The sequence below is a fragment of the Periplaneta americana genome, chromosome 11, assembly GCF_040183065.1.
Source record: "Periplaneta americana isolate PAMFEO1 chromosome 11, P.americana_PAMFEO1_priV1, whole genome shotgun sequence".
Lineage (NCBI taxonomy): Eukaryota > Metazoa > Arthropoda > Insecta > Blattodea > Blattidae > Periplaneta > Periplaneta americana.
Genome location: NC_091127.1, coordinates 177393385 through 177524715, shown reverse-complemented (window position 1 = coordinate 177524715; position 131331 = coordinate 177393385). Strand labels below are relative to the sequence as shown.

The window sequence follows — 131331 nt, the reverse complement described above, 5'->3', positions numbered from 1 at the left end:
ACAGATAATGTAATGTACCCAACACATATTTCTAATGTTCACCACCTGATGGTCCTCACCATTGTTTCGCATCCTATTACATATACTACAACTTCACACCCAGTGCATACAAGAATGCCACCAATAACTGTAAAGAATTACAATCACTACAAAGTCAACCAGTCAAAATTAGCTATTCTAATCAACATATCAAATACTACACAGCTTGTAGACCCGACTATGATAAGCTCTATTCTACATTGCACAATGAAAACATACAATCACACAAAACAAATCTCCCCCACTTCGATTGATTCTCAAACTCTGAAAGAGGAACTAGAAAAACTAAACTTCACAACTCAACATGTACGACAAATGTCAGCTCCTCACCGACAATCAGCCTAACAATGAACTTTCTCAGGCTATCTACCAACTAAAGGACATTAACCATCACCTTGTAAAAAATAGACTCCTCACATAATAGTGTCAAATGCGGACAGAATCATTTCTTTTCAGATTGTCCATCAAAAGGCCCGGGACAGCACACTGCCAGTTACAGTCAGTGTCCCATATAGAAAGAACAGCGAGCAGCACTACAACTTAAATTTAGAGAAAAACAAAACAACTTCACTGAATTCCAAAACCTCATCAGAATGACTTGGCATCATTTCAAAATTTATATGGTAATGGAGACAAACCCCCCAGCTATCCTCAGATTCTGAATCGCTCAGCTTCAACATAAAAAACATACTTCGTATAATCAACTCAACACTTCAACAATTCTCTGCAACAAATGGTCCGTAGAGATCTAATATTAATGAACTTACCAACATATTAATTAAATCACTCATTCCTCATCGACAAGCAATTATCCCCCATTTTAATACATAGGAAGCTACTATCTATATACATACAGGTTGACAACACAGAAACCCTAATCACAGCGGCATACCATTCACCATATACACAACTAAATGAAGCAGATATGAATTCACTTATTTCTCTTCACTACGATTTCATAACATGTGGAATTCCCGTATCAATACACCACAAGGAAATTTTTTTTTTTTACTACAACATTCCATAAAAAAGACCCCCCACACAATATCCTTGGTCAACAACACACCAACCTGATGTACTACATACCCTGCAACACAAAAAAGTATCCTAGCACTTGACTCAGATCATGTACCAGTATTATTTATATTCAAGATCTACCACAACAACCAGAATAACCGACTGGAATGAATATACCAAACATCTTCATACATCCTCAGTTCTTACAACCCTCAACTCCGTCACCACAATATCTTATTCGTCTCCTCCAGAGGAAAATCCAAATGAGTTAACTTACCTACTCAAAGCCAAAACTGAAGCCAGGAAAAAGTGGCAAAATACTCGAGATCCATAAGCAAAAAGGGCCTACTACCGGTATCAAAGAGCCATAAGACAGAAACACAAACTTAAAAGAATTCTGGAAAATCACAAAACATTCAAGTTAAGAACACACCTTTAGAAAATGCACAACACCAGATGGTGTATGAACAACAACAACAACAACACAAAGCACAGCAGTTCCAACCTCATCATATTAATAAACAAGTAACAGATGAAGTAAATCTATATCTTCAACAAACTCCTGTCAAACAAATTCCAAATACCTCATCAACAACATTATAAAAACATTACCACTCCATAAAACCTCTGGTCCCGATGGTATTTTCCCTTTAGCCCTTAAACTTGCCCAAACGGCATTAATACATCTAACCAAAATTTATAACACCTGTCTCAAATTTTTACACTTCCCGTCATCACAATTGCTAAACCAGGGAAAGACCCCCCCCACATTTCCTATTGACCGATAAGTTTACTTGACTTCCTTGGCACAGCTCTGGAACGTCTAGTACTAGCCACCTAGATCCAATTCTAAAAGAGCCAGTTTACAATTCAGCTTTAAATCCAAACACAGCACAAGAGATCCACTTCATATGCATTCGACACAGTGTGGCATGACAGTCTTCTTTACAAACTACAGAAAATTTCAGAGTGCGACAAGGTAATTGCCTTTCCAGTTCAAGACAAATTAAGGCTCATGACATTCCCAAGCACACCAACTGCCGACACACCTTATATGTATACAAAACATCACGACATCAAATGTGCTTTACAACAGATGCAAGAAGCCCAATGGTCTACAGCGATAAGAGTACAGCAGTACTTTTTACAAGGAGATTTCCACAATTATTACAACAGTCAGATATCTTGGTCTACTACTGGACAGTCATTTGACATACAGACAACATATACAGTTAGTACGAGACAGAGCTCTGCAAAGATTCTTAGCTTCATCCCTCTCAAAACCAAACTATTGCTGTACACATCACTTGTACAATCATACATGTCCTACACGTCAGAAATTTGGGCTCAAACCCATGCCATCCAAAGAGCTGTGTGCAGAATCATCACAGGAGCTGATTTTCACATTACTAACGCACAACTCTACAGTGACTATGTGCAGCACTTACGTAAAAATTATCTTCTGAAACTACAAACACCATAATTACACATATCATTCAGTCAACAACCAAGTAATGTTGACTTTTCTGCAAAAATCATTGACTCTGAAAGTTTACTTACATGTCCAGCTTACCAGTAGTCTCCATTTCTGATGGAGAAGATGGCCACACTTCATTTACATACTCATGTTATTCTAAGTAATATTATTGTTAAGGCAAGGGTCCATCCATGTGACCTGGAACTTGTGATGACATGTGTCTTTATTGACATCACTAAATAAATAAATAAATAAAATTACATACATTTATCCATGGCATCTACATGCTCCGCCATCTCGAGTTCTTTCCTGTAGCTTCACATAAAGACAAACATTTCTTCAAGTAATGTTTATGTAAGCATTCATAAGATACAATTCTCCAGCTGTAATTCTATGACCCCAGACTCAAATATAAGGAAACATTTCATGACATCTGCATATTACAGTCAAAGCATGTTCGATGCATAATGGGTAAGCCAGGCACGAGTACAAATGTGCAACCTTCCACAGCTGCCAAACTGTCTCAATGAGAGACGTGTCACCAGGCTACAATCCTCTCTACAAAATAAACACATTCTTTAACATCCTCACAACGAGATTTCGAGACATGTAAACTCCAGACGAAAATCTTACAATAGATGAGACCATCTGCCCATCTCGAGGTCAAATACATTTTTCCAATTTATATAAGAGGAAAGCCTTATAAATATGGAATAAAAAAATCTATCCACTGTGCGAGGCTATCAGTGGATATGTTTGTGCACACCAAACAGACTTTCAGTGTTGTCAATAGATTATGTCGACCAGTAACAAACAAATGTCTATATAGACAGATATTTTACAAGTCCAAAAATTTTCCATCACCTTGTGGACTGTTATGGCAAATAAATCATCATCATCTCCTAGCTATAAAATGGCGTCATGTACGAGATGTGTATTTACTAAGCACAGCCCATGATAATCACATTGTTCAAACAACATCAAAAGGAGAGCATCAAAAAATAAAACCCATTGCAGTTGTGGAATAGATAAATCTCATATTATTCCTTTCAGAGGAAATCATTCAAGTGTGTTTTTTACTTGTGAATGCACATATTTTGCATCACAAAGTCTTGTTACGAGTGTAGGGATGGAAATGACAATACAATCACGTCCAAGTACTGGTGGTACACTTGCTTGTTGGAAGAAATCATTTTTCTCACAGGAACCAAACAACGACCATCTACTGTGTAATTGCCAGCTATTGCGAGTAGCAGTGAAAAGAAACTAATGCTAAAATAACTGAATGTCAAAACTGTGTTCTACATATAATTAGTGTCAATTATCTATGGACACTCTCACAATGAGACAAAAATGTATTTAATACCTGTCAAAATTTCACATTTCAATGCCATTACAGCCAACAATACATACAATTCTCGTAACCAACGACTGTAAGAAAATATCAACAACACTTGAAATGCTACTACACAAATGAACCCTGTCTCTAGCAAACCAATCAACAAAAGCAAAGAGAAAACAAATTAATCTAACAAAGTTGGGACACAAATACACCCCAATGACAAGATAAAAGAAACTTTCATAAAACCAATTAATCCCTAAATGAATACACAAGACATACACCATGACCACAACAGGAACAACGTTGATTTAAAAATATCCAATCATAACACACAACATTCAAAACAGAACAGAAAATATGAATTACTCTCACAAAGTAGAGGCACAAGTACACCCTGACTACAACACAAACGACGTCAATTGGAAAACAGACCCAACGAGAATAGTAAAGACAAGACTGACTCAAATGATTATATCTAACAAAGAATACACGTCCATTCGGAAACATCAACCAAAAAACAAAACTGAGTACAACAAACTAATCTTAAAGAGTAGTAGTAAACTCTGTAAAACCAATTGAAACATACCCCAATCACAAAAGAAAAGACGTCGATTCACAAATACAAGCAAAACCAAATCCTCTCAAAACACAAAACACAGACGACATTCATTGCAGAAACAACAAAACTGACTCACAATTAAAAAAATATAAACACACAGAGTAGACACACTAATACATCAAACATGTTCATCGACAAATACCTCATCTACAAATGTCTACAGAAAAGTAAAAACTCTGTAAAACTAATTACCCAATCATAACTAAAACACCAACTGCAAACTCAGTAAGAGAACAACCAAACTGGAAAAGGAGAGGAACAAACACCCCTGGAGCAACAGACCTCCGGCCACAATTGTTAAAGACCACGGAGCAATACTTGACCCACAACAACACAGCACACAATCGCTCCGCAACTAACAACATACAAAGACTCAAGTCCATCAACTCCACTCTCAACTTGCACAAATATCATGTACTTATCACACAAGTCACATAACCATCAACACACTTCTACAGAGCCCACTCACTCACTCACTCACTCACTCACTCACTCACTCACTCCCTACCTAAGAAAGGAAACAGAGCAAGACCATAAAACCCCCACCTGCAACCAATCAAGGTACTAGACTGCACTGACAACTACCAAATAATAAACATAATGACAAGCTAGGGAAAATACAGATTGCAACAAACCTACTAAATAAAGAAGAATACGCTTACATAGCACCAAACAGGACAAGTACGATTCACTTAATCTTCACCAACAACCAAGGTCACACCCAGCTGGAAATACGACAGCCAAACCAAAAGTACCAAGACATACCAATAAGGAACCAAATACCATCAATAATAAACAAACAAATTATTCTGGCCACCACTCATTGGTTTGATACTAAATGCTACATTATGAGGCAATGCACCTAGAGAACACGGAAATGCAGAATACACTGCACAATGCCGCAAATACAAACAGCTCCTAAAAGAAAAAAGCTACAATATCATCTCCTCGCTCAACAGAATCTAATCACAGAAGCAGAAAGGAACCCACATAACATCTCAAGGTCCTCGAAGAAGCAAAAATCAATTACCCAGTAAACATAGACCAATGGAAGAACACTTCAGCAACCTTCTAGGACAAAAACCTCAAATCAATTCACACCAATAGCAACGCTCTCACAAGACATAGACCTCATCATAACTGATCTTATAAGAAACGGCAAAAACAAAAAAAGTAGTCAGCACCTTAAACATTCCCTACAAGACATATGACAACCTTTCAACAAATGTCTCATGACGAACTCGACAATGGTACAGTACTCTACAAAGGCAAAGGAAGGAAGTAAATAAGTAAGTAAGGAAAGATGACCTGAACATAATGTTCAAACTGTTCTCCAAAATCCCACTGGGACGCAAGTATACCTATAACCCAGTATCAATTCACCCCAGGCAGATCAACACTGCACACAGTGCAAGAAATAACACTAACAATCACACCACACCCCGCCCTACATTATTGCAAACCCTTTGACAGTATCAGCAGGTCAATAAACAAACTAGATAACATATTAGGCACAGCAACTCAAGAGCTTCAAACTACCAAATCAATCCTTGATGCAAACCATATACCATATATAACATAATCACAGCAGATATCGACAATGCTATAAGCACACATGTAAAACTACTGATCTACGACATTGCCATTAACATCTGCAAGCAGCAATGGCCAACGTCCAACTCCATGAAAATAAACAGCTCAAAAACAGATAGGAGGCACACTTGCAAAGAGAGACCGTTTCACCTGTTATAACTCTCCCCTACAATTCGTAACAAACTTCTAATACCTGGGAATCACGTTTTCACTACACATACAAGAACACACAGCAGCTGCAACAAAAGAAACTGCAAAGCATGAAAGCAACATTCTTCAAGTTATGTAACAAACCATGCTCCAAGTATCACCTACACAAGTGCAAAAACATATCTCTATCACTAAAGACTTCTGAAACCGCAACCACAATGTAACATACCTCTCTATATCTGTGTTTAATTATTATTAAAAACAAAGACAAGATGAACTAAAACGAATTAATGTTAACAACTACAACACAATACACTCATTCGGAAATACAAAAGCAAAAAAGAAAACTGAGTAAAACAAATTAATCTCTGTCATCAATAATTAAAAATATAAACTCGTCAAGGGAAGCCAACAGGAACTTCAATGAACCATATTCATCCCAAAAAGTACGACAATGATTCAAAAATATAAACTCAACGACAAAAGCAAAGAGAAAACTGATGACAGCAAACTCGTCTAACAAAGTTGGGACACAAATACACAAAACTAATTAATCTAATAAAGTAGGGACACAAGTACTCTACATCACAACAGACATGAGATCAACAAAAACAAGTAGACAATACAAACAACACATGGCAAACACAAATTTATCTCAAAATGTAGGAACACAAATACAAAAACCAACAGAGAGCTGAATAAAACAAAGTCACAACATTCAGTAAAACATATTAATCTACGAGGCGTGTTCTTAAACTAAGTTCCAAAAGGGTGTATAAAGTAAACAGGAAGATATTTACAAACCATTTTTGTTGCACTGTATTCCCCACACTTCAATTACTTCTCAACATAATCTCCACCATTATTGAGGCATTTATCAAGTCGTGGCACAAGTCTTTCTATCCCCTCATTGTAGAATTCGCCCACCTGCAATGCAAACCACTCCCACACTGCTGTTTTCACTTCATCGTCGCCATCAAAACGTTGACCACCAAGGAACTTCTTGAGGTGTAGGAAGAGATGAAAGTCACTCGGAGCCAAATCCGGGCTGTGGGGGGGAGGGAGGGAGGGAGGGAGGGAGGGAGGGAGGGAGGGATGGTCAATTTGTTCCTGTCCTCGTGATTTCCCCCCCCCCCCATCGACAGCACGCACCAAATTGTCATTGACCAAAGATGGCCAACCGGTATGCTGCTCATCATGCACAGAGACACGACCCTCTTTGAACTTCCTAACCCATCTCCTGACCATTCCAACACTAATGGCATCATCACCATACACCTCACAAAGTTTACGATGGATGTCAGCTGGTTTGATGTTTCTCGCATTCAAGAAACAGATAACAGATCGCATATCACAGTCAACATTTCAACTGATCACAACTAACCCCACACACAGACTGAAGCTCTGAAACTGCATGCACAGCTTGCCTGCACAAAATAACGATTGCAGCGATGCGACAGCTATAATTGAAAACGGAACTTACTTTAAGAACACGCCTCGTAACAAAGAAGGGACAGAAATACACACTGACCATGACAGAAACAAGGTATAAACCCATGGCAAACAGAATACACAAAATTCTACACCCTGACCACATCTAAACAAACACTGATTCTAAAATACCAACCCATCCAAAGAAAGCCAACAGAAAACTGATCATGTGATGCTCCAGCCTTCCCATGGTCCACACGTGTACCCAGAACCTTTAACCTTTCTCACGGCATAATCTGTAAGATTATATTCAAAAGAGATTCATAAGTTCATGACTAAGATAGATAAGGAGTAACAAGGAAGCTCCATCCTGTGTATCGTCCAGCCCTTGTGGTATTGTTGAAGATGCTTTCTCACGACAACAAGATGAGCCAAGCTTTAAAGGAAGCCATGTCATCCTGATACATGTGGTATGTGAACCTTGACCCATCCTGTTGTCTATTTTCTAAATATGGTAACACATGTCGGCTTGAATACTTTTACTTAACCAATTGTAAACCTTTTCTCATAAACGTATACCCAATCAGAGAGGCGACACCAGGGCGTTGTTTGGCAGGTTTTAGTGTTCGAAAATCACTTAGTCTTTATTGTAAATATTTTGTACTTAGAAATTACAAGTCTACATTATATAACTAAGACTTACAAGTTTTTCACTCATCGGGTGTAGGAACATTATTGGACTTTAATTTTTAAAGCCAGATAATAAAAGCTTATCTTTTCTAAAAGGAAGGCATTGGCATTATGAGAAAAGGGTAGATGATTTTCTTATTTCATTTATTAAATATTTTCTTTAACCTTAAGTTCATAAAGGAACTTAGCAACTTTGTTTATTTTACATTTTTAATTACTGATTGATTGATTAATTAATTGATTTTAGTTCCTAATATATTTATATTAATAGTGACTGTTTTATTCCTCCGAAACATCTGACTCTATATCCTGTTCCTTGGGGCCCGTAGCATCAATTACAGAATTGATAGGGAGCTAACTCAAGAACCCTAGGTCCTCCCTTTCATCCCCTATAAATCCGTCCCTGGGGCACAACAAACACGACATTGATTCAAAAATATAAACTCATCGACATAAACAAACAGCAAACCAACTAAAACAAATTAATCTAACAAAGTACAAACACAAATACACTATTATCCCATATGTAAATTTAAGTTTGTTTGTTTGTTTCTTTCTTTCTTTCTGCTTCACATCATATCAACTAAATGATGGCTGATACATCTAATTACATCATTCAGCAAGCTGTCAACTTCATGCAAGAAATCAAAGAGGTCAGAGTTGCACACTCACTTTCTGCACCATTTTAAGACAAACAATTTTCAGATGGGAACACAATCTCTTCTCCACAGGTAATGTAAAGCACAAGAAAACAAGTGCCACACTACTCGCATTTCCTTCCTTTATAATAGGGATCATAGAACATTGTGGCCTCACTGCAGATGTACACCCTCATCACAACACAAACAACGACGACAATTGAAAAAGACAAAAGCACACACAAAACTGACTACAACAAATTAATCTCACAAAGTAGGGATAACAGAAAACTCAGTAAAACGAATCAATCTCACAAAATAGGACCACAAATACACAACAGCAAATACAATGAATGAAAAATATAAACGAATTCATCACTAAAAGAGCACCAGCAGAGAACAATACCCAGTAACCCACATTGTGCCACTTTCATCCACTCCATTTCTACAATGAACACAACAACCCAACTATACCTAAAACTCCTATCTTCATCAATGTCAATCATCAGAAATTAACAACAAAAATAGATATGCCATACAGACAGCAAGTGCACATTACATGTTACCTAATTGTTACAATGTATTCACACCTCATTTCCACATCAGACATTCCAACTGTAACTCATTTCACCTTGCAATCTACCATTCAACTTATATCACTTCCTTCCATCCTGTTTCATAATTGGTCACACCCAACCTCAAGCATTTCACTTTTTCGCATGTGACCCATTTATAATTTATTTGTAATATGTATTTCAATTTTTTAAAAAATATTCATTTACAAACTCACCTATCCTAACTAATCACATTTTCCTTTCACAATTTTCACATAACAATTACATGTAGCAACTCAAAATGAAATCCGTACATCATCAACAAATTCCCTCTCCCTACATATTACTGCCACAAACATTATCCTGTGCATCTATAATGTGAGTATATACAGGAAAGTATCAACTTAGATACATATCAAAAATAATCATTAGCAGTTTCATTTCTTTATTAGCACTTTATCATCACCTCAGTGATGAAAATACTTTCATTTCAGTTAATATTTCGCATCCTCAACCAAATTAACAAAATAATTACATTCTTCCCATAATTCAATCTCATTTAACTCAAAGGACGAGACTACAATGCCTTCTACATCAGCGGGGAAAAACAAATTATCATTCTCTGCTTGCACTATTCCCCAAATTATGCATACATCACAGTGTGATATTTTAGTCCCTCCACACAATCACAGTTACAATACCGGTCAAGGACCTCAAAAGCAGTTGGTAACACTCTTAAGACTTGGCCAAGGTCTAGGAACTTTATACTGTCTCTACATCCCCATTGTGACAAAGGTTCAGAATGTAAGACACATGTTCTGACAGAGTTTAAATGTTCACAATAGAACGACGTCTTTTTTTTTCTAGTGGACAATGTGTTTAGACAAGGCAGGCAATACACAGCAAAAGTTCAACAATTTCTAGAGCTGTTTCAAAACTCCACATAACCATATCATGATCCTATCTACAATTTCATAAATAAATTTCGTCACACCAGTTCTGCAGTGGCAGCCTGTGTTAACACAAAATAAGCTTTTTGATATCTCTGATAGGAAGCTTAAAAATCCAACAAAATTGATTGAAGAAATTCACTCCACAGACAAACATTTCCTATATTACAGCACATAAGGCAGTGAAACAATAACTCAATTTGTGTTCTTACAAATTGAATTGAAACCTGCCAACCACAAGAAACGTATTCATTATCGCTAACAGTTCCAGAGGATGATTCCACACCATGGTGTTAAAGTGTTGCATAGGACATTTCACCTCACACATTACGATAATTTCACGACTATGGCCTCCGAGGTACCCTCATCTCACTCCACCCAATTATTTCTTTTCAAGTGCTGCTAACTCGACACGACATCAAGGCAACCCTAAAATTGGCAATAACAAATTCTGTCACAAAAGAAACTTTAATTAACATGTTTCATAATCTAATAAAACATGTGAATCTATGCCTTCAGCACAATCGAGGACTATTCTCAATCTTATTTGAATGGGTAAGTTCATTTATTATTATTATTATTATTATTATTTCGTTGCTTGCTTCTCCCCTCTCTTTATGGTTTCCTCTATATTCACTCATTCCTCAAGGGTTCATTTCACTCAATGCTAACATGCCTACGGCCCAGTTTCTTCAACCTTTGTTAAATTATAACAGTGTGTTATTCCATTTTAACTGTAAACTTAACAGTTGAAGCATTTCTTCAACTACTGTTAGCACTAACAGGCTGTTAAAACCTACATTAATTTAACTGCCCAATTTCATGCAGTTAAATCATTTAACTCTCTCTTACCATAAAAGTATCCATTATGCTCAACTTATATATCTCAATTGTTTAGAAAATGATATCCATGAATACATAAACAGAGCGGATGATTTCAGTGATTTCACAGACCACAACTTCATACAAAGGTATGGCTATTTTCTGCCAAGCCTCACTTTTTCCTTTCAACTTAGATCCGTTTCTTTCTTTCTTTATTCTCATTAATTGGTTTATACTGGGAAATAATTTCCAGCACAAGGTTTCTTTCGAAAAAGGAGAAATTAGTCCTAAAATTTCTTTTTGTTCCAGTATTTTCCATTTCATAATAGCAACACCAATACACCGCTCCACACTATTGTCATACAGACGAGGAGAGAAGCAGAAATCAAACCTCAGAGAATAGAAACACTTCTATTCTCTCTGAATCATACAACGGAAACAAGCGAGAATCGCAATTGTCACAGTTCAGAAAACACAAGTGCGCCTATACTTGGTTATAGGTTATGGTTAAACTCTAGAATCTCTGGTCTAACAGAGAGTTAACAAACAGAATGTTAAAATGTGAAATGTAAAGTCGAAGAAACGCAATATTTTTAACAGTGATTCATACTTTTAACTTACAGTTAATTAATGCTATGTTATAACAAAGGTTGAAGAAACCAGGCCTACATGTAACCAAGGTTATCACTACATTCCTCGTATCTAGTGGGCTCTCACTTATTACACTACTGTGGAGCAACTTAAAGATCACACTGTATTACATTATGCTCAACAATCAAATATGTACAAATGCGCATTTAACTTTAATTCTCTATGAATCCCTCCCTTCCTTCCTTCCTTCATTCATTCAACACATCGTAATTATCAACTAATATTGTCTACTTACAACAATTAGCCAATAATTCCAGTATATTTTTTCACTCAATTTTTCAACTTGCACTAAGACATTTCCATGATTACATTCACTTTCCAACAAATTTTGCACATATCATTAACGCACTCCTAATCATCATTTACAATCACAAAGACACAACAAGATCATACACAATACAATTCATTTCATGCTTTTCACAAACCATTTCATTTTCCACTACACTATGCCAGCTGATATTTTCAACTACATGCAGTTACGTTGACGAAAAAAATCTCTACAAAACCAGCTCTCATACAAGTTTCCTACTCCTATTGCATTTTCACTAAAGAGCAGAAAAAATATTACAAATTTCCCGAATATAAACTATATTCGCAAAGTTCTAACATTTTTTTTACAAACAAGGAAAACCTGTGACGTACCATTATGTTCCAACAAATCTATTACTATATCATACAGAATAAGTCACCAACTTTGACTCACTTTCAGAATCAGTTCTACACTCATTTCGACCAAAATATTTCACAGCAGCAGTAGTTCACTTACCATTTATATATAATCATACCAACGGCCACAATGCAAGCAAGAACAAAGCTACAAATCACCGAGGACAGTCAACACACAAGAGGAAGGAGAGATTCAAAAATGCATTAACAAAGTACAAAACATCAAATAAGTAACAAAGATCAATGCTACAAGACAGTCAACACTTAGTCGATCAAAACGGTGTACATCAGAGATGTCAAACAGCGCTCTCGAGCTGTGAACGGAAGAGCCTTCACTCCTCCCTTACCGTGCAACACTTCAACACAGGTAGCAAGCAGACAGGGCAAATGATCATAAAGAAAAGCGAAACTGCTAATGCGGCGGTTGGTACTTAGATAATTTTTATACATCTTACTAATTTTTACAAGCTCATTTTAGATTTACACTTGAAAACTTTGAAGAACGAAGAATGTAAGTCTACATGAGGGAGGGAGGGAGGGAGGGAGGGAGGGAGGATGGATGGATGATATCATTTTATCTACTGGATCATTCATGAATGTTGTTCATTAGTGGCAGAAATAAATCATCATAATAACATTGCTAATTCATGTTTAAAATATGAACTTTATGTGTATGTGTTGTAGCAGTGCAAGTTCAGAAACATTAACTGTTTTGATGTATAAAATTAATTAATCTTACTATGACTTGAAATTTATTCATAGCTTTTGGTTACAGATTCAAAAATATCTTCTCCTCGACTTCAATCCTTTAATAAAATGACATCTACAACATCATAATGAACATTGAAATCCTTATGCACAGTATCTTTGCAGTCGGTACTTTCATCAAGAGCTAGCGAGAAACAAGTAAAAGTTTAATTCTTGCTATCAGTTGTCCGTCCAAATTATCTCCCATTTCTGTCATGCGCTCAGCAACAATATTAAGGGACAAACTTAGAGATTTAAAAACATTCCAGACATATCTCTTTTGCCTTTTCACAAGCAGAACCGGATAATTTTTCTGCTCCATAAGCTTCAACATGCATTGAATTAAAATGCCTTCTAATATTATTATGGCTTATGTATCAAAGTTTCTTTCTACATATTAAGCAATGCACCTTTCCGCCCTTTAAGATAAATTAATGTTCATCTATCCATTCACTATTGAAACACCGTTCCATATCCATACCAGCCACCAGAGTTGATAAACACACTGCTACAGTAAGGGTAGACTGACCTCACCGCTCCAGCTCAGGTAGTAAGCAGTACCTAATCATTTCACAGCTTGAGAGCGCTGTTCTACATCCCTGGTGTACATGATACAAAAGAACAAGGCCAACCAATGTACTTACTAACACAAAGTGAAGGACAACAACACAAGAGATAATAGCAATAGAAAATGGACTAGTACCACAATTTAGTATATACAGTTGCAAACCTCAATACTTAATAAATATGTATACATAGATAGTTGCTCACCATCAGGATCACTACTATCGTCTCAGCACAGACCCTTTCCCAAGCTCAGTGAAATATTATAACTTTATTGCGTATCATTGCTAAGTTTTATTCAGTATAATGTGCCCATAAGTTCCATTTACTTCTTATTGCATAATTTGTTGCAGAAATAATTACAAAACTGTGTCATTTTAATGTCAAGACAATTTTTTACATGTTAACATAATCCATTCACGTCAACATTTCCAGTTTACAATGGAAGCTATTTCGAGGTTTATATTCCGATTTCAATTTAGCACATCTACTTCCCTTAATTGTGGATAGAAAATTTACCATTCCACTCCTATCAAATTAGTGTACGTAAGAATGTGTTACTTCGTATCTTAGAAAGTAGATAAGTACAATAATTCAGTATATACTCCACTGTAATATTAAAATACACACAAATTTAATGTGCAGTCTACCATACATGACATTATGCTTAATTATTATGTATAATTGCGAATATAGGAATATAATTTCCATATGACATAACACAGGCCTACATATGTAATGGCAGTGAATTGGACACTTTGTAAATCTAGTTGCTCTAGTAAAAGCACTGTGAGGTTACCGTATTTCAATATAGTCAAGTGTCCAAAGGCCAATAAGGCACCACTCATAAAGCAGTGAAACTAGCATTGAGGTAGTTCCTGCAATTTCCAAAGTGAAAATCGTTCACTTTACTAACCAAACCTAACCTGTCACAGATCCATATATGCGCTAGTTTAGCCTACTAACATAGTACATTAATCAGACTTCAGATTGCCTTTACAAGTTATCACACGTAACTTTATGCTTCATTATAATGTATAAATGCGAATATTCAAGTATTGGTATTGTAAACATAACCTATAATTTCAACATATCAAAACACCCGTGCGGTGCAACTGAAAATTATTGAATCGTGCATTTATGAATGTACAAGAATTTCGCAATATTCAATTCAAATAAAGTCAGGTATTACACATCCGAACAACGTAATTTTCACGCCAAAAATAATATTACACCTTAACTCACAAGCCAATTATGTCTCATAACCATTGTTTTACATTTATTAATGCAATTACACTACATTTTTTTTTTTTTTTTTTTTTTTTTTTTTTTTTCGAGAAATATACGTTACTCTTTATGCATTGCAACTAATTTATATGGTTCAAACGCCACCCTCCTTCATCACATTAAGCAAGTCACATGATTTGCCTATATTAAATCACGATGGCAGTCACACAGTCTATTGTTCCTAGTACTCACAGCACTCCAAGCACCTAGCAACTATCACGACAAATGAAAAAAAAATCATCCCAAGCTTCGCAACTGTATATATTAAACTGTGCTAGTACTATATAGTAATCGTGACAAGTATAAGTCAAAGTGGAAGAAAGATCAGAAACAAATTGTGAAAATTCTACATCAAATATTACATAATCAATGATTTCACTAGGGCAAATACTTCCAATAGATAAAGCAGCATATAGTCAAGACTCACAGGGAAAGTAAAAGGCACCTACAAAGTAATCAACAGTGATAACTACAAATTTCCTATCAACTTGTAAATGATGCATAAAAAGAAACTGCATGCTCATGGACAAAGCAGGACCATCAAAAAAAGATAACATACAATTAATTATTAAACGATACAAAGAGATACACACTACCAGTTGCGGCTCGTGGGTATTCAATTAAGGGGGGGGGGGGGGGCTGCATACAAAAATAAACCAAGCAACTTACTTCATTTAAAGATCTAGAGCTTTTAATGCAAGTAATTCCATAATTTTTGTATTCGTGTTTATTTCTTTATATTTTCCAGAAGTTGAATGTTATATTGCATTCAAGTAGGGATCATGGTGTCAATTTTTCAAGAATTCATGGAGTATTGTAATCCTTTTGCGAAATATTCACTTCTTGAATAAATCCAGACTGTGTCGATAAAATTTCTGATGTGTTGGTGTAGATTCATGTGGCAGACGTATTAAGTTCTCAAGAAATAAAAGAGCCTTTTAAAATTTAATATAAAAAACAATCTTTTCTGTAATAATTTGCATGACTGTTATTGGTGTTGATTTTACATTCCCAGTGATTATTTGAGCCGTTCAGAGCAGAAGTGGTGTAAGTCAAAATTAGATAATGAGGGTTAAAGTAAAAATTCTGTAAAATACAGCGCAAAGTAGCAATTAATATATCCTTCGTGCTATTAACTGACTACTAATAGTTTAAATAAATTCAATATTGACTGCTACTTTGCGCTGTATTTCACAGAATGTTTACTTTAACCCTCATTACCCATTTTTGACTTACACCACTTCTGCTCTGAAAATAAAATTAGGCCTGCATTTTCTGAGTTAATATTGAAGTTACAATTTTTTTTTTCAACAAAATTGTGTGTTCATTTATTTGTTCTCACCTACATCATATTAACAGTAAGTGCATGTGAATTACGTATTATATAGGTAGGATAAGTTAAAATTAAGCTTTTGTGTGAAAACTGGAAGTGTAATGTAAAATGCGGTAAACTTGCCATAAAAATTTACACCATAATATCAGCACTATTTGTGACATAAAATAATAAAGGAAATACCACTTCTTAACAAATGGAAAAATAATGAACTTCATAAATCAATGTCATATTAAGGCTTAAATCCTCCCCTTTTTTATTTTCAACTTTGCCTCAGCGGCCGAGTTTACCCCAATTTGTGGTATGGAAAATAGTTAATTTCTCAGGAAATAGGGAGAGGAGTTCACCACGCGATGTACCCTACGAGATATGGCCTACAATTTTGAAGCTACTAATTTTGACTCTTCTCACAGTAAATATAGAGTTCCAATGATTCATAAATATATTTAGGAATGAATTGAATTAACCGTCCACGTACAAACAATTATATTATTTCAAACCATGATACGTGATCAGGGCCATGGTTCACTCGTAAGGAGCAGAAAAATTACGTTTATTCCCAGCTTCTGAAACTGTAGATTAACTGCGTGTGAAATTCTTCTATGATTCTAAAGTAAAATTAATAAGAACATATACAATTACTGTATAGCATAAAAATATAAAATAAATTACGCAAAACCCATTTTCTGATGTGTTATCATATGTCGTGTGCACACTGTTAACTTGCCTGCCGCTAGAGGGCTACTGTCGCGCCAGCTGTCAAATGTTGGCATATTTTATACATATGAGTTGCGTGACTGTAAGTATTAGACTGTGGTTTCGCTCTGGCAGCACCAGGGAAGGAACTGACTTCACTAACAATTGTGTGCATGCCAATGAGAGCAAAATTTTCTTAATAAAAGTTCGAGCCGCTAAATAAGACTGTATAATAAATGTATTTCACAACAGAAAACGAGACAAGAACCACAAATGTTTGGGGGTGCTGCATCTCCACAGTCCCCCCCCCTTCGAAAACCACCCCTGCATACTACTATAGATGACATTTACAAAGACCAAATATTTACATCATTGCATAAACAGCAAGTCATTAAAAGAGTGTACAAAGAGGATTACAAACAAATAGCAGAATAACAATGAAACATAAATACAGAGCTATGGTGTCGCCTACATACACAAATGTTAAATCTCACTGCAATCAGCTGGCATATTGTAAATAGAAAATGCACTTATCTCAATATCTATCAATCTACTTTGTCTTTCCTATTAAATCTATAAGGTAAGAGCACCAGTACTCGACATGTTAAGGATTTAAAATTCTTTCTTACTGTACTGTACTTTACTGTAAGAAAGAATTTTGAAAACTGACACCTCCAAATCCCTAATTTAATCTACATATGTGTTAATATATTTATATTCAAAAAATACATTTAACAATAATCTCTTAACATGCACCTATAGTTGACACGTTTTTTCATAGCCTGAAACAATTATGTCAGTGGAATACACAATAAAACACCTTATATACCTTATTAAGCTTTTATTGTATTAGTATTATTACTTTACAACAACTTTAATTTAATACAAATACTTTAAAACAAAGATCCAATTATTTCTCCTTGCATTCAGTCGCTTTTTCTAAACATATCTTATCTGTCTCCCCCCCCCCCCCCTTATAGTTCACTCTGAAGTCTCCACATACCCTATCATTTGATCCAAATACATGCAAGAGATTCATTTTCATCTGCTTCAAATTCTATTGTATTTAAAAAATACAGAGATAAGTAAATCTGGATGTATTTCTCTTTCTCCTAACAAATTCACAAATTATGAAATTCCCCCCCCCCCCTTTAAGATTCCTTTGCCACTTCGTTTTCTTATCTTCCTCTAGTTTATTGTTATTACCTTCCCTTTTTTTACGATATTCTAATGGGGGGGGGGGGGGGAAAGAAGGCCTGATAGCCATATCTCTACCAGGTTAAATAAAGAAATAAATAAATAAATAAATAAAAAATTCTTTCTCTCTTTCTTTTTGGGTCTTTTCTTTCAACAAAGCGAGACCAAAATAAACTACTTTTCAATGCCTCAAGGTACAAAACCCTTGCTTGTGGATGCTACTTCAGGTACTTTCTCTTCTTATAGTCAACGAGGTTCTAATAGTTCAACTGGCAGTGGTCTTGTGGGCATAGGTCATTCTGTTCAACTAGTTGTGTCATGGGCATAGGTGGTTCTGGTTCAACTGGTTGCGGTATTGTGGGCATAGGTGTTTCTGATTCAACTGGTTGCAGTATTGTGGGCATAGATGTTTCTGGTACAACTGGTTGTGGTATCGTCAGCATAGGTGGTTCTGTTCGAGGTTGTAGCTCTAATACATTCGTATTTATTGCTATCTTTTGTTGTAGTTGTGCAATTTTTACTTTCTTCCAGATAATCCTTTGTGGAGCAAGTCCCATTATTATCCTGTCAAGTTTTCCATTTGTCCATAAACCAGACTACATGTTTTCCCAACAAATGTCCTTTACCTGTTGATTGTTGGGAATACTGTTGATTTCTTTTCTCTAAAAAATGGTTCCTCCTCCTCCTCTTCTTCAATATTGTCTCCTAAAACAGACACACTGGGTACTTAAGGTTGACAGCTCCTGTCAACTATAGCTTTTACGAGTTGCAGACGAAAAAAATTATATTCATGCACCCTGTGGGAAGCATATTTAAACTAGTTATAAAATGTAATATCAAGTTCACAACCTCAAGTTGACGTAGCTGTCAACCTTACACAAAACACAAATCCATTTTAAAATTGGGTGTCAACTATAGGTGTCCTCTCGACTATAGGTGCTCTTACATATACAGGGTAAACCATAAGTAATATCGTTCATTTCAAAAGGTTATTCTTTCAGTTGTTTAAAACAAAAAAACTTTAGGCCTAATACAATTTCGCTCCATTCTTTTTCCTTTTCCAGAAAAAAAAAATTATTTCATATGAAACATCTCGTAGCATATTTTCAGAAAGCTATTCGATTAATTCCCAATATGCTCAGTCAGTTTAAGAGACGAGTGTATTATGCTAATAAATGGAACGCACAGAAATTTGATCCAAAGCAATGAAAGCTTTCATTATCCTCTAACAACACTGTACAGCTGTCTGGATAGATGCAGCTCGTGTATCCAACAAAAAATGAAACGTAACACAAGTGCTTTTAAATATAACTCAGAACATTTCATTTCTTCCATGTAAATTTACCGAATATTACTTTAAAAATTAAAGTGGGAGGTAACTATTTCTAACTGGCTCAAGATAACGCTCATAGTACAACAAAACGAATTTTTTTTTTTTTTTTTTATCATTAATTATATTTCTTATTCACTCTGTTCACACAAATATGTAATCAAAATTAACTCACACAGTTTCAAAATAAAATTTTGTCTACATCAGTTTTTATCATTAGAAGAAACCATGCTTAATATACATTATCATACTAGTGCCATAAAATATCACCGTGAATTCTATTAAGAACACATAACTTCTATCATAAATTTAACATTATAAAAAGATTTGCCAATGCTATATTTACTATATCACTTTTGTCGTAGCAACCTTGTCTTTTTTTTTTTTTTTTTTTTTTCATAGACAATGATAAACCACATATAGTAAAATCCCTTGTATCCAGCACCCAAATAACTAGCAATACCAAAACAACGGCACTTTTGCCCAGGCCAAAAAACAAAGTCATTCATGCAAAAGGGAACACTCGAACAAATATGTGAGTGCTTTTCGTGGATCACACATGCCCCATACATGAAAATGTAGACAGAAAACCCCATTATGTCCCTCAAGTAGACAAGACAGCATCGCTAAACTGTCACTTGGGCCCTTGCAAACAATGCACAGACATATCTTTAAATTTACCACTTCAACTCGTCCATTTCAAAGGGGTGTTACACGAGTCTAAATAGGAAGCAGACATTACACACATGTTAAACAAGTTGAAATCATCAACCGCTACTTCATCTTCATAGTTGCAACAATGGCTACACTGCTCTTCACATCACATGGCCGCTATTTAAAATTGTCATAACGTTAAGAAAACACCTAGTATTTTTTTACACTATTATGTATTACATTAATTATAAACTGGTGAATGTACTTTACCGTATTCAGTACTAAAAATAAACAATGCACGTATTTCAAAACTTTATTTTTAAATATCTATATCAAAATTACTACATTTCAACACGGAAAAAAATATTCATGTCTTTACATATGTAACCTATAAACATATTTTCAAATTATCCCACAGAATCAGTTATCCCGCACATGCCAAATACGAAGAATTCTACTGTATCTTGCAAATGTGATCTTATTTCTTTATTAATATTCTTTTAGAACACCGTCAAACAAAACCAAGCAAATGAGTTGTTTCATAATATTACTATTTCAATTTTGTTCCTTACTTCAATGTCAAATAACCACATTGTATTTTTATTTTTTCCTAAACGTTTTAAAATTTATTTATTTATTTATTTATTTTATCCATTTAATTTCTTCTCCCAAATTTAATTAAAATAAGTTTCTAGAGTTGATTTTAAATTGTTCAAGATTTTCTTCAACTTGAAAAAAAGCAGCATTCGTTCTCCATTATCTAACATAGTTCAAACACAAAAATGTAACAATATTTCTCTATTTTTTTTTTCCTTGCAAATTTAAATGCAATTTATATGGTATGACGACGTTGACCTTCAACAACTCAGGTGGAGCACTTTGTTCACAGCAACACAACTTAATGCGTTACCCAGATGGTTGTAGTGCACAGCGTACCAACTTCTCATAATTCATTTATCTTAAAACACACGTTTCCCTGCAAAACTATTCCAAATAAAGCAAAATACTACCTCGCTTTTTTGTTGCTCTTTACTCAAGGAACCACCCACACAATTATTTATATTACTTATGGTTCACCCTGTATATAATCTGTTCTAATGTACAATGCATTATAAATCCTTCCAAATTTAAGTTGAGTACATACCTTCTGAAATCCTTCACTTCTTAAGTCCTCTTGAAACCCTTCACTCCTGATGTCCTCTTGAAATCCTTCACTCTTGATGTCCTCTTGAAATCCTTCACTCTTGATGTCCTCTTGAAATCCTTCATTCCTGATGGCCTCTTGAAATCTTTCACGTCTTCTGATGTCCTCTTCAAATCCTTCACGCCTTATCAATCTTGCTCACTGGTCTCAGGAAAACCTGTGGTCATACCCAGGCCGGCAGACAATACATCTGGAGGAGAAATTCACAATAATGTCAGCTCAGTGTTATCCAAAATGTCACATCTTACTTTATACCCCTTTTTCTATTTCCTCATTACTTGTACCAGGACAAATACAAGGAATAATGTATGCACTCAGCGAGTTTACACGGGTCCGCCACAACACGGCACTTCTATCACTAGGCTCCTGACTTGAAGGAAGTTCACAGTTCTTATTACGCTAAACGTAGTCCTTTTTAATATCAAATTTCTACCATTTAACCCATCTATTCGTAACTTTAGGAATACCTGCATAGTCTCTTATTCATAATTAATAGCCTTCTCTCAGTTAATACTATTACAAACATTCGTAACAGAAAATACACTGGATCTGAAACGCTATGAAAGCGATAAGTTCAGTATTTAACAAGTTGCGAATTCAGGGACAGAAAACTCTACAAAATGTTAAATAAAACCAGAGTTGAAAGATATTTTACGTGCTTATATATTAATTAAATTACTCACCATATGAATGATTACTTGTCTGCTACCTTCAACAGTTTGCAAGATGACCTGGCGGATTTACGAGCTTGTAATTCCCTTCGGATTTCCTTTGTCCTGAAGAAGAAGAAGAAGAAGAATCGGCACTTTAAGTAGTGGTAAACCAATTTAGGAATAATATCCATCATGTGTTCTCTGCAACAACCTGCTCCCAAAGACTGGATCGTAAGAGCGTCAATAGTGTCAACACAGTCATAGAAGATATCAACCTACATTGCAATCACTGAGCTAATCTTTTCTTTAATTTTCATTTCTGTTTGAAGAAGTACTTCGTACACAGCTCGGGAGGGATGGGTTAAAAAAACTGACGTTCCTACCGGATCCGTAGTCCTTGATTTGGGTGAGAGCTGCACAATGTTTAGACACATTACTTTTCTGTCAAAGGGAATGGACACAGAGGGTACACGCAATAAACTTAGAGGAATGATTTACGACATAACCTGCCACATGATACACTAAAAATCTGTCAATCAACACAGCAGGAGTGGTATTTACCAACTCGGGCACAGCACTTTCCCAGCCTTGACCATGCATTTCTTCACAAACAACAATTTTTTCTTTTATACAAGTTTCTACAGACTTCTTCACTGCCTTGTTACGTAATAATGTCTTTTGTCACTATTTCTACCGTATCCCAATCAACAACCTGGAGAAAAACAGTACAGCATTTTTGCAATTATTTTGTAAACCACCACACAATATTCTTTTGTCACTGGTTAATTCAAAGCACAACAAATTGAAGACATCTACATAAACCCAAACAACAAAGCATACTAACAACCCCTAGCAACTTTCACCATTAAACGCGCGAGAAATTGTATTTTCGAGGTGTCTGACCTCAGACAAACGCTGGACTTTAGCGATCAAAGCACCACTAGTTCTCAGGTCCGCCACCGACAATGAGAGAACACAGGAGTGCGTACACTATTCCTTCTATTCGTCCTGCTTGTACTATTAAGTTAGTCTAAACAGATATCCCAGTTTTGCCAAACATTCCCTGCTTTTACACAATTGTCCCATTGTCCCAACAAATCTTCATGACATTTGCATTTCCCGCATTTCAGTAGAGATGTGAAAAACAATATTTCCTCAATTATTTCATTTTATCACTACCAGCGGCACAAGAATTCAAGATCATTACAAAAATGTCTACTTTCACAAGGCAATAAGGTTTCGAAACAGTATTTCACGAAACAGCAGCGCAATGATGTGAAAATCAATTTTCTACCTGCGCAACCACAGCACTCCTTATTCTTATTTCGCTTAACAGGACTGCACTCAAGTGCAAACAATTTCCACTATACCAGGAAACTTTGCTAACGTCCCCCCCCCCCCCCCTAATATTAAAACGCTCTACTAATATGCATAGGTAAACTTCAAAACACTTCTCCTTTACAATTGTATGCAGGCACATGGATTTGAACTGTACTGTTACACTGCTCCACATTAACTAAACATATTCAAGTCAGCACCCAAATTTCTAAAATCTTGGCAGCATTGAAAATAATATCCATCACCAGTCGGCTGTGAACTTTTCTTTTATGATTTTAAATCAACGGTACCGTTTCTAACATTTCTTAAATCCAATCCACAGCTGTGACCTATGTAAGTGACACAAGGGAATACTTATTTATCAACAGTAATCTCACTAGACGTTTTCATTTATCTAGAAAAAAATCAAAACTCGCGTGGGATTTAATTGACTATTACATGATTAGAAGAAAGTATATAAAGATTAGACGTAACAAAGTACTCCAATACAATAAAATATTAATTGACTTACGAAAATACAACTGTCTTCAAATGTATTATTGTACCATCTCAACATTACAAATATTACGCTAGATGCATGCTAGATGGCAGTAGTGAGCAATGCCTTCTCGTCGAGAAGTTCTTGATCTATTATACACGATGGCAATGTTACTAGTCAAGAAGGCTTTGTTGATTCAGTTTCATTTTTATTAAAATGCAACATTCCACTTCAATTATCCGAATCCCAGTAATCAACGTCACTTGACAGATGATTTTCAATAAATCTTAATATTAAACAATCTCTGATATCCATAATATCATATAGCAGGAGCTATAACATAACCTAACTAATATATCGTACACAAGTGTTAGAAAAGTTTTAATTAATGACAATGACATAAAAAATAAACATGAATAATTTTAAAAGGAATAATTATTGAATGTACAATTTTCAAATTTCAATGTGGTTGGTGGTTCAATTGATGTCATATTGGACATGTGTGTAATAGAAGTAGAACTCGTTGATTTTGGCCTACATGGTGTATTCAACTTATTCAAGATTTCCAAATGGTGCTCGTCATTTATTTGTAAATCAGATTTCAGAAGATGCATAGGTATGATCAGTGATTTTTATTAATTCTTCTTCTTGAATGCCAATGCGAGTCATATTTGAAACTGCTGTGCATCGACTGGAGTGGTTTGTAATTTTATTTATTTATATATATATATATATATATATATATATATATATATATATATATATTTTTTTTGACGTCCAGACCAGCACAGTTTCAAATGTTGGCAAACAAAGAAACAAATGCTAGGGACACGATAAAATTAAACAAATGCTTGGGATGCGATAAAATTGTGCGATAAGCAGCCATGATTGGTTGAAATACGTCCTTTCATACCATTTTATTGGTCAAAAGTAGTATCACATAGTAAGAGTGTAATAGTCAACACAACCACACTTTCAGCATACACTTGCCAAACAACCCTAAAGTGCAGAGATGCAAAATATCCCTCAAAGTTTCATCACACTGTAAATGCGTTTTTAATAACCTTCTTTTCTACATTTTTAAACCAATAATTTTTCGGCTGCTCCTTCTTCCCATTCATATCTTGCCTCAATACCCAGTACTTTTACAACAAATCGCATTCAAACTTTACACACAAATTATTTCTTTTGCCTAAACCATTATTCAAATACCAAAATGACATTTCACTTTTGGTTACTTACAACCTAAAGATTCTGTTCTTCAATTTAATGCAGTCATACTCATTCCACCCTGTACCCACTGCCTATAATACACGAAATAATAATCCAGTTCCAACTTCTACCCAAAACTTTCAAAGCATTACATTTTAACACTCCCTCGGGGGAACCCCTAGAGGGCACATCCCCAGGTGGCAGATCGGGGAATGCCTCTCAGAAATGATTGGTTGGAGAGAAATGAAATATCTCCCGCAGACCAACAGGTAATTATCTATGCTAGCCTGTCATGGCATAGAGATGCGTCCCACAGGAGGCAGAGGTGGGAACAGTCGGTGGACTCAAGTAATCCCTCCCGGCTAGGTCCAAAGGACCCGCTGACCAAAGACAGGAGTGGTCCTCCTTTCATATGGGGGGTTGAGAAAGGACAATACAACCGCCAACTCTTAAAAACATGGTGTCCTTCAAGAAAATGGTTAAAATCACCTCATCAAAATGTTGCATCCCTAAGTAAAACAACCGGTCCACTGTGGACTGAACGGTAACGAGAAAGCAGATATGTTAGCAAAGGAAGGAACTAAAATCAACTTAAAAACACATTTCAAGTTCCCATATGAATCAATAAAACTAGTCATAAAAAGAATAAGTAACAGCGAACAGGCAAAACATCAAAATTCAGAATAGAAAGAATCACTCAAAGATCCAAAACTAATTCCTGATCTACCTCGAAAATCTGCCGTGGCCATGTTTAGATTGATTACTGGTCATGATTGCCTCAGTAAACACCTCCATCGTATTGGAATACTGAATTCACCTAAATGCTTAAGGTACGGTCACACGTCGCTACTTTTCCAGCACTACGTCTATACTGCAGCTGCAAAAGTTGCGTGTCGTCTTCACACGTAAGCCAAAAGTAGCGCACTGCACACTACTTTTCGTGCTGCGCAACCCGAGTGCTGCAAAAGTTGCAACTGGAGGTTGCGAGTCTGTTCACACACAGGCGCTACTTTTGCAGCCGCAGTCATGCTGCAGGTTCCCTTCTCCGTGTTGACTTCTCAATATACATTTTGTGGTTATGTTCGCATTACTAAGAAAGTCATGTGAAAGCTTCCTTATCTATTATTGCTTTTCTGTCGTATCTAGTATTCAGAAATTGACATTATTTTTACTATAAAGCTTTTAAGAACGCCTATATACTTAAATGATAACCAACAGTATATTCACGTAATCAATGTTGGCAACCCTCCTGTTTGGAACTGCGCTACAGAAAATAAAAAAAATTAATTATATCGTCACCAATTATGCTCAGACTGTGTTGTGTATTTAATAACTGTTACAAATAATTTATTTCCATTACATTTAACATTAAAATATATCCAAACAATAAAAGTATCATTGACACATTTGGGTGGCAACACTGGTTGCAACCGCAGCAAAAGTTTCAACAAAATCGATATCAAAAATGCTGCAGCTGCAACCCTGAGAACCCTGTTCACACGCCGCTACTTTTAAGTTGCGCGCAGCATGGAAAAGTAGTGGGCAGCAGGTTCAGCAGCTGCTACTTTTCAGGTTGCACCGTTGTTCACACATCGCAGTACAAGAGTTGCGCAGTTTTTTTGTACTGCAGCGCTGCAAAAGTAGCAACGTGTGACCGTACCTTTACTGTGCACCATAGAAGAGGACATGGAGATGGAGCACCTGCCTAATTGTGAAACTCTTAGGACATTTGTGGACCTTCCATCAAAATATTGGGAAGCAAGAAGGATGATGACTTCATTGTTAAATCCAGAGCGCGCATGCACGCACGCACGCACGCACTCACTCACTCACTCACTCACTCACTCACTCACTCACTCACTTTAACATAGTTAGTAATTAATATTTACCAATTTATATATTGTGAAGCAAGAAGGATGATGACTTCATTGTTAAATCCAGAGCGAGCGAGCGAGCGAGCGAGCACGCACGCACGCACGCACGCACGCACGCACGCGCACACACACACACACACACTTACACTTACACTTTAACATATTTAGTAATTAATATTTACCAATTTATATGTGTTTCCTGACTGGTATTCGATCCACAGCTATATGCCATCTCCTGTCCCAGAGCCGCCTCCAGTCCACAACTGCCCCAAAATACCCTGCAACACGACACATCACAATCTCATTTCTTTATAAGTGGCTTATGTTTTCAGCTACCTGTGAAAAAGCAACATATTCAAACTGCACACATAACAGAACATGCACATCTTCAGAAACATAAATCCACTAAATTTCAGATCTTAACTATATTCTGCCAATGTATTATTACTACTGATAACTTACTGTGTTTAAATACTATCATTAGTAATACATCTTTACCAGTTTATGCACGTTTACTGGCTGGTATTTGATCCACACTTGTCTCCCATCTCCTGTCCCAGAGCTGCCTCGTAACTCCTCCTCCAGAGTCTGCAACTGCCCCCAAAACACCCTGGAACGAGACACACACAATCACATTCCTTTACAAGCAGCTTACATTCTCTTCAACCTATGAAATAGCAAGATATGGAGATTGCACTCCTAATAGAACATTCAAACCTAAATCCTATTTCACTGTGTTTAAATATCGACATTAGTTAGTATTCCATCTTTACCAGTTTATGGCTGGTATTTGATCCACATTTGTCTCCCATCTCCTGTCCCAGAGCTGCCTTGTTACCTCCTCCAGTCTGCAACTCACCCCAAAACACCCTGCAACAAGACATTCCTTTACAAGTACCGGTAGCTTACATTCACTGTAACCTATGAAATAGCAAGATATGGAAACTGCACTCATAATAGAACATGCAAATCTTCAGAAACCTAAATCCGCCAAACTTTATATTCTCAACTATTTCCTCACTGTATTACAACTACTCCTAATTACCGTGTTTAAATATCGACACTAGCTAGAAACCCATGTTTACAGCTTATTCATGTATCCTGACGAGGATTTCCTCCACAGTTGTCATCCCCTGCCACACTGCCCCTCGATTGCCACCATCTTCTGTGTCAGTTCATCCAGAGTCCGCATCTGCCCCAAAACACCCTGGAACAAGACACATCACAATCATATGTCTTTCGGCAACCTATCAAACAGCAACACGTGCAAACTGAATCACGAGTAGCAGCACATGCACATCGTTAGAAATCTAAATCCACAAAATTTTCACTCTCTCTCTCTCTCTCTCTCTCTCTCTCTCTCTCTCTCTCTCTCTCTCTCTCTCTCTCTCTCCCTCCCTCCCTCCCATATTGTTACTGTAGTCTTTAACTACATCATTAGTGTGTTTAAATATCGACATTAGTTAGTAATCCATGTTTACCACTTTATGCATGTATCCTGACTGAAATTTGCTCCATACTTGCCTCTCATCTCCTCTCGCACTGCTACTTCAACACTACCACCCTCTCATCTTCTGTCACTTACTCCACAGAATCAAACACCTATACCAAAACTAACAACATATACAGTAATTATACCGGTACGTTACGTTCCTGCTTACTCTAACATAAACGGCGAAATTACATTCATCAATACCACCGTAGTTATTACATTATAACCCATTGTTCCAAAAACCTCCATACAAATTACCTACTGTCATTACGTAACTATTTTACGTAAGATTACCTACAATTATATTTTGACCGCCTAAAAATCCGAGGTCTACTCACGAGTCACTTAACACGAACATGGAGCACTATAGGCCTAGACCTACATATCACATTGGCTAATCAAATTATATGTTACAGCCTGTTCCTGCTTACTCTAACATAACAGCCGAAAATACATTCATCAATACCACCGTACCTATTAAATTATAACCCAATGCTCCAGAAACCTCAATACAAATTATCTACAGTACACCTATACTACGCAGGTGAATGTACAGTATCCAACGCCCACTCAACGAATATTTCACTTTTATCACTGCCAATGTTGCGCTATAATCATATATGCAAGGTAGGCTATAACAAAAACCAAACCTAACCTGTCAAAGAAGCAACAAGTTTACTAAATGTGTGCAAAATTGGTCTATGTCTCTATAGTGGGCGGGGCATAAGTAACATTGACCTTATTTCCTAAGTCTCACAGTCCTAAAAGTATTCTCACCTCGTTTCCTTAATTTCATAAGGCATACTTACATCCATTCTCTATATCACAAACACAACGCTATAAAATTGTACACTTTACGCAAGTCGACCATATTCATTTCGCATCGTGTTCCATTAATCACAATTGCCAACACAAGTCAGCAAAAATTACTAAACAGAAGCCTACTGCAAAAGTCGTCAGATTCCTTATTATCAATAAAGAAACCGTATTTTCTTACTTGAGGGTGTATAAAAAGTTACTATATCTCTATTTAAGCAATATACAAGACAAAACAACTTCTTGCCAAAAAACATTTTAAATCATTACATTCAATGACAAACTAGCACAATTGGCAGTACTCCTGACCATATCTCGGACTTTTCGAGACACCATCTCGCGAAGAAACGATCTTTACGAACGAAAAACTTTCACTCTATTTTCCTCTATATTCTCCTCTATTACTCCTCTATTCCATTTGCTCCTCTAATTCCCTTTATTTTCACATCATTTTTCCTTATGTTTTCTCCTCTACTTTATCCTATATATATTCCCTCTATTTTCACTTCTAATAAATTCTCTATTTTTCGTTTAATACTCCCTTCTATTATCCATTCTTCTATCCCTCTCTTTTCCTCCCCAGTTTCTCCTTTACTTTTCACTCTACTTCGATCTATTTTCTCCTCTAGGTACTTTCCCCTCTATTGTCGCAGTATTCTCTATTTCCTCCACTATGTTCCTCTCTATTTTCCCCTCCATATTCTTCTCTACTTTTCCTCTATTATTTCCTCCTTTATTATCCCTTCAATTTTCTCTCTACTACCCTTCTATTACTCCCCCTATTTTCTCCTCCATTATCTCCTCTACTTTAGCTTCTACTTTTTCTCTATTAACCCTCTATTATGCTCTCCATTATACATCCATTTTCTCATCCTTTTTTCCTCTACTTTCCAATCTATCTACTATTATCCCCTCTATTTCCTCCCTATTGCCCCCTCTATTAACCATTCTATTTTCTCCTCTATTACCCATCTACTTTCTCCCCTATTATCCCCTCTATTTCTCCCGTATTACCCCCACCCTCTATTTTCTCCTCTATTATCCGTCAATTTGTCTCATATATCTCCTCTATTATACCCTCTATTTCCTCCCATATTTTCCACTATATTTTTTTCCATTTCTTACTTCCTCTATCCTCCTGCATTCTGCCCACTTTGCCCTTTACTTTCTCTCTATTTTCTCCTTATCTTCTCTTCTATGTTCTCTCTACTTTCCTCCTCTACTTTCCCTACATTTTTTCTTTACTCTACCCCTCCACTTCCACCATTCTTACTTCTCTATTTTCCCCTCTACTTTCCTTCTATTTTCTCCTCTATAATTTCCTCTACTAACAGATAATACAGAAATAACTCTGGAGACAATACAGAATATACCAGAGGTGAAAATGAAGAGACAACACAAACAAACTATACAGCAGACAATGGATGCAAAAAGGCAGATTACAAAATAAAATACAGGGCTAATAGAGTCAAAAATAGAGAAAAATGAGGAGAAAATATATGCGCAAATATACGAATAAAAGAAGAGAAAGTAGACCCCCCCCCCCAAAAAAAAACAAAGCCGAAACAAGTGTAAGGCAAAAAATTAAGGGAATAAGAGAAACTAGATCGCTAATAGAGCGGTAACAGAGGAGATAATACACGAGAAAAAAGGTGGAAATTAAAGAAGAACATGGAGGGAAAATAGAGGCGTAATAAAGGACAAATACAAGGACAATACGATAGACTATAGATAAACGTAAATTAGAAAAGATATCATAGAGACTATTAGAAGAAAACAAGCCGAAAGATACTCAGATAACAGCACAGAAAATTTACCGCTCTCTCTATCCATTTGTGCTTTCCTCGTCCTCTCTGTTCTATCCCTGCCTCCTCTGTTCTCTCCCTGTCCTCTCTGTGCTATCCCTGCCCCCTCTGTTCTCTCCCTGCCCTCTCTGTGCTATTACTGTCCCCCCTGTTCTCTCCCTGTCCTCTCTGTGCTATCCCTGTCCCCTCTGTTTTCTCCTTGTCCTATCTGTGCTATCCCAGTCCCCCTGTTCTCTTCCTGTCCTCTCTTTGCTATCCCTGTCCCCCCTGTTCTCTCCCTGTCCCCCTCTGTTTTTTTACTGTCCACTCTGTGCTATCCCTGTCTTCTCTGTGCTATTCCTGTCCTCTCTGTGCTATCCCCGTCTTCTCTGTTCTCTCCCTGTCCTCTCTGTGCTATCCCTGTCCTCTCTATTTTCTCCCACTCCTCTCTGTTCTCTCCCTGTCCTCTCTGTGCTATCCATGTCCTCTGTGCTATCTCTGTCCCCTCTCTCCTCTCCCTGTCCCCCCCTGTTCTCTCCCTGTCCACTCTGTTCTCTCCCTGTCCACCCTGTTCTCTCCCTGTCCCCTCCGTGCTACCCCACTTCTCTCCCTGTCCTCTCTGTGCTATCCCAGTCCTCTCTGTTCTCACCCTGTCCTCTGTGCTATCCCTGTCCCCTCTCTCATCTCCCTGTCCACCCTGTTCTCTCCCTGTCCCCTCCGTGCTACCCCAGTTCTCCCCTGTCGTCTCTGTGCTATCCCTGTACTCTCTATTTTCTCCCAGTCCTCTCTGTTCTCTCCCTGTCCTCTGTGCTATCCCTGTCCCCTCTCTCCTCTCCCTGTCCACCATGTTCTCTCCCTGTCCCCTCTGTGCTACCCCAGTTCTCTCCCTGAACTCTCTGTGCTATCCCTGTCCTCTCTATTTTCTCCCAGTCCTCTCTGTACCCCCCCTGTCCTCTGTGCATTCTCTGTCCCCTCTCTCCTCCCCTGTCCCCCCTGTTCTCACCCTGTCCACCCTGTTCCCTCCCTGTCCTCTCCGTGCTACCCCAGTTCTCTCCCCGTCCTCTCTGTGCTATCCCTGTTCTCTCTATTTTCTCCCAGACCTCTCTGTTCTCTCCCTGTCCTCTGTGCTATCCCTGTCCCCTCTCTCCTCTACCTGACCCCACTGTTCTCTCCCTGTCCCCTCCGTGCTACCCCAGTTCTCTCCCAGACCTCTCTGTGCTATCCCCGTCCTCTCTATTTTCTCCCAGACCTCTCTGTTCTCTCCCTGTCCTCTCTGTCCAATCCCTGTCCTCTCTATTTTCTCCCAGTCCTCTCCATTCTCTCCCTGTCCTCTCTGTGCTATCCCTGTCCCCTCTGTCCTCTCCCTGTCGCCCCTGTTCTCTCCCTCTCCCTTCTGTGCTATCCCTCTCCAATCTGTTCTCTCCCTGTCCTCTCTGTGCTACCCCTGTCTTCTCTCTGATATCCCTGACCCCGCTGTGCTATCCCAGTTCTCTCCCTGTCGTTTCTGTGCTATCCCTGTCCTCTCTATTCTCTCCCTGTCCTCTCTGTGCTAACCCTCTCCTCTCTGTTCTCTCCCTGTCCTCTCTGTGCTATCCCTGTCCCCCGCTGTTCTCTCCCTATCACCTCTGTTTTCTCCCTGTTCTCTCTGTGCCACCCCTGTCCTCCCTGCTATCTCCCTGCCCCTCTGTTTTCTCCCTGTCCTCTCTGTGCTATCCCTGTCCCCTATGTTCTGTCCCTGTCCTCTCTGTGCTATCCCTGTCTTCTCTGTTCTCTCCCTGTGTTCTCTGTGCTATCCTTGTCCCCTCTATTCTCTCCCAGTCCCCTCCGTGCTATACCAGTTCTCTCCCTGTCGTTTCTGTACTATCCCTGTTCTCTCACTGTCCTCTCTGTGCTATCCCTGTCCGCTCTGTTCTCTCACTGTCCTCTCTGTGCTATACATGTACCCACTGTTCTCTCCCTGTCCCCTCTGATTTCTCCCTGTCCTCTCTGTGCTATCCCTGTCCTCCCTGTTCTCTCTCTGTGCTATCCCTGTCCTCCCTGCTCTCTCCCTGCCCCTCTATTTTCTCCCTGACCTCTCTGTGCTATCCCTGTCTTCTCTGTGCTATCCCTGTCCTCATTGTTCTCTCCCTGTACTCTCTGTGCTATCCTGTACACCCTGTTCTCTCCCTGCCCCTCTGTTATCTCCCTGTCCTCTCCGTTCTCTCCCTGTCTTCTCTGTGCTATCCCTGTTCTCTCTGTTCTCTCCCTGTCCTCTCTGTTCTCTCCCTGCAACTCTGTTCTCTCCCTGTCCTCTCTATGCTATCCCTGTCTCCTCTGTTCTCTCCCTGTCCTCTGTGTGCTATCCTTGCCCCCTATGTTCTCTCCCTGTCCTCTCTGTGCTATCCCTGTCTTCTCTGTTTTTCCCTGTTCTCTCTGTGCTATCCCTGTCCTCTATGTCATCTCTGTGCTACCCCTGTCCCCTCTGTTCTCTCCCTGCCCTCTCTGTGCTATCCCTCTACCCTCTGTCCTCTCCCTGTCCCCCCTGTTCTCTCCCTGTACACCCTGTTCTCTCCCTGTCCCCTCCGTGCTACCCCAGTTCTCTCCCTGTCCTCTCTATTTTCTCCCAGTCCTCTCTGTACTCCCCTGTCCTCTGCGCTATTCCTGTCCCGTCTCTCCTCTCCCTGTCCCAACTGTTCTCTCCCTGTCCACCCTCTTCTGTCCTTGTCCCCTCCGTGCTACCCCAGTTCTCTCCCTGCCCTCTCTGTGCAAACCCTGTCCTCTCTATTTTCTCCCAGTCCTCTCTGTTCTCACCCTGTCCTCTCTGTGCTATCCCTGTCCTCTCTATTTTCTCCCAGTCCTCTCTGTTCTCTCCCTGTCCTCTCTGTGCTATCCCTGTCCCCTCTGTTCTCTCCCTGTCCTCTGTGCTATCCCTGTCCCCTCTGTCCTCTCCCTGTCCCCCCTGTTCTCTCCCTGTCCACCCTGTTCTCTCCTTGTCAACTCTGTGCTATCCCTCTCCCCTCTGTTCTCTCCTGTCCTCTCTGTGCTACCCCCTGTCTTCTCTGTTCTCTCCCTGTCCTCTCTGTGCTATCCATGTCCACTCTCTTCTCTACCTGTCACCGCTGTGCTATCCCAGTTCTCTGCCTGTCGTTTCTGTGCTATCCCTGTTCTCTCTGTTCTCTCCCTCTCCTCTCTGTGCCATACCAGTTCTCTCCCTGTCATCTCTGTGCTATCCCTGTCCTCTCTGTTCTCTCCCTGTCCTCTGTGCTATCCCTGTCCCCGCTGTTCTCTACCTATCCACTCTGTTTTATCCCTGTCCTCTCTGTGCTATCCCTGTCCTCCCTGCTCTCTCCCTGCCCCTCTGTTTTCTCCCTGTCCTCTCTGTGCTATCCCTGTCCCCTATGTTCTGTCCCTGTCCTCTCTGTGCTATCCCTGTCTTCTCTGATCTCTCCCTGTGCACTTTGTGCTATCCGTGTCCCCTCTGTTCACTCCCTGTCCCCTCTGTGCTATCCCAGTTCTCTCCCGGGCGTTTCTGCACTATCCCTGTCCTCTCTGTGCCATCCCTGTTCTCTCTGTGCTATCCCTGTCCTCTCTGTTCTCTCCCTGTCCTCTCTGTGCTATGCATGTCTACGCTGTTCTCTCCCTGTCCCCTCTAATTTCTCCCTCTCAACTCTGTGCTATCCCTGTCCTCTCTGTGCTATCCCTGTCCTCTCTGTTCTCTCTCTGTGCAATCCCTGTCCTCCCTGCTATGGCCCTACACCTTTATTTTCTCCCTGTCCTCTCTGTGCTATCCCTGTCTTCTCTGTGCTATCCCTGTCCTCACTGTTCCCTCCCTGTACTCTCTATGCCATAGTGTCCCCCCTGTTCTCTCCCTGTCCCCTCTGTTCTCTCCCTGTCCTATCCGTTCCCTCCCTGTCTTGTCTGTGCTATCCCTGTTCTCTCTGTTCTCTCCCTGTCCTCTCTGTTCTCTCCCTGCCCCTATCTTCTCTCCCTGTCTTCTCTATGCTATCCCTGTCCCCCACCCCTTCTCTACCTGTCCACTCAGTGATATCCCTGTCTCCTCTGTTCCCCCCCCTGTCCTCTGTGTGCTATCCTTGCCCCGTCTGTTTTCTCCCTGTCCTCTCTGTGCTATCCCTGTTCTCTCCCTGTCCTCTCTGTGCTATCCCTGTCTTCTCTGTTTTTCCCTGTTCTCTCTGTGCTATCCCTGTCCTCTCTGTCATCTCTGTGCTACCCCTGTCCCCACTGTTCTCTCCCTGCCCTCTCTGTGCTATCCCACTACACTCAGTCCTCTCCCTGTCCCCACCCTGTCCTGTCTCTGCTATCCCTGTCCCCCCTGTTCATTCACTGTCCCCTCTCTTATTCCCTGTCCTCTCTATGCTATCTCTTTCCTCTCTGTGCTATCTCTGTTCTCTCCCTGTCCTTTCTGTGCTATCCCTGTCCCCTCTGTTCTCTCACTGTGCTATCCCTGTCCCCTCTGTTCTCTCCCTGTCTCCCCTATTCCCTCCTTGGCCCCCCCTGTTCTCTCCCTGTCCTCTTTGTGCTATCCCTGTCCCCTCTGTTCTCTCCCTGTCCTATCTGTTCACTCCCTGTCTTCTCTGTTCTCCCCCTGTCCTCTCTGTGCACTCCCTGTCTTCTCTGTACTCTCCCTGTCCTCTCTGTTCTCTCCCTATCCTCTCTGTAACTCCTTGTCTTCTCTGTTCTCTCCCTGTTTTCTCTGTTCTCTCCCTGTCCTCTCTGTGCAATCCCAGTTCTCTCTGTTCTCTACCTGTCCTCTCTGTGCACTCCCTGTCTTCTCTGTTCTCTCCCTGTGTTCTCTGTTCTCTCCCTGTGTTCTCTGTTGTCTCCCTGTTCTCTCCCTGTGTTCTCTGTTCTCTCCCTGTGTTCTCTGTTCTCTCTCTGAAATCTCTGTTCTCTCCCTGTGTTCTCTGTTCTCTCCCTGACCTCTGTGTTCTCTTCCTGTGTTCTCTGTTCTCTCCCTGTTCTCTCTGCTCTATCCCTGTGTTCTCTGTTCTCTCCCTGTCCTCTCTGTTTTCTCCCTGACCTCTCTGTGCACTCCCTGTCTTCTCTGTTCTCTCCCTGTGTTCTCTGTTCTCTCCCTGCCCTCTCTGTGCTACCCCTCTACCCTCTGTCCTGTCGGTGCCCCTCTGATCTCTCCCTGTCCCCACTCTGTCCTGTCCGTGCTATCCTTGCCCCCTCTGTTCTCTCCCTGTCCCGTCTCTTCTCTCCCTCGACACTCTGTGCCATCCCTGTTCTCTCTGTGCTATCCCCGTCCTCTCTGTTCTCTCCCTGTCCTCTCTGTCCTATACATGTCCCCGCTGTTCTCTCCCTGTCCCCTCTGATTTCTCCCTGTCCACTCTGTGCTATCCCTGTCCTCTCTCTGCTATCCCTGTCCTCTCTGTTCTCTCTCTGCGCTATTCCTGTCCTCCCTTCTCTCTCCCTAGACCTCTATTTTCTCCCTGTACTCTCTGTGCTATCCCTGTCTTCTCTGTGCTATCCCTGTCCTCACTGTTCTCTCTCTGTACTCTCTATGCTATAATGTCCCCCCTGTTCTGTCCCTGTCCCCTCTCTTCTCTCCCTGTCCTATCTGTTCTCTCCCTGTCCTCTCTGTGCTATACATGTCCCCGCTGTTCTCTCCCTGTCCCCTCTGATTTCTCCCTGTCCACTCTGTGCTATCCCTGTCCTCTCTGTGCCATTCCTGTCTTCTCTGTGCTATCCCTGTCCTCACTGTTCTCCCCGTGTACTCTCTGTGCTATAGTGTCCACCGTGTTCTCTCCCTGTCCCCTCTGTTCTCTCCATGTCCTCTCCGTTCTCTCCCTGTCTTCTCTGTGCTATCCCTGTTCTCTCTGTTCTCTCCCTGTCCTCTCTCTTCTCTCCCTGCCCCTCTGTTCTCTCCCTGTCTTCTCTATGCTATCCCTGTCCCCCACCCCTTCTCACCCTGTCCTCTCTGTGCTATCCCTGTCTCCTCTGTTCCCTCCCTGTCCTCTGTGTGCTATCCTTGCCCCGTCTGTTCTCTTTCTGTCCCGTCTCTTCCCTCCCTGTAGTCTCTGTGCTATCCCTGTTCTCTCCCTGTCCTCTCTGTGCTATCCCTGTCTTCTCTGTTTTTCCCTGTTCTCTCTGTGCTATCCCTGTCCTCTCTGTCATCTCTGTGGTACCCCTGTCCCCTCTGTTCTCTCCCTGCCCTCTCTGTGCTATCTCTCTACCCTCTGTCCTCTCCCTGACCCCTATGATGTCTCCCTGTCCCCACCCTGTCCTGTCTGTGATATGCCAGTCCCCCACCCCCTGTTCACTCACTGTCCCCACTGTTATCCCCTGTCCTCTCTATGCTATCCATGTCCTCTCTGTGCTATCTCTGTTCTCTCCATGTCCTCTCTGTGCTATCCCTGTCCCCTCTGTTCTCTCACTGTGCTATCCCTGTCCCCTCTGTCCTCTCCCTGTCCCCCATATTCCAACCTTGGCCCCCCTTGTTCACTCCCTGTCCTCTCTGTGCTATCCCTGTCCCCTCTTCTCTCTCCCTGTCCTCTCTGTGCACTTCCTGTCCTCTCTGTGCACTCCCTGTCTTCTCTGCTCCCTTTCTGTTCTCTCTGTTCTCTCCCTATCCTCTCTGTGCACTCCTTGTCTTCACTGTTCTCTCCCTGTCTTCTCTGTTCTCTGCCTGTCCTCTCTGTGGACTCCCAGTCCTCTCTGTGCAGTCCCTGTCCTCTCTGTTCTCTTCCTGTCCTCTCTGTGCTCTCCCTGTCCTCTCTGTTCTCTCCCCGTCCTCTCTGTTTTCTCCGTGTCCTTTTTGTGCACTCCCTGTCTTCTCTGTGCAGTCCCTTCCTTCTATGTGCACTCCCTGTCTTGTCTGTTCTCTCCCTGTCCTCTCTGTGCACTACCTGTCTCCTCTGTTCTCACCCTGTCCCCTTTGTTCTCTCCCTGTCCTCCCTGTGCACTCCCAGTCCTGTCTGCCCTCTCCCTGTCCTCTCTGTGCAGTCCCTGTCCTCTCTCTCCTCTCCCTGTCTTCTCTGTTCTCTCCCTGTCCTCTCTGTGCACTTCCTGTCCTCTCTGTGCACTCCCTGTCTTCTCTCTTCTCTCCCTGTCCTCTCTGTTCTCTCCCTGACCTCTCTGTGCATTCCCTGTCTTCTCTGTTCTCTCCCTGTGTTCTCTGTTGTCTCCCTGCGTTCTCTGTTCCCTCCCCGTTCTCCCTGTTGTCTGCCTGACCTCTCTGTTCTCTCCCTGTGTTCTCTGTTCTCTCCCTGACCTCTCTGTTCTTTCCCTGTGTTCACTGTTCTCTCCCTGTCCTATCTGTTCTCTTCCTGACCTCTCTGTGCACTCCCTGTCTTCTCTGTTCTCTCCCTGTTCTCTCTGTTCTCTGCCTGTGTAATCTCTTCTCTCCCTGTCCCCTCTGTTCTCTCCCTGCCCTCTCTGTGCTATCCCTCTACCCTCTGTCCTCTCCCTGTACCCCTCTGATCTCTCCCTCTCCCAACCCTGTCCTGTCTGTGCTATTCTTGCCCTATCTGTTCTCTCCCTGTCCCGTCTCTTCTCTCCCTGTCCTCTCTGTGCTATCCCTGTTCTCTCTGTGCTATCCCTGTCTTTTCTGTTTTTCCCTGTTCTCTCTGTGCTATCCCTGTCCTCTCTGTCATCTCCGTGCTACCCATGTCCCTTCTGTTCTCTCCCTGCCCCCTCTGTGGTATCCCTCTACACTCTGTCCTCTCCCTGTCCCCTCTGATCTCTCCCAGTCCCCCCTGTCCTGTCTGTGCTATCCCTGTCCCCCCCTGTTCTCTCACTGTCCCCTCTCTTCTCCCCTGTCCACTCTATGCTATCCCTGTCCTCTCTGTGCTATCCCTGTTCTCTCCCTGTCCCCTGTGTTCTCTCACTGTGCTATCCCTGTCCCCCCTGTTCTCTCCCTGTCCTCCCTGTTCTCTCCCTGTCCTCTCTGTGCTATCCCTGTCCCCTCTGTTCTCTCCCGGTCCTCTCTGTTCACTCCCTGTCTTCTCTGTTCTCTCCCTGTCCCCTCTGTTCTCTCCCTGTCCTCTCTGTGCACTCCCAGTCCTCTCTGTTCTCTCCCTGTCCTCTCTGTGCAGTCCCTAACCTCTCTGTTCTCTCCCTGTCTTCTCTGTTGTCTCCCTGTCCTCTCTGTGCTCTCCCTGTCTTCTCTGTTCTCTCCCTGTCCTCTCTGTGCACTTCCTGTCCTCTCTGTGCACTCCCTGTCTTCTCTGTTCTCTCCCTGTCCTCTCTCTTCTCTCCCTATCCTCTCTGTGCACTCCTTGTCTTCTCTGTTCTCTCCCTGTTCTCTGTTCTCTCCCTGTCCTTTCTGTGAACTCCCCTCTTCTCTGTTCTCTCCCTGTCCTCTCTGTGCTCTCCCTGTCTTCTCTGTTCTCTACCTGTCCTCTCTGTGCTCCCCCTGTCATCTCTGTTCTCTCCCTGTCCTCCCTGTGCACTCCCTGTCTTCTCAGTTCTCTCCCTGTCCTCTCTGTGCTCTCACTGTCCTCTCTGTTCTCTCCCTGTCCTCTCTGTGCACTCCCTATCATCTATGTTCTCTCTCCCTGTCTTCTCTGTTCTCTCTCCCTGTCCTGTCTGTGCTCTCCCTGTCCTCTCTGTGCTCTCACTGTCCTCTCTGTTCTCTCCCTGTCCTCTCTGTGCACTCCCTATCATCTATGTTCTCTCTCCCTGTCTTCTCTGTTCTCTCCCTGTACTGTCTGTGCTCTCCCTGTCATCTCTGTTCTCTCCCTGTCCTCTCTGTGCACTCCATGTCTTCTCTGTTCTCTCCCTGTCCCCTCTGTTCTCTCCCTATCCGCTCTGTGCACTCCCTGCCTTCTCCTCTCTCTCTGTCTTCTCTGTTCTCTCCCTGTCCTCTCTGTGCACCCCCTATCATCTCTGTTCTCTCTCCCTGTCTTCTCTGTTCTCTCGCTGTCCTGTCTGTGCACTCCCTGTCCTCACTGTTCTCTCCCTGTCCTCTCTGTGCACTCCCTGTCATCTCTGTGCTCTCTCTGTCTTTTATTCTCTCTCCCTGTCTTCTCTGTTCTCTCCCTGTCCTCTCTGTGCACTCCCTGTCTTCTCTGTTCTCTCCCTGTCCCCTCTGTTCTCTCCCTGTCCTTTCTGTGCACTCGCTGTCTTCTCTGTTCTCTCCCTGTCCTCTCTGTTCTCTCCCTGTCCTCTCTGTGCACTCCCTGTCCTCTCTGTTCTCTCCCTCTCCTCTCTGTTCTCTCCTTGTCCTCTCTGTTCTCTCCCTGCACTCTCTGTGCACTCCCTGTCGTCTGTTCTCTCTCCCTGTCTTCTCTGTTCTCTCCCTGTCCTCTCTGTGCTCTCCCTGTTCTCTGTTCTCTCCCTGTCCTTTCTGTGAACTCCCCTCTTCTCTGATCTCTCCCTGTCCTCTCTGTGGTCTCCCTGTCTTCTCTGTTCTCTACCTGTCCTCTCTGTGCTCTCCCTGTCCTCTCTGTTCTCTCCCTGTCCTCCCTGTGCACTCCCTGTCTTCTCTGTTCTCTCCCTGTCCTCTCTGTGCTCTCACTGTCCTCTCTGTTCTCTCCCTGTCCTCTCTGTGCACTCCCTATCATCTATGTTCTCTCTCCCTGTCTTCTCTGTTCTCTCCCTGTCCTGTCTGTGCTCTCCCTGTCCTCTCTGTTCTCTCCCTGTCATCTCTGTGCACTCCATGTCATCTCTGTGCTCTCTCTGTCTTCTGTTCTCTCTCCCTGTCTTTTCTGTTGTCTCCCTGTTCTCTCCCTGTCCTCTCTGTGCTCTCCCTGTCCTCTCTGTTCTCTCCCTGTCCTCTCTGTGCACTCCCTGTCTTCTCTGTTCTCTCCCTGTCCTCTCTGTGCACTCCCTGCCTTCTCTTCTCTCTCTGTCTTCTCTGTTCTCTCCCTGTCCTCTCTGTGCACTCCCTATCATCTCTGTTCTCTCTCCCTGTCTTCTCTGTTCTCTCGCTGTCCTCTCTGTGCACTCCCTGTCCTCACTGTTCTCTCCCTGTCCTCTCTGTGCACTCCCTGTCATCTCTGTGCTCTGTCTGTCTTTTATTCTCTCTCCCTCCCTGTCTTCCCTGTTCTCTCCCTGTACTCTCTGTGCACTCCCTGTCTTCTCTGCTCTCTCCCTGTCCCCTCTGTTCTCTCCCTGTCCTTTCTGTGCACTCCCTGTCTTCTCTGTTCTCTCCCTGTCCTCTCTGTGCACTCCAAGTCATCTCTGTGCTCTCTCTGTCTTCTGTTCTCTCTCCCTGTCTTCTGTGTTGTCTCCCTGTTCTCTCCCTGTCCTCTCTGTGCTCTCCCTGTCATCTCTGTTCTCTCCCTGTCTTCTCTGTGCACTCCCTGTCTTCTCTGTTCTCTCCCTGTCCCCTCTGTTCTCTCCCTGTCCTCTCTGTGCACTCCCTGCCTTCTCTTCTCTCTCTGTCTTCTCTGTTCTCTCCCTGTCCTCTCTGTGCACTCCCTATCATCTCTGTTCTCTCCCTGTTCTCTCTGTTCTCTGCCTGTGTCATCTGTTCTCTCCCTGTCCCCTCTGTTCTCTCCCTGCCCTCTCTGTGCTATCCCTCTACCCTCTGTCCTCACCCTGTACCCCTCTGATCTCTCCCTCTCCCAACCCTGTCCTGTCTGTGATATTCTTGCCCTATCTGTTCTCTCCCTGTCCCGTCTCTTCTCTCCCTGTCCTCTCTGTGCTATCCCTGTCTTTTCTGTTTTTCCCTGTTCTCTCTGTGCTATCCCTGTCCTCTCTGTCATCTCTGTGCTACCCCTGTCCCCTCTGTTCTCTCCCTGCCCCCTCTGTGGTATCCCTCTACACTCTGTCCTCTCCCTGTCCCCTCTGATCCCTCCCTGTCCCCCCTGTCCTGTCTGTGCTATCCCTGTCCCCCCCTGTTCTCTCACTGTCCCCTCTCTTCTCCCCTGTCCACTCTATGCTATCCCTGTCCTCTCTGTGCTATCTCTGTTCTCTCCCTGTCCCCTCTGTTCTCTCACTGTGCTATCCCTGTCCCCCCTGTTCTCTCCCTGTCCTCCCTGTTCTCTCCCTGTCCTCTCTGTGCTATCCCTGTCCCCTCTGTTCTCTCCCGGTCCTCTCTGTTCACTCCCTGTCTTCTCTGTTCTCTCCCTGTCCCCTCTGTTCTCTCCCTGTCCTCTCTGTGCACTCCCAGTCCTCTCTGTTCTCTCCCTGTCCTCTCTGTGCAGTCCCTAACCTCTCTGTTCTCTCCCTGTCTTCTCTGTTGTCTCCCTGTCCTCTCTGTGCTCTCCCTGTCTTCTCTGTTCTCTCCCTGTCCTCTCTGTGCACTTCCTGTCCTCTCTGTGCACTCCCTGTCTTCTCTGTTCTCTCCCTGTCCACTCTCTTCTCTCCCTATCCTCTCTGTGCACTCCTTGTCTTCTATGTTCTCTCCCTGTTTTCTCTGTTATCTCCCTGTCCTCTCTGTGCACTCCCAGTCCTGTCTGTTCTCTCCCTGTCCTCTCTGTGCATTCCCTATCCTCTCTGTTCTCTTCGTGTCTTCTCTGTTCTCTGCCTGTCCTCTCTGTGCTCTCCCTGTCCTCTCTGTTCTCTCCCTTTCCTCTCTGTTCTGTCCCTGTCCTGTTTGTGCACTCCCTGTCTTCTCTGTGCACTCCCTTCCTTCTATGTGCACTCCCTGTCTTCTCTGTTCTCTCCCTGTCCCCTTTGTTCTCTCCCTGTCCTCTCTGTGCACTCCCAGTCCTCTCCGTTCTCCCCCTGTCCTCTCTGTGCAGTCCCTGTCCTCTCTGTTCTCTCCCTGTCTTCTCTATTCTCTTTCTGTCCTCTCTGTTCTCTCCCTGACCTCTCTGTGCACTCCTTTTCTTCTCTGTTCTCTCCCTGTAATCACTGTGCACTCCCTGTTTTCTCTGTTCTCTCCCAGTCCTCTCTGTTCTCTCCCTCTCTTCTGTGTTCTCTCCCTGTCCTCTCTGTGCACTCCCTGTCTTCTCTGTTCTCTCCCTGTCCTCTCTGTCCACTCCTTGTCTTCTCTCTTCTCTCCCTGTCTTCTCTGTTCTCTCCCTGTCCTCTCTGTGCACTCCCTGTCTTCTGTTCTCTCTCCCTGTCTTCTCTGTTCTCTCCCTTCCCTCTCTGTTCTCTCCCTGTCCTCTCTGTTCCCTCCCTGTCCTCTCTGTTCTCTACTTGTCCTATCTGTTCTCTTCCTGCTCTCTCTGTGCACTCCCTGTCTTCTGTTCTCTCTCCCTGTCTTCTCTGTTCTCTCCCTGTCCTCTCTGTGCTCTCTCTGTTCTCTCCCTGTCCTTTCTGTGAACTCCCCTCTTCTCTGTTCTCTCCCTATCCTCTCTGTGCTCTCCCTGTCTTCTCTGTTCTCTACCTGTCCTCTCTGTGCTCTCCCTGTCCTCTCTGTTCTCTCCCTGTCCTCCCTGTGCACTCCATATCATCTCTGTTCTCTCTCCCTGTCTTCTCTGTTCTCTCCCTGTCCTGTCTGTGCTCTCCCTGTCCTCTCTGTTCTCTCCCTGTCCTCTCTGTGCACTCCATGTCATCTCTGTGCTCTCTCTGTCTTCTGTTCTCTCTCCCTGTCTTCTCTGTTCTCTCCCTGTCCTCTTTGTGCTCTCCCTGTCCTCTCTGTTCTCTCCCTGTCCTCTCTGTGCACTCCATGTCTTCTCTGTTCTCTCCCTGTCCCCTCTGTTCTCTCCCTATCCTCTCTGTGCACTCCCTGCCTTCTCTTCTCTCTCTGTCTTCTCTGTGCTCTCCCTGTCTTCTCAGTTCTCTCCCTGTCCTCTCTGTGCTCTCACTGTCCTCTCTGTTCTCTCCCTGTCCTCTCTGTGCACTCCATATCATCTCTGTTCTCTCTCCCTGTCTTCTCTGTTCTCTCCCTGTCCTGTCTGTGCTCTCCCTGTCCTCTCTGTTCTCTCCCTGTCCTCTCTGTGCACTCCATGTCATCTCTGTGCTCTCTCTGTCTTCTGTTCTCTCTCCCTGTCTTCTCTGTTCTCTCCCTGTCCTCTTTGTGCTCTCCCTGTCCTCTCTGTTCTCTCCCTGTCCTCTCTGTGCACTCCATGTCTTCTCTGTTCTCTCCCTGTCCCCTCTGTTCTCTCCCTATCCTCTCTGTGCACTCCCTGCCTTCTCTTCTCTCTCTGTCTTCTCTGTTCTCTCCCTGTCCTCTCTGTGCACTCCCTATCATCTCTGTTCTCTCTCCCTGTCTTCTCTGTTCTCTCGCTGTCCTGTCTGTGCACTCCCTGTCCTCACTGTTCTCTCCCTGTCCTCTCTGTGCACTCCCTGTCATCTCTGTGCTCTCTCTGTCTTTTATTCTCTCTCCCTGTCTTCTCTGTTCTCTCCCTGTCCTCTCTGTGCACTCCCTGTCTTCTCTGTTCTCTGCCTGTCCCCTCTGTTCTCTCCCTGTCCTTTCTGTGCACTCCCTGTCTTCTCTGTTCTCTCCCTGTCCTCTCTGTTCTCTGCCTGTCCTCTCTGTGCACTCCCTGTCCTCTCTGTTCTCTCCCTGTCCTCTCTGTTCTCTCCTTGTCCTCTCTGTTCTCTCCCTGCACTCTCTGTGCACTCCCTGTCGTCTGTTCTCTCTCCCTGTCTTCTCTGTTCTCTCCCTGTCCTCTCTGTGCTCTCCCTGTTCTCTGTTCTCTCCCTGTCCTTTCTGTGAACTCCCCTCTTCTCTGTTCTCTCCCTGTCCTCTCTGTGCTCTCCCTGTCTTCTCTGTTCTCTACCTGTCCTCTCTGTGCTCTCCCTGTCCTCTCTGTTCTCTCCCTGTCCTCCCTGTGCACTCCCTATCTTCTCTGTTCTCTCCCTGTCCTCTCTGTGCTCTCACTGTCCTCTCCGTTCTCTCCCTGTCCTCTCTGTGCACTCCCTATCATCTCTGTTCTCTCTCCCTGTCTTCTCTGTTCTCTCCCTGTCCTGTCTGTGCTCTCCCTGTCCTCTCTGTTCTCTCCCTGTCCTCTCTGTGCACTCCATGTCATCTCTGTGCTCTCTCTGTCTTCTGTTCTCTCTCCCTGTCTTCTCTGTTGTCTCCCTGTTCTCCCCCTGTCCTCTCTGTGCTCTCCCTGTCCTCTCTGTTCTCTCCCTGTCCTCTCTGTGCACTCCCTGTCTTCTCTGTTCTCTCCCTGTCCTCTCTGTGCACTCCCTGCCTTCTCTTCTCTCTCTGTCTTCTCTGTTCTCTCCCTGTCCTCTCTGTGCACTCCCTATCATCTCTGTTCTCTCTCCCTGTCTTCTCTGTTCTCTCGCTGTCCTGTCTGTGCACTCCCTGTCCTCACTGTTCTCTCCCTGTCCTCTCTGTGCACTCCCTGTCATCTCTGTGCTCTGTCTGTCTTTTATTCTCTCTCCCTGTCTTCTCTGTTCTCTCCCTGTCCTCTCTGTGCACTCCCTGTCTTCTCTGTTCTCTCCCTGTCCCCTCTGTTCTCTCCCTGTCCTTTCTGTGCACTCCCTGTCTTCTCTGTTCTCTCCCTGTCCTCTCTGTGCACTCCCTGTCCTCTTTGTTCTCTCCCTGTCCTCTCTGTTCTCTCCTTGTCCTCTCTGTTCTCTCCCTGCACTCTCTGTGCACTCCCTGTCTTCTCTGTTCTCTCCCTGTCCTCTCTGTGCTCTCCCTGTCCTTTCTGTGAACTCCCCACCTTCTCTGTTCTCTCCCTGTCCTCTCTGTGCTCTCCCTGTCCTCTCTGTTCTCTCCCTGTCCCCTCTGTTGTCTCCCTATCCTCTCTGTGCACTCCCAGTCCTCTCTGTTCTCTCCCTGTCCTCTCTGTGCTGTCCCTGTCTTCTCTGTTCTCTTCCTGTCCTCTCTGTTCTCTCCGTGTCCTCTCTGTTCTCTCCCTGTCCCCTCAGTTCTCTCCCTGTCCTCTCTGTGCACTCCCACTCCTCTCTGTTCTTTCCCTGTCCTATGTGTGCAGTCCCTGTCTTCTCTGTTCTCTTCCTGTCCTCTCTGTGCTCTACCTGTTCACTCAGTACTCTTTCTCTCACCTCGGTGCTCTACCTGTCCCCTCTGTGCTCCCCCTGTCTCCTCTGTTCTCTGTTTACATTCAAAACCTATGTGTGAGAAGTACAGGAGAGCTAGAGAGTTAATGGCGTTATTGCCAAGAACTGAGTATTAATTAAGAACAACTTTCGTGTGCTCAAGGGAAAGTAATGACACTGTACTTTTCAACTACTCAAGATTTAGCTTTTTGCTCTGCTCATGGAAATATCTATATACAATTACTGAGTAATATTACTCATTTCATAGTAGTTTATGTATAAATCTGTAATGTGCATCTGTGGTATAACAACTATTCATAAAAAGAATGGCAACACTGATCTAGGTATCACGTCACTGTACATTACTATAGCAACTACTCAAATACTGTTCCTCCCTCCCTCCCTCCCTGTTTGACAGTTGTTATAATTATATCTTCCTTCACAGTACAAAGCACAGAGAAGGTTCAGAGGAGGTAGAAAATATATGAAAGTAGTAAAAACAAGTTGCAGTGTATCTGGGCCTAGATTGTAGACAGTTCCTCGGAAACGAAACAGATGGTGACACATTGACACCTACCTGGGGCAGGAGATGGAGTCTTGGCAAAGCTGGGTGTCTCTCACCACCCTCTATTCCCTTTCAAGGTGTGCGCTTCCAACTGGGCTAGATGGTGTGTAGTTGTTTCTTCTGTCGCTCATCAAATGCATTTCTTGTAAGCTGTGTGTTTGAATGAACAATTTCTTGTCTTCACTTCGCCAACTCCACTCCTTCTTCTGGAGTCAGTGAGACACCTGCAACAAGATTACCAAATCAAGACGTACTTGTTAAATACAACAGTTGCGAATCAGGTGCCAGCCTTAGAAATATACCTTCATGTCAAACTTCTAGAAATGGATCGTTGCTCAATGGCATCATGGATTAACTCAATCACACAATTTTCTCTCTCCTCTTCTAAACAGTCCCAGTTTATTAACTTCAATTAGCCTCTGTATTAGATTACAGTCAATACTTTACTTTTGTATTACAGATATACAAAACAAAATATCAACCCCTTCTAGTAACTGATAACGACTACCCTCCATTTCCAAAAACTGTTATTTGCTAGCTTGTATGCTCCTAATTAAAATCTATCGTGCAAATAATACGAGAGGAAATTGCACTTAGTCTTTTATAAGCATTGTTCCGAAACTATTGTCAGTCTCCAAACTCAGTAGAGCAAGACTTTCTTACTTAACACATGGACTTGTTACAACTTACTACCCACAGAAAAGCATATCTTTTAACATATCAGATGTTGTTTGAACGCATAAATAGGATGCAATTTATGTCACACATTCTGAAATTAATAGATAATGTGTCAGTTTCTGCAATGTAGTAGATAAACTATACAATCATTAAGGTGTAACGTGCCTAGAAAGGCTACTTCTCAGTGCATACTAAGCATTGCATAGTAGAGCCAGTTGTGGGTTAAAGAAGATATCGTGTATTTATAATCTATTAACACCGTATTTCCAGTTGCTTGAAAGTGGAACACTGACATATATTGTACAAGTTAAACAAATTTTTTTAAGCTAATGGTTTACTTTTAAATGAGAAGAAAACAGAATCATTAACATTACTTTAAAATCTTGCACAACGAGTCATGTTTGGAATAGTGGCTAACTGGAGAAGAATGTATTGATTTTATAAGTATTCAGTTTATTACACTGGATTTTATTTTATTTTTTTTTAAGTTTAAAAATGATTTTGCTATTAAAATATATAGGGACTGCCTACACCTATTTTAGCAGCATATTTAAGTATGGGTCAACCTCTCACATACTCAAGATTTTTAAATTACAGAAAAAGGCCATCAGGATTATCACCAATACTCATTATCCTCCTTTATTTATTAACAAGGAGATCTCAACTGTTACCGGTTTATATATTTTAAAATTATTAATGAATGTCAAACAAAATTTCAATATTACACTTTTAAGAAAGATTGTCATGATCATAATGCTAGGCATTAAGTATGTTTCATCTACCAAATGTTGGCTAACAAAAACAAGCAACAACTTTGAAATAATGTCAATAAAAGTGCCTAATAAAATTCCTACATATTTATTTACTTTAAACAGTGGTGAATTTATAAATGTTAATCGAATTGGCTCATTAGTAAGTCTTTTTATAATATACAATATTTTTTTTAACTCTAGCTTTTATTTGTATTTGACAAAGTCTATTACACTATTTTAGTGGCCAAAGATTGTTATATGAAGAAAAAAGGAAGAAAAAAATATATATTATATTCTTCCTTTCTTATATATAATGTGGCGTTTCCTAAATAATTCTAAATTATCTTAAAATTTAGACGTAGCTTTGTACTGGAAAACCAGAAGTGATACTCAAGAACTTGCCATCAGAGATCACACGAAGTGAAATGTCATTATAACGAATGCTCAAGTAACTAAATTTCCATTTTAACAAAATTAATTACTGTTTCCCGTCAATTTATTTTTCTTCATATCTTGAAAAAATCTTCAGTTAAACAAATACTATTATAACAAAAATTTCAGTTGAATGTATTCGCTACTCCAGTTGTAGAACAAACAAATTTCTGTACTCTGTAAATTTTAATGATAACGTTGTAGCTAATATAGCACAAATAACTTTGGCATTAGATTGATTGTGACTGTCTTATTTCCACAGTAGCACACGATAGCAAAAGCAGCCACATACATTGTTTGCAAAGCAGTTAGTGTTCCAGCTACATATTTTGTAAAGTGCAGGTGTTTATTATCAAACCAATAATTCGTAACTGCCATACAAATCTCACCAATGTCACTTTAACGAAAATAATTATGGTACTCCCTCAAATTCATTATACTGACATTTCACTGTGTCTTAATTTACATGTCAATTCAAAATCTGGCTGGTTTACAAGCCTTCCAAACTACAGGTATGAGGTTTTTAAATTGAAAATTGGGTATCAGTTAAGCTGAAATCAGTCAAGAAGTAATTTATTTTATTCAATTTATTTCATTTTATTAACATAATTAATTTATTTAAACTTCTCAATTAATTTAATTTCTTTATTTATTTACTTCATTTAAACTTATTTATATTTTCTTTAATTTCAATTCTAATTTTAATTGTACTTTTCCCTAATTTTATTTCAATTGTTATTTTATTTCTTAATTTAACTTCAATTTTCATTTCATTTGTTTATGTCTATTTTAATTTTAATTTTTAGTATTAATTTAATTTTCATTCTCACTTTTAAATTGACTTCTTTAAATTTTAATTCCATTTTCTAATTTCAATTCAATTTTTGATTTCAAATATTAATTTCAATTTAATTTTTTTAATGTTATTTTAAATTAATTTTTTTCCCTTTTTAATTTTTTATTGTAATTTTATTTTTTAATTTTAATTTCAATTTTTAATGTTATTTTTCCATTTCAGCTGCAATTCTATTTCTTTTATTTTGATTTAAATGTTTTTTAATTTTCATTTTTATGTTATTTTTTTATTCTTAATATGACTTCTGATTATACTTTTTATTTAAATTTTATATTTTGATCGTATTTAAATTTCCCTTTAGTTTTAACTTCATTCTTAAGTCTAATATAATTTTTTTATTTTAATTTCCATTTATTTTTTTAATTTAAATGTTAATAATATTTTTTTAAGTTTAATTTAATTTTAATTGTATTTTTTAATTTTAATTCAGGTTTCATTTTTTTTAATTTGATTTCTAATTTATCAGTAATATTTTAAATTTCATTTCCTTTTTTTTTCTACATTAATTTCAATTTAGTTTCTACTTTATAATTTTGTTCTTCAGTTTTATTTTTTATTTTATCTTTAATTTTAAATTTAGTTCTTTAACTTCAATTATTTAAATCTAATTTTTTTTACTTCATTTCTATTTTGTAATTTTAATTTTATTTTATAATTTCAACTTTTAATTTTAATTGTAATTCTGTTTTTTCATTTTAATTTCAATTTTCAATATAATATTTTTAATTTTAATTGTAATTTTATTTTTCATTTTAATTTTAATTTTTAATATTATTTTTAAATTTCAATGCTCTTTCTTAATTTCAATTATATTCTTCAACATTAATTTCAATTTTTATATTATTTTTTTATTTTAATTATAATTTTATTTTTAATGTGGTTTCTAATTAAATTTTTAAATTTTAATTTTATATTTTGACTGTATTTTTTAAATTACTTTTATTTCTAATTCCAATTTCAATTCTAATGTAATTTTTTAATTTTAATTTCAATTTAATTTTTTTATTTCATTGAATTATTTCATTTTCATTACATTTTTTAATTTAATTTTTTTTCTATATTAATTTTAATTTATAGTTTTTTATTTTATTTTTCAGTTTTAATTTTAGTTTTATCTTTAATTTTATGTTTATTTCTTTAATTTCAAATTTAAATCTAATTTTTAAATTTAATTTTTAATTTTAATTTATAATTTTTTTTTTATTTTAATTGTAATTTTAATTTCATTTTTTTATTTTCAATATCTATTTCCTTTTTTTTTTTTTTATAAGTTTATCCTTAATTTTATTTTTTGATACTAATATAATTTGATTTCCAAATTTTAGCTCTAATTTTTTTTTTCTTTTTTTTTTTTTACTGTTGAAATGTCTTGCATTATAGAATCTATCAAATTAGTTAAATTTCTGTTTGTTTGGTTCGATCCCTGTACATTTTTTTTTATTATATGCAAATTCTATATTACATATTTCTTTGGATATATAATTTCTTCGATTTTTTGTCGTCTAAACTGATTTATTGACAATTCTGTGGAATTTGGTTTTCATACTAAGGAGAATTGTAACATTTCATTTCGTTTCGCTAATATCTTTTAATTTACTGGTTTTGTAGCCAATTCTCTTTTTTTATTCAATTCCTTCATCTTATTTTCTAGTATGATGTTTCAATCAACTGTTCAGTGTCGTAAGTATCTTAATTCTTTCTACTTAGTTGTGCGGAATTAAATAATAATGTAGAACTTCTTGATGCCAATTCTTATGAATGTTGTGTTGATGTTTTAACTGAACATGATGTTGATTTATGTGCTGCTTAGAGTGCAATTGCTGATAGCAGTAATAAGACTGACATTCGTTTTATAAAACTTATCTCGAAACAAAAAGATTTAATCATTAATGACAAGGCTTTTACTATTAGTCAGCTATGTGATAAAATATCTCTACTTAAAGTGTTGCAATATTCAAAATATGCTTTAAATCACATCAAATGAATAAGCTAGCTGAAAATGATATTGATCTTGAATCATGTGCTTTTGGAAACAACTTGGTCACCGGTATTTCTGTTAACTTCGTTCAACCAGTGGTGTCCTTACCTAAACCTAATTGTTCGTCTTTCATGGGTGTTTCTAATAAAATTATTGTCAATTTATCCAATACCTGTGAGCAGATTGTCAGTCAGTCAGGTAAATGTTTAACTTCATCAATATTTCTATTAAAATCAGCTGTCTAATTTACATATCTATGTAAATTACATACACAAGATTTCATATTTCTAAAATAATCAGATTAATTCAATTTGCGAGTAAATTTAGACTACTTACCAGCAATCCGATCTTTAACAAATTTAAGAGGATAACAAATTATTAAATCCATTCAAAATAAAATAGATATAAAGTTATAAAAATCCATACTACTGCTAATTACAGAACTCCATTCAAAAGAATTAAGAATCGATAAACGAACTTAACTTGACCTCATTAAAAAAACGAACTTGTTATAAATTTTCATGTAAATCAAGCTTTCAGGTTTAACTTCCTGTAAAGTTGATTTGAATAATTTCGAGGGAAAAATTGTTCTGGGCCGGGTATCGAACCCGGGACCTATGGTTAAACATACCAATGCTCTACCAACTGAGCTACCCAGGAACTCTAACAGACACCGATCCAGTGTCTTATAACTTTTGGTGTCTGAAGCAAATACCTTATTATAATAGTAAGGTATTTGTCTCAAGTTCTTGCAAATAAACTGATTAATATATTCCTTAATTTTCATTTCACCTTTAATTTTAATCTTGTGTTCATTATTTTATTTTATTATGTAGTTTAATTGTATTTTGTAATTTTAATTTTGGTTTTGAATTTTCACTTAAATTTTGTTTTTTTTTTTTTAATTTAATTTAAATTTTTTTTCAATTTTAATATTATATTTATAATTTTATATTGACTTTTTATTTTGATATTTTAATTTTGATTTTTCCATTTTTTTATTTATTATATCTACTTTTGAATTTTTATTTTGATTCTTTGACTTTATTCCTGTACTTCTAACATCAATGATGGTTTGTTGTAAAAACCCCATAAGTGATGATGTATACTTTCATCCCGTATGCATATACAAGTCAAATGTAAGTTCTACAAAACACAGCTTTAACAAGGTTTCATTAATGGATAACATTGGCAGAAGGACATTAGCTCATCAAAATATATTTCAAGTGTACAACGTTTTTTTTTTGTCTCTTCTGTAAAATTTTAATTTTTACACTTGTGGAGTTTTTATAATAAACGTTTCATTTAAATTTTTGTTTTATCACACAAAGAATTAATGAAGGTTGTAAAATAAATTCTCTAAAATATAATAGAGGATAGCCTTTATTTCAACGAAACATCACATATATGTACGTAGTGACACAGCTACATTCCTTGCAACATACAAATAACGAAAGTTTGATACCAGAAAACACATTCATGTGAACTCTACAACCACACATCACCCACTCTCGAAAACACTGCTAGCTAACCCAAGTGTCATTTTGAAAAGTACAAAATTCTGGAGTAAATGCAACTTGGCATGGTGTCAACATCATCGGCCCATTGTTGCAATGCTGGAGGTCTGAAGGCGGAATCCAGTCCTCGTACGGGTCCAAGGCCAGTCGACACCCTGTTACATTTCTATTCTAGCTGTGTAATTCGTATCTGTTTATTTCATATAACTCGCTGGTTTAAAAAACAACCTATACACCATTTTTTTGCTATTTTCGTTTTTTTCCGGTATTTTTATTCCATAGAGGTACACACGAAGAGGAAACTAAACGCAGAATAAATATGGGAAATGCCTGTTATTATTCGGTTGAGAAGCTTTTGTCATCTAGTCTGCTGTCAAAAAATCTGAAAGTTAGAATTTATAAAACAGTTATATTACCAGTTGTTCATTATGGTTGTGAAACTTGGACTCTCACTTTGAGAGAGGAACATAGGTTAAGGGTGTTTGAGAATAAGGTTCTTAGGAAAATAGTTGGGGCTAAGAGGGATGAAGTTACAGGAGAATGGAGAAACTTACACAACACAGAGCTGCACGCATTGTATTCTTCACCTGACATAATTAGGAACATTAAATCCAGACGTTTGAGATGGGCAGGACATGTAGCACATATGGGCGAATCCAGAAATGCATATTATAGATTGTTAGTTGGGATACCGGAGGGAAAAAGACCTTTGGGGAGGCCGAGACGTAGATGGGAGGATAATATTAAAATGGAATTGAGGGAGGTGGGATATGATGATAGATACTGGATTAATCTTGCTCAGGATAGGGACCGATGGCGGGCTTATGTGAGGGCGGCAATGAACCTCTGGGTTCCTTAAAAGCCAGTAAGTAAGTAAGTATGTAAGAGATACACACTTGTGTTCAGATCAAACACACCCCATGGCTCTTGATAGTATGCAGTTATACACGGTACTCAATATTGCAGTGAGTGCAAGAACAACCTATTTAGTGGACATGGGTTGTTATTCACTCAACTCATTTCAGTTAGTGTTTTGCTTTTTTCACCGCATTCCACATAGTCTGGATTGATTTTTATTATGCAATGCAGATGGTGGTGATTGTTTCTTATGCGAGTTAAACCTGTGTTACTTACTATACATCTTGAACTTCAAGTTCTATTAATGTATAACTTAGCTTATTAAAGGCAAAATATCCTACATTTATGATCAAATATGAATACGACAATAAAATATTCAAAGAAAATTATCTTAGATTTGGAAGGCCGTTAACAACTAAATTTGAAGATAAAATTTAAAACCTGATGCAGTCAAGAGGTCTGCTGTGGCAGAATTAATTTTATTATCCATAAACGGCGTGCCAAAATATTTTATCCATGACCATAACGAAAAACATTCCTTCACTAAATACTTTTGCGGGCTTTTATTCAACATTACTTTATTCCAATAGTGAGATAAAGACTTTACCTCACAGTCTGAACTTCATCTCACAGTTCATTAGTACTTTCCTAGTACCCGGGCACACACGTATACTTTTCCATTCAACTATTACTCAAGAAGTTAATATATTAGTTACTAGATGTCACTACCTCTACTTCTTTATTACCATTTCTTAAATATACACTCAATTTCCTTCTCTTTTCTCTATCTACTACGTCGTAATTTGTGCATTGCATCCATATCTAATATGTATTTTTTTTTTTAATTTGTAATAATTTACCTTTTGGGAGGCAAGGAGACTTGAACCTGCGAAGTTGCGTTTATAGGATTTTATAACAACACGCGTTAGTCAACTGAACTAAACAGACACAATGATAAATTACGTTTTAATATTCCTCTTAAGTTTACAGAAGTAAAATGTGAAATTATTTTAATCACATTAGTCCCGTGAACACTTCTAAATAATCCCTGAAACTTCAAAAAGACGAAAATACAGTTTAAAATGAAAAAAATATATATTAAAATTATATAATTAATTATAATTTGTTATTTATCCAACGCCTTAGATACCATTCTTCACTAATCATGGCCTATCTAGTACACATATCGATTCTAAAATCCATGCCATGATATGCGACTATATGAGGACTTATTTTCAACATATTTTCTTTTATAAAACATAACTTTTCGTTATGGTCATGGATAAAATTACGTATGGTACTTGTGAGCGTGATCTTTATTGCGCTCGGCTGACGCCTCGTGCTTAAATCTTTCCACTCGCGCAATAAAGATGCACTTACCTCGCAAGTACCATAAATAACTATTATAATGCATTACAGGATATCCAAAAAATCCCAAGAAAACAAAATACCTTGGGCCTCTGTTTTGGTTATGTACAGCTATCACACACCCCTGTACAAGACGTCTTCTACTTACCCCAGCTCATTGTCTCTGTATTCTGCATTCATAATCTAAAAACTGGCAAGCCTGTTCTCTTAAAAGCAATAGAAAAGATGGCTCAAACAAAGCGTGCACTTTGTTACCCAGGATTTAAAGGAATATGTTGAAGAAGAAGAAGTCACTGTCCAGTGACAATTGCCCTAGACAAAACAATGGGTTTAATAGAGATTCCATCAAACTGAACAACACTACCCTACCCGTGTCATGTGACCAGGTATTCAGAGTTACAAAGGTAAGTTGAAAGAAAAAATGACAGGCTGTGCTCTGTGTACGAATTGGTGGAATATATCTTTCATTCAAGTCATAGATCCAGTTTTTTAGTTAATTTTATTTGTGGAACAGATCTAATGGGGACGTTTATACAGAAGCACATGTTTATCTTTGGAAGCATCCACTAAGAGCTTCATTTCTAAATTCAATCATTTTGTTTATAGAAAAGACACATCAGAGGCAGTTTTATGCAAGGAATTCATCAATGCACTTATAAAACACGCTTTATACCTCAGGTTATTTCGAAACATGACTCCTTCACTTCCAAATATTCAAGAATACTCAAGTGGTATGGTGCTAATAGATGAAGAAAAAGACGAAAGACATTTCAAAAATGTGTGCAGTATGTTCATGAAAAATTTCAGCAGTCTTTTTGAATGAAATCTTAAGGTGGTCCACTACTGGGTTGGAACACGTAGACTTTCCAACAGAATAAGGATCGAATATAAGCTACAGAAGAATGAGTGAATGCTTACTAAATGTAATGTTATATTTCTATTTGTCCACAGTTAGCTCATTCCATATTGTATTGCCGAATATAATACGAGTACTTTTATAAAAAACAGTATAAAATACTGATGATGTAGTGTCACATTTATGTTGATTGCAAAAGCAACCTATATCTACAAAGTTTAAACAATTATTTTTAAATAATAGTTGTAATTCGAAGTGTATGTATTTCACAATAAGTTTAAACAACATAATACCTTGTGAGCATACAATCTGTGAAACAAAAGCAATCACAATTCGAGAGTAGATAAGTCACATTTTTTCAGTTTTCCTTAAACTTTACTTTTTGTGACATAGGTTGTTTTTCAAATCAGCCATTCATATATTTTGAACTGAGGACTCCTGAGATTTTCAAACATTTTAATTTGATCGACTGTCACGCACGCACGCACGCACGCACGCACGCACGCACGCACGCACACACACACACACACACACACACGCGCGCGCGCGCACACACCACTGATCTGAAAAAAATTATATAGATATTAAATTTATTACACAACTCCTGAATATTACATTATGGCTTCCACAATTTCATTGGTACGTATTTCCCTCGATTTACATCATTTCTTCATATAAAGTGAGGTTTGCCACTGCCTGTATTTCCAATTTACACTCAGCATCAGTACATCGGGACAAGAACTGGAACTACCTGAAAATTAAGAACAACAATCTTAGTAATGTTACTGAGCAGTACCCATTTTCTATTTTGTACAAAATTATTTTAACAAACTATAATGTTTATTGACAATTTACAGTGGGTCAGTGTTGCTTGTGATTCTATGTTGAATGTACAGTATATGTTTAAAGACTGTTTGTTTGCTTCAACATAATACAGTGGCAATGAGAATTTATGAACCTTCAAGATTCACTGACAACTTCGAAAGGAAACATGGGTCAAATAATTAGAACTGGAAAATGAAGTGTTAACTATAGAAAAACGGTAATTGGGGTGAGGGTGAAATGGTGGCCCATGGGTTGCAAACTCTCAGAACAAGAATATTATCCATAAATAGGAGGCAATGTTTCAAGGTGAACATAATGAGGTTTTTGTTCAGGCATTCCAGTAGAAAGGTGACTGTGATATTATTGAACTGAATGTAATTTTTATCCGATGGAAGAATGTAATGTTTACTGACGATTCAGAGTGGTGATGGTTATTAACATTCTTGTTTGTGATTCTATATTGAATGTATATGTTTAATAAAACTTAGTGGACAGCTTCCGTCATCAGAAACCTCGGCATTTTCTTGGATGAAAATTTAAATTTGGAATGCCAAATAAAGGAAATATCCAAGAGAGTGTGCTACACCAAGCATTCTCTTAACCCATTCAGAAACTTCCTCCCGCCAGAATTAAAACAGACTTTAGTGCAAACCCTCGTACTACCACTGTTTGACTATTGCAACGTAATACTTACAGACTTGACAACTGACCTTTCGAACAAGCTGCAGCGTGTGCACAATATGTGTGTCAGATTCATCAGCAATGCTCACAAATTTGAGCTCATTCAAATCTTTATCCTAGCTGCAACTTAGTAACCGTAGAACACTTCATTCGCTGTCTCTTCTGTTTCAAGTTCTCCACACTTCTACTCCAAATTATCTTCGTTCCCGGTTGAACTACTTATCCTCCAATCACAATCTAAACACCAGGTCACAGCAGAGCCAAATCCTAGCAATTCCTGCCCATAGAACATCCCACTATTCATCCTCTTTTACTGTCTCAGTCCCCAGTGAGTGGAATTCTCTACCTCAGAAAATTAGGGGCTGCCAGACAATAACCACTTTCAAGAAAAAGCTAAACGATTTCTTACGGGCGCAGTCAAATTGATGTTATAATTGTGATCGAGTTTAATAATTTAATTTAATTTAGGTATGACTATCATTGCTATTATTATTATTATTATTATTATTATTATTATTATTATTATTACATACTTATTTTATTGGTGTTGTGAAGATGAAAAGAATTGTCATTGTACAGGGACATCATTTTATTTTTACTTCAATTTTTATTGTACCTGAGTTTTTGAATGTACTTCACTCCCACCCCTTCTACTAAGGAAGTTCCAACTCCACACAGAACCAAGACCGCAGATAGTAAGCAGTACTGAGTTACTGAGTATAGTACGTTCCAGAAATATGTTCGCGTTTTCCAGTGACGAAAGAGCTTTCAATATTGAATCATATTTTCGCACAGGTACTGTCCGTTTGCCTACGTCGCATCCCAATTTCCCCCATCTGCTTCTGCTCGCCTCTCTGTAATAGCTGGGCTGTCTTAGTTCTTTTCTGAAAACATTAATTTCTCTTAGGAATTGGAAGTTTACGTAATATTATACTATGTTAAAATTGAAATATATCGTCTATGCTTATCTAGTAGATAAGCACAGACGGTATATTTCAATTTTAACATTGTATTACAACCTGCTTATCGGATAAATCAAACAACATGAAATTAGTAATATTATACAGCTGTTTAATTTAACTTAAATAAAAGGGCCTCGTTAACTAATTAACTGTCACGTGATTTCCTCCCTTTCTACAATCCTGCGGCATAACCACTTGGACAGACAGTAGATAGCATGTCTGAGTAATTTTATATTTTTGGGTCGGGCAGAAGTGAAGATTGAATTCACAGTACGTAGAGTAGGTACAGAATTATTTCAACATGAGTTACTAGTACAAAGGACGAAACTGGCAATTGGAATTAGATGCAATAGTCTATAGTGCGATAATATGCACAAAAGAACTGAAGCCTGTATCGAAATGAACGGCCACCATTTTCAAAATTGTGTTTAAATATCCATATTATGATTATTTTTCAATTTAACTTCTTTCTCTATATTGTACGCTAATGTGCTGTAGACAGTATAATATACACTGCATAATGAATACGTTTGGATGGATAACTCACTTCGTAAGTAAAAACACTTATTCTTAATACAGTACTGTACTTTGATTAAAGAAAAACCTAATGAAAATTATCAAACTCAAAATCGCGATATTTCCTAGTTTAAGTAAATGGATGAACTACTTTTCTTCCTTCCTATACCTAGTAGAGTGATTTGTGTTTTACGCCAGTATCATCGAACTCCAGTCTTGGAGGGGGGAGCAAGAGGTGTTTCCAGTTCTCTAAAGGTATAGACAGGTTAATATTAAAAATGTTAGTAAAAATAAAATGATGTCCCTGTATTATATTAATTATGTATTATAATGTCTTGTATTGTAGTACTGTATTGCTTTGTATTGTATTGTATTAATTATGTTATATTCACAGCATTGTAGTAATTTTCTATCATACTGGTTGAGTGGAAGAGAAGGCCGAATGGCCTTAACTCTGCCAGTTAAAATAAACCATTATTATTATTATTATTATTATTATTATTATTATTATTACTAATGAGGAAACTGTAACACTGGTTTTGGCATTATTTGTCGAAAGTCCAAAATCCAGTGCACGACATCAGTCAGCAGAATTTATAGTAAATTATTATCATCTTACATAAGCCTAGGACACAGTCCGAAGGAGAACTCCAGATTATAAACATGTCAAATCTTTCAATAACGCAGGATTATTATGTGATTCAAAAGCAGCAATCCAAGCTGCATAAGAAAACCTTCACATCAAAACCGGAAAATAAATTAAATATTGCATTTCCTCGGTCATAGGACCCTATCACCTATAGTAACTATCCTTACATTTTGAAAGTCAACATACAAAATCCTATAATGACTTTGTTCTAATTGAATATATACATTATGTCACATAAAAATACTAAAATAGGTTATTTTTATTCCCATCCAAACAAATTGATTTTACGAAGTTCGCGCCTATAGGACCCCCTACCAATTTCGAAAGTAAAAATGGAGAAAAACAAAGGGGGTTCTATAGCCGAGTAAATATGTACGTTAGGATTGAATTCATAGTCGTCACTTATAAAATGAGGAAACACTTAAGTAATAAGTGTTTCCTTAGGACTTATTTCACGTCATATTGCAGAGACACTACTCTTCCATATGCACTGAGCATTCCCTTGACATCAAAAGAAATATGACAACATGGCTAGACGTGAGCGCTTTCCTACATTCAATTGTTTTCCATCACCTTTAAATTGTTAAATCGGCATTATTGTCATACACAAATACAAAAGTAAATATTACAGAGCTAAAAATTATACAAAATATCGAGAAACATTTTACAGAAGAAGAAAGAAGCGAGCTAAAAGAACTAGTTATGAAATATTGAGATATCGTCTAAAGTAAAAAATCCGATAATTGTTCTCTCCAAAAGAAGAAATTGGCATGGAACAAAATTGCAGTTGAGTTTAATACAAACTCCGGAAATATTCCTGTAAACAAATCATTTTAATTTATTTTTCAGTTATTTTTATGGTGAACAAAGTGGAAGATATATAATTACGCTAATTTTAATAGCTTATTCCTTGAGTAGAATACAAACGAAAATACAAATAACACTTTGTTGGGACGTGAATACTTTTCGAAAAAAATACCACTCAAACCTATCTGAAATGATGCTGTATCATAAAATCTCAAAGCAACCAGTACTTTCAGCAGTGGCGAAATCAGTAAGTCTCATGGTTGCATTGTGAATTGAAATGAGAGACACCAGAATATTCACAACAGTGTTCTTGTCGAAACGGTATCTCCTCTTAAATCGTTGGTCATTGTACATCTCTAAAGGGTTTTCCATATCTCTGATATATCTTTTGTTTTGCCGAAACTCATTTTCATTTTCATTATATGACTCAATAAATTCATCAAAACCATAATCATCATCCATTGTATACGAATCAGCTGATTACAATACATATGAGGAAACACTTGAGTAAGCTGACAAGCTGCCTTATTTGAATAAGTGTTCACTTCAGTGGGATTTATGAATTGTAAATTATTATAAGCAACTGCTTAAGGGTTTCCTTACGATAAGTGTTGACTATGAATTCGGCCCTTAATCTGCAAAACAGCTACAAACTTAATATTCTGCAAACAACGAATTCTGTAGTATCATCTAAAGCAGCAAAACTAAAAAGTCGAAGAACAATGAAAACAAAATTAGAAGAACATTTCAGAACCAAAAATGAAAATATGCATTGGAGTGAAATTTCCACAGGGCAGCATCAGTGGCCATATTCCGTTTCCACACAGGAAGGACATGACTGGCAGGTCATCTGCACAGAATGTTCATCTAGCCATCACCTTATTGTCCCTATGCCGAAATATGCAAATAACAAATAAACATCACCTTTCAAGTGTCAAGCTTTCAAGATTCATGTTGATGAAAATCCTCAGCTAGAGAAGTACTAGTGGGCTGGAAGACAGCAACTGGGAGATATCCAAAGCCAAGAGCATAGTGAAGAACAGTAACTGAAGGCTACAAGTAATGAATGTGAAAATCTGGATAGAGCTAGGCTACTTGTATTCAGTAGCCTGAAGTAACTTCTTGTTACTGTACCTATGTCACCACGTAGTACTGTGAGATCCAAAGTCTGTTGAAAGCATTAAGGTTGTCCCCAGTATACGAAATGTTTCAGTAACAAACTGGTTGCCAGTACACAACTGACATGTCAATTTAATATGCACAGGAGGCATGAAGCATAATAATTCTATTCACTACTTCTCTTTCGCCTTCTGCTTAGTTTTTAAACTGAAAATCAGTTCGGAATATGACAAGAACTTTCTTGTGTTAAATATTAACGTACTTTGTTAACATGTTTCGACCTATTTTCGGTCATCTTTGGAACTGGTTGTTGTTGGTCTTGGCGCCTCTTGTTTCCTGCGTTGGTAGTGTAGAGTCAAAGAGTGTATGTGTTTGAAATTGAGTTGTGTGTTGAGAATATCGTTGGGGTGTGTTTTCGTGTGTCTGTATATTTCATATTGTTCTAGTGGGTTTAGTTTCTGGCTTTTTGGTTGGATGTGCAGTATTTCCATGTCTGTGTTGATGTCTCTGTGAGTGTGGTTAGCATTTGTGACGTGTTCTGCATATATGGAGGTGTTTTGTAATTTTGTTATGGCCGTGATGTGTTCTTTGTAACGTGTTTGAAATGATCTGCCTGTCTGTCCTATGTAGAAGTTGTTGCAGGTGTTACATTTGAGTTTGTATACGCCTGTGTGGTTGTATTTGTTTGTTTGTGTGTTGAGATGTTTTTGTAGAGTGTTATTTGTTCTGTATGCGATGTTGTAGTTTAATTTCTTGAATGAGGTTGCAATTTTATGTGTGTTTTTGTTTTCGTATGTTAGTGTGATGTATTTTTTGTATTCTTGTGCTTGTGTTGTATTCTTCTGTTTTTTGTGGTTTTGTTTTGTCTTACGTATTATGTTGTCTATTATGTTGGGGTTGTATCCGTTTTCTTGTGCTATGTATTTGATTGTGTTTAGTTCTTCATTGTAATCCTGTTGGTTCATTGGCATGTTGAATAGTCTGTGTACCATTGTTCGGAATGCAGCTTGTGTTGTGTAGGGTGGTTGGATGTGCTGTGTATGTGTGTTGTTGTTGTTGTGGGTTTTCTGTATACTTTGAATGTACTTTGTTTGTTGTCTACTTTTGTTATTGTGATGTCTCGAAAATTTATGGATTTGTTGTTTTCAGTTTCTAATGTGTAGTGTAGCTTTGGGTGTATTTTGTTTATGTGTTGATGTAGGTTTTGGATCTTTCTTTTGTTTCCTTGTATAGTATTAGTATGTAGTGCTGCTCATCAGAGTGACTACTACTGCGGAGGAATCGGAGATTACGAATAAAGCTCTCCACCGGTGATCTCCGATACTATCGTAGGTGGAACAGGGAACAATGGAGGGATGCAGTGGTTCGGAGCGAAGCGAAGTTGGAGGACGTAGAGCTCAAGGAAGACCAACGCGTACAGACTGAAGGTAGTTGTGAGTGGAATAAAATGGCATCAAATCGTATATCCGTCGCATGGAAATTCTTTAATTCAGTTGAAGATGATAATAAAGTCGCACGCTGTGAACTCTGTGGGCGAATTTACTCTAAGGGTGATGGAACTTCGAATTTGTTAGACCATTTGAAGCGATCGCACAATCACGAACTTGAAGAAAGTAAGTAAGTAAGTAAATTTAACTGTTCAAAACACTTTTGAACTCTTTTAAAAAGCGTGTTTACTTTGATTTATACATAAAAGTTCTAATAAATAATTTTGTGGTTTTGTGTGCAGACAGACTAACATTGCGAATGAAAAACGGAAAAGCAAAAGAATTTCAGCAAAAATGGACCCTCTAAGATTGATCCAGCATATTGTTACGAGATGAAACTCCAAATTTCAGTGACGAGCCGCTTACTTGAAAGGAAATATGAGTTGGTGATTGTGTTGCCAGAAAAGCCAAACGCTCCTAGGACGCTAACAGGTCCGTATTTGGAAATCTCTATGGCGTGGACCAGGTTAGATAGATTCTCTGAGTAGGTCTAAATTTTAAAATGTAGGTATGTAAGTGTTTAGGCTAACATTAAGAGCCGTGGTTGTGGTACTCGTACTTGCTGTCAAAAATAAATTATTACCATTCAGATACACATTGACGGTTAATTAGTGATATCATCGTTTTCGTAGTTTTAAAATTACGCAAAACATTTGATACGATTTTTTTAAACTGCTTTAGTGCTATTGTTCCAAAGGCCCACAGTCTAGAAAAAAAAGTCTTGAAAATTCTATAAAACATAACTTTCGAGGCAATAAAAATCATACATAACTTATATGGAATATTTAAAAGGCAACTTGAGTTATTAGATTAAAATATTGAGTTTAATTCTGAAATGTAAGAAACGTGTGGTAATAACATAATTACAATTATCCTTAAGTTGATATCCGCTTATATTTTTTTATTACAGAGGAAGAGTGATGCGTTTTAGAAGAGACAGTTCAAATATTGACACCCTTTAACACAATGATCACAATCCTGTCTGGTGAAGAATCTTAATAAATTATGTTGGACAGTAAACTTTAACCCATTGATACCACAAGTTTCTTTTGTTCCATTCTGAAACTCCCTTAATATATTTTACATTAAACTAAACCGATTAGAATAATAATTGACAAAAACTGTTTGTGAATAAACGAGTATTTCCAGGAGAATTATAAATGTTTACATTTAGTGAAAAGCTTAAATTCTGCGTTAGTTTTCAGTTAATTTTAAGGTTATTCATTTGATCAATGATATAAAATTAATACGCCTTTCCACATATACTATACATTTTAAAACTAGAAAAAAAATCTGTCAACTAACATAGTACTTCAAGCAAAACAAGAAAAAACGAAGAGCCGGAGAGAGAGAGAGAGAGAGAGAGAGAGAGAGAGAGAGAGAGAGAGGTAAATAAAAAAGAGAAAATAAACAACAAAAAATTACACACTTATTTTAAAAGATACGCGGACGTCAGCGGACTCCAATCACTACCTGATCCGATTAAAGGAATGCTCAGCGGAATATGTATGTCTGCTCCGCAGCATACGAGTATATACAACCTGCGCTGCATCAATCGGAGGTAACCGGAGGTCTCCGATTGAAAGCGCACAAACAACCGCTCCGGAGAAAAACCTAATCATAAGCAGCACTATTAGTATGTCATCTACATATCTGTGTCAGTATATGATGTTGTCTGCGTATTTGTTGTTGTCTTTGTTTAGTATGTATGTCTGTTCTATATGGTGTAAGAATATTTCTGCTAGCATGCTGGAAATGGGTGAGCCCATGGGTAAGCCTTCGGTTTGTGTGTAATATTTGTTATTGTATGTGAAGTAGTTTTGTTTTGTGATGATGTCTGTGATGTGGTGCGAAACATGTTAACAAGGTATGTTAATATTTAACACAAGAAAGTTCTTATCATACATATTCCGAAGTGATACAGTGTTAAAAGTTGTGTAATCAAGATGTATGAAAATCAGTACTTTATGCAAGTAAGTAAACTCCCCAAAGTCCCAATTATCTCATCATATCCTTTCTAAAGATAGCAGCCTGTTAAGGAAATAAGGTAAACAGTGTAATGTGTTAGGGTTACACCTGCTGAGCGAGCGGATCATGTATGAAATGTGAGTGTGCTATGGACTACAGTGACTGTCTAACAAATAAAATAAACGGTTTTTATTTTTAAAAAGATATGTACTCACCCATCTCATGCAAGGAGGTGCCGGAACTGTCTACCTCCATTTTCCACGCATTTCTTCTGTAGTAACATACTTAAGTGGAGCCAAGCTTCGTCAGAAAACAAAACGAGGTTAGGATCAATTTCTCCATCATGCATTTTACTCAAAATCCATTCACAAAATCTACTCCTACTTACTGGATCACACAGTTTAAGTTCTTGCTCCACAGTAATTGTGTAAGATTTTACCTTCGTAATCTCCACACGGAAATTCCTGTTTGCTGAAAAAGACGAGGAAAAGACTTTCAGGCGAATTTTCCAGCTAGTGTTCAATGCCATCGAGTTTCTTCTGTGAGCGAGCACTGAACAAATATTTTTCGTTTCTTAATTTGAATACTTCCCACTTCACACAATGAATAGCACAAGCAGATTCAGTGTCTGTTGAGGAATCGAATAATTAGGTCTATTTCAGCTTTCCTTCTCTAGACACGTGTCTGCACATACCATTCAGCAGGGCTCTCCTCCAAGGCTGCTGCAGTTCTGCCATACTTACATTTCACAGATAATCCGCTCATTCAGTACTTCACCCCAAATTAAACTAAATGTACACACACCTATTTAAATTGTTTAAGGGGAGAGATGGTATTTTTGGTGAAAAAAATGAGTAAATTTTCAAAAAATACAATTCTTTAAAATACTCTGTGATATGTGTGGAATGCATTGCATAACATTTTGTGGGTATTTGTGCCCTTATCGGATGTTGAGTCGCCATTTTTAAACTTCCTGCATTATGGATTTTTAAATCACTCTCCCACTTTTATTGTTGTTTCTGGTAAATTAAATTTTCAAAATATTTTTTTTTCTCATTAAAATACCCTTTGATATGTGTGGAATGCATTGCGTAACATTTTGTGGGTATTTGTGCCCTTATCGGAAGTTGAGACGACATTTTATAAACTTCCTGCATTATGGATTTTTAATTCACTCTCCCACTTTTATTGTTGTTTCTGGTAAATTATATTTTCAAAATATTTTTTTTTTCTCATTAAAATACCCTTTGATATGTGTGGAATGCATTGCGTAACATTTTGTGGGTATTTGTGCCCTTATCGGAAGTTGAGACGACATTTTATAAACTTCCTGCATTATGGATTTTTAAATCACTCTCCCACTTTTATTGTTGTTTCTGGTAAATTAAATTTTCAAAAAAAAAATTTTTTTTCTTTAAAATACCCTTTGATATGTGTGGAATGCATTGCGTAACATTTTGTGGGTATTTGTGCCCTTATCGGATGTTGAGTCGTCATTTTTAAACTTCCTGCATTATGGATTTTTAAATCACTCTCCCACTTTTATTGTTGTTTCTGGTAAATTAAATTTTCAAAAAAAAAAAATTTTTTTTCTTTAAAATACCCTTTGATATGTGTGGAATGCATTGCGTAACATTTTGTGGGTATTTGTGCCCTTATCGGAAGTTGAGACGACATTTTTAAACTTCCTGCATTATGGATTTTTAAATCACACGCCCACTTTTATTGTTGTTTCTGGTAAATTCAATTTTCAAAAAAATTTTTTTTTCTTTAAAATACCCTTCGATATGTGTGCAATGCATTGCATAACATTTTGTGGGTACTTGTGCCCTTATCGGATGTTGAGTCGTCATTTTTAAACTTCCTGCGCTATGGATTTTTAAATCACTCACCCACTTTTATTGTTGTTTCCGGTAAATTAAATTTTCAAAAAAAATTTTTTTTTTTTAAATACCCTTTGATATGTGTGCAATGCATTGCGTAACATTTTGTGGGTATTTGTGCCCTTATCGGAAGTTGAGACGTCATTTTTAAACTTCCTGCGCTATGGATTTTTAAATCACTCGCCCACTTTTATTGTTGTTTCCGGTAAATTAAATTTTCAAAAAAATGTTTTTCTCTTTAAAATACCCTTTGATATATGTGCAATGCATTGCGTAACATTTTGTGGGTATTTGTGCCCTTATCGGAAGTTGAGTCGCCATTTTTTAAACTTCCTGTATTATGGATTTTTAAATCACTCGTCCACTTTTATTGTTGTTTCCGGTAAATTAAATTTTCAAAATATTTTTTTTTTTCTTTAAAATACCCTTTCATATGTGTGGAATGCATTGCGTAACATTTTGTGGCTATTTGTGCCCTTTTCGGATGTTGAGTCGCCATTTTTAAACTTCCTGCATTATGGATTTTTAAATCACTCTCCCACTTTTATTGTTGTTTTCGTAAATTAAATTTTCAAAATATTTTTTTTTCTTTAAAATACCCTTTGATATGTGTGGAATACATTGCGTAACATTTTGTGGGTATTTGTGCCCTTATTGGAAGTTGAGACGTCATTTTTAAACTTCCTGCGCTATGGATTTTTAAATCACACGCTCGCTTTTATCGGTTTCGAGTAAATTCATTTTTTTTGCTACACTGCCAGACAAAAATGGATATAATTTCTGAACTATTAAAGATACATGCATGAAATTTAGAACACACATTCTTTAGACTATTAGGAAACTTTTCTCTGTAACAGAATTTTGCTAATTGATTTCATTTTAAAAATGCGTCCGTTTGTTTGCAAGAAAGGAAATCAGAAAAGTGTTATTAAATTTTAATTGTTTATTTTACAAACGTAGGGACTAATATCAAAATTCTGTTACAGACAGTTTGTAGAACATGCTTTTGCAAATACATTGCAAAAAACTGTTTGAATCTATCTTTAAAAACGGTTTAGATATATCGGTTTTAGTACAATCCTGCATTGGGTATATTTTTTTCAAATTTGGGGCCCCCCCAAATAATTTTTTTTTTTTCAAAATATTTATATTTGCTTGAGTTGCCACAGCTATGAGCTCTCTACATACAAAAAATTAATACTTTTACACCAAATACGAAAAAAGTATTAAAAAATACCATCCTCTCCCCTTAAGTATTCAAGTTGAATAAGAACTCCTCAATGGTAACTTACTGAGTATCTGGAGGCAGTGCACCGCTGAATACTATGTCAATCGCAGCATGCACGTCGCCACCCGTTGCCTGCAGAGCTTGCACGTTGATTGCGTCATCTGTGAGCCCCAGTTCGTGCATCTGCTGCAGCTGGCGTGACAACCCACTGGCTGCCGTCTGCATATCAGGATTTCCTTCTGATCCACTGCTAGATGCTGCCTATTCCAAATGATAAATGAATGAGTTATGAACTGAAGGGAACTTGCGGAAACTTATTTTTACCTAGCAGTAGGGCTAGGATTTTGATAAAATTGCATCTTTTTTCTAGTAAGCTAGAAACATAGCTGTGATAAACTGAGTGTTTTAAAACATATTTGTTACCGGTATAGCATTCTTTTGCATTTTTTTACCTCTTACAACTCATAAGAGAGATATATGAGATTCCTCACTAATATTAACAGCATCAAAATGACAATAGAACAAAAAGCACTGATTCAATATGACAAACTTACCAGATTACCAGGAAACAATTGGCATTCATACAGTCCTCCCTGTAGATTGAAAACTCAAAAAAGTTTCATATCCATTGTTCAAGAATTAAAACAGAAAATCAATATCCCGAATTTAAAAGAAAACTTACAAATTAAACCAAACCCTTTAACTCTATTAAAAATACAATATAATCTAAATTTAACACAAGAAATACTGAAATCAGAAGTAAACACTGAAATGCTGAAACAATTAATATTAGGTACCCTCCACAAAACTGGCTTCATTTATACACTGACGGATCCTTCATCTCCAGAGAACAAGGTGCCAGTGCAGGTGTTACGTGCTGTCTCTTCTCACTTTATAGATCTCTTGGATATGGAACAACAAGTTTTGATGGTGAAACCATTGCAATAAGTGAATGTCTCAGGAATCTTCTATGCCACATCAATAAATTTAAGAATGCAGTTATATTGTCAGACTCCAAAGCACCTATTCTACCAATCGTCTCTAAACACACACCTTCATCTCAAACAGCAGAAATAACTAAAATGCTCTCTCAATTAATATCACTCAATAAAAGAATTGTATTCCAATGGATACCATCCCATTGTGGAATCCTGGGAAACAAGAATGCGGATGCTGTAGCAAAGAAGGGCAGCACTGCTACTTACAGACCTGTTATTAAATCTACGTATTACTCTGTGAAGAGATTTATTAAATCTACATACTTAGACTTCAACAAACAAAATTTGCTAACACAATATGAACGGAAAAAACGGAACTCTCTGCATCATAATCCACAGTTAATTTCCGATTTACCACGAAAATCGTCTGAAGCTGCATTTAGATTGGCAACAGGCCGTGATTGTTTGGCTAAACATCTGCATAGAATTGGAATATATCAGTCCCCTAACTGCCCATTCTGCAACTCAAACCAAGAAATGGATTCAGAACACCTCAAAATCTGTGCTTTATTGGCTGGTCATGATATCTTTGAAAAATATTGGAGTGCAAGAGGTCAAATGACTTTATTGTCAAACGCCTGGCATTAGAAAACAACAACAACTCATAAGAGCATTTTTTGTTTTATTTGGTCATTTTTTGGGCATTTTCATTTAATTTTGGCCATAAATCCCCATTATTAATGTAAAATATTATTTATTTCTGTTGATATTTTCTCTACATATTTTTTTTCAATTAATACCTATTATTTTGTATATTATTTCAATCGTTTTTCTACACAAATATTGTATTCTAACGTAGTACACCCCACGTAATGCATCAGTCCAACCAACCCTTTTAATATAGCCTCCTCTGTACCTGCTAGTTCCGGATAAGAGTGGCCCTGTGGTGGACTACATGGAACTACAGCAGGTGAAATAATTAATTAAAGTATACTACTTAGAAAAATTATGTAAAATTAAATAAACTTGAATGATGGTATTAGAATTTAATTTAATTACTAGTCTAAATATTAATATTCCTACCAAGCCAATTATGTAAGATCAATTTTTAGGGCATTTTTAAGGGTATTTTTGGGAAGATTTTTAGTTCATAGATGCATTCTTTTTAGGACATTTTTTCATGATTTATAGGTCATCAAAATCCTAGACCTACCTATCAGTATTTTCTTATGCTGCTAAGGGAATTAATTTATTTTTTACCAATGGGGGTCACAAGACCAGAAACCTCAATATATAAAATTTTGAAACATTTAAATAGTGAAAACAAAGATAATGCCAGATTAAATATGTATGTATGTATGTATTTATTCACACTGCAATAGATATATACCCGGTGGCAGTGGTAACTAATTACACTCAATAAAGACAATAATAAACACAATTAATAAAAAAATACAATTAATAATAATACTAATAATTCATACTAACAATAATTAATAATTAATAATAATAATAATAATAATAATAATAATAATAATAATAATAATAATAATAATAATAATAATAACAGGGAACATCCTAAATTAAATGAAGCACGATCAGTTAAAATAACATTTAAAGTAAATCTAATTTGTACCTTAAACCTATGTTCGAACTACAACCCACGAGTATGATATGTTCATATCTGCACAAGTACCTTTCAACACTACACTCATTTCACTGTCAACTCACTCACTGCACTGGAACTACGACACATTTCATTGATTCTATCCTAATTTCACTAACACTTCAAAAACATTTCACTGTTCAAATACTTTGCACTGCCACTATAAACTATAAAGCTTCACTGACAGGAACACGTTTCACTTACTCAACACACTTCACTGACACAACATAATTCTTCACTGATAGGACACTTCAATAACAAAATATCAATTACACCCTTTAAATACTGTGTTTAATTACCGTCTATTAGTAAAGTCCTTAAGCCTATTTTTAAATACGTTTTTGGTTGTTGGTAAAGCCTTTAGTAAGTCTGCAGGTAAAGCATTCCAGTCCCTGATAGTATGATTGAGAAAAGAAAACTTTCCAGTGTCCGTCCTCTGTCTTCTTTCCCTCAATTTATAAGAGTGGTCGTTCCTTGAAGAGTAATTTGGCGGCTGCAGCCTATTTTTTATTTCTCTCCAGGCAGGCTCACCTCTGTATGTTTTGAACAGTGCGCATAATCGAATTCGCGTTCTCCTGTCCGTGAGTGTGTCCCATTTTAATGGTGAATTTTTCCGTCAACACTTGAGAGCCCGTTTTTTAATCTTTTCCAGTGTCTTAATATGTTCTAATCTGTAAGGATCCCAACATGCAGCACCATATTCCATTACTGGACGTACTAGTGATTTATATGCAATCTCTTTGGATTTATCAGAGCCTTTTCTTAGTACCCTCATCACAAAGTGTAACGCTCTCCATGCTTTTCCCGCTGTGTCTGTAACGTGTTCCCCCCAGCCGGGATCGCTGCTAAATGTTATTCCGAGATATTTACATTTGTTAACTTCCGGAATGGATTCACCCTCTAACGTATAATCCCCCATGATAAATTAATTAATTATTATAAAAATTTATGGACAAACAACAGTCCCTCCATTCTTCAGATACAAGAGTTAGATGATTTCCAAAGAGACTGCATTTCTTTAGAAGAACTTCAAACAGTTTTGAAAAATATAAAGAGTAACAAAGTACCTGGTGAAGATGCTGACCTATTCAAACATTCCAGTCAGTCATTTCTCGTAAGATTTTTAAATCTGTTAAATATCATAGAGCAAGGAGAAAATCCACCTCAAGATTGGTCAAAATCATTAGTTATTCCAATATTTAAGAAAAGAAATAGGACCAACTGTGACAATTACAGAGGGATCAGTTTGTTAAATTCTAGTTATAAAATTTATTCTAGCATTATTAAGAATAAATTATGTAAATATTATGAGGATATATTTAGTGAAGAACAAAATGGCTTCCGGAAGGGCAGATCATGCTGTGATGCATATTTTACAATGCAAATTTTGATTGAGAAGCATCGAGAATTTAATATACAAACACATTTGGCATTTATTGCTTTATAAAAGCATTTGATAAAGTGAACAGAAGTTTGTTATTCGAAATTTTGACAAAGGATCAGATCCCAAAGCAGATCATATATATATATATATATATATATATATATATATATATATATATATATATATATATATATCACCTTTATAAATCAAACCTTATTGCAATCAAAATATAAGAAAAAATAACTCATTGAACGGAAATAAACTCAGGAGTCAGACAAGGTTGTGGCCTCTCTCCTTTGCTTTTTAACGTTTATATGAATGCCATTGTGAAAGATTTTAGAGAAACAAAACACGGATAGATCACTATTAACAGAAATTTAAAATTAGGTGTAATAACGTTCGCAGATGATCTTGTTTTACTGGCAACATCTGAAGATGATTTGCAATGATCAGTACATAATTTAAATTTAATAGGTCAAAAATATTCAATGGAAATATCCACTAACAAAACAAAAATAATGGCCTTTTGTGGTAAATACCCAATACCAAGCAAAATTTGTTTAAATAACACAATTTTGGAAAGAGTTAATGAGTTTAAACTTTCTTTTGTTGAAAATTTGGATTTATCAGAGAAAATTGTAAAATTCAACAAATCAATGGGCATCATTAATAGAGTTTTAAAACCTTCATTAGTACAAAAATCAACTCGCACTCGTCTTTATCAAATAATAGCTCGACCAGTCTTATGTTATGGGAGTGAAGCGTGGACTATAAGGACAAAAGATGAAAGCAGACTAACAGCTTGCGAGATGAGATTCATGTGCCGAACAGCTGGCTACACTATATGGGATAGGAAGAAAAATGAAGATATCCTTCAATATGGTCCTTTTACCACTCTCTTTTAAACACTCTGCCATTGTAGTTATAGTCACCAATTGCAAGGTTGGCAACCTATGTGTGTGTGCTGATATCCAGTATGAAGAGTGTAAAAATAATAATCTGTAGTGCTACGGCCCTTTAACCATATTGTTCTGCAGTGAATTGTTCAAAAAACAAGGGAAGCAACCCTGAATTAAGTTTCTTCAAATTTGCAAAGGACCTAGAGAGGCAAGTACAAAATATCTTGTGCAATATCATTCTCATTTTGCTTATAAGATATTTTGATATTTTGATTTTCACTTTGCAAATATTCTCTCCCAAAGTCCGACCCCTACGTCCTAGCCTTGGGAGACGGTAATAATAATAATAATAATAATAATAATAATAATAATAATAATAATAATAATAATGATGATGATGATGATAATGATGATGATAATGATGATGATGATAATGATAATGATAATGAATAATGATCATGATAATTAATAATGATGATGATGATAAATGATAATGATAAATAATAATTAATAAATAAATAATAATAATAATAATTGTTATTATTATTATTATTATTAATAATTAATAATAATGATAATGATTAATAATAATTAATAACACTAGTCTGCAATGAAATTCCTGCCTCCAAAGTTTGAATGTTTTTAGGGTATTTTTAGCATGCTGAAATCAAATTCGAAGCCAGAAAGTTCCTATCACGTACCATTTTTTTGTTATTTTAATTTTATTATAATATATTAGACAATTTATAGCGTAACTATTTAAACTATAATACTTTAACAACTGTAGCTTTAGTATGTTAAGATATGAAAACCAAATATATTCAACATATTTTTAAGATGTTTATATTGAAAATCAAGGATAACAGATGTTTCTTAGCAGATAGAGGGTGCAAGCGCATAAGGAAGTTAGGATGAAATAACGTGCAGCCTTGCCATTATCTTTATTTGTGGGAGTTAGAAATTTCAGCCACTCCTTGGTGAGAGACTCAGCTCAACTCGTCTAGTTCCTCTCACATTTCAATAGTCTGTGTTTCATCTGGAAACGAAACGAAATCAGTTTTTGAAGCTTTATTGTGGAGTAGAAAGTTGAGAGTTTTTAGTTCAGTAAGGAAATATTTACTATGTCACATCGAGAATGTATAAATAATCCAGACCATTTCTGTTATATAACTTATGTAGGATATACACGTTGCCTAAGCAGAAGCGTAATTTACAGATTTTGTGAAAAAGTCATACCATGCCTATTTTTGAATCAAACTTGGAGATCAAAGTAAAGCTTGGACACCACACAAAGTATATAGAGTATGCATTGAAGAACTTCATCACTGGATCAACGGCAGAAGACTGTTGCTATCTTTTGGAGTACCTATGGTTTGGAGAGAGCAGTCGAACCATAGTAATGATTGCTACTTCTGTTCATGTGATGTGAAGGGGTACGATTCTAAAAATAAAAAGCATATCGTGTACCGGTATCCAGTTATTCGGTCAGCCATTTTACCTGTACCCCATGGGCCTGATGTACTAATCACTGTGTGACTAGAAAATCTTGAATAGTTTTCATCTGAGTGTGATGTAGTGGTGAGGGAAATTGTGACGAGTGACAGTGACTATCTACCAGAGTCGGGTGCTGCAGAACGTGGCTTTAAATAAGGAAAGAGACTGTTTAAATACATATGTGAGAAATTTCCACTACTATCTGAAGCAAATTAAAAGAAAATATATTTAATGGTCCTGACTAAAGAAAACAGATGTCTGATGCAGCATTTAAAACACTGTGGATGAAAAGGGGAAAGCAGCATGGATATCTTTCTGTGAATTTGTTTTAAAATTTCTTGGTAACTACAAGGGTCCTGATTACCGAAACATTGTGGCTAACATGCTTGAAGCATACAAGGAACTTGACTGTAATATGAGTATCAAAATTCATTTTCTGTTTTCTCACCTAGATTATTTCCTCGAAAATCTAGGATTTTTGGGTGAAGAGCAAGGTGAACGATTTCACAAGGATCTGCAGGAGTTCGAAAGGAGATACCAGGGACGATGGAGCATCAGTATGCATCATCATTATTGTTGGATGTTAAAGCGTAAAATATCTGAAGACAAAAATAAAAGAAAGAGGAGCAGGAGGACTTTCTCAACTAAGAAGCAAGTGGTGTAATTTTTTGTGTAATACTGTGCTAATTTATACATCCAATAGTGAAGTAAAGAAGACAAAACAAAGCAAAAACACTCTAGTGACATGTATGAACAACCATACACATAATTGCAGCAACCTGTGTCTTTTAAATATTGTTTTTGCATTTGAAATAAAAAAGTGAAATGAAAAAGTTTGTGATGAAATTCACGTAATTATACAATACATTTAAAGTGATTTTGCAAACAAACCTGACGTGATAGAAGTAAACGGATTGAAAATCGAATTCAGCACATCGACATTATATAAAATCAGATTATTTACTTTAGGCAACAAACACAAAGTTGAAATTCGCAGGCTAGTGTAATTAATAATAATAATAATAATAATAATAATAATAATAATAGTATTATTATTATTATTATTACTAAATGTTACTGTACATTTCATTTAATAACTTGTAGAATTCAAACAGTAACAGGCTACATACTGCTGTCACTGCATCACTAGGTCCTGTGTTTGGTCCAACATTGGCAATGGCTTGCTGCATCGCTTGGCTGAACATCTCCGGTGTGATCAGGCTGCTGCTGGAGGAGGGGCCCGCACCGGTCGATGTACCGGAACCATTGGTGCGGGATGAAGCAGGGAATAATCCTTAGATAACAAAATAAAATATATACGTATAATAGTAATGCATGCCATTTGTAAATCTAGTTTCCAGACTAGCTGTATTTTACTATTTCTTGTCGGAATACTTATTTCTGTAATAACTTCATCTAAAACGTAAAGTCAAATAATAATTTTATTGTCTTCATCTTCCTTTACTGTATGCAATTTCCATAAACATTTCAAACACCATATTAAAGAATGGTAACCACGATATATTAATATTTTGATGTATATTACATGAACCCACAGGTATCTGTTGATCTTATAACAATCATAAAATCACACAATACTTTGTTCATTAATTTTTCTTCCGTAAAAATATATTGAATGATGAATTTATTGGTGGAATAATGGCAGAGAATAACAAAGTATCCCAAAAGATCTTTTTCAACACTACCAAACATAATACCTGGACAGGATAGAATTTGAACCTAGATTTGTGACCTGGAATGCTGATATTCCAGCTAATGGTGTGTAAGTAATAAAAATCTGTAGTCTCACCAGTAGCTGAAGCTAAAGCAGCGGCAAGCTGGGCAGCTGTAATAGTCGAATATGACTGCTGCCTTGACAGGCCCTCACTTCCTCGAGGCTGGGAATCTGAAGACTGAAACATACGAGTAGTTACAACAATGATAAGTGAGAAGCGCCGATATTTCAGTGTTGCCAGGAAACAGTTATCGGACATAGGAAGAGCAATGAACCACATCTGTTAAAAAGTCTTACAACACACTTCAATGCCATAACATACAGGAATGTGAAAGATATATATCCAATTTGTTTGTCTGTTTCTAAACTTGTCTATTTATTCCAAATAATAACGCAACTAATGTTTTCGCCTATTTGGCTCATCAGATTAACAATTGTGGTGAGTAATATCTCAATTGTATATCAATATAACACGTTAAAGATACATGTTAATAGAATTAAAATAGCTAAAATACTTACTTACTGGCTTTTAAGGAACCCGAAGGTTCATTGCCGCCCTCACATAAGCCCGCCATTGCTCCCCATCCTGAGCAAGATTAATCCATTCTCTATCATCATATCCCACCTCCTTCAAATCCATTTTAATATCATCCTCCCATCTACGTCTCGGCCTCCCCAAAGGTCTTTTTCCCTCCGGCCTCCCAACTAACACTCTATATGCATTTCTGGATTCGCCCATACATGCTACATGTCCTGCCCATCTCAAACGTCTGGATTTAATATTCCTAATTATGTCAGGTGAAGAATACAATGTGTGCAGTTCTGCGTTGTGTAACTTTCTCCATTCTCCTGTAACTTCATCCCTTTTAGCCCCAAATATTTTCCTAAGCACCTTATTCTCAAACACCCTTAACCTATGTTCCTCTCTCAAAGTGCGAGTCCAAGTTTCACAACCATAAAGAACAACCGGTAATATAACTGTTTTATAAATTCTAACTTTCAGATTTTTTGACAGCAGACTGGATGATAAAAGCTTCTCAACCGAATAATAACAGGCATTTCCCATATTTATTCTGTGTTTAATTTCCTCCCGAGTATCATTTATACATACTAAAAAAAATACGGAATGGGGGTCAAGGGGTAGTATGTGGTCTCGAGGGGGTATAGCTTGCTGGCAGTTATACTTCATTTAAAAGCTCGAGAAATGCCACTTATTCCTACCAAGTCAAATACATGCACGTCCTCGTCGTGACCCCTGGGTAACGCTAAGCATGTAAGGGAGGAAAAGCAAGTACCCGACGCTATAATTGGGACATGCCAGCTACGGGAGAAAACCCAGACAGAAAATCATCGTCCACGCAGGATTGCTGCGCAGTTGGGCATAGTGGTTAGCAACCCCACCCCGGAAAAAGTCCATTGCTCAGAAACCTAAAGAAGGAAAAGCCGGACGGTCAAATCTATGGCGAGATGGCAGGAATAAGGCAAACGATTTAAAGATTGGCACGTGGAATGTATTATCATTGTATAGACCAGGTGCACTAGAAGTCCTGACTGACCAGCTTTTGAAATGGAAGGCCAAAGCTACGATGGATGGACTGTGTTATGGACGACATTAAGAGGCTTGGAGTGAAGAACTGATGGACAGTGGCTAAAGATCGAGACCGATGGAGAAGATTTCTTAAGGAAGCCGAGGCCCAATCCGGGCTGTAGCGCTATGGATGATGATGATGATGAAAAATATGGAATATCATTAGTTTCAGTTTGGAAGGTTGTTTGGATAGCTGTATTCAGTGTGGTCACAGGTTTGGACCTTGGTAAAAAAGGTAAAAAGGTAAAGGTATCCCCGTCACATGCCATGAAGGCACTTGGGGGGCATGGAGGTAGAGCCCCATGCTTTCCATGACCTCGGCACTAGAATGAGGTGGTGTGGTCGGCACCACACTCTGACCGCCTTTTACTGCCGGGAAAGACCCGGTACTCAATTTTATAGGAGGCTGAGTGAACCTCGGGGCCATTCTGAAAGTTTGGCAACGAGAAAAAAATCCTGTCACCACCTGGGATCGAACTCCGGACCTTCCAGTCCGTAGCCATCTGCTCTACCAACTGAGCTACCCGGCTGCTCTCATTATTGAAAATATTCCATTTCTTCCTTCTGCACACACTTCTCTCCCCTCTCTGAATTGATTCTCCCACTGGCGCATAATTCATTTACTGAAGCTAGCATGTGTGGAGACAAGAATGGGCAGCTTTGAATTTCCAGAAATTTCAAAGCAGCCACATCTTAACAATGAACACATACTGTACTGTATTTACGTGATTATGTTGTTGTTTTCTAATGCCAGGCGTTTGACAGTAAAGTCATTTCACCTCTTGCACTCCAATATTTTTCAAGATATATTTACGTGATTATAATACCCACCTTTCTTTTGACAAAATGGCGTCTTGAAAACTGGGGTGCATATTATATTCGCAGACTCAAATAAGCTTAAATTATCACTCTATTTATGTTATGACTATGAGAAACAGTCACTGCAAGTTCGTCTTTTTCATTCGTAATTTCCTGTCCATTTTTGACAACAATATTTCCGAGAATGACTTAACATTTTTTTCCTTTCATTGTAAGATTTTTATTAATAAAACTCTCAACAATTGCGAGTCTTTAATTTACTGTATTGTAAATTTATTTCAACTCAACAATAGGATTTTTATTCTTCCAACAATAATTCCTTTCTACAATTCACCTTAAACGCTCTCGTCAACAATAGGATTTTCACTCAACACAGTATTCGTTATAGCACTCCACTGACGGCAATGACAATTTACTTGGACTATTACGAACAACAATGAACTGTTAATCTTAACTAATATTTACAAAGCACTATTTACAAATCAGAACTATCAGTTCTCGGTTCACAGTTCTTCTAGCTCAGTCACTCGAGTTCACAGTATCCCAAACCACAGACCTTCAGAGACAGTCCACTGTACTCGAACTCAGGTCCCTCCAACTGCAGTCCACTGCACTCGAACTCAGGTCCCTCCAACTGCGGTCCACAAGACTGGCTTGCTCTGTTCACTGGCTTACTGACTGAACTAATCATGAATGACACACACACTGTCTCGCGTCCGTAATTTATAACCCCAGCAATGTAACCGAGAAACTTCGAATTCGCGATTTTTCCACTTCGACGGGCTTCTGGAAGAGTCGGGAAGGTCTGTTCCCCCTTCACTCCGTAAGTAGCAGCTGCGCGCGCAGCCTCCCCTCGCGTGTAGGCCCCTTTCCTCTCTCTTCTCTCCGCCACGCTCCGTCCCTCAGTGCTTTGTGGAGCCCGCACGATCTGCTCTCTTGTGGGACGCTGGTCATGAGTTCGAATCTCACGTCGCTGTCACAGTATTTATTTATTCTAATGACAAGTACACTGACCCAAAGAACAATTCAAAAGCAGAAAAAAAAAAAGAGTACTGAAAACAATTTACAATATTAACTACATTGAATACACTATATACATTAAAAGTTGGAAGTGGAATCAAGAGGAATAACGAGATCATTATTGGCCCATGATCATTCTAGCTTCTGGCGCGTATTTAATTAAACCAAAATAATTTACCAATAATTACCAACAAAAGAGTAGTATGTTAATCATTATCAATCAATATTCTGACACCAACCCAGACCTGTTAACCGAAAGTTCCAGTTCTGATACTGCAAATGAGGATGAATGTGATGTATAAATAGCTAGAGGTAAGGGAGTGCCTTTATAACCTGTCTTGGTAATATAATTTTAATCTTGACTGGTTTTTAGCATAGTTACATTCGCCAGTTTTTTTTTTTTCTAGATTTTGGGATAAAAAAATTGGTGTGCATATTATATTCAATGGCATATTATATTGGAGTAAATCTACAAAAGGAAAACAATATATTAAAAAAGAAGGTGAAATACTTAGAAGAAGAGAAAAGGAAGAACAACTTAATTTTCTTTGGTATTGAAGAGCAGGTGAAAGAACAGTCTATGGACACGTATGAAGTGATAGTAAATGTGTGCTGGGAATGGTTAGGCATCGACATTGGGAATGGTCAAGTGAAAGAGGTGCATAGAATGGGGCATGGAGAAAATAGGCCCATATTTGTCCGACTAGCAAACTGGATGATTAAAGAGAAAATCATGGATTGTAAGAAAGCGTTGAAAGACTCGAACATTAGTATAGATGAAGATTTTTGAATACGAGGTGAGGTGTAGAAGGAAGGTGTTAGTGCCATTTATGAAAGCAGCTAGGAATAATGGACATTATGCAAAATTAATTAAGAACAAATTGAAAATTAACGGGGAGTTTTTTGATGTTGAATTTTGTTTGGAAAACTTGAATGCGGTGGAAAATGGAGAGAATATTGATGAAAGGAAAAGATTAGAGATAAAGAAGAGAGTTAGAAAGATTGTTAATAATAGTGGAAGAAATAGAAAAGGTAAAGTTGCAGAAGACATGAGGGCAGTGACTCTAGTTATGGCGAGGGAAGAATGTCGAAAGAACCCATCGTCAGCAAATTCCACTCAGGCGGTGAACTCTAAGGCAGCGGCTGCACCATCTAGTAGACGACCAGTAATGATGTCACCCCAAGGCCAAACCAGTGGAACAAGCATAATAACAGATGGCAACAGAGTTGGAGAAAGGCTGAAGGGGAGAGAGAGGAATGCTGAACCGACGAAAGAAGAGACTGGTGAACGAGGAAGCGAAATAAGTGCGGGGAATAGAAGGGGAAGTAGTGAGTGTGTAAAGCGTGCCAGGAGTGAGAAAAGAGGGGGCAATAGTGGAGAAAAACCTGTCTATAATCTGAGGAAATGGTGCATCAGTGGGCTGAAATAATAGTAGGTTAGCTAGGTAATAGACAAATGGTAGTGAACTGTTGTACATTTTTCAGCGTTAAATAGTGTTATAAATAAAGTGAAAGCAATGTTGATAGGATACGAGTGCAAATAAGTTGTGTGAGAGGAGTTTAGACAGTGAATAAAATAATAGTTCAAGTTTTTAGTGAAATAGTCAAAAGGGTTACGTCTTATATATTAAATAAGTTATATGCATTGTTATTAAAAGTATTAAGTTAGTTATGAAGGTAGGAATGATTTTTAAGGGAACTGAGAATAAGAGAAGGGAAGTAGAATAGTAGTGGATAAAGTAAAAGGATGGTCAAGTGGAAGTGAAGGGACATGAAAGACATAGCAAGAACAGGCTTCAAGTGTCAAAATACGTCTTGTGTAAAATTGTAAATACTGCAAGTAAGGGAATGCTGGCCCGAATACAGAAATGTGAAGGGCCAGCAGGACCGAAGATTTTGAGAAATATATATATATATATATATATATATATATATATATATATATATATATCACATCATATTGGAGTAAATACAGTATTTTCGCTTCTTACATTTTCACAGCAAACCTAATTTCGAGTAAAAATTAATTAGAACGTATAAATGAAGTTTTGTACCTCCTGAGGTTTAAAATACGATCGTATAAGTGTGAAAAATGTATAAGTGAAAGAAATTAAAATGGAATGTATGGGAATTTTGCCGGAACTTCAGAAAAAAAACGTACAAGTATGAAAAAACGTATGAGTGAGAAATGTATAAATGAAGTTCTATTGTATAATAATAATAATAATAATAATAATAATAATAATAATAATAATAATTATTATTATTATTATTATTATTATTATTTACACAGATTTTTTTTTTCCATCTCAGTGCATTATCATCACATGATACATTATTTACGTTTCTAAAAATAAAAGTACAGCAAGATTTGTTTTACCTGGGAGGAATCCATTTCCTCTTCATCACTAAGAGCATCAAGTGAATATGAATACCCAGAACTCGAGCCCTGATTAGCAGCACTTCCAGTCGCTGCTTCTTCATGCACAGCAGCTGCAATATGATTAGCTGCTTCAGTTAACGACGGGTGAAGTTCAGCAATCCTGAAACATTTTAATATGCAATCAGTTCTACATTTTTTTAATGTGTAAACTATAGCAAAGCAAGGAGATGCACTATCACCTTTACTTTTTAACTTTGCTCTAGAGTATGCCATTAGGAAAGTCCAGGATAAGAGAGGGTTTGGAATTGAACGGGTTACATCAGCTTCTTGTCTATGCGAATGACGTGAATATGTTAGGAGAAAATCCACAAACGATTAGGGAAAACACGGGAATTTTACTGGAAGCAAGTAAAGAGATAGGTTTGGAAGTAAATCCCGAAAAGACAAAGTATATGATTATGTCTCGTGACGAGAATATTGTACGAAATGGAAATATAAAAATTGGAAATTTATCTTTTGAAGAGGTGGAGAAGTTCAAATATCTGGGAGCAACAGTAACAAATATAAATGATACTCAGGAGGAAATTAAACATAGAATAAATATGGGAAATGCGTGTTATTATTCGGTTGAGAAGCTTTTATCATCCAAAAAATCTGAAAGTTAGAATTTATAAAACAGTTATATTACCGGTTGTTCTTTATGGTTGTGAAACTTGGACTCTCACTTTGAGAGAGGAACATAGGTTAAGGGTGTCTGAGAATAAGGTGCTTAGGAAAATATTTGGGGCTAAGAGGGATGAAGTTACAGGAGAATGGAGAAAGTTACACAACACAGAACTGCACGCATTGTATTCTTCACCTGACATAATTAGGAACATTAAATCCAGACGTTTGAGATGGGCAGGACATGTAGCACGTATGGGCGAATCCAGAAATGCATATAGAGTGTTAGTTGGGAGGCCGGAGGGAAAAAGACCTTTAGGGAGGCCGAGACGTAGATGGGAAGATAATATTAAAATGGATTCGAGGGAGGTGGAATATGATGATAGAGAATGGATTAATCTTGCTCAGGATAGGGAGCAATGGCGGGCTTATGTGAGGGCGGCAATGAACCTCCAGGTTCCTTAAAAGCCAGTAAGTAAGTAAATAAGTAAGTGTAAACTATAGCATTAATAGAGTAGGTCAATCTATCGAACCCTTATTTAGGGCGGGCAGCTTTTGTTGATACAAAATTATTATTAATGTAATGTAATTGACAGACCTGGCATCCATGATAAGATTCCCTGTTTCAAGGCATTATCATTGGCAAATAGTCAAAACTGAAATCACCAAGATTGTTATTAATTAATTCTAGTATTATATCATCAACATCATGATTAATATTGTTATTGTTATTAGAGGTTGTGTATTTTGAGTAAAGTGACAAGATCAGAACTGTGCCAGCTACCTGCATTATTTCAAAACTCATGAAAGAAAGTTACATTCACATTTCTATAATATTCATCTATCATTTACAATACATTAACATTTTTCTTTCAGTTTTCTGAGTGTCAGTTTCGGAACGAGTTCCAACAACAAACCAAACAGAGTAAATTTAAACAATTCAATTACACGTTACCTTGTATATCTGTGCTCTGGGTCTGCGATCATGTGCAGTGTCTTCTATCTGGGACATCTCAATCTTTCTTTGGGTAACTGTACATAATTAATAAAGCATATTTCCTACAAGTTAACCACATGTAATGAATTAGAACAATAAAATGCAAACCCCTTACCTTCTTACAGTGTCCGCATTCTCCATGTGAACAAGAAGTTCTGGATCCTGAATAATTGAGAGTGCAACAGGATCGTCACTGAGTCCAGGAGTAGCCATCATAATATTTTCTAAAACTTCCGGACGACTGAGACGCTGGAATAAGTATTTACATCAATAAGGACACAATTATCAAACAAGATGCAAGATACTTAAAAACCATTACTACTAGAATGACTGAGTAATCAAGAATAATGTTCAGATTTTAATATTTTGAGATAAAACTTTTCTTTCTATTATTCATTCGATTTTTATTATTTTGCTTTCTCCTTAGCAAAAGTATTACGTTGCTTCAAAAATTCGATTTTGTGATTTTCGTAGAAATACTGGATTTCAGGTTCTTTGATACCGAAAAAGTGGTTTGAGCATGCTGTCCATCTGTATGTGTGCTGCAATTCCCCTAAACTTCTCAGTGGACTTTTGTTCATATTCAGTATCTGTGAATAAATTTATCCAGCAATAATGTACATGAAATATAATATTTCTAGTAAGTTATTCACCAACATTGTATCAACTACTAGGTTATTTAGCGTCAATGGAATTCATGATAGCGAGGTGGTATTTAGGAGGAGAATTCGCCATGGGATTACCTACCATTCACCTTGAAATGTTATGTTTTATTTAACGACGCTCGCAACTGCAGAGGTTATATCAGCGTCGCCGGATGTGCCAGAATTTTGTCCTGCAGGAGTTCTTTTACATGCCAGTAAATCTACTGACATGAGCCTGTCGCATTTAAGCACACTTAAATGCCATCGACCTGGCCCGGGATCGAACCCGCAACCTTGGGCATAGAAGGCCAGCACTATACCAACTCACCAACCAGGTCGACTTCGCCTTGAAGTTGAGAAAACTTGGAGGGGGGGAGAAAACAAACCAGGTACATGTCTACCACCTGAACTACGACAATGACTACATTAATTTTAGTAAAAAATTAATAGATCCTTATTTAAAAAAATAAAAAACAAAATGGCGATGTACTTGAAATCAGATCAACTGACCATTTTTATTTTGTTCCTTGCATAAGGTGAAGCAATAAATGCAATGATCTGGATAAATTAATTACATGCACGTTTATTTATACTTTCCACTGAGAATTTTCTCGAGTCCCAAAAGTTCCCAAGCCTCATCAGGCCAAACCAGGTAGTCACTACCCTTCAGTTCACAGTGCAGTACTAGCATCCCTTGTCATAATATTTATTACGTGTGAGTGAACAGACGAAGTTATGATACTATTTTAACATTCATATCACTTTTAAATACCAGTACAGGATTGGTTACATAGGTACAGCTATTTCCCAAGGAAACTTTTAATAGAAAAAGGAGCATCTTCTGCAGACCTTTGGAAAATGAACTAAGGAAGAAAGTAGTGAAGTGTTTTGTGTGGAGTGTAGCATTGTATGGGGCAGAAACATAGACATTTTGATGAAGTAAAGAGAAGCAACTAGAAGCATTTGAAATGTGGATAGGGAGAAGAATGGAACGTGTGTAGTGGGCAGACAGAATAAGAAATGAAGCTGTGTTGGAAAGAGTGGGTGAAGAAAGAATTATGCTGAAATGATCAGGAAGAGGAAAAAGGAATTGGTTGGGTCACTGGCTGAGAAGCAGCTGCATACTGAAGGATGCGCTGAAAGGAATGGTGAACGGGAGAAGAGTTCGAGGCAGAGGAAGATATCAGATGATAGACAACATTAAGATATGGATCATATGAGGAGACAAAGAGGAAGACATAATTTCACATTTCATTAACATTAATATCACAATATCCTGTTAACGTATCTAATGCTGTATTGTGGAAGAATATGTTCATTTTCTAGGATGTTGGATCAGCTGTTGAATCCAATTTATGTTTCTTAGTTTTTTGGTGCTGTAAAATATCTAAACTTCCACCACGTGTGATGGAAAACGTCAGCATGGCAAATTGTGCAATAAACTTCATATTTATTTTTGTATACTTTCCACAAAGGGATATTGTTCCTTCAGTTTAGATGTAAATACGCACTTGCACTTAGGCATACCGTTGATGAAATGTTGTAACACAAAACCAAAAGACTGCGAACACAAGATTACTGAAATACTGATCCACAAAAACAAGAGCACACGAACTTCTCAATGCAGTCCACAGTAAGCCCCATTCACCTCTGAGGTCGGCAGAACAATGCACGGAAAATAAGTAAGAACTGTTGTTCTTGTTGTTTTCTGATGCCAGGCGATTGACAATAAAGTCATTTGACCTCTTGCATTCCAATATTTTCAATATTTTTCAAAGATATTATCATGGTCAGCCACTGAAGCACAGATTTTGAGGTGTTCCGAATCCATTTCTTGGTTTGAGTTGCACAATGGGCAGTTAGGGGACTGATATATTCCAATTCTATGCAAGTGTTTGGCCAAACAATCATGGCCTGTTGCCAATCTAAATGCAGCTACAGACGATTTTCGTGGTAAATCGGGAATCAACTGTGGATTATGATGCAGAGAGTTCCATTTTTTCCCTTGGGATTGTGTTATCAAATTTTCTTTGTTGAAGTCTAAGTATGTAGATTTAATAAATCTTTTCACAGAGTAATACGTAGATTTAGTAACAGGTCTGTAAGTAGCAGTGCTGCCCTTCTTTGCTAAAGCATCCGCATTCTCGTTTCCGAGGATTCCACAATGGGATGGTATCCATTGGAATACAATTTTCAAATATAGAAACAAAGAATTCAGTTAAAATTAAACCCTCACTAAACATAGTTTTATTTCTAACCTAAGTAACGTCCTGTTGATGTTTAGAGTTAATATTAACATGATCTGGTGTAATCAAATCGACAATTGCGAATAGGAGGAAGGGAAGCAGTTGATGAACATTGCTGCATGCAGGTTTTCTGTCTTTGTAGTGTATCCAGCTATTTGCTAACAACACGTGTTCCACTATGTTTCATTATGAATTTCCTCGGTACACATCTGTGGAGTAATGGTTAGCATGTCTGGCTGCGAAACCAGGTGGCCCGGGTTCGATTCCTGGTCGGGGCAAGTTACCTGGTTGAGGTTTTTTCTGGAGTTTTCTCTCAACCCAATATGAGCAAATGCTGCATAACTTTCGGTGCTGGACCCCGAAGTCATTACACCGGCATTATCACCTTCACCTCATTCAGATGATAAATAACCTAAGATGTTGATAAAGCATCGTAAAATAACCTACTAAAATAAATTTCCTCTTCTTACAAATGATGGGTACAAAGCACGATGCTGGTTGTATATTTCAGCAGCCACATTCCAAAGATGGGGTGTATTGCATGCAGGTTAGTTTCAACAGAAATCTAACAAAAATAAATCAAGTGATAATATACAAAATTAGCTAAACTTTACTTCGAATTTTCATTACAGACTCCAACATTTGTACGAATCAATATTAATTTATATGGTGTGAACATCAAGAAATTGATTTTCAGTTTGCGAGATTGATTTATGATGAAAATATGGGACATTTGTGCATCTCAACAAAAATTATGGGGATGCCAGATACCTGGCCTAATCAAGGGAACATTTCCGTTTTTTACAAGACATATGGCAGGCTTTATTGAAGCACATGTACACACATTAAAATAAGCATTAATTAACTATACTAATGGCCAGTTTCTCCGAGTAATGTTTAATTTTGCTTAACGAATGTTAAATTAACAGTCTGTTTATTTTTAACGCTTTGTTAATGTATTTTCCATTTGTTCAATATAATTTTGTTTAAGATAACCAACATTTAACTATAATGTCTGTTAGCACTATTTTAACTACTCAACAGCAGTTGGTAATGATTCTACACATGTAAGACAATTTTTGATTGGCTAAAATTAATCTTTAAATTCTATATTATAGAGTGAGTCATGAAACTTGCATAAAATGACATCCTGTTATAGTAGGCCACGCTCCATAAACAAACAGTTGACAAATGAAAGTTGTAGGTGACGTGCTGAATAATAATTACAAAGTAAGGTTATATTTCCTCATTGCTATTATGGATACAAAATACGAAAGAAATAAAATAACACTGATGTATTTAAACAGTCCAAACTATTTTTTAAATGTTATATTATCAGTCATATGCTAAACATTCCCTACAGAGAGACACAAAATATTAATTTCGCTACTTCTGTTCGAACAGCTGTGGAGACATCAGCCATATTTAACCAACTGTTAAACGAGTTAACTGCCCAAAATCCTACATTTAAAATTAACAAACTGTTAACAATCTGTTAAACCAAACTGGTGTTGAAAACATACAATTTTATTAATTGAATCGCCCCATTCAGAAAGGGCTTCAGTCACAAATTTTGAAAAATGAGATATCGATGGAAATCATATCTTTATGGGTGGCTTCATCGGCCTGTGCAGAAAGGTGTTCAGTCCAATGCTTGGAAAGATAGGAACTGAAGCGTCAGGCTCAGAGTTCTATGCAGAAAGGAATTCAGTCCAGGACTGAAGCCCTTCTTGCTAAGAACCTGCATTTGTGCAAAGATGTTAATAATAATAATAATAATAATAATAATAATAATAATAATAATAATAATAATAATAATAATAACAATAATAATAATATTTTTACCGGTGAAACGCTTGATAAAAGTTAAACTTCGACATCCTCATATTAATGATAAGACAAAACGGTGTGCATTGGCTGAGAAATTGGTGCACAAATGAAAGGCTAGGGAATTCTATAACAAACTTGAAGTTCAACCCCATGTATTATGTTTTGAAATAGATTTTATGAAAAATATTTATTTACCGGTTATTCCTGTCCAGGAAACATTTTACTTGCGGCAGCTTAATGTTAATATATTTTGCATTCATGACATTAGGAAAAATAAAGCTATAATACGCTTTTATCATGAGGGTATTGCCAAAAATATATGTAATAAGGTGTGTTCTTTTCTGGATAATTACCTGCAAGGCATTCGTTCTGAAATTACAGTGCTACATTTGTTTTCCGACAACTGTGCAGGGCGGAATAGAAACCATACCTTAGCAAGATTGCTCATATTTTTAACAGACACCAGTCGATTTAAAAGAATCGAGCAATTCTTTCCTGTAAGAGGTCATTCTTTTTTTCCTGCGACAGAGATTTTGCTACAATCAAACACTCCCTTAGAAGATATGATCGACTGTACTCTGTGCATGAAATAACTGAACTGATCATACAAAGTAATGCATCTGCGAAGTATGAGGTATGTAAAGCCCAAATTGAGGACATTTTGGATATTAAGAACTGGTAGCCAATGTTGTATAAAAGAAACTGCACCGAAGTCGGTACCACGAGATAAGAAGTACATTTTGATATCAGACACAATGAAGCAGTTTTCATACAACAGCCAGTTATGTGGCTGTATAATCACATCCCAGTTTATTGATGGTATCGTGAAACACACATTCCGTCTTTTCCACCAAACCGTGCATATCCAAAGGCAAAAATTCCAGTGAAAGCGACAAAAATAAATGATATTACTAGTAGATTACTCCCTTATGTACCAATGAGCATCAGGAATTCTATACTGAACGATCGGTGGAGCGGAGAAAAATTCTCTCCGACACCGGGATTCGAACCCAGGTTTTCAGCTCTATGTGCTGACGCTCTAACCACTAAGCCACATCGGATTCCAATTCTGCTACCGAATTGAATCCTCTCAGTTTAAGCTCCACCTCTTAGTCTCCCTTTAGTGGCCAACCCTCATGCACTGTGTCACAGATGTGTGACAGTGGCACAATGTCCAACACACACCGCTCCACCAATCCATCATATGAAAAAGCAGAATTTCTGTACGGAAATATGTTATGTACTTCGGTATATTACATTATTATATTGACATTTGGCACTATATTAACTGCAATATTATATTATAGCATATATTACAGGTTTGTATTTTCTTTCTTTCGCTTGTGTTGTTTGTTTTGTTTTTTCTTTTTATGTATTTTGTATATGTATCCATATAAGCAACCCGTAATTGGAACCCTGCTTCTTTTGGTGGTGGATTTAAAATAAAATAAAATTAAATTAAAATAAAATATCGCAGTAAATCAGGAATTCTACCAAGAAATTACACTCTGGTCCACAAGTGAAGTTGTTGACCAAGAAGAGCAAGATTACTAAAGAAATAGATAGTGTATTGTATTTTTTTTAAATTTCTGACATTTGCTTACATAAATATTGTTTCAGAACCAATTATTTTAGTTTATTTTATGCTCATTACCCTTTCACAACCCCAAACTATAACCATTACCCCAATGAAATAATTAATGATGCTCATTTTTTCAAGAAAATAGAAAAAAATGTAAAGATATATTTTGCTCCATGCAGAAAGGACTTCAGTCCAGCACACAAAACTATTTTTTTTTTTTGTCATTTAAAAAACTTCAAAGTCGTTGCAACTCTGTAAGGGCATTCTTGCTAGGTCAATAAATAACCGTGATTTTTTTCATAAGCTTCGAACTCATAATATAGTGCACAGAGTGTTTTTTTTAGTTTTCTCAAAACTAGGCCTAATGGACTGAAGCCCTTTCTGCATGGGGCGATTCAATTAACAAACTGTTTAGAGTTTAACAGTCGTTAAATTTTCTAACAATACTTGGAAAAACCGGCCATAAATGTTGTTTATAGTTTAACTCACATGTAAAGCACTTCTGTAACTAGGATGCCTTGTGAATGTTCGAAATGCCATCACCAGCTCTTGAACATCTGCTTCTGTCATTGAACGAACCGGCAGAGGGATATCTACAAAAAAAAAAAAAAATAGTATTTTTAAATCAAATATCAGAAGAATTATACACATTTCTTCACCATTCAAATTTCATACCTTTGCGCTTTGGTATGAAGAAACTATTAGAAACATCAACTGTTCTCATTGATAATTTCAAACTAAGGCATAAGTTATCATGTAAGTAAAAAACTAAGGCATAAGTTATCATGTAAGTAAAAAACTAAGGCATAAGTTATCATGTAAGTAAAAAACTAAGGCGTAAGTTATCATGTAAGTAAAAAACTAAGGCATAAGTTATCATGTAAGTAAAAAACTAAGGCATAAGTTATCATGTAAGTAAAGAGTGCAGTAATGATTAAATAGATATTTTGAGGAATTCTGCGTCATACAAATTTGTGATATCATAACTTCTGCCCAGGGCCACCCACAGATTTTTTGGGCCCACCCATCTCATTTTTATCAAAAATACACTAACTTCATTTTATGACCCTACATTCCTGTAAATCCTCTGATTGAGGTTCTGGCTAATATGTACAGCTACATATCACACAGTGCATCTCACTTGATGATATATGTCAGAGGAAGAACAATTGTTTGTATGCATCTGAAGTCTGACTAGTGTAATATGTACCGAGTCAGCAATGTATGCAATGGAGAGGGAAAGGAACTGGCCATTATCTCCTGGCCTAGTTGCCTCATAAGTGGTAGTCTAGTTGAAACTGAGCTTTCGGGCTAAGATGCCATGGTCTACTGGTGCAGATGTTTCCAGACGTTTCGTCTACTACTGCGGCAGACATTTTCAGTGGTTAGGTATCCTAGGTCGAAGTATTCTGCTAGGAATACCTGTAGCAACTGATAACCTGACTGGATGCTTATCCTCATCTATACCGGGAGGCGAACTCACATAACCTCTGGTACAGATGTCAGACATCTTACCACTGGGCCACACACAGCTCGTAAGGTTGAGTACATTGTAGATGGATGACTTACAATAAAGAGACACCACAGCAATGCCTTGCACTGGGTTATGTTTACACAAGTGAACTGCACGATAGAACTTAGCATTTCTATCGACCAAGAGTCACCCCATTCTTTTTGCTGTTAAGTGTACTTAAAAATGAGTCTTCTAAAATTGAGCTGATGCATAATAGCATGTACTAAACATAGCATATTTATCAGATAACTTCTTATTTGGTATTTCATGTAATTAGAAAAGAGACAAGTTAATCATACCTTTCTCTTTCTTCTTCAATACATGCACCATCACACCAGGCTTCAGTCCGCACGATTGAAGTGTAGAGTCATCATCCAAAATATTTCCACAGTAAATCAATTCTGTAATAAAGTTGAAAAATGATTCAGTATTAAGTATAGAAGCAAACAAACTTAATACTGAGGAACTAAAATGGTACCATTAAAAGTAGATTAACATTAGGGGAGACTATGGAGGTTTGATCCATCCCAATTATTAAAAAATCCCACAGTTTGTCAACTGCCATCTTTGCTCTGAAGGTTAAAGATAATATTTGTGCTCGAAAAGGAAGTGAAAGTATAAACAGCTGACCTAGCACTTATTGCCTGTTTTGTCTCTGAAAACTGTAAGTTATAGTTTTGTTGTTCCAGTTTGTAAGAATCCAAGAAAGTGAAATTAATCACATCGAAAATACTTATAATTTTATTTGATTCTATAAAGTTTTAATTTCATTTGATTCTGTGAAGTTTAAGGTTTAAATGAATATATTTATAATTTAGTTTCTTTCACAAAGAACTGTGTAAATATTTTAATTAGTAAAAATAACCAACAGGTTTGACCCACATGACATTTTAAAGAAAAAGAGTACTTAAAATAATAATTAAATATGATTCTTATAACTATTTTAATAGGATACCATGCAAGTGGAAGCCAGCAGAGAATGGCAAAACCTCTTTCAATCCTGCCCATAACCGTTTCACTTCGTGAGTGGGCTAATGCACGCCTGCCTTCAACCTTCCCTCACAAGCAGACAGGCAGTGTGGTTGTACGTGATGTAAAACAGTCCTAATAGTGACCCGAAAGGACTGTTGTGTTTCGCCGACCTGCGCCAGACTGTGCTGCTTTCAGATGCATGATAAATATCAACCAAGTCATTCAAACCTGATAGGAAGCATACAGATATAGACAAACTATTGAAAACTTAATTTGTCGTCTTCCCTTCCCTTTTTAATTAGTCTCAAGTTACGAAATGTTACTATTTTGTTGAGTCAGATACACTTTGCAGGAACATGAAATGTATAATGTTGTCTTATTATTTCATGAAATTCTGTAGCGCAATAAATTGTAAAACTATGTCTCTTTAATCAAGAATTATCTACCGTTATTTCTTGAGTCAGATACACTTTGCAGAAAAATAAAATATATAATATTTATCTTATTATTTTGTGAAATTCTGTAGCACAATAAACTGTAAAACCATGTTTCTTTAATCAAGAATTATCTCCTGTTATTTCTTGAGTTACATACACTTTGCCGAAAAATGAAATATATAATATTTATCTTATTATTTTGTGAAATTCTGTAGCACAATAAATTGTAAAACTATGTTTCTTTAATAAAGAATTTCCTGCCGTGTTGGACCAGAGAATAAAGATTTTTTGGGGTGCGCTTCCAAACAGGGGCAGCAGCATTTCGCCTAAGGTTAGAACCCAGTTTAGGTGTTTGTGTGTGTATTAATCGAAAATTAGGAGCTAGAAAATATTGAGAATAGGATGCATGGTTATGACATTTGAAGTGACTAAATAGCAAACGAACTTAGATTTCAAACTAGTACTGTTTCATCTTAACCAGTGTAGACTGGCTTCCGTGAATGCAAGTCACTCTATAATACGAGCAAACAGGCAGGTTTTCTTGAGTCCCACTTAGACTGGGCTTATAAAATCCGGGCTGAATGGGTCAGTTTTAACTTTCAATTTGCTTAGTAGCTTCACCAGAATCCAAGCCTGATGGCAGGCAATTATGGGTATGAGTTTTGTCTGATTTGCCGGTGTCTAGAAGCCAGGGACCAATCCTCGAACGAAAATGGAACCAGAAACAATTAAACAACTGTGAAACAAGCGATTGCAGGCAGTATTAGTCATTGTTTCTATGTTCACATTAATACTTACTTAAAAGTTTCTTAGTTAAAACGTTAAAAGTACATGATTTTAAAGAGGTAATGTATCTTATAATAGACGGATCCCGTTTCAACACCGGTGTGGTGTCATCTTCAGTGTCTTTCGAACTACCTCAACACACCAGTGTTGAAATGGGACACGTCTGTCATAAGGTACATTAACTCTTTAAAATCACAACACTTTTAACGTTTTAACTAAAAATGTTTTAAGCAGTATAGCTGTCAAATTTTCTCCACTGAAGAGACAACAGAGCTCGAAAATTATTTAATTGCTGCATCCAAACTGAATTATGAACACTAAAGAATTTCTGTAAATTTTACTACGAATACGCAGTAGCTACAGGTAAAAAGGTACCAGGGAACTGGAGAGAGAAAAAAAAAGCTAGCACACAGCAATTAATCAAATAACTATGAGTGAATTTTTATCAAAGACAAAAAAATAATAGCAATTTGTTTTCATAATTCTAATATGTACTACTTTTATATTAGAAAACGCGTTTATATCTATTTATAATGTGTAGAAATTGTCATATCTGTAAAGTTTTTTTTTGTACGTGGGTCAAACCTCCCAACCTATGGGTCAAACCCTCCCTCACATGGAGAGGTTTGACCAGTTGTGCATTAGTTTATAAAAATAAATATTTACTGATAGGTCTAATTCGATGGTGTTTTGTAAGAAGGACGTTATCAACAATTTTGTGGCTTTACATTAATAAATGGTTATAAATAATTTGTCCATCGACTCATTTCCTTGGTGTATGAAAAATAAAAATAGTGAAAATATTGAAATAAAGTAAGTAACACATTTTATGAAATGATGAATCTTAAACAATTTTTTATATCTCTTGATTTTGTTGCTAGCGCCCTTTTTACAAAAACACCATCGAGAGGTCATAGTAGGCAGCTACTGAAATTACTACTAGTCACTCAATACTTTCTCTATCCTATACCAGAATTTTACAATATTTCCCTGACAAAATAAAAAATAGAATACTTAAACGCATGGTAAGGGGGCATGGAGGTGAAGCAGTTCTTTCCCTTATTTAGTTCTACGTGACAGCTGCAATATGATATCGAACGTGATTTTGGGAACCTAGATGTAGGCCTACATTTTATAAGATGCGCAGTAACGAGAAATGGAAGCAGATAATGTAATGAAACTTCATTACCTTAATGTTTTAATCTTATTTTGCTACATAATAAACTTTGAAACAAATTTACTATTGCTGTGTCATTCAGAATAGAAAATTAATTCTAACGTAACATAGGCTATCGGTAATTTTATATTTGCGGATGCTTCCTTCTTAGTTTCTCTAATATTCAACTAAATTGTTAACAAAATGTATTCATTTAGTGGTCATTTATAATGTTCATAACCTGTATTAATTTACTGGTCATTTATAATGTTCATAACCTATGATATACCTTGGATCATTTACCTAGAAAATGTTTTGGTAAGTTTGTTGCTTTCGAAGCCTCTAATTTCAACTGTTCAACCTTATTATCTAGACTAACCCCACCCACTGGCACACGTTGAAAAGAGTTGGGTGATAATCTAATTCCCAACACAATATTAGTAGCCATTTCACTTATTTCACAAAATTCCTTCTTCTGAATCTCACACTCAAGGCTGACCAATCAGCAGTGTTACCAACCGAAGGTCCGGAAAATCGCCAAACAGTAGTAGAAAAGTCACTAGATTTCTTATCGTCAATAGAGAAAGTATTATTTTTGTCAAAGCTTTTTCCAAGTTAATTTTTGTAGCAAGTGGGTGTTGAAAAAGTCGTTAAATTCCTATTTAAACAATAGAAAAGATACAAGAAATTGTCGCCGAAAAAGTTAAAGATCGCTAGATTTAGCGACAAAATCACTAAATTAATTTTGCTTTTATATCTGGATTTTATTATCACCAGAGCTGAAAATCGTGTTTTGCAAAGATAGGATGTGACAAAAGGGAGAATTATTCTTATAGCTTTATTTAATTTTGTGTTCTCCTTTGTCACAGTGTTCAAAATCTGTGGCAGATTCCTGGAAGAGAATGCAATTTTCAATGTAGAGTCTGAAAAAATGTCTATTAACTGTTCTGTAACCCACTTCTGTTCTTCTTTTACCGAATGTTTTCATTATATGGGTCATCCGACTTAGCCTCCTCCAGACATCTCTCTCAGAAGTCTGACTCCACATCTAATTCGTGAGAGGTGGGCAATGCTCAAGTAGGGGATTCTTTGCCAGGATATGTTCAAAGTGGACTTGGTTTCTGGTATCTCCAAGGTAGTTGTGAAGGCTTGGAAAGAACTCTGAGGGAGTACCTCAAGGGGCTCCAGTAGTGGTGCAGTGCCAATTTTTTAGGTGCTAGAGCTCTCAACAATTCGTTGCAACAATATTGTAATAATCGTTCCCAAGACCTAATGACAATTTCACAGTAATTTCCACAGGCGATCAGCAACATTATGTGATCATGGATCTGATGGAATCCTGGTCCTAGTATCTTCTGCTGATCTGTGGTGAAGTGACATAGGGCTTTGGATTCCACTGAACTAGAGGAGGTCCATGTAGTTTAATGAACAGTGCTGACACATGACTCATGAGGTCTTGAAGAAGTTGATGTTAGTATAAAGTACATTTGACTGACTACCTTTTACATCCATCAAAAGACTAATTAAAAATAAATATAAAATCAAGCAAAACCAAGCACTATGTACCAAAGCCAAAGATAAAAAATGGAGCATTTTAATAATAATAAAAAAAAAAAAAATTATTCCAGAAATCCCACGTAAATCTGCAGTAACTGCTTACAGAACACGATTTGGCCAAACGCTTGAATAAAATAGGAATTTACACAAATCCAAATTGCCCTCTATGCAACAAAGAAGAAATGATTGAAATCATCTACAAACCTGTGAAGTTCTACCTGATGGATCCACCACAGAGAAATATTGGAGAGCAAGAACACTAACGGTTTCTTTGCCAAAGCCCGGCATTAGATAACAGTTCATTTGACTGAATCCCCTCTCGCACTTAGCAATAGACGTAAATCTTGGGGAAGCAGTGTCCATAGAACTCTACATAATCTCTGAAGGCATTTATTACAAAGAGAAAGAAAGCTTAAACCTCCTATTGAGAGGTAATATTGCAGCTTCTTTAAAATTAGGTACATTTCAATATTCTTTATCAAGAACACACATCTCATTTATCAGGGACTTACATGAATTTCGAGGTTCCGAAGAATGAGAATCTTTCAAGGATGTTGTGGTGAACATACACGGTTGCAGACTGGTGAGGATTTGCAGATAATCAATGGAGACAATTTTGCTGTTCTTTTATCAAAGCAATTGCTCCAAACTTGCCTTTTTTCTGCCGCTTCTAGTTTTTGTACCAGGTTGTTTTAGTGCATTTCTATAAGCATTTTGACAACAAACCAAGTTCAAGCAATGTGCCATAAATTAACCCACCAGTTGTCGCTATATGAGCATTTTGCGCACATTTTTAAAACGTGTATAAAACTGGCAACATCTGCTAGTACAATTTTCCAGTGAAACTGTGACAGGCTCAGCACGCCGACAGCAGATTTAAGTATGCTTTCGAGAGAGACTTTGTTCATCTGTTACTGGAGAAAAATGTCATAACATAAATATATATACACATATTGAAACATTGCATTTCGCTATGTATTGTAAGCTTAAGCTTTTTCTTACAGCTGCAATGCCAAAGACTGTCACCACATGACTGAAGACGTCTACAATGTGAACTTCACTTCACATGTCAGTTCAAAGATAAACCCGACTATACATCACATTGGATTGTTAGTTGGTATTAAAAGGAAATAAAACAAAGAAAGAACACATTGTCAGGCCACTGAAAACACAAAGTGATGACTTTCTGCACTGGGAAACTGATGAGCACGGCATTTCACAATTGCTCCATTAATCACCATACTGGTGCACTGTAGATCATTTCCCATGACAGTCTCTCTATACTTCCCACGGTGCGCCAAATCCAATGCTCCATCAACAGTCTACAATATTACAGTGCATCCTTCCAGAGGGGGATGCTGGATAATGACATGTCACATACCCACCATTTGAAGAAGGGGATATTAAAGGTCTTATTTGTTATCCAAGAACAGTAAACCAATAGTTATTTATCTAATGGTGACGAAGCAAGTTCTTTTAAAATGCAAAGTTGAAATGTAATTCAACACGAAACAAAGGGATTTGCACACTTGCATTGATGTTCAGCTAGGATTAGAGCAATTAGTTATGAAAAAACTAAATGTGAAAAAAAAATTCAAACATCTTGCAAAGTAACATAATGATACAAAGTCACTATCAACGAAACTGAAAGCATTCACGCCCATCAGACTTATAAGCCGGCCTTACATGATCAGTATTTCTTGATGAAATTACTAACCAATAATGAATCAATACTTAAAATAATTACAAATCACAGTACGGTATTTACTGCCAATATATGTTGAAACAGAGATGTGTATACAAGACAATGGAAACAGGCTTACAGGCTGTAGTATTTAGTGACTAGAACATTGAAACATGTCGTTCACAGGTTAACGACTTGAAAAGAGAAACATACACGCATTTAAATGTTCTACACGAAGTAAGATGGACCTGCTATACCGATTATCGCAATTGATGAGCAAAGAACTGGCAAGCTGCTCGAAATGATTGCTCCATGTCTAATGGCAGATATTTTACTTACTTACCAGTACATCATCATACAGCTTTCACTGTCATGGACTGCTGCATTTATAAAGGAAGTATAAAAGTAGTATCTATTTAGAAATACAACCAGAGGTACCTATTCTTAATTACACATGAATGATAGAAACAGAGTAATGGAAATATTCATTTTTATTATAAAATTTATGAAGGCAGAAATGTAATTAAATGTACAATTAGGGAATTGACATTCTGTAGATTTACTGTGTGTACTTGATACTACTAAATTTATTTATATTAGGTTATAGTGTTCATTGCCTTGTATGGACACACAATTTTCATTGCCTTCTAAAATGTTTACTTAATCTACCATTTAGAAAACAATTTTGTAAATATCATCAATAAGACAAGTAACAATATTGCAGTGTTAAATTGCTCTGGTTAGTTGAAATTCAGCACTCCATTGATGAACCGGTACATGAGTGATATAGTCAATGTAATATTCTCTACAGGCTGAGCATCATGTTGACTCCACATCACAGAAATCCTGTGTGTCTATCTTGCATGAGGTCGAGAAAATCCAAAATGGACTTAGGTGACATCTTGAAAGGACATGAAAACTTTCCATACATAACCCACACTTTAAAATAGTTTCTTGTTTCACAATTATTACTCCTATTCTTTTAATTCAGTGTTCATAAAACACTGTGTTCCTCAAGGATCAATATTAGGTCCCCTACTTTTTCTAGTGTTTATAAATGATCTTGCCCCCCTTATAAAATATGTAGGTCATCCCATATTATTTGCAGATGACACAAGTATAGTAATTACAGCCAATAACTCCAACACATTCCAATCTTCAACAGAGGAAATTCTTTTCAAAATATGTGACTGGTTCTCAGTCAATAAATTAGTATTAAATTGTAACAAAAGTAACATAATTCAATTTAAATCCTGTCCAAATTCAACGTCGCAAATTTCTAGAGCAATAATTAACAATAGATCCCTATTAGAAACAACAACAACCAAATTTCTTGGCTTAAAATCGATAATGTGTTAAATTGGAAAAATCATATTAAAGAAATTACCCCCAAACTAAATTCAGCTTGTTTTGCTATTAGATCTATGCAAAAGATAGTAAATATCAATACCTTAAAAACAATATACTTTGCATACTTCCACTCGGTAATGAGTTTTGGAATAATATTCTGGGGAAATTCCACAGATAGTAACAATATATTTCTATTACAAAAAAGAGTAATTAGAATAATAGTAGGTGCGAAATCTAGGGAGCCGTGTAGGACTATTTAAAAAAAACTACAAATAATGCCCATGGCTTGTCAGTATATCTTTTCATTAATAGTCTTCCTCGTATGTAATCGTGAAAACTTTGTAACTAATTCAACAGTTCATAGCATAAATACACGTCAAAAAAATTACTTTCATACTCCATCGGCAAGTCTATCATGCTATCAAAAAGGAGTGCGTTATATGGCAGTAAAAATTTTTAATAGCCTCCCTATCGATATAAAAAATGAAACTCAAAACATACAATTATTTAGGGCCAAATTAAAGAAGTACCTAATTTCTCACGCCTTCTATTCTGTAGGTGAATTCATGACATTCAATAACACTTCATGAAATTGATACTAAAACTATGTGTTGTACTAGTAGACTATATTGTAAATCTCGTCTGTATATATTTCATCTAGACTGTGACTATAAATTAAGATTTTATAATAGTATTAAGTTTTTTGACTTGTTCCATATTCTAGCTGTAAGCATGTATGAATACTATGGAATGTTAATAAATACAATACAATACAATACAATACAATACAAGACTGGTTATATTATCTGTGTGTGTTTTCCAATTACTCAAGGTTGTTGTCTATAATGCGAACTCTGAGAAACTAAGTAGAACAATGTGCAGTTATGCTCAGACCACTGCAAGTCTCAAATGGGTATATTAATATCTATATTTATAATTTGAACTGGTAATGGAAATTACGAGAAAACGGCTGAACGGATTTTAATAAATGACCCCTCATTCTGAAGCTTGGAACCCTAAGTTTTTCAGAAAAATAGTAGTTTTGAGAGAAATGTCAATTTTTCAACATAATTGTCCTATTTTCTGAAATTATTCATCTGTCATCACTAACTAATTGCATTTCAGGATAAAACAAAACACGCACTACAATAAACAATATTACACAAAGGCCATGATTTGCAAGAATGCTGACATATTTAGAGCTCAAATTAAATTGGTTATTAAAAATTTCAAGACTAACTAAAATTAATTTACAGGTCTGATTCTGTGGTGTGTAATTTTCTGAGTACAGCTGTGTATTGGATATTAAAAACTACAAAACTTGAGGCGGTTTGATGACATTATTACCATTAGAAATGAAATATTATTATAGTTAATGCCATGCTGTGATTATTTTTCATTAATTATACTATTAATGCTATATTGATGATATGAAAGTGAAACATTTTGGGGTTATATAAGTAGATGTAGAGAATATCTTAAATTAGATCTCGATTTATATAATTTACTGAGTGGTGACTATATAGTATATGTTATTGAAAACTAAAAAACTTACGTAAGATAATAATATTGTTATTAGAAATCAAATATTTTTGTAGTTATTAATCAAGTGGGGTTGGGTTTTTTTTCATATATTTAATGGCGGTGTGGTGTCAATTTATATGCATGATTCTCTTCAGTATTGGCTCGAGAGAGCGCAAAAATTAGAGTTCCTAAGGAAAGACCAAAAGGTATTACTTACTGATAAAATATGAGGCCTACATTTAAAGGTAGTTTACGAAACATGCAGCAGTTACACCAAGATGCTATGTCTATTGTTCGAAAGCATAGCAAACCTGACATTTTTTTTAACTTTCACCTACAATCCACAATGATCTGAAATAGCTACTGCTTCACTCTCACATGAAAAACAGACATCGTCCTGACATTGTTACTTGCGTTTTCGCGTTCAAACTAAAAAACTGAAGGTGTATAGGTTCAAGAAAAAGTATTTGGCATAAAAAAACCATCGAGGGGGCGTATGTTTCATTATTATGGAAGCAAATAACTTTCAGAATGTGTGATATTCTTCATTGAAAATAAATCCGAAAAATGTTTATTTGAACATCTAATGAACTTGGTTTGCAGCATTTGCTGCACAAGCCACTAGTTATAATGTATTTTCCTGCCTAGTTATTAGAAATTAACTGCACTAATAAAAACTGTATGAAAAAAAAAATAATTTAACCAATGTCATTTGCACTGTCGATACGAAATCACCAAGTGTGATCAGCCAAAGTTGATCTTTGGGGTATGATGGACATATTGTTTTAAAACATATTTGGATCATAAAACTGACACAACTTTAGCACTTGCACAGCAATCATATCCTGTCACCAAATTTAGTCCCTCAGTTCTTCCAATAATTCCACGTGTTTGGCCTTTTTGTATAACCTCATTTCTTCAAAGACGATATCACATTATACTGCCTAACTACCACAAAAACAGTTGACTGCATTGCAGCTACTCTTCACACTGAAGTGGTCAGTGCAAAATAAATCACAAGAGAAAAGTGCCTACAAGATATTAATAATGAACCATCGAGTAGTACTCGGAACATAAAATACTGTAAATTGCAGTAACAGTACACTGGCTTCTCCTATCATGGATCAACTCTGGCTAGTCTTACGTAATATCATTCATGAGAACAAGGAATTACACGTATGCTGAAAGACCACACAAGTTTATAAATAACTAACCACTCAAAGGTAGTCTTTACTTTTGAATAAACGAGCTAACAAACACAACATTAAAAAAGCAAGAATATTAACAAATATGCACTTATTTTCTTTGCATTATACAATTGTATGGCTGCACAAAAAATGTTAAAAAGAAACTATTTCTAAATGTAATAATGATCAAACAGTGAACAAAATCTACCAAACAAACTTACATTTTACTCAACTAAACTAAACTTAGGTATTCATTATCAATAGCAATTCTGAGTATATATTTCTCTTAGGGATATTACAGCATAAACATTTTCGAAAATAATGAATATGAATCAAGCTTAAGCCTACAGGATATTTGAAACAAGTTCCAACAAGTTTTATACATCGTTATCTCTGTAAGGGTCATACAATACTACCCCACACTTATGTTGAAGAGTCTTCAAGTCTTATTATTGTGATGTACCGAAGTACATATGATATTTCCGTGCGGAAATTCTGCATTACCATACGATGAAGGATGGGTGGAGCGGAGAAAAATTCTCCCCAGCACCAAGACTCGAACCTGGGTTTTCAGCTCTATGTGCTGATGATTTATCCACTAAGAGACACCAGATTCCAGTTCCGATGCCGGATTGAATCTTCTCAGTTTAAGTTCCACCTCTTAGTTTCGCTTTAGTGACCAACCCTCATGCACTGTGTCAGTGGCACAATGTCCAACACACTATGTCCAGAGGTGCACTCATTACGAGTGACTAAGTGGCTGGGATCCAACAGAATCAGCGATGTCTTAAATCACAAAGTGATTATTTACACATATCATATTATTGTGATGTACCAAAGTACAAATGATATTCTGTGCAGGAATTCTATATTACCATGTTTTTGTTATTTTATTGGGTTATTTTACGACGCTGTATCAACATCTAGGTTATTTAGCATCTGAATGATATGAAGGTGATAATGCCGGTGAAATGAGTCCGAGGTCCAGCACTGAAAGTTACCCAGCATTTGCTCGTATTGGGTTGAGGGAAAACCCCGGAAAAAACCTCAACCAGGTAACTTGCCCCGACCGGGATTCGAACCTGGGCCACCTGGTTTCGCGGCCAGACGCGCTGACCATTACTCCACACATTATCATGTGGTGAAGGATGGGTGGAGTGGGGAAAAATTCTCTCCAGCACCAAGATTCGAACCTGGGTTTTCAGCTCTATGTGCTGACGCTTTAATCACTAAGCACACTGGATTCCAGTTCCAATGCAGGATTGAATCCTCTCAGTTTAGTTCCACCTCTTAGTTTCCCTTTAGTGGCCAACCCTCATGCACTGTGTCACAGATGTATGACAGTGGCACAATGTCCAACACACTATGTGCAGAAGTGCACTCATTATGAGTGACTTAATTTTTCTCCGCTCCACCCATGCAAGTCTACTCTAAAGGTCCGCTCCCACTTAGTGGAATCGAATCAAACAGAATTTCTCTTCACAATGTATTTAAATGGAAGCTAGCAGAAAGCGGCACGTTGAATTGAACAGAATTCAGGAGCTACAATATTTATTCCACTGCTGGAACAGAATTTCTTGTTTCGGGTAAAATCGTAAGTTTCCGTGAAGCCTTCGTGAAAAAACAAAAATTTTGATATGATACCTCTTGCACAAAAGAGGAGATCTATAACTGAAACTAGATTAATATATTTCAGTATTATTTGTATTTATCCTGGTAATAATAAACAGTTTGACTCTTAGACATTTTGTTTTTGCAGCATTAACGTCTCATGATTGTACGAGAAGATTCGAAGAGAACGGCAGTTATGCAGACTTTCGGCTCCCCCCCTACTACCAATAATGTATAACACAATGTCAATATGGCGGTTGCTGTCGTCTGCGATACAACGAACTTTTCTGTTGATTTTCGAGTTCGTCATTTTTTCCGGTTATTATATGCTTATTTAAGTTGTGTTAACTCTCGCTAGTGGTTTTATATTTTATTTTATCGGTCTTAGTATTTATTTTATTATTGTAAATATTTTTGTTTTATCACTATTTTTATTATTATTATTATTATTATTATTATTATTATTATCATCAATATTATTATAATTAATCAATTATTTTGTATTACAATCTTTGTATCATTTCTGTCACGATTATTCTATTATTATTATTATTATTATTATTATTATTATTATTATTATTGTTACTATTATTTCTACCATCAGCATTATTATTTGATCCCTGTAAAATTTATGTAGACTACTGGACTGTATCCGAGCATGAGCATATGCTCATTTCGGGTATCTATTCATATGTAAATTGTAAATAAATTTGAATTTGAATTTGAATTCTTGGCGGCTTAATTTGTTTACTATTGAAAGTTATTGCTGAAATAGTACAAATACAAAAATCACAATTTAATATGAATGAAGAAAAATTAATAAATCTTGTGCCGAATTATTCTCTTTTGTAAGACAAAACACAGAATACAAAAGTACTGTTCGGTTCGATTCCACTAGATGTGATTTTGTTTTGATTCGGTTCGATTCCGCTAAGTGGAAGCAGGCCTTGAGATTTTGAAAATTCATTTCTAGAGATCATGTAAATATTAAGACAATTCACTATGATAGTCAATGTTTCTCTCTTCATTCAGTTTTAACAAATTAAGTGAGTATTGACGCTTTATTTTTTATTTCTGCTTCATCATTCGTAAGGAACATGACTAATGAGTCCAACCGATATCAATTCTCGTCATGAAGTTCACTTCTCCCTTCATGAGTAAATATTTTCATATTCTACATACTTTTTAAAAGAAGTGTGACAATCTCTAAGAGATAATATGCAGAAAGAAGCATCTGAAATATTGTTTTGGAATGTTACGTAATATTATAAATGATATGACAATTAAATGTTACACTAAGTTATCAATCTATTTAATTTGATTCATTTATGTACTTGCTGCCCAAATTCAATTAAATATAGATAGTCTGTTAGTTACCTGTCAGCTTCTCCCTGCATACCTTCGCTAAACAAGTCTATTTTTCATCCACTCAAGTGAATAAATGACCATGTACAATCCTGTTCCTTCATATACACACGTTTGCATCACTGCATTCTCTGCGACGAAGTGTACAGGTAAAAACAAGCCAACTTATGTACAGTAACAGCATATTTAATTAAAACATTGTATGATTTAGAACTGAATTCCAATATGTAATGCTTTCTTGTCCAATTTATACAGTAATGAAATAATTTATAGGTATTTCCTGACATTTTTATTTAATAAAAATTCATAAGTCTGGTTAACCTCAAACTGTGGTTATAGCTTCACTGTCCACTAGCTTCACCATCTGGTTCAACATCTTTGTCACCTTCAACTTCACTATTTTTCTGAGGCACCCACAATCCTGAATCAACACAGCGTTTCATGTGACGCCGTGCTTCTTCCACAGGCATGTTAGCAATTGTCTGCTGCAGCAACGGTATGTCTTGGGCATCAAAGCACTTCTTTAACTCCTAAAAAGAGAAAGAACATTCAATATTAAAACATAGCGAAAAATGCGTATTTTCATTCTTTTCAATATACGTACGGCAATTATTATTTCAAAGAAACTCACAACACTGAAATTAGTACACTAATGGAACATGACAAGGGATTCCGTATATCCTTAAAGTATTCCATCTCATATGGATGAAAAAACAAGCAAAGAAGAAAAAATACCCCAGCTGTATGTTCTTTTGACGACATTTTACTTGTTGTTGAAAGCAAATATCATTTGCAAGTACTACTGCATAAATCTGTAGCGTCTCAACAAATCTAAAATAGGACTATGTCCACCAAAGCTAAGTGCTTAAAGAAGCAAATATCCACAAAAATCATTTGCAAGTACTACTGCATAAATTTGTAGTGTCTCAACAAATCTAAAATAGGACTATGTCCACCAAAGCTAAGTGCTTAAAGAAGCAAATATCCACAAAAATCATTTGCAAGTACTACTGTATAAATTTGTAGCATCTCAACAAATCTAAAATAGGACTGTGTCCACCAAAGCTAAGTACTTAAAGAAGCAAATATCCACAAAAATCATTTGCAAGTACTACTGCATAAATTTGTAGCGTCTCAACAAATCTAAAACAGGACTGTGTCCACCAAAGCTAAGTGCTTAAAGAAGCAAATATCCACAAAAAATCATTTGCAAGTATACTGCATAAATTTGTAGCTTCTCAACAAATCTAAAATAGGACTGTGTCCATCAAAGCTAAGTGCTTAAAGAAGCAAATATCCACAAAAATCATTTGCAAGTATACTGCATAAATTTGTAGCGTCTCAACAAATTTAAAATAGGACTGTGTCCACCAAAGCTAAGTGCTTAAAGAAGCAAATATCCACAAAAATCATTTGCAAGTATACTGCATAAATTTGTAGCTTCTCAACAAATCTAAAATAGGACTATGTCCACCAAAGCTAAGTGCTTAAAGAAGCAAATATCCACAAAAATCATTTGCAAGTACTACTGCACAAATTTGTAGCTTCTCAACAAATCTAAAATAGGACTATGTCCACCAAAGCTAAGTGCTTAAAGAAGCAAATATCCACAAAAATTATTTGCAAGTACTACTGCATAAATTTGTAGCGTCTCAACAAATCTAAAATAGGACTATGTCCACCAAAGCTAAGTGCTTAAAGAAGCAAATATCCACAAAAATCATTTGCAAGTACTACTGCATAAATTTGTAGCTTCTCAACAAATCTAAAATAGGACTGTGTCCACCAAAGCTAAATGCTTAAAGAAGCAAATATCCACAAAAATCATTTGCAAGTACTACTGCATAAATTTGTAGCATCTCAACAAATCTAAAATAGGACTGTGTCCACCAAAGCTAAGTGCTTAAAGAAGCAAATATCCACAAAAATCATTTGCAAGTACTACTGCATAAATTTGTAGCTTCTCAACAAATCTAAAATAGGACTGTGTCCACCAAAGCTAAGTGCTTAAAGAAGCAAATATCCACAAAAATCATTTGCAAGTACTACTGCATAAATTTGTAGCGTCTCAACAAATCTAAAATAGGACTGTGTCCACCAAAGCTAAGTGCTTAAAGAAGCAAATATCCACAAAAATCATTTGCAAGTACTACTGCATAAATTTGTAGCGTCTCAACAAATCTAAAATAGGACTGTGTCCACCAAAGCTAAATGCTTAAAGAAGCAAATATCCACAAAAATCATTTGCAAGTACTACTGCATACATTTGTAGCTTCTCAACAAATCTAAAATAGGAATATGTCCACCAAAGCTAAGTGCTTAAAGGAGGAAATATCCACAAAAATCATTTGCAAGTACTACTGCATACATTTGTAGCTTCTCAACAAATCTAAAATAGGACTGTGTCCACCAAAGCTAAGTGCTTAAAGAAGCAAATATCCACAAAAATCATTTGCAAGTACTATTGCATAAATTTGCAGCTTCTTAAAAAATCTAAAATAGAACTATGTGCACCAAAGCTAAATGCTTAAAGAAGCAAATATCCACAAAAATCATTTGCAAGTACTACTGCATAAATTTGTAGCTTCTCAACAAATCTAAAATAGGAGTATGTCCACCAAAGCTAAGTGCTTAAAGGAGGAAATATCCACAAAAATCATTTGCAAGTACTACTGCATACATTTGTAGCTTCTCAACAAATCTAAAATAGGACTGTGTCCACCAAAGCTAAATGTTTAAAGAAGCAAATATCCACAAAAATCATTTGCAAGTACTACTGCATAAATTTGTAGCTTCTCAACAAATCTAAAATAGGACTATGTCCACCAAAGCTAAGTGCTTAAAGGAGGAAATATCCACAAAAATCATTTGCAAGTACTACTGCATACATTTGTAGCTTCTCAACAAATCTAAAATAGGACTGTGTCCACCAAAGCTAAGTGCTTAAAGAAGCAAATATCCACAAAAATCATTTGCAAGTACTACTGCATACATTTGTAGCTTCTCAACAAATCTAAAATAGGACTGTGTCCACCAAAGCTAAGTGCTTAAAGAAGCAAATATCCACAAAAATCATTTGCAAGTACTACTGCATAAATTTGTAGCTTCTCAACAAATCTCAAATAGAACTGTGTCCACCAAAGCTAAGTGCTTAAAGAAGCAAATATCCACAAAAATCATTTGCATGTACTACTGCATAGATTTGTAGAGTCTCAACAAATCTAAAATAGGACTATGTCCACCAAAGCTAAGTGCTTAAAGAAGCAAATATCCACAAAAATTATTTGCATGTACTACTGGATAGATTTGTAGAGTCTCAACAAATCTAAAATAGGACTGTGTCCACCAGAGCCAAGTGCTTAAAGAAGCAAATATCAAATTGGTAACTGAAATAAAATAACTGATCAAGGAAGTTTATTCAACTACAAGGACCAGTAAGATAAAGGGATCACTTTGTAAACAGATACAGAAGGCATTACTTCATACAGAAACATGTATACAACATTTCTGGAGATGAATGCCGGTATGAGTTTAGGAGGCCATGGATTAGTACTTCGCCCTCCAAGCACTGGGCCACATTCTTGCTGTTTCATCGCACTAACAATAAAATATTTTAAGTTTTACAATTATGAGTAGAAGTAATAATGGGTTATCAATGTGTGGCACAATTTCTGTCACAAGTCATAATTTTGCTGTAATTTTATCTTTCATATTCGATGTTAAGATGCCCCTCAGCTGAGAAGACATTGGAAGAGTTTTCACACAAAGATCGTGTGTCATTTGAAAGCTTCAGTAATTCTGTGAACTTGATACTACCAGGACACGTGAGATTGTCTCTTGACCACACTTCAGACCCAAAATCACCTACAGGCAGTAAGAAACACAACTGTAAATGAGATGAAGAATCCAGAAAGTCAATTTCACTCCAGAAAGACCTGCAATTGCTTCACAATTCACTTTCTAGCACCGAGCAGAGAATACAGGAATTATGGGACAGTGGTTGATAGTACTGTTCACAGATGAGTCCAGTCATCTGATGGTAAAGAGAGCATGCAACTTCCAACTTCTCTGAGAGTCTGCAAAAGGGTATTTGTCGGATACAGGGGGGAGAGCCATTAATCCTTCCCATTGAAGGCTTTAAGGAACCAACCTGGACAAATACCCAATGTCTCATCCCTACCTTCCCGTGATGCAGCTGTTAGTAAGCATAATTTTACAAGCTGAACTAAAGGGAGGGGCTACTCATCAATTAGCACTGGTCTGCTTGATGAGTTAATGACTTAATTTGGTATAATTTTCCTCTATTCAATACCTAATTCCCTCTTTACCCTTTCCTATCCAGTCCTCTGACTGAACTCTTACTTTCTTCGATCCCGATGACATTTGAGCATTCGAGGCATAGGGGTTCATTTCCCTTTCCTTCCTCCTCTTCCTACTTTTCTGTTCCTAGTGCTGACCTGCTATGGCACTAAAATCGTCCTCCAGTGGTTTAAGGAGGGAAAGCTGGTGATCAACAAGATCTCCCAGCTAGGTCCAATGGACCCGTCGACCAACAGCAGGCGTGGTCCTCCAGACATTCTGGGGGTTGTGTGTGAATGAAGTAGCCACCAAAACATTAAAATATGGCGTTCACTTAAATCGGCTACAACTTGCCATTTTCCAACTTCTCTGAGGGTCTCCATTTGGAATATATCAGTCCCCTAACTGCCCATTGTGCAACTCAATCCAAGAAATGGATTCGGAACACCTCAAAATCTGTGCTTCAGCGGCTGACCATGATAATATCTTTGAAAAATATTGGAGTGCAAGAGGTCAAATGACTTTATTGTCAAATGCCTGGCATTAGAAAACAACAACTTCTCTGAGAGTGGCTTCTCGTATGCGGCAACTATGTGACAAAGTCAGTGCTGGATAACTGATTGTGCCGGTTAATTAGAAAATAAGTTTATAGGTTATTTGAAGACATTGGTACACTCATGCAGAAGTCCGTCATCTTACAATTGCTGTTTCCAAACCTGCCTAGATAATTTTATCTATCTCGGAAACTATGGACTATGGCTGTATATTAGATATTCCACCATTAGTAGAATGGACAAGAAAGTACAAATGAAGAAGCCAGCTCTGGCACGTGAGCTGTGCGAAAGTGAAATCAATCAAATCAATCTTCTTAATGTATCCAGCTGTTTGCTGACAACATAAAGTCCACTATAGTCCACTGTAGTCCATTCAGTTGTTTTTCACGATAAATGAGGGGTATTTTGATTGGTGTTCATTATAGATGCCTGTTGCTAGTAGCCAGAGGTGGGGTGTAGTTAATATATACTGCAGGGCTGTGTCTTCTGCAACTGGTACTGATGATTTTAATTAACTTCTTTTGTGGTTTATGGATGGACAGTATAGAAGAATGTGTTCCAGATCTTCATCATGATTATTACACCACAGACAAGTAGGATTATCAGAAATGTGAAATCGGTGTAGGTACAATTGACAATGTGACCTGTTCTGGCTCTTGTTAAAAATGTTTGAACATGTCTGGGCAAGTTTTTGTACATTTTCAGGTCATTTGGTTTCTTTTGTACAGACTAAAATTTTTCGTTTGTCAGGAGAGAGCCAATTGTTGATTCGTAGGTGAAGCAAAAGCATTGGATAGAGATATCACTCGAAGAGGTCTTGGTTGCAAATATGTTGCCCGTTTTGCAATATAATCGACTTTCTCGTTTCCAGGTATGCCACAATGACTAGGTATCCATTGAAATGTTATTTCCTTTTGGAGTTATTTTAGTTTACTTAGTTGTTTCTGAAGTGGAATAATTCTATATGCATATAGGTTTGGTACATATTTAATTATATTAAATATAGCCCCCTTGGAGTCGGTAAGTATACAAATAGATTTTTCAGAAATTTGAGTAACACACTGAAGAGCAGCATCAATAGCTAGCAATTCAGTGTCAAGACTGGAGGAGGATGAACATGCGAAAGTGGAAGAAATGAGCCATCAGAAAGAGATTTTATTTTATGATGATTAATACGAATCTACTGACACGGAAGTTCATCTCAGACTAAAACCTATTTTCCCCCTCCATATCCATTGATGATAGGGCCACACCACAGTTTAGATTACTCTATTTCATGCCTCAACATAATGCACACAAACAACTGCTCTCACCTCAGGCAGGGACTCATACACTTCAACCGGATCAAGTCCTCCAGGGCCTAGACGAGCCTTTCTTTCTTCTTCTTCAGCTTCTCGAATCGCATCTTGGACCTTCTCTGCTGCTCTTTTACGAATTCGCTCCTTAAATGATTGTAATTCATCGTCGAAAGAATTCTTATATTCTGCTTCAGCCACCTGAATTCTGTTAACAAAAGTCGAATTTTACTAACAACATCATACAGCAAGCTGTCTTCAACAAATGCGTGCAATACACTAGAGTAAAAATATAATGCCTTCCAATAATTTACTGTAACTCTGATATTGATGCTTATACTGAATTATTTAATTAAGTGCATCAACACATACACATCGGCATTGAAGTACTGGTGTGATGGAGATGAGAAATTGAAGTAAGAACAGGAAAGATGGAAGTGGAAGACAAAGAAGGAAAAAAATCAAGAGGAAGAGAAACAAAATTAGTGTTACAGAGACATGACAATTTCTTTAGCAGTTTTCTAGGCATGGTGAAATTTTGAACAAATTTATTTAAAAAAAAAATTAAAGAAATTTTTTATTTAACTGGACAACTTTAATAAAGATCTGAATTTGACTCAAATATTTTGGGCAGCTGAACAATAAAACTACGGTGTATTTGGATAGCAACCCATAACTTCAGTATTTGTATTCCCAAATTAACTCCACTTACGTCTCTATTTTAAACTTCTTTCCTTGCCACTCTATGTATATTCCTATTATGATAATATTAACTCGTACTTCATAAATGATTTTCTGCTGCTAAATCTACTTAACACTAGTTCTCAATTCTCTCTGTGTCTAATACGAAGAAACACATTATTGGATTGAAGAATGAATACGTATTCCTATGGATGTTTGTTATGCAGCTTTAAGAAGTCTACACTTAACAGAATCACAGGATTGCATGACTAGCCAGGAGAAAGAAGAAAGTCGCTATTCAACAGAACAATGCATGACCTCAATCTGCCCACTTCTTTACAGAAAAAAGAATTAGTACATAAATCTGCCCTGATCACAATACAGTCCAGATCTGGGAAACTCTGAATACTACCTGTTAAATTTTATGAAGGATGATAGTAGCAAAGTCAAGTTTGTGAATCAACACATAGGCGATAACGAGGCACATGCAGAGGCCTCGCACTCCTGGTGTTCTCTCTCTTCCAAAACTGCCAACTTATGATTTAAAGGAAAGCAGATAAGAGATGTAAACATTTATTTTTAAGGCACCAGCATATAGACTACATTTATTGCACTACTTAAAGAGGAAAACAAAGACTTTGTTACTTTAAAAAGAGCCTTTGTCACTGAAATCTGTAGCTTGCTATTGTAAACGAGGGTTATTTGACCCTGGTAAAGGGAATATGAAGAAAGACTTCGTTTTTTTAATTCATAATCTTCCACAATCAATTTTGGATATTAAAGTGGGTATTGTAACTATTCAACCATTGAGGAAAGCAGGATATCTGTTTCACTGTTGGTCTCTGATAATGTACAATTATCCTACCTGGTAAAAAATGATGGAACGCAGGCACGAGGATCGACATCCAGTTGCTTTGATAACTCCAGAATGTACTGCATGCATATACACTGATGTGCCACATGTTCCATTAGGTCATGTTTCTAGAGAGAAAAACAGAGACTAATAATTATTTTCTATGATGTGACTCAACATCAAGCAGTGAAGTTTATGGCATGGGAGGAAAAATAAGGGCAAATCGTAAAACAGTGAACACTAAGCCCCGCCCACGACCCCTTTCCACTTTTCCCCTATAAGCTCACCACACTCTCTAGCGGGAAAGAGTGGAAATAGGGGTTTAGGGTGGAGTGACATCTACTGGAGGGAAGTGGAACAAAAAGAGTGAATGCGGCATCTATGAAGCAAAAGAGGAACTTCGTCCTGTTTCCCTCTCTCTCTCCTCTCTGCTTCATGTCTCTCTCTCTTTTTTTTCTCTTATGACTTTGCAGAGGGCAGTATTCGATCCGTTGATCTTCCTAACGAAACGCACACACGCTTTTTGGTCACGCTGTAGACCTCTCGGCTACCGAGACGAGTTGGTGGTATAGCTCGCACAAGAAACGATTACCGAAAACCAATGGTGGCGTTGCTGTCTGTTTTGACATGTGTATGTAGGCACACCGAGGGGGGAGGAGTGCGAGCCGATGGAAGTACTGCCTCTTCCAAGAACATGAACAAATGAGGATATCGTTGTGGAAATAAAAAATGTAGCAAGAGAAAAATTCGAAGCTAATTAAACGCGCAACATATGTTTACGAATGAAATAATAGTACCGTGCCATACAAGACACGTATTCACATGCAATGGAACAAACTAAAGTCGTAATGTAACTATCACAACGCAAGACTGATTCTATCGGTGTCATTTCTCTTCCGACTGTACTCTTGAATATCATTCAAGTTATCTCGTGACCTTTCCTCTCGCCGCTCTTCCTTATCGCAGTGTTTCATTCGCTTTCCTTCTGTCGGTAATCCGTGCTTGCGAGACCTATAGAAGGGAAAATGAATCTATTTATGTTCAAGGGAACTGCTATAACGTATTGCAGAAATGCAATGTGTGTCGTTGGATATGTCTTGCCTAATGCACATTAATTTGGTTGTATTATGTTGTAAAATATGAAATACGTGCGAGGCGGTAGGCAGTGATCCACCGAAGCGGTGCAGATAGTAGAGAGAGAGCAGATGAGCGAGGTGCCAAGCGGCGAGGGTGGGGATAACTTCCCCTACTGGCGTTCGTTGTTTTACGATTTATCCAAAAATAACAACGGGAAAACACTGTATAGTTTACACATACATAATTCCACCTTACAAATTTCTGCATTGGTCCTACTCACAAATCGTATGGACTTGCAACTTTGAGTAGTTCTGAGCAATAAGGTGATCACAGCTACATTTGTTCTTTTCTTCCTAAACTAGAACACTTGCACTTGCACTACTGACTGACTGTCCATAAACTCAAGAATCACATCAGAAATTACCTCGACTTCTTTTTCTAAAGTACCACTCATGATGTAGGTTCTCGCATTTAAGAGGTCATCATAATGGCGATCAAAGTACAAACATTAAGAATATGCCCTCAATTTTTTTTTTTTGGGATCACTAAACATAATATGTCTTGCAAAACATAAGATTGTGACTCAATGTATCCATACTGCATATTATGTAATGAACCAGTAGTAATACAGATATTAAACTTCCAACTACACCAACTATATACGGGCTATTCCATACGAAATCGATCAGTAAAAAACCTCGCATTTTTTTAATACTCTAATTTTTTCCCTATTTATACAAGGTGCTGAGGAGAGTGCATTTTCAAAAATATACTATCGAAAGTCAAACGGTTTTCGTACTATTGAGCGACAAATTTAGCATATTTTATAAAAATAAGCCTCTTTCAGCGCTCAGAACTCTGGAACCATTTACTACAGAACATTGAACGGGAGCTCATTTTGAAGCTGACATTTAATAGGTTATGATAAGAAGTAATACTTATTTTATTGTATACAGAGACAGATAATCTGATTTTACTTACTTTAAGGCTTTTTGCCCATTTGTAAAAATGTAAAAAATATTGAGAAAAAAACCTCGAATTATTAAGAGGGATTCGGCATTGTTTGCTTAGTGGCTTGGCAATAAGTTTCGAGGGTATTAAATAAATTTTTTTTCACACGCCTAGACTTGAATGGCGCAGTACCCCACACACTGGCCGAGAGCTGAAGATAAGCGAGCATTGGGTGTCATTTTACTCCTGTGTTTATGAAAACTTGTGATAAAGCTAGCCCAGCCATGACTGCTAGACTACACATCACGTGTTTGTCCCCTGGCCTTGCGTGTCTCGACTACCTACAGTCGGCTTAGTTAGTTCACGCGTGTACTATTTATTTTCTTTATTTTATATTTTCAATACTTTCTTATCAACGGTGCAACAGTAAAAAATATGTGTTTATTTGTACTTTCAATGCAGAATCTAACCATATATTTTTTAAATATTTTTTCGTGGGCAAAGGCGTCTTAATGAAGAAAAATCTAAATTTCTCCATTTCCACAAAAAGTAAGAAAAACTGTTTACATGTCAATATAAACTTTCATTTCTCAGCATCAAAATAAACCATGATTTTTATCATTGGGTGAAAGGCTTTCGGAGCCACAACAGTTTAAAGTTGCTAATTTTATTAAAATACGATAAATTTAAATATTTTTAATTTAAACACTATGAAGTTCTGTTGCTTCAAACTTTGCACAAAGCATTGTATCACAGTTGTCAACGGACAGAAAAAGTTTCATTGTATTTAAAAATTGCAAGGTCAATTTTCTCTATATTTCGGTCGATTTGAGATGGAATAGCCCATATGTAACATTTTCTAAATTCAATTAATTACACAAAAAGTGTGGAAGGGAAGTCTTAAGTATTGATCTTCCATACGTACCTCCTCCATTTCTAAATTAATACACCATATTACGAGATAGTTGGCTGTGTCTTCACACACCAAATGTTGATTTTCTTGAAGAAACCGTTTGCTATCATCATAACGTCGCAACATTCCAAATTTCTTTAAAAGTTTTTCATTTTCCTTAACAAATGTTTTCATACGCTGCTCCCGTTGTTCTTCTGTGAGATTTTCTTCTTTTTTACGAGCGGCTGTGTTAATAACAGTTTTTGTGAAGCCAGAGTGGCTGATTGTATCCACATTCCAAGGTGTTATCTGTTAAAATGAAAATGTTACAACAACTGTTACAAGTAATATGAACATGCAGTGGAAAGTTACAAAAACTTGTGTGTAAATACATGCGTCCTAATTATAATGTTCATTTTTATGTCAATTGAGAAAAAAATTGACTATACAGAGTGTCTCAGGAGGAATATTGGAATGTCTTGCGGTTCTGTGTACTATAATTCACGTATTATGCCAGATCTTTTGCACACAGCAGCATCTGAGCACTGTAACACTAGCGGAAAACACATAACTGAGTAAATGTTCACTTGTTATTCAATTTGTGTATTCTCATAGTGAATATGCAGACAACATTTTCCCAATCAAAAGGTTCACTTTACCTGTGTGTTTTCCAGTATTTACCAAATGTTATCTGAAACTGGCAAGCTAGCAAATGTTTCACTGAGGTCGGAAAGAGAACTGGTACTAGTACCTGGTACGAATTTAGAATTCATGGAATCTATAAAAAGGGAAACCTTAGTAATTTGTCTTGTGTAAATTATTTTATTTTCTTATTCAATGTATACTTAATTATGAAATAAACTTATTGGAACAACACCAGATGCAGCATTTTCAATAATGTATCATATCACAAAGTTCTAAAACGTAGCGATACATCTATAATACCTCTCTCCCATCAATAACTTCCCAACTGTTACATTTCGGACATAGATATATCAGCTTAAATCCGTGTAGATTAACCCAAATTACATTATCCTGCAATATTTTACATTCCTACTGAGACACCCTGTATATAGGTATATTTTTTTGTTTCCAGTTTTCTCCACATTAATTTGGTTCACTATCATACTCAGAGAGGATATATTCCACTGGGTGCAATATGTTGATGGAGAAGTGGCAAGTCTATCCCAACAGACAATCGAATGATAGATGAGAGAACTTCCCGAAAACAAGGCAGAAATGATGACAATCACTCCACCACACTTGGTTCCATGATGCACTTTAGAGACATTAACATTAATGGATCATGTGAGCAACATTATTCAAAAAATTATCACGGATGCAAGAACACTGTCGAGATTACTAAGAGTCAAATTGAAAGAATTGTAACATTAATAAACAAAAGCTGCTAATTGAGGTGGTATTGCCTCGGGCTTGCATTTGGGAGGTCCAAGTTCAAATCCTGAGGATGGCCAATCTAAGTGTGAATTTCTTTGGGATTTTTCTCTACTCGCAAAGATGAATGTCAGATTGAAATTTTTCTATCTACCCCAAACTTTCTGTCCATTGTCTATACATGTGTTTATGTTTCTTTAGGTGGTGGTGCCCGACTAGGGGAGTCCCTCCACTGGCCATGTCTCGTGTGTAATCCAAAGAATTATCCCTCTCCTATAGGCACTGGCTTGTAAGGTCCAGAAAGGAAGTTAAATGGATTAAAAATAAATAAAGAAATGCTATAAAGTACAGATTCAGTCAAACCTCTTACGTACAGGATCAATGAATACAATACAAACATGAAAAACATGTGTTAAATTCATTTTAGGATAAATTAAAATCTATTCCCTTAGTTACAATGAATGTAGCACCAAACTCTAACACAGTTATGCTCAAAATTGTAAAAGCCCTGATTACACAGATGATGCTGCACTGCATAACACACACTGTGTACGGACTGGGCTCCGCAACTACATTGCACTGTACATTGAAGCATCGCTCGTGGCATAGTTCTTACACTCTTTCAAATACGGATAATAAACTGAATTTGAAAAAGGAAAGAGTATACACTGCAATATCCAGTTATTACATTATTTATTATATTTAATATAGTTATGATATAATAATATCATAGATAATATCATTTTCATATTCCACCATATAGTCTACTGTGCGGTCTATTCAACATCTGCATTCTTTTCTGCAAGTAATCGGGAATCTATTTCCAACGAATTTACTGCAATGCGCTAAAAATGCTCATCTGTTAATCGGGACCTATGTTTGGATTTAGCAACCTTCATTCTCGAAAATAATTGTTCGCACATATATGTCGAGGTGAAGGTAGCTAACATAGTGGCAACGAATAAGCTCATCTTGTAATATTTAGTTTTGTTCATTTTTTAAATAATTCTATGCTTGTCAGGTCATATTCTCTGCATTTAGTACTGAATTCTACGTTACTTAGTAAATCAATTAACTCGTCCTGGAACTGCACTCTCACGGATTGTACTAAATTTATGAAAAGATTAACAAAAATGCTAATATCACTCTCCATACGTCTAAAATCACTAAATCTATGTTCTGTAAATTCACATTTGAACTGTTGCAGTGCAGAGACATAATTAACTATATTTTGTTCAGGCACCATACATCTCTTTACAAGTTCACCATCCGTGAAGGGTTTTAGTGCCTTAGCTAATTCCAAAACATAGACTCTGAATTGTTCGACTCTCTTCAATGTTTGGCCTTTCATGAAGTGCTTTCAATTCTTGAAGCTGTAGTGTACGTTGCACTCCTGAAAAATTATTTTACCAAAATATCTATTTCTGCTGGAATAAAATCACCACAATAACAATAACGATAGTAATTATAATAGGTATAATAATAATAATAATAATAATAATAATAATAATAATAATAATAACGTTGGTATATGAAAATAGGCTATATTACAGAAAACAGCTTCTCTGTCACTTTGGCATGTTCTGGGTAGCAGAGACTATAATGTAGTTTTATGTTGCTCAGTAGTATTCCTGACAGTACCTTACAATATAGTAATCACTTTCCGTTTTCACCGAACGTACAACAAAAATAGTCTTCCTCCCACACTGTACGGAATGATCGTTTGCCTACAGGAGGTTTTGACTGTGTCATTGTCCCGCACTGTTCGTGCGTTTACTAAGTACTTGAACTGCCTTCTGCAGCCATCCGTCGAGCTTCGAACAGGGAATAGCATGCGCTACATTCGAAGGTTGTGATTACAGAACGTAATTGGGATTCAGAGAATGAGCATACCTGCTCTAACAAAAAGCTCTTAATACAAAAGCTACATCCCTAACCAACAAATTAGAAAGCAAAAATTAAAAAATGTTTTTTTCACCAGCCAACAAAAACTCTGCAAAAACATATAGAATAAAACTATACATACAAAAAATTTACTACAATGTAACAAATTCATAACAATACTTTTTTTTTTAAACTAATGCTGGGTACCGATTGTTCTGTCATTCACTCATATGAAGGCAGTTGTGTAGACAAATTTACAGACAGTCGTTGCCCAGGGTGAGAGATATAAGGCTGGTTTACACTACATCTGCAATGAGATGATGGAGGTTTGTTGGGACACAGGGGAACTGGATTTCCCGAAGAAAACCCCTGTGCTACCTGGACCACTAGCTTGCCCAACACAAGTTATAAATCAGGGGTATGCATCCAGGACCACAGGATTATAAGCCCAGAGCTCTAGCCATTAGACCACCGTGGTGGTTATACCAATACATATTAAATCATACAAACTGACTACACTCAAGCAACACATCTAGTGACCTAGTTAACTTCAATGATCAATAACATTATAGACTTTGAAGAAAAAAAATATCCAGGAAATGAACATACACAGATGGCGCTGTACAAAGTGACGAGTAATATGCAGATGAAAGAAAACATTACAATCCATTCTATCAATACACAGCAGTAGGGTCAGAGCAAACGATTATCACAGAGAAATGACAGAAGCAACCTTGAAAAACGTTTTATACAGACCAATATAAAGTAAGATCATTTCCAATCACAATCCCAAATCAATGAACACAATGAGAACAGCAAAACAAGAAAGCTAACTGTGTGCGATGCAGGAAATACCTTTTCCTTCTTCTTGATTTCATCCTCCTTCTGTTTGATGTTATCTGCCTCCTGCTGAAGTTCTAATAGAGCAGTTCTCAATTCGGACAGGTCTGCTCCACTCTTCTCAGCCTCCGACAACTTTTGTTTTGCTTCTTGTAACTTCTTCTCATTGCTGCAAATGACATCTTTCATTAACAAGGGAACATACCACCACCTTCTTTTTACCCCCTTCGAAGAGCCAGTCCCCATACAACCACTTTCACAGTCCACAGCTGTTGCTGGTTTTCATCATGTGGTCCATAGGACAGTTCCAAAAAAAATCTTTTGGACAAACACTATAATAGTTTTACTCAGAAACGTTCTATATAAAGTGTTATATCAGTTAAGATGTCCTCTCACAGAATTAGTTGATTCCTCATAACCCTTTTGTCTTAAAAACTACCAGTCTCTCTAACAAGACGAAGGCAATGAAAAACTCATTGATGGCTAGGAAATTCTCTGGAAACATCCTTTATGCTTTTCAGGTAGAGTAAGTGAAGCACTGTGGGCTAAAGCAAGGAGGTGTACTATTACCTTTACTTTTTAACTTTGCTCTAGAGTATGCCATTAGGAAAGTTCAGGGTTTGGAATTGAATGGGTTACATCAGCTGCTTGTCTATGTGGATGACGTGAATATGTTAGGAGAAAATCCACAAAAGATTAGGGAAAACGCGGGAATTTTACTGGAAGCAAGTAAAGAGATAGGTTTGGAAGTAAATCCCGAATAGACAAAGTATATGATTATGTCTCGTGACGAGAATACTGTACGAAATGGAAATATAAAAACTGGAAATTTATCTTTTGAAGAGATGGAGAAGTTCAAATATCTTGGAGCAACAGTAACAAATATAAATGATAGTCGGGACGAAATTAAACACACAATAAATATGGGAAATGCCTATTATTATTCGGTTGAGAAGGTTTTATCATCCAGTCTGCTGTCAAAAAATCTGAAAGTTAGAATTTATAAAACAGTTATATTACCGGTTGTTCTTTATGGTTGTGAAACTTGGACTCTCAATTTGAGAGAGGAACATAGGTTAAGGGTGTTTGAGAATAAGGTGCTTAGGAAAATATTTGGGGCTAAGAGGGATGAAGTTACAGGAGAATGGATAAAGTTACACAACACAGAACTGCACGCATTGTATTCTTCACCTGACATAATTAGGAACATTAAATCCAGACGTTTGAGATGGGCAGGGCATGTAGCACGTATGGGCGAATCCAGAAATGCATATATAGTGTTAGCTGGAAGTCTGGAGGGAAAAAGACCTTTAGGGAGGCCGAGACGTAGATGGGAAGATAATATTAAAATGGATTTGAGGGAGGTGGGATATGATGATAAAGAATGGATTAATCTTGCTCAGGATAGGGACCAATGGCGGGCTTACGTGAGGGAGGCAATGAACCTCCGGGTTCCTTAAAAGCCAATAAGTAAGTGAATACACGAGAAAAAAACACTCGTCTTTCAGCAGTGATTCTCAATTTTTTTTTTTCACTTGCGCACCACTTGAAAGCTCATTTCAATAAATTATAGGTCTACCCTTCAAATTAGCAAAATAGTTTATTTGTAATTAACTTAGTTACTGTTATTTCGAATTTATATGTCACAACTGTATATAAATGACTCAATAATAGGATTCATTTTCTAATCTGCTATTTAACGTCACTGTATCATCTACTAGGTGTACAAGGTTATTTAGCGTTGATGGAATTGGTGACTGTAAAATGGTATTTGGTGAGATGAGACCGAAGATTCACTAAGGGATTACGTGACAATCACCATAATAGAGTTGGGGAAAACCTCAGGAAAGGTAATCTACCCATTTCAACTTAAATTAGAGATTTCAAACTTTCACGTGATTGTACTTGGTCAGTTATTCAACAGTGGATGAAACATAGACTTGTTTAACGAAAGCATGCAGGGAAAAGCTGACAGGATAACTAACACATTGTCTAGGCCTATTTAATTTAATCCAGCCAGCAAGTAAATGAACTCTCATTAAATATACTGATAATTCAGTAAAGCATTTAATTGCCATACCACATTCACCTTCAGTATAAGCAGCTCTGCCACATATGGGAGGTGATAGGAGTTTAGTGAAGAGAGGTTATAGGTTTAGGTTTAATTTTCTTTATTTAGTTCTAATGTTTGAGGAGAAATCATGCATTTAGTATTCTGGAAAATTATTATGAATATACAGAGTACCCTTGTCATGCTCCATTACCTGCAACCAGTACAAATAAGAATTTCTTTACGGCAATCGCGTGAATGGAATGGATGTTTCTTGGTTTCCAGCACACGTCAGACACTTAGAGGTGATCTTTTCAGTCCAATTATTCTACTTATCTGGAGCTGCACCTTGGTTGTGGCCTAGATCATATATGTAACAGATATGTCGGGGTTCTAGACTTTGAGGTTAACAACTTTTGTCAGGTTTACTACGCTGCCATCTAGTTACTACATAAGGAGTCAAGTCATAATACCCATTTGAATTGCATTAGCTACTGTGCTGCCATCTCGTGTTCGTTTACGGCAGACTGGTGGCGATCCTAGCAGTTGTTCTCTTCAAAGTGCTGCCGATTTTAACGTAGCGAGGAGTTATCTGTTACATATATGATCTAGGGTTGTGGATTCAATTCAATAATAAATTCGTAAGTCTGGACGGATTTTTCAGTCCTCTCTATTTTGAAAATGCAAATTGAGATGTAATTTCTCTCTGTTCCATAAGTACTTCCAGGCTGTATCCTCGGGGCAGTACTTCTCGAGATCTGAAAGACTTGTCTACTCTGTTGGGTTTGTGTCTAGTTGAATGGGGTAGCAGAACAGGCAAGTCTTCCAGGTCTCAAGTGATATTACCCGAAGACAGAACCTGAAAGTGGTTTTGAATTCATGGGAAAATGTATTTGTCGGCATATAAGACACACACAATTTTCAGGGAAAAAACTTCGTGAAGATGTGAATGGCAAACATTTGGCGCTGAAAGACTGAATAGCTTATGAAGGGAAAGCCTATTTAGTCTTGGAGGGCTGAATATTATAATGAATTCACAGTATTTCAAATCTAAAGTTAGTACATAGGTCTACTTTCATCAAATACCTAAGTTAACTAGAAAATAATATCTTTTAATCTTCTTCGTCAAAACCCAGAAATTCATCTCCAGAGCTATTTAGCTTCACCTGAAACCTCTTCTAAATTGTCCTCTGAACCATCTAGTGCAGCGTTTCTCAAACTATGGTCCGTGGACCACCTGTGGTCCTTCATAAAAGACAGAAGAAAAAATAAAACTCAAACGAATTGCGTATTACATTATAGCTGAAAATCTCAGAGATTGGAAATTACACATGGCGATCGCTTTCACTTTTTCTCCCAATACTGACATTTTATGAAATTTGTTACCTTACCCATCTATCAACTTCCCACTCTACTCTCAGCAACAAAAGAGGCATTTAAAGCACTATGAATGTGGTGTTTCTCGCCATCTTTTCCTTGCACTTCTGGTGCTGCACCTGTAACCCAGCCAGGGACCACCCGAATTCATTACAGAGGACCAAAGTACCGAACCTTTTCATGTATTTATGACTTTAAATCTTTCTTATGTGGTACACGCTAGTAGCTGTCTATGTCTCTGTTAAATAGTGCCCATTATACATACTGAAAAACTGGCTTCGATCCAGATCTTTGAAAAGAAAGGAACGTGATGATACGCTTCATTTAGGCAGTGCTAATAGTTCAGAAGCTGTGTGTGAAAATATGTTATTGTTGTTATCTAATGCCGGGCTTTGGCAACGAAGCCATTAGCATTCTTGCTCTCCAATATTTCTCTGTGGTGGATCCATCAGGTAGAACTTCACAGGTTATGAGATGATCTTCAGTCATTTCTTCTTCTTTGTTGCATAGAGGGCAATTTGGATTTGTGTAAATTCCTATTTTATTCAAGTGTTTGGCCAAATAATCGTGTTCTGTAAGCAGTCTGAATTTTGCTACTGCAGATTTACGTGGGATTTCTGGAATAATTTCTGGTTTTCTTATTAAAATGCTCCATTTTTTATCTTTGGCTTTGGTACATAGTGCTTGGTTTTGCTTGATTTTATATTTATTTTTAATTAGTCTTTTGATGGATGTAAAAGGTAGGCTTGTATTTGTATTCTGAATTAAATTGGATTTTTTTTTGGCAAGAAAGTCAGCAGTTTCATTTCCAGCAATTCCGCAATGTGCAGGTATCCATTGCAATTGAATCCTTTTCTGTAGTTTTTGAAGTTGTTGGATCATTTTGTGACATTCTTTAATTTGGATTGACATCATTTTATATGAATTTATTGCATATAATGCTGCTTTAGAATCAGAGAGAATGACAGCATTTTGAAATGTATCTATTCTGTATAGTAGGTGTTGGAGTGAGATATGAATAGCCATTATTTCCGCATCAAAATTTGTTGTATGATGTCCTGCTGGTTGATAAAATGAGAATAACGCACACGTAATTCCTGACCCTGAGTTGTTATCGATAGTAGGCCCATCTGTGTAGATATGTAACCATTCTTCTGGTGGGTAGCTATTGTTCACAGCTTCTAATGCCAGCGCTTTTAGTACAGGTTTGGAAGTTTCAGATTTTGTTACTGGTTCTTCTAAATCTAGTTGAATGTTAATTGGTTCGAAGGTTAGAGGATTTTCTCTGCTTAAAATGTTTTCTTTAGATTTAAAGAGATTCAATTCTGTTTTTATTTCCGTGACTTTGGACAGGAAACTTGTTTGTGTTTTCAACTTGGTTGGTTGTAACAGTCTTTTTTCCCATTTTGTTGTTGTTAACAGTAGCATTTTTTCATGGTGTGTTAGTGCCTGCTCCTCTAGAGTGAGATATATTGGAGGGTTCTGGGTTAGGGCTTGCATTGCCGTGATTGGGGTTGATTTTGCTGCACCAGTTATTAGTCGCAGGGCCTGATTTTGGCATACTTCTAGTCGATTCAGGTTGAAATTATTTGCTGTAATTAATACCTCCGCATTGTAGAGAAGTAATGGCTTGATGAATGTTTTGTACATGATGTTCAAAGTCTGCCGATTACTACCCCACTTGGCTCCAGCTAATCTCTTTAAAATTGGAAGTATTTTTGTTGATTTGTTTACTACTGCTTAAATATGATTTTTCCAAGATAATTTTGAATCAAAAATTGTCCCTAAATATTTCGTTTCATATATTTGTCTCAGGTTTGTTTTCTTGTGTGAAAATATTAATATCAATGATTCTAGTGCCATTAAAGAAATATCTAGTCATTCAGATATAGGACTAGAACAACTTTGTAAGAATCGACAGGCTCATCCATCTCACTAATGTGAGTACCAACATTTATTTATTTATTTATTTATTTATTTTTTAGTTCATAAGTTAAAGTTTATCCAAACTCTAATAGCCTTGAATCATTAAAAAAAGAACGAAAATAAATTTTCTTCTATTAACAATAACTTAATTAGCTAATACTAATATAAAATTAATTGAATTAAATTAATTTTAATTAATTAATTATAATTTAAAATATAAGTATACTGGTATTAAAATATGCTACAAAAATTATAAATTTGCTTTCGAAGGGAACAAGAGTAAGGTGGTCCACGGAACTATTCTGACTTAAAAAAGTGGTCCCCACTTCAAAAAAATTTGAGAAAGCTGATCTAGTACATTACTAATGCCACAAATAATTCAATCACTGTCACGGCATCCCATGAAGCTTTGACCCATTCATAAACTCAATCGTCAAATAAAACGCACCCTATTTTTCAGATCCATTTTGAAAGGGAAAAGAAGTGCGACTTGTATGGTGCACCTCATCATGCAGTGTCAATCAACGTGACTCACCTTATTGTGGTGTCTGGTGACAGACAGCTTTATAGAGCTGAGGCCTATGCTGGTGATCTAGCGTGTCATATCAGCACACTGTCTGAGGCTTTAAGCAGGGTGCGTGCTTGGTGCATGAGGGAAAGATTAAGCATAAGTTCAAATACAACCGAAATGGTTTTGTTTAGGAAGAAAAAGAAACTAGGAACGATACCTCGAGTTTCTCTATTTGGTAGGCTATGTATGAAAATTACGCAAAAGTTGTATGGTGGTCCTGGACCTTGATTTCTCAAACAAGGACCCTGTTGAATTGCATATAACAGCTCGTGTGTTTAAGTATCACAGAAGGAGTCAAGAGAAATACACTGAGCAGGGCTCTCGATGTCAGGTGTGTTTGCCTCCTGTGGATCTGGTACTCCAGGACGCAGCCTCTAGACTCCAGGGTCTTGGACAATGGATTGGATGGGATAGAGCACGTGGTCACACACGTATTTGGAAAATGGCAACAGATATGAAATATAATACTGCACCTAATGATTATGAAAGAATGTAAAGATAACTATCTGGATCAAACATGTACAGAAAATTATGTTGTGTCTACTTATAAACCAGATTATAACTTTCTACAGCTACTGTGTCCCTACAAATGAAATCTTGTACCTACTAATTTGAACACCGCAGTTCACCAACAACACACACAAAAATTACCTTGACTTCACTTTCTGAAATTCTTCTTTTTCTTTCTTTTGTTCCTCCATTCGTTCCACTCTGGCTTGATGTCGCCATCGAAATAGAGATGGAGTGTCAATGTTGGGATGTGTCTCATCTTCGTCATCAGATATCTGAGAAAGTTGATTTGATATTATTACATAATCGAGAATAAGCAAATGATATAATCTTAGGCTAAACTAGCGCTGTGGTAGTTCCCTTCGTACTGCGCTTATACACCTTGCATATATGAATCTGTGAAAGGTTAGGTTTGGTTAGCTTAGACTTTTGTTATGCCTTGCATATTATACGATCAACTGCATCTCCACCATAAATAAATAAATAAATAAAAATAAAAAAAATAAAAAAAACCTTATAAATTCAACGATTTTCACTTCCGAAATCACCGGAACAACCTGAGCTGAAACCTAACACATTACAAATTGATATACACTCATTAAATAAAATATAATATTTACGTTCTACTTATATTGAAGAATAGACAATAGACTCGACTTCAAAATGCTTAAACACAGTATAAATTCTAATACGTAATACGGACATATGATTACAAGCCGTGTTAATAATAAAATCTCATCAATAACTTATTTTAGTAGTGTATTGACATTCAAACTAATTTAACTATGATTACCGTTTGCTTCAAAGTAAATTAAGTTATACTTTTTTATTATTATCATTAACATACCAAAACAATAGTTTATTTCTTAAATAAGATTGTTTATTAGTACAACAATTTCACTAAAACTCTTACCTCAATATCTTTCCACTTACTGTAGTCCACCATTTTATATCCGCTCACGGTCGATTATTCTAGAGTCGACCGTGATTCGCTTCAAATGGCAACGTTCAAAATATAAGCAAAGTTCAGTGTTAACTGTGCTTCAGAACCGTAGATAACGCTGGAATATTCAAGAGCGCGCATGGGTCATTTATTGAACTGTTTTTGATTGTTTGCGTAACCACATGGTATAAACCAAAGACGGGTATAAACATGGATGAATATATATATATATATATATATATATATATATATATATATAATAATAATAATAATAAGTAAATAACCATGCCCAACCAAGTCGCAGTGCCGATTAATAATAAAGAGTGAGCATATTGTCACTGAATAATAATAATAATAATAATAATAATAATAATAATAATAATAAATGTTTGGGAATTTCACGTAGGTGTTCAATAACCATACCCAGCGGCAGATTTTTCAGTGTTAAAATAGTATAAGGAAGATCAGATTACAGTACCGGTATCTTCTTTATACTGTCTTTCGGCCTGTTTCGTCTCAAATGATTTTGACTTAACATAGGTCTCGTGACGGGAATATTGTACGAAATGGAAATATAAATATTGGAGATTTATCCTTCGAAGAGGTGGAAAAATTCAAATATCTTGGAGCAACAGTAACAAATGTAAATGACACTCGGGAGGAAATTAAACGCAGAATAAATATGGGAAATGCGTGTTATTATTCGGTTGAGAAGCTCTTATCATCCAGTCTGCTGTCCAAAAATCTGAAAGTTAGAATTTATAAAACAGTTATATTACCGGTTCTTCTATATGGCTGTGAAACTTGGACTCTCACTCTGAGAGAGGAACATAGGTTAAGGGTGTTTGAGAATAAGGTGCTTAGGAAAATATTTGGGGCTAAGCGGGATGAAGTTACAGGAGAATGGAGAAAGTTACACAACACAGAACTGCACGCATTGTATTCTTCACCTGACATAATTAGGAACTTGAAATCCAGACGTTTGAGATGGGCAGGGCATGTAGCACGTATGGGCGAATCCAGAAATGCATATAGAGTGTTAGTTGGGAGACCGGAGGGGAAAAGACCTTTAGGGAGGCCGAGACGTAGATGGGAGGATAATATTAAAATGGATTTGAGGGAGGTGGGATATGATGATAGAGACTGGCTTAATCTTGCACAGGATAGGGACCGATGGCGGGCTTATGTGAGGGCGGCAATGAACCTTCGGGTTCCTTAAAAGCCATTTGTAAGTAAGTAAGTAAGTATAGGAAATATTCAAACAATAACATCAAAATGACCATTATTTTCTTGGAAATTTCGGGGACAGCTATTCTAAAATCGTAAATAAATCAAACGCATGGACGCCCGCAGACGAGGTGAAATTTCTATTAGAAAAATATAGATGAAGATGTTAAAGCTTGTACAATAAAATGCCTTATTCAATCTTCTGTTGTGTAGATATTTTTATTGGTTGATATTAAGGGAATAAATGACAATAAGTTAATTCTCTACACATATCATGTTCTTCACTTCTTTCACTATACCGCTACCCTAAGTAGAGGCTTGTTTGAGATCCTATCATGACTGTGGAGCAGTTGGATGCTCTTTGCACACGTGTACACAGCGATCTCATCAATAATAAAACAGCTTGCCATGACTTCTGTCACACTTGTAGATACATCAGATACATGTGGATTCAGTTCTTATTTTCTAAGGGATAAAGCAGTTTAATGAATTATAATGAATGATTATCCACTACAAATATTGAAGTTGCAATTATTTCAAGATCAATCATCAAAATCAAGGACGACTTAAATGGTATACCGGTACTATAAAAGATAATGCATTTTGTAAAAAAGTGAATTATAATATTTTAAATGTGTTTAAACTGTTATTATACATCAACACAATTAAGTTAATTACCTCTTTGTTGCCCAATGAACAACAAGAGTCTCTTAAAAAGTATCCGATCTTTTACCGGAAAAAAATACAATTTACTCGCCTGGAGGACTGAAATGCTAATCCTCTTCAAAAAGAAGTCTCCTTGGGACTGCTATACTTCTCCCTGCGGACCCACCATCGTTGGAAGTATTTCTGGAAGGTCTATTTGGGAATGAAGTGCAACTGGGCTGTCGCGTTCCGCATAATATCTTCTCGTGATCCAGATCAGGTCCTTTTCAGCGGCATTTTCAGATTGGGAATAGGAAAAAAATCAGATGGAGCCATGAGCCATGTCGGGAGAACAGAGTATGACGAACCTGAGGAATGTTGTATTTGGTCAAGAACGTCTGAATCGCATGCCGGGTGCATTGTGGTGATGCAGCTGCTAAATTATCCCTGCCCACAGGTTCAGTCGTTTGTGCTGCAGAGCATCACGAAGGCGAAAGAGGACGTTCAGGCAGTAGGCTATTCTTTGCTGATGTTTTGGCCACGGGAATCAAAACGGCCAACATGACTTTCACTTTGCTAAATACGTGCTATGCCTCTTTGGACTCCGAGTTGATGAATGTTTCAACTGTGACGACTGCATCTTGGTTTCTGGGTCAAACTCTTAACATCGCCAGTGATCGGGGTCATCGTCTGCTTATTCCAACATGTCCTGCAAGACTTTCAGATGGAGTTGCTTCGGTACGAATTTCGCGGACACTCTCCGTATGGTCAAATCCTCTAAATATGGAATGTACCGAACCCGCCTCGCTGACACGACGGTCATGCATAACCAAATTCCGCACTTGGTCAACCATCTTGTCATTGCGGGTTGTTGAGAGCCTGCAAGAACTTACTTGGTTCACTCGTCACCGATCTGTGTTCCATGGTATTCATACATTGCTTACAACTAGAATATAGAACAAGTCAAAAAACTTAATACTATTATAAAGTCTTAATTTATAGTCACAGTCTAGATGAACTATATACAGACGAGATTTACAATATAGTCTATTAGTACAGCACAAAATTTTAGTATCGATTTCATGAAGTGTTATTGAATGTCATGAATTCACCTACGGAATAGAAGGCGTGAGAAATTAGGTACTTCTTTAATCTGGCCCTAAATAATCCTATGTTTTGAGTTTCATTTTTTATATAGATAGGGAGGCTATTAAAAATTTTTACTGCCATATAACGCACTCCTTTTTGATAGAACGATAGACTTGCCGATGGAGTATGAAAGTCATTTTTTGACGTGTATTTATGCTATGAACTGTTGAATTAGTTACAAAGTTTTCACGATTACATACGAGGAAGATTATTAATGAAAAGATATACTGACAAGCCATGGGCATTATTTGTAGTTTTTTTTAAATAGTCCTACACGATTCCCTAGATTTGGCACCTAATATTATTCTAATTACTCTTTTTTGTAAAAGAAATATATTGTTACTATCTGTGGAATTTCCCCAGAATTTTATTCCAAAACTCATTACCGAGTGGAAGTATGCAAAGTATATTGTTTTTAAGGTATTGATATTTACTATCTTTTGCATAGATCTAATAGCAAAACAAGCTGAATTTAGTTTGGGGGTAATTTCTTTAATATGATTTCTCCAATTTAACACATTATTGATTTTTAAGCCAAGAAATTTGGTTGTTGTTGTTTCTAATAGGGATCTATTATTAATTATTGCGCTAGAAATTTGCGAGGTTGAATTTGCACAGGATTTAAATTGAATTATGTTAGTTTTGTTACAATTTAATACCATGTTTGAAGCTGTCGTATCACTCTTTTATTTGTATTGTTATATTGTATTGTGTGATGCCCTTGGCTCATCATCGAAAGCCTGCTGAATCTTCCAAATGGTGTCTACTTGGGTGTCACTAAGCTTTTCGCAATTTTTGATGCACTACCGCTGTTCAAGTAGTTCCGTCATTTCGCGGCAAATGAAAACCCGACGGCAGTTTACTACACGCACTCACAGGTCCACTGTCAGCAACTGACGCTCTCTGCACATGCAGATCATAGTGACCATTTCGATAATAGCATTGGAGAAGCAGAAAGGAATGAAAGGGTATTCGGTAAACGCTTTTGTTAACACTTTCTGCAATTATTTCACACTAGACTTTGATTGTTCTTCTGGCTTATATATATTTTTCTGCGCCGTCAATCTTTCAAAACCTAAGTATATTGAGTCTGAAATTTG

The 131331-nt window shown here is 37.2% G+C and overlaps 2 protein-coding genes and 1 non-coding gene across 4 annotated transcripts; all 3 read right to left on the bottom strand.

The window, feature by feature from the left end:
* Positions 1–28275: 28275 nt before the first annotated feature.
* On the bottom strand, positions 28276–95348 carry LOC138709642 (ubiquitin-like protein 7). 2 transcript variants are annotated; one of them, XM_069840559.1, is made up of 10 exons: positions 95138–95348; positions 91783–91884; positions 90460–90563; positions 83784–83917; positions 82006–82168; positions 76274–76376; positions 75594–75757; positions 68147–68343; positions 46675–46886; positions 28276–28413 (listed from the first exon to the last, which is right to left on the bottom strand). In XM_069840559.1, exons 1-9 carry the CDS (start codon positions 95280–95282, stop codon positions 46793–46795), a joined length of 1206 nt encoding a protein of 401 aa, XP_069696660.1. In that variant the 5' UTR covers positions 95283–95348; the 3' UTR covers positions 28276–28413; positions 46675–46792. The 2 variants fall into 2 exon arrangements, with proteins under 2 accessions (XP_069696660.1, XP_069696661.1); XM_069840560.1 differs by lacking the exons at positions 28276–28413; positions 46675–46886 and adding an exon at positions 52724–56708 and having other exon boundaries at positions 95138–95347.
* On the bottom strand, positions 89378–89449 carry TRNAY-AUA (transfer RNA tyrosine (anticodon AUA)). Its single transcript has one exon. It is a non-coding gene; the product is annotated as a tRNA-Tyr (tRNA).
* A 9929-nt stretch (positions 95349–105277) lies between the features above and the next one.
* Positions 105278–127336, bottom strand: Cdc37 (cell division cycle protein 37). The gene is made up of 7 exons (XM_069840558.1): positions 127181–127336; positions 126409–126542; positions 119849–120002; positions 115748–116023; positions 112807–112922; positions 111279–111468; positions 105278–105642 (listed from the first exon to the last, which is right to left on the bottom strand). Exons 1-7 carry the CDS (start codon positions 127211–127213, stop codon positions 105454–105456), a joined length of 1092 nt encoding a protein of 363 aa, XP_069696659.1. The 5' UTR covers positions 127214–127336; the 3' UTR covers positions 105278–105453.
* Positions 127337–131331: the final 3995 nt, after the last annotated feature.

What these genes read in the sequence shown, in the direction of transcription:
- LOC138709642 (XM_069840559.1), bottom strand. Translation starts at nt 95,282, where the DNA reads ATGGCTACTAATATTGTGTTGGGAATTAGATTATCACCCAACTCTTTT. An exon ending in CTTACCAAAACATTTTCTAG is followed by an intron (nt 91,885 to 95,137) that starts GTAAATGATCCA and finishes ACTTTATTACAG; the next exon opens with AATTGATTTACTGTGGAAAT. An exon ending in GTTACAGAAGTGCTTTACAT is followed by an intron (nt 83,918 to 90,459) that starts GTGAGTTAAACT and finishes TACTTATTCCAG; the next exon opens with CGTCTCAGTCGTCCGGAAGT.
- Cdc37 (XM_069840558.1), bottom strand. Translation starts at nt 127,213, where the DNA reads ATGGTGGACTACAGTAAGTGGAAAGATATTGAG. An exon ending in TTTCAGAAAGTGAAGTCAAG is followed by an intron (nt 120,003 to 126,408) that starts GTAATTTTTGTG and finishes TGTCATTTGCAG; the next exon opens with CAATGAGAAGAAGTTACAAG. An exon ending in TTAATTTAGAAATGGAGGAG is followed by an intron (nt 112,923 to 115,747) that starts GTACGTATGGAA and finishes TTTTCTCTCTAG; the next exon opens with AAACATGACCTAATGGAACA.